At 37.9% G+C, this 121896-nt stretch overlaps 2 protein-coding genes and 1 pseudogene across 6 annotated transcripts; 1 reads left to right on the top strand and 2 right to left on the bottom strand.

Annotated features, from left to right (window-relative positions):
• The first annotated feature begins 1788 nt into the window (after positions 1–1788).
• On the top strand, positions 1789–73093 carry Itga2 (integrin subunit alpha 2). The gene is made up of 29 exons (XM_090331955.1): positions 1789–1853; positions 14021–14130; positions 16053–16144; positions 19348–19462; positions 19628–19755; positions 21662–21810; positions 27798–27948; positions 28233–28398; positions 30544–30620; positions 32483–32621; positions 34099–34244; positions 35363–35506; positions 36619–36822; positions 37268–37404; positions 40040–40179; positions 43880–44031; positions 46009–46119; positions 47197–47279; positions 48009–48150; positions 49407–49499; positions 50402–50478; positions 50563–50646; positions 56595–56697; positions 57939–58049; positions 59236–59340; positions 60622–60735; positions 65344–65433; positions 68007–68123; positions 68871–73093. The coding sequence occupies exons 2-29, from the start codon at positions 14064–14066 to the stop codon at positions 68949–68951; spliced, it is 3318 nt and encodes a 1105-aa protein (XP_090188081.1). The 5' UTR covers positions 1789–1853; positions 14021–14063; the 3' UTR covers positions 68952–73093.
• On the bottom strand, positions 62695–63368 carry LOC150064509 (ubiquitin carboxyl-terminal hydrolase isozyme L3-like; annotated as a pseudogene).
• A 2208-nt stretch (positions 73094–75301) lies between the features above and the next one.
• On the bottom strand, positions 75302–87588 carry Mocs2 (molybdenum cofactor synthesis 2). Of its 5 annotated transcripts, none has more exons than XM_090331954.1 (6): positions 87513–87588; positions 86529–86650; positions 81924–82051; positions 79919–80069; positions 78678–78801; positions 75302–77480 (listed from the first exon to the last, which is right to left on the bottom strand). In XM_090331954.1, the coding sequence occupies exons 1-6, from the start codon at positions 87528–87530 to the stop codon at positions 77415–77417; spliced, it is 609 nt and encodes a 202-aa protein (XP_090188080.1). In that variant the 5' UTR covers positions 87531–87588; the 3' UTR covers positions 75302–77414. The 5 variants fall into 5 exon arrangements, with proteins under 5 accessions (XP_090188080.1, XP_090188076.1, XP_090188078.1 ...); XM_090331950.1 differs by lacking the exon at positions 87513–87588 and adding exons at positions 85334–85478; positions 86975–87031 and having other exon boundaries at positions 75302–78801; XM_090331952.1 differs by lacking the exons at positions 75302–77480; positions 78678–78801; positions 81924–82051 and adding an exon at positions 85334–85478 and having other exon boundaries at positions 79985–80069.
• Positions 87589–121896: the final 34308 nt, after the last annotated feature.

Here is a 121896-nt window from a genome sequence, read left to right as displayed (position 1 = left end):
ACTTAAACCTACGTATATGATTTTCTAAGTCTGATTAATGAGCAAAAATACTTAAACCTACGTATACGTTTACAGTCATTTGGTAATTTAAAAGGGAGAGCAGACTGGTATATTTGACAGTTTGCAAATACGAAAATAATATTTGTGAGTGCTGTACAATTGGGTGGGGATAATGGTTTCTGAATGCCAGTTATGACTTTCTGCTTCATTTGTTCTGCTATTTGCTTGGTATTTCATTTCCTTAAAATAAAAAGGGCTAGTAGTATCTATGGAAAAATAGATATTAAGGATAAAACTTGATTTTCTTACAGAGAATTTAAAAATTAATACTGTACTTTTCTTCCTAGCAGCATATGTTTCTAAGAAGTATTTATCTGAGCTGTCTGCAAGAAACCCCAGTAGAGTGATTTGGGCAAATGGAAAGACATGCTAATTTCATCTCCAAAGCTTTCTCAGAGATTTGGTGTGTCTCGTGGAATGTTCCATAGAATCTTCTGGAAGTTCAGAGGCCTGGAGGAAGAGCTTTACTTTTAGCTGTCCAATGCCTGAAACTGCATACTCGTGAAAAACCGTTTACTTCCCATGCCCCACACCAGAGCTTTCCTTTGTGGTAACACTTACTAATGGAACTTTGGTGTCGATTTTTAATAGTCCACAGTCTTTAGCGTCTGCACTGATAAATATTGATTGTGAATTCCATTCCCATCTTCCCACGCTTCTTGCTCTCTGTTTCTTTCTTTAAGTTATTTATTTATTTTTATTATCTGTATAGGGGGTTACAGTTACATTCGTCAGGTAGTAGGTGTCTTTGTTTCATTTCTAAAAACAAATAGGTCATCATTTAGAAAGGAAAATAAAGAGGCAGGCTATTTTTGACAGCTCTCCTTGGGATCAATACAAGTCTATACCTATATCTATATATAGATGGATATGACATTTGTCCCAACACTTTCATCCTCTAAAATTGATCTCTTCTGAAAGAAAATAGGATAATTTTCAAGGAGCTCTGATAGTTTCCCTTCCTTTGACATGGTCTTAACTGCCTGTCCAAAAGACATACCAAGTGGTCATGCCAGGATGTGCAAGACATTCAGAAGTAGATGTCTTCTGTCAGACCCTGTACTTTGGTGGCTTGGGGTCATGACAGAGTTAGAAAGGATGAATAGCATGGGAATTGCATAGGGAATCCCCTGAAGAAATACAGTGATTTAAGAATTTAGAATTTTGAAGATACTAGGCATGTATTTAAATTTTGTCTTTACTCATCACTCTCCAGCTGTGAGATACTTACTAGATCCTCAGAAATATTTTTTGTCAGTCCTGGACCTGAGCACTGTCCTTGGACTTTCACAAGGCTAGAGCTCTACCACTTGAGCCATAGCATCATTTCCAGCTTTTTCTATGTATATGGTACTGAGGAATTGAACCCGGGTCTTCGTGCATGCTAGGAGCACTCTACCACTAGGCCAAACTCCCGGCCCCCTCAGAAATCTTTGAAAGCAAAGGTATTAGTAACAATCTGCTGAAAAATTCTATAAGGATAGAGAAGACAATGTAACATGAATATGAAATGTTTAACATGGTTCCAAGACCCAAAGAGTTTTTATTTTAGAGGTGATTGCTATGATTTCCTGGTAAATATGAATGACAATAATGATCAAGTCTTTCGAGTCTTTTTATGCAATTATTTGAGAAACTGTACATAAAGACTTTCTTTCAATTTTCTTAATAGGTATTCTAAATTACTGTTTGGCATACAATGTTGGTCTCCCAGATGCACAAATATTTTCTGGTCCTTCAAATGATCAGTTTGGCTATGCAGTGCAGCAGTTTATAAATCCAAAAGGCAACTGGTAAGAATATTCTCTTATTCTCATAACAAAGTACAATCTACCTCTATTTAATATTTAACTAATTTTTATTTGAATGTATGAATATATTATTAATTGATAATCCTCAACTATTTTCATTGTATAATCTGCCTTTGATAAGTAGATAAGTAGAGTTGATAAGTACAGATTGGTAATTAATGGACTATTTTAACAATTTTTAAAAAGAAAATTTTCTCAGAATATCCCATAATGAATTAATAATTCCAGTTTGACTGTTAGGTTAACAGATAAATGATGACTGAAGACAGACAGAAAGACAGGAAGATAGATAATATTGTCTTCACTTCTGATTATATGAGCTGATATTTGTATGCTTTTATAATGATATTTAGGGATCATTTCTAGATAATAAAATTGCTCCCTAAATTTTCTTCTGCAAAGCTTTGACCATTCCTTTCATTCTGATTGTGTTCCTCTCTCCATGTGGTAAATAGTCCTTAGAGATATCAATGGGAAAGTTGCAATCATGCCTTTCTCTAGAACATTTAGCATTTTTTATTTTGCTCCCACATGGCCTCAGCTTTTTAAAGCTAGGTACGGATTGCATTTATAGACAATATATAGCTTTATAACAACTACTTTAATGAAATTGGAAATGCATATATTATTTATGTAGATTTTATAGTCATATTTATATATTTGCATGTACTTGTATATATTTATTTACTTATTTATACTTACTGCTAGTTTAAGTTTCTCACAACACTGTTGCAAGTGAACTTGAGGGAATCAGATATTCTTGTAAACTTCATTTAGGAAGAACTACAGGTCCTCCTTTGTGGTCTCCTGGTGGTCCCATCACTGAAAGATTATCTTCCTGTTGTAGCAGAAGCTTAGACTCTGTCCCCAGCACTTGGCTTTTGATGCCTTGATCACTACCTTATAGAACATTTTCGAGACAGTTTTGTGATATACACGTATACATTTATTAATTGAAGTTCTATACTCAAAACAACTGAATTCAAAACTATATTCTAAAATCCAAGTTGTTGGGATTGTACTGGAGCAAGCTTGTCTGTGTGATTATGGAGCAAAGTGAAATCCTCATGGGAGAGGGTTGTGTGTCCCCGAAGCCATTAGAATGAGGTGAGGTAAGTTGCAATGGGGAGATGAGATTTAATGACAGTGAGAAGTTGGAAAGCAGTGTATGTTGGAGATAGTCTGTTAGGCATTGTGAAGCTCCCAAATTAGTTGTTGTATCTCTATTAATTGTCAACTTTTTCTTTGATAACTATAAAATAGTAAGAACCTAGAAAATGAAGCTCTCAGCAACTCACAATTCTATAGAACGAGGCCTGACTTCCCACAGATTTCAGCCTCAGGTATCTTTAGTAACTAATAGATAGGTAAAAGTAAAATGAAATAAAACAAGTATTTGATTCTGCAGACCAGTTAATGGCCAAAAAAGTCTTGACTCCTCCTTTGGCCTTTCTAGCGTATTTCATTCACAAACTAAGCTCATTGATGTATCAACAAAATATGGGCGATGTCTACACACTTCCTCTTGTTTCTCTGGTGGATGTCAGCATCTGGTCTTGCGGATGCTGCAGCCACAGCTTCTCAACCTGTCTCCTGCTTACCCATATTTCTACCACATCATTTTTACTCCTACGGTGTTACTTCCTCTGTGCCTGGAGCTCAGAAGTCCTACTTCCAAGTTATTGACAGTGGTACATGTGTTTAATGACTTACAAGAAACTTTCTTAAGAACTCTAATGGGTATACAGGAACGCAGCTATCTAAGGACAACTTTAAGTTGAATTTGAGGTTATTCTTTTTTTAGAAACAGTGTAAATTTAAAAGAAAAAGCCACCATTACTAATAGATGTTAACATAGATGAGAAGCTTATTGCATGTTAGAAGAGAATGCAGATACCGGTCAAGTTGCTGATTAGAAGGTAAGTAAGACTGAAAGGACAAGTTGTTGAGAGGAACCTTTCAAGTAGAGTCCTTGGGAAAAAAGGGGGAGCTATCTCCCCTGTTTTTCTCTAACATTCTCTGTAAAGCATTCAAGTAATTGTTGAAAGACAAGTCAGATACTATCAAGTTTCTCATGCTGATAGAATAAGATCAAGACTGAGGACAGCAGACATTTCTAAATCCTGCCTCGGTCTTCTCATTCCTGAAAGAAAGATAAACACATGACAATGGCTCTTGGGAAACAAAATTTCATTCTGTTAGTATCCTGACTAGTGCTATGAATATGGAGCTTTCTGATGAGGTATATTAAATGCAGAAGGTCACGGCCTGTCCTCTCTCCAGCTGGTATCTAAACTCCATCAGGCATGAGTGGGTCCCACCATGCTGTGGACATGTATGACCTGAGAAGCTGAAGTCTGTGGAGGTGAGAATCAGGAAGGAAGAGAACAAAGCTGGCAGGACAGCCTACTACCCTTTCTATGATCCTGTCTTACAAATCAAACAAACAAAGGAGGACAAGAGCAAAAACTTGTAACCCACTGTAGACAAGACTTTCTATGAAATGCAGACAGTACAAAACACAGACCTTGATTTTAAGGACCACGGAATGATGACTGAGAAAGATTCGTATGCCAAGCAAGCAACCATGAATAACAAAATTGGATGCCAATCTCTTGTCTGACAGAGTCTGTGTGCCTTCCGTGCCCCTAGCTGTATTGACTCAATATTAAGATCTCATTATCTCTTTCCAAGGTCTGGAACTCCAGAGAGACAAAGTTTCTTCACAAGCTCTGTCACTTTGCCAGTATGCCTTGGCTCTGAGGATGGGGCTATAGCCAAGTTCTGGACCACAGTTCTGCCATGTCAGTGCTAGGTGGGTCACAGTGAAGACCGGCAGCCTTTGTAACACTCAAGGAAAAGAATCTGGAAGTCTGGATCCAGAATTGCCTATTTGTTTTGACAATTGGCTCTGGGCCCTTCCCCACTCCTAATTTATGACAATCGCACAGACATTATGGAAATAGCAGATGTGGGAAGGATTGTTTCAACATTAGCTTTCTTCTGATCTTAATGAAGTTAACGTTTGGCCCAGAATATGGTAATACTATGAATTCCTTTAATAAGCTGTGAGTCTTTTCCCCTGAGTATAACATCATATGTGCACATGTGCAAACACACACACACACACACACACACACACACACACACACACACACACACACTGTTTCCTTTGCTCTTTCATTGCTCTTCCTCGAGCTGAAGTGAGATTTTGGTTCCTGCTTCTTCTGCCTCTTTTTCCTCTCTGTATACCTATTTTAGGCCCTAATTCATCTTTCAGTCCATTCCTTCCCAACAACTCTCTTAAGGTCCTCGTCTGAGTTCTTAAATCACAATGTTATTTTTAAAATATAGTTTTAGCTGGTTCCATGTGTCTTGTGTTTCTCAGAATTAATACATGTATTTTAAATCAGAATCTATTTGATTTTTTTAACAAAGCAATCCGACTCTTTACTAGTTTTATGTGTTGGACATTTTATTATACTCGTAGCAAATAGTGGTGACATGCCTTTGATAATTCTCAAGTGCACTTAACAGTCTCAAGCAGGCTGGATAGTTTTAAAGGCAGGATGACTTCACAAGCAAACACCAGAGGAGCTCCCTGGCTGTAAGTAAAATTGTGCTCTGCTCTTCCCTGGGGATGGCGGAGGAGGACCAGCCTGCCCCCGAGTTTTTATTCTATACACAGGATGTTCTGATGCGGATGATGCAATCTGTATCACAAACAATCTGAGATATGTTTAAAATCATTTCCTGGGCTTGTGGTGATACTCACTGTTTCTGTTTGTGTTCTTTGAAGGGGTGGCCCTGAGAACAATCTGAGCTCCTTCTATGACTAAACCATTTCAAAAGTGCAGTCACTTTTGTTATGAGGACAGACTGAGGATAGGGTATTTCCTATGTGTTCTAGTTCCTTAAGAAAAGAAAACATAGAACAAGCATGTCATACAAAAATATTTCTAAATCTATCTATGCAATAACATTGTATTGTAGTTTTATATATTTTTTAGTTTAGAAGAGGTTTGCTAATGCTCTGAGTGTAAATAAGATACTATCTTCCTACAATATGCCTATAGAAGAATTTGAAACAAAAATGTTATTCCCTAGCAAACCCAAAGGAAAACTGCAATAGATTATTTGATAATAACCAAGCACTTTCTGTATCAAACACATTATACTCAAATAACCCTACAAGCTTTTTTTCATATATTTTTATTGTAATTAATAGAAGGGTTACATTATTTTCATCAGATAGAAGGTACATTACTTCACAAATATTGATACCCTTTCTCATGTCCTGTTTCCCATTTCCCTCCCTCCTCCCCCTTCACAATTTGATTCTCCCTTCTCTCTCCTATTTCAAATAACCAATTAAACATATATAAAATATATCAAATAATAAGGTGAAATATTGTAACAATATGAGATAACCAAGGGACAGTAAAAGAGATGAGAGATAACATAGTACATTAAGGACAACAATCACTCATTATATGGCTTTTGTTTCTTTATCCTGGAGGTCCTTCCATTTAGCATCATACTATATGGCCTTATATATCTAGATTTTGTTCTATTGTAAATCTCTGCTAGGAGAGCCCAAGGTTCCTACTGATTATGACAAATGAGGGAGACTATTGAGCCTATATTCCTTTGAGTCTGGCTTACTTCACTTAATATGATTTTTTCTAAGTTTTTCCATTTCCTTACAAATGGGGCAATGTTATTCCTTCTGACAGCAGCATAGTATTCCATTGTCCCTACAAACTTTTTATACCCTCTTCCAATGAAAGAACCAAAACTTAGAAAATTTAGGTACTTTACCTAAGACTTGGGAAGGACTAATAATAAAATTAGGCAAACTAATGCTAAACAGAAATAAGATGACCCAAATAAACATATTTTATGTAATCATTCAAGGAAGCCATGACAGAATATAGTTAATAATCCTAAGAAAGACCTAAATTTTATTTTTGCATCAACTTTACAATGCAAGGTAAGGGTCAGATTTCACAATTAATTACCCCACTGATCTTTTGTTGGCTTTACCATGGAATGTTGTCTGGGCCTGCCAATAGCTGCCATTCACCTTTTCATCCTCTCATAAACAGGGGCTCTTTACAGTAGTATTTCCCAGTGTCCTCATTACTCTCTGGGTGACAACTTCTCCAGAGCACAGAGCAAGGATAAGGTAAAGCCTTTTGAGACCTAAAGTATCACATATATGAGGGACTCTTACTAGTACCTCATCAAATTACAGAAAGAAAATCCAATTCCTCCTTCCTTCCTCCATTCTGGACACAGGTTTCAGTATGCACATACAAATATATAAGCACAGGTAGACGCATGTTTATGATCTTTCCTGGGGGATTTACTGTTCCCATAATGATCCATGAAATTCCTTATGCCACAGATCAGTCATGGGTTGAAAAGCTTTCTTCTGTGATCATGTTTAAATATCCATTTCAAAATGAAGCTCATTGATAAAACGAAGGGCTTTTACATACTCTGCTTTCCAGCATCCAGTTGTCAGAAGCATTTCTATCCATGTCTATCTGAAGAGTACCTGGGAGATGCTAGGTGGCACAGGTGGAAGCTATTTGTTAATTGTTTTATGGCTGAGATTATTGGAAGACTAAAAGATTTCTCAGTGAACTTAATAACATGGAAATAATGTGGGATTGGTAAGAAAGAGCATGGATGCTGATCTAAGCTTTGTTGTCACATAGACATTCAGAGTCAGTTTCTTTACATGGAAATAGAAATAGTTATAACCACACATAATATCTATAAGGATCAAAGTACTTTATAAACTATAATGCAATTTTCAATGTTCTTAGTATTCTATTTATTAATTACTGATAAAATATCCAGCTACCAAGACACCAAAGATAATGGATCACAGTTTTAATTTCTGAAATATTTTGCTCTTTTAAAAAATAACATATACCTACCTAGAACAAATCATGCTACGTAAGGTAAGACAAGCTCAGAGAGACAAATGGAAGATGTTTTCTCTCATATGTGGAAGCTAGATCTAAAATATAAATGGGCATGGTAACCTATACTGGACTATAGGATTCCCACACGGATTAAATGAATTTACCCTTAGGGAAGGAACCCAAAGCTGTAACTTACCTGAACATTCAAACTACTATTTATTAAACAAAAAGCAATTGGGAGAGGTCCAAGAATGGAAATATGTATCATCACCATGCTTTATGGTGAACATTCAGCTTTTGATTTTAACTTCAGAAAAACTGCATGTTGGATAACTTGAAATAACAGTTTTTGTCTATTCTTTTGCTTCTGGTACAAAAACTGATTTCTAGGGGTTCTGGTGAGACAGAAAAAGAAGCTTTCAATGTTTTAGCAGTAATGAGGTTGGTGGTCTTTGCATCGTGAGCCTCATGGACTGTGAGAGTTTTAGCCATTCAACTGTTAGGCAAAACATGGCAGCCAAAGAAGTCTAAGGCTGTGGTACTAAAACTGGCTATCGACATAAGCCAAAGAATTTAAATATTAAAATTGTAATAATGCTACTTCCCAACATATACCTAGAAGATTAACTCTACCTGTCTTTCCCCTTCCCTAAGAGATGTATAATCTTCACCTATGAAATCTTTCCATCACAAATTTCTTTGCTATTTACTAGAAGGAAGCAGATTATCAGTTAGAGCTCGTCAGACAATTTGTGATGTCAGTTGTGTGGATGACAGAATGAACAATATTTTCATTCATTAAAGGCTTCAGAGTTTCTCACAGCAATGTAGCTAGCATATACAATACTTCTAATCACAAGTAAAATATCCCCTTGGATATCCAATGGAGCTAATTTAAAATGTAGCACACTAAACTCTGGAGTTTCCCTTACCTCAGGATCTTTCTCTGATTATAGTCTTCCCGTTTTTGATCATGGTGACCAGTTTCTTTTATTTTTTCAGCTCCATGTTTTGGGATCATTCTTCACCTTCCTTACCTCCTTCCTTTCCTTCCTTCCTTCCTTCCTTCCTTCCTTCCTTCCTTCCTTCCTTCCTTCCTTCCTTCCTTCCTTCCTTCCTTCTTTCCTGCCTTCTTTTCTTCTCTCATTATTACTTCCTCATATAATTCTCAACCCTATCCCTTAACAAATCCCACTGGTCTTACTTTCACAAGCTGTCTAAAATAGAACCAAGCATACCACTTGTACTTCTACCAGTGAGAGCTTCCCATCATCTCTTGTCTGGATTATCTCAATTACCATCGAAGGAGTTCATCTCTGCTCTAATAAAATCAATTTCAACAGCAAAGTCTTCAGAAACCCTAAAATGTCAGTTTTTTGTCAGATGTGACAGAAAATGCTTCAAAGACCTTCTTTTTTGACTCAGGGGAAAAAGGCAAAAAGCTTTTAATTGCCTACAAATTTCTGTATGATCTGGATCCTGAGTCAGCCTATACTTATCTCCGTCCTGTACTCTTGTTCCAGTCACAGATATTTTGCATTTGTTCCAACAGCCTGATTTCTTTTACTAGGTTCTATAGCTCTTTCCTTTACTTCCTTCAAGATTTTGCCTGAACATTACCTCTTGGTGAGGCTTTCATTGACCATTTTAGTAAAAACTACACTACCCTCTGTCCTGTTCTCTTTACTGTATTGTTTTATTTTCCCTCCAAAGCACTGATCAGTATCACTATAGTAAATATCACTATATTTACTAGCTATTTTCTTCCAGGAAAATGTAATCTCTGAGACCGCAGGTCTTTGATTTATTCGCTAATATATCTCCAGTGTCCAGATACCAATGTGGTGCATAATAGGTCTCTTCTACATGTTCAGCTTCACAGGTTGTGTACCTCACACAGTGCACACAGTCTACAGGACAGTGTGCCCTTTGGAGTCATGTAACACTGGGCTTGGGCGCTGTCCCTGAACTCTTCGGCTCAAGGCTACCACTCTACCCCTTGAGCCACAGCACCACTTCTGCATTTCCAGTGATTAATTGGAGATAAGAGTCTCAAGGTCTTTAAGTGCCCAAGCTGGCTTTGAACTGCGATCCTCAGATCTCAGCCTCCTAAGTAGCTAGGATTACAGGCATAAGCCACGGTGCCTGGCTTGTTACATTGAATTCAACAAAATGTTTTGCCATAATATTTTAGGTATACTTCCATCAGTAACTTTGAGGGAAAAAATCCTTGGTATTGAAAGAACACTTGGAGAGTTTGGAATCCCACAGACAAAAGGAAGATATTTATAACAGCCTCTGATTGTGGCTTTAAGACTATATCCTACCTTCACTACCATAAATACTGTTTACTGGCTAAACAAAGCACTTTGGATTCCACTGTAGGTGGGCAAATTGGCTACATTTTGGGAGTCTACATAATCATTGTTTTCCCACAAGATAATTGAACGGTAAATGTTATTTAAAGTAGTCTTGGAAGAGTTCCCAGTTTCAACTGTAGGAAAAAAGAAGTTTATATCTTGGGATTTTGTTTTGCTTTGAGAAACAACATGCATAATGTTTTTTTTTCTCAAGAAACATTTTTATTATTTCTCAGCCTTCAGACCTATAAAATGGCATAGTTCACCAATCACAGATTGGATGGTTTCAATATACAATTTACTTTCTCATACTTCTGAAGAATCCCTGTATCTGGATTATATTAGAGTTGATTGCTAGTGAGATCTTTCTTCTTTGCTTGGAGATAGCTCCCTTCTCTATACTCTATGACTGATCTACTGTGTACATTTGGGAGAAGATCTCTTCTTATAAAGACACTGTTTCAATGGAATTAGGACCCCATATTATAACCCCATTTGATATTATCTCTTTAAAACCTCTGTATACACATTGGGTACTATACTTTCAACATGTAAATTTAATAAAGTACAATGAAGTCTACAAAATTACTAGTTACTAAAAAAATCAGCTTCTTTGATTAAGTTTTGAGATTTTTCTATAAGAAAAATATTTCTTTTTTCAAACTGTTATGAATTTTTTATTTTATTTCATTCATTGGCACAACTCTGAATGAAGCTTTTCCTTTGTCTGGCTGAAAAATTAAATTAAATCCACTGCTTCAAAGTTCCATTGTTCAGAAAGACTTGCCTGCCCAGTGATGCTCTTCCTTGATAACATTCCGTCCTGGTATGTCTCTTCCAGCCAACAGTGAATCCGTAAAAGTTTATAGATTAAGAATACCAGCCTCCCTAACTTCCTGTCTGATTAATTTAAGACTGTCATAATTCCCTGGGAGTGGCTATAGGCTGTGATGTCATGGGTGGTGGTTATGAGGGTGAGCTGTAAGGAAAAGGTTCCATGGAGGCCTCAGCGTAGGAATGAAGAAGACACTCTCCAGACTTTGCCAATAAAGAAGATGGGCCGTGATCTGGAAACTTTCCTGTGCTCACCGGCATGCCTGGGAGGCAACTTTCTAATGTGTTTCACCCTATTTATGTAATGAGTCACACAGGGTAGGATACCCTTGTTCTTCAACAGTCACCACAGCAGTCTGCTTTGCTGCTGTTTTAAACCTGTCTCAGGTTCATATTTTAATATCATACAGTACTTAGATTTCTTTCTGTAGTTCAGAGAATTTCAACTGCTTGCACATCTTCCTTCTTGACTGGCATGTAGCTGAGCAGATGCCTGCCTGCTGGAGGTTCTGGGGATCAATAGGTCAACTTTAGGTCAGACCTTTTGTTTCTCAAGGGTCTGTCTTGTGCTGTGGTGAGGGTGTGTGGAAATGCACATCATAGAAGTCACTTGAATTACCTAATTTGGTATGACCCAGACATTTCCTGTCCTTATCTGACATTGAAAGTAGCACAGCCTGGGATCCACTTGAGCAAGTGATCCCACAGGCCAAGCCCCTCCGTACCACACAGCCATGCAGTAATGCCCAGTAATGTTGACCTGACTCTCCACTTCCAAGTTTCTTCTCCATGCTAGCGCCCAACTTATCTGATCAGGTATTTTTGCAATCCAGGACCTGTGCTAGGCCTTTCTGCTGCTCAAAGGATGGAGAATAGTTCGAGGGCTAAGAACCTGGGTTTCTAATTCAGGTACACTTGGGTAAAGTGGAGATAACACAATCTCAGATGTGTCTTTTAGATTAAATTAACTCTGGGAAGCCCCATATCCACTACAAAATGCTATGCCATTCACTTTAATCAATCAGAATCCTCAGAATGCCCAGTGTTAGGGTATCAGTTCCCATAACTGCTGTTTTCTATAATGTCTTCTACAATCTTTCTCTATTTTCTCAGCACTTGTTTAAAGTACATATTTAATTGATAGTGGTAACTTTTCAAGGGAGATGCTCATGAAATCATTGAAATTACATTTCATAATCTCATCCTTTCCAAATTTGACAAGCCAAGAGACCTATCAAACAAATTGTGCTTCCATTCACAGAACATTGCAGTGTAATGCACCTGCTGTAGTTTCTAATGATCAAACAGTTCCATAGCTGTTCTCTGTGGTCAGTATCATGCAGTGAGCCCTTGTGCAGGGAACAGCATACTCTCCAGATGGAGAAGATCTTCAGGAAACAAAATGAAGCAAGGGAAGGATGTGAGCACCAGCCTCATCCTGTATTCCAGATACAAACCTGTCAATACTCTAAGTATCTAAGACACTTGAATAATGCATCTGTGCCCCAGATGAACTAACTAGAACAGAAGAACTCAAAGGAAAAGGTTATTTGCTGCTTTGGGGTTTTAATATGATTTCATTTCAGAGGTGTGCAGCTTTTGTCTGCCCTGAGACATCTGAATATTTATTACATCTTTGTGTGCCACAGGAAAATGATCAATACAGTCAGACAATGACAGCAGCCTCTCTGAAGCACAACCCTCTGTCAGGTCATGTATCAAATGATCTTGTGAACACCATGGAGCCCTCAAGTTAGGTGCTCCTGACTCCTGCTAGAATGATGCGAACCCATGTGGGAGCTTCTAGCCACATGTAGCTCCTGAGTCCTTCAAATGTTAATTATTCATATCAAGGAATGCTCATCATTTAAAATGTGTGCTAAATTCAAGCAGTTCATTACAAGTTTTTATATTCACAACATGCTAGTTAAGCGATACCAAGTTAAATAAAAATGCTATTAAAATTAATTTCACCTACCTGGATACTGGTCATTTATTTCTGTCTTCCTAGTAGAGATTGATTATGAAGGATCAAGGTTCAAGACCAGCCCTGAAAAAAAATATTGGTAAGACCAAGTCTAAATCAGAAACTGGACATTTTAGCACATGACTATCTCCAACTTATGGAAGACTACAATCAGGAGAATCATAGTTCAAAGCCAATGCCTGGGTCTTGTGGCAAGAAATACTGCCATAGGACCCCATCTGAACCAAAACAAGCTGAGTGTGATGGTGTGTTCTCATGGGACGTGTACACTGGGATGTGTGAATAGGAAGATTTCAGAGCAACACAAGCAAAAGAAGGAGACCCTAGCTCAAAAATAGTTGGAAAACCAATTATTAGTGGTGTGGGTCATATGGTAGAACACCTGCCTAGCAGTTATGAAGTCCTGAATTCAAACCCTAGCATCACCAAAAACTAATATTTTTATCTGCAGCTTATTTTTTATTAAAATTAATAATTAAATTTCTAGTAAAATTAGTGTATTCATTTAAATTTTATTTGATTAATAATTTTTATTTTAAGTTTACTTACCTTGAGTTATTAATTTTAATTATATTATTAATGCCATCTCATTAATTTTATTGTTACCTATAAATATTAATTCTATTACAGGTTATTTTCATTGGGATCTCATGAACTAAGGAGAAAGAAAGAAGGTCAATTGTATAACATAAAATTGTGTGATTTTCACAGAGCTATAGTCAATTGTGTCTTTATTCATGATCATTTTTGTGGGTTGGTCCTGGGGGCTTGAACTCAGAAGCTGGATGCTGTCCCTGTGATTTTTATGCTCTAGGCTAAGATTCTACCACTTGGGCTACAGCTCCACTTCCAGGTTTTTTTGGTGTTTAATTGGAGATAATTTCAGACTTCCTTGCCAAAGCTGGCTTTGAACTGTAATCCTCAGTATTTAAGGTTACAGGTGTGAGCCACTAGTGCCACATTCAGCTTTTTTTTAACAGATCATACTTACTTACCATAATACAAGTAATGGGAAAATGCTGTTTCCAGGTTACTGGTTGGTTCACCATGGACTGGCTTTCCTCAGAACCGGATGGGAGATGTGTACAAATGCCCTGTTGGCCAGACCATCACCACCTGTGAAAAACTGAATCTGCAAGGTAAGATTTTTCCTTGAATACCATGACATTTATCATACACATGACTAAAAATAACAGAAAAAATATCTTTTATTCTCCCTTAAAGAAATATAGACAGAAATACATTTATCTCTTTAGTCCTAGGACACCAATTGTATCCAATTTCCAAAATCATTTGAAGACTGATTTGACCAAGGTACATGGGATTTATGATATCCACAGATCATAGACTGATTCCCACAACCTTTAGTATCATTTTGCTGATTTATTTTCTCCATATCCATATGCATCTCCCTTTTTCTCTTTGGGTACAGACATATCAGATGTAGGGCTGAATTTGGAGATGCCAATGAATCGGATGCTTTGGATGATATCTAAGTGATCACAGTATAACAAACACTTGAAATTATTATTTTTTTTGGCCAGTCCTGGGCTTGAACATTGTCCTTGGATTTTCTCAAGGTTAGAGCTCTACCACTTGAGCCTCAGCACCATTTCTGGCTTTTTTTTTCTATGTATGTGGTACCGAGTAATCGAACCCGGGTCTTCGTGCATGCTAGGCAAGCACTCTACCACTAGGCCAAACTCCCGGCCCCTTGAAATTATTTTCTATTATAGTGATCAACCTCTCAGCTGTTTTCTATTACAATGCCAGAAAATTCCCGAAGATGCAATCTTAGAAAGATAAATGGGTGATATTTCCACCCAATATTTCCTGATACAAGTAAACACTTACTCAATGTGATCATCTTATCAGCATTAGAAAACAATAAACAGGGCTAAAGAGTCAAAGGGGTCTCCTGAGGAATTGAGGTATAATATGGAAATGACAAGGTGTTGTAAAAATCAAGGGAAAGAAGATGGATATTGGTAGCTCACTCCTGTCATCCTAACTACTCATGTGGCTGAGATCTGAGGATAACAGGCAGGAAAAGTCCAAGGGACTGTTACCTCCAATTAACCACAAAAAGCCAGAAGTAGAGCTGTGGCTTAAGAATAGAGAAGTAGCTCTGAGCAAAAAGAAGTAAAGAACAGCAACTAGGCACTGAGTTCAAGCCCTAGTACCAGAAGTGGAAAAAAATCAATGGAATGAAGACATAAAATTGTGACTGAAAAAATGTAAGCAAGGGAAGACGTGCCCCATAAAAATCTGTGTGCTGAATTTGTATCATAATTTCTGCCTCGTAAGAGTGACAGGACCCTAAGTGGAGTTGAAGGCTTGAGAAATTTTATGTGACCAGGGAAAGTGAGGGGAGGAGTTCAACTAAATGAAAGTGGGAGGGATGGGAGAGAAAAGAAAGTATGTGAGATGAGTCACTGATTTTGAAAAGAACTGCAATGTTCAATAGTTCAAGGACAGCTACTGATACTTGAATTTAGGAGAGGAAGCTTCAGAAATGTGTTTATTTTATGTGGTTTTGATCCAGACTCTATCTGATTCATTTAAGGACATTTTTACATACTTACCTAGTTACTTATTTTTATATCAGTACTGGGGCTTGAACTCAGAGCCTTGTGCTCTCTTGGAAGCTCGGCAAGCTGAACCACAAGTCTACTTTCATGTTTCTTTTTTTTTTCCATTTTGGGTTAACTATATCTTAGCAAAATACAAAAACTTAACAATGAAAAAACAAGTATTAGGTAATAGCCCAACATAACTGGAAGGAGAAGAAATAACAAACAGAAATGGATTATATCTTTACTTATGTCCTGCGTGGCTAGAAAACTGTTTGGATAGAAATGAATGGGGGAACTGCCCCGCCCAGAGCCCTCTCCTTAATGTCTTCACACTCTGAACTAAGTTGCTCATTCACTGAAGACATTTCAGTTCTGACACTGCATCATGTAACTCTACCTCCTGGATGTATGATTGTCCTATAATGCGTGAAAAACATGTATGTACTTAATTTCATCACTTCTTCAAATTTCTTTCCCTCTGAAAGCTTCAATAAGCATCCCAAATGTCACTGAGATTAAAAGCAACATGAATCTCGGCTTAACCCTCACAAGGAGCATGGGAACTGGAGGGTTTCTTGTGAGTATTTATCTTTCAAATCCTCATTTCTCTCCAGAAAGTTTGTTGTCAGCATCTCCTCTTTTGCTTTCCCATCAAATTGAATCTGGAGATTCAAACACTAGCTAGCTTTCGGATCAATAATTTTTTTTAGATAGCTAATGCAAAATAAGCCTTGACCATTCTGTGAAATCATTATTACAGTAAGTTTTGAAAAGGAAATGGAAAGCTGGGTTGAAGGGCAAAAGAACTATGAATCTGTGTTTTAGAAGGGAGGTGTAGTAGTTGCTCGTAGCATTCAAATTCCACCCCTAGTTTCTATTTCCTGAAGGAACATTCAAGTTAGGCACTGTTGATTCAGAAACTAGGTCTCAAAGGTCAAACAATACTTTTGTTTTTAATCTTTAGTTATAATACCAGACTAATATGACATTATTAATGGCATGAGGCCATCTTCTTCTCTAGGTTTTAGGCTCAGTTTTTAAAATGATAGAGAAAAGTTATCACAAACTAGTAAAATAGAATAATACCATATATATATCATATATCCAAAATAAACTTTCTGGCAAATTGCAGAGCTCATATCACAAGCAAGATGAAAATGGATATTTTCTGAATGAAGGAAGAATAGCTGAGATTATAAATACTAGAAGAAATAATATAGGAAATGGTTGACTTTATAAGAAATATAAAACCATGGCCGGGAGTTTGGCCTAGTGGTAGAGTGCTTGCCTAGCATGCACGAAGACCCGGGTTCGATTCCTTGGTACCACATACTAAGAAAAAGCCAGAAGTGGTGCTTAGCCTCAAGTGGTAGAGTTCTAGCCTTGAGAAAAATCCAAGGACAGTGCTCAGGCCCTGAGCTTAAGCCCACGACTTGCAAAAAAAAAAAGAAAGAAATATAAAACCATGTACATCCTTAGATAATAAAAGATAGAATTTCAATAGTATTTGAAATTCCCATCAGATCAGACAAGGATTGTCTGGTACTGTCCTGTTAAAATTATTTTAGTAAGCCCAATAACCTTGGTTTATTGTGTCTATATCTCTGACATGCTAATTGGAAGTATACTTTGTAAATGGATTATTTAAAAAACATAAATTATTTTGAATATTGCTGTTCTGTTTGCAGTAATATATATTTCTATTTAGGCAGCTTTGTCACCAGTAAAACAAAAATAAGTATTTCTTGTAATATGTGTTTAATCAACATTCAAGTGAATACCCCCGTGGTTTTGATGTTCCAAAATCTTTACAATGGAATGGTTTTTGTTGTTGTTGTTTTAAGACTGAATGAGTCAGAAGAGGAACTATATTGAGAGTTTGGGATTGTACAATGTATTTCAAAAAATTAATATGTAACTACAGACAGTAAAATAATCTTGAAAGAGAATTTGGGAAATTAATTTAACAAGCAATGTACAATACAGTAAAGAGAGGAAGAGAGAAGAAAAAATTTTCTTTGCACATTTGAAAGGTCAAAATCATAAGATACTGTTAAATATTATGTGGAAAAGACTGACAATCATCACATTTTTTTAACCTTCCTAAGTACTGGGCTTAAAGCAAGAATGTTCTGGCACCAACAATTGGCATATTCTAATTTCAACTTAATGCTGTTTTCCATTGCTTGTGAAATGAAAAATAATACCCTATTCTTGCATACTTCTTCAGTTATTTTTCAAGGTAACAAAAATTTTTAAGAACGCCAATAATAATTAGCATCTATTTTTTTGTAAACTACCCAGAGATACCAATAATGACATTGCCCTAACTAATTTGGCAAACCAGACCATTTATAAGAAACTATGTGGTGTCCATTCAACATGAAATATGACCACAGCTGCTTCTCACTACTAAGCTACTAACCATTAAACTGGGTCAAATAAATTCCCCTTTGTTTTTCCAATTGCTTCTTTCAAGTCCACACTTTTCAGTTTTAACCACTGATCTTTTTTTTTTTTATTTTTGCCAGTCCTGGGGCTTGAACTCAGGGCCTGAGCACTGTTCTTGGGCTTTTCTCAAGGCTCTTCCATTTGAGCCACAGCACAACTTCTGGCTTTTTTCACTGTATGCAAACCCAGGGCATCATGCATGCTAGGCAAGCACTCTACCACTAGGCCAAACTCCCAGCCCCTTAAACATTGATCTTTACATAAGATCAGTGCTTTATGAAATACAGGATCTATGACTTAGGTAATGTTAAAAAAAACTCTTTTAGACAATTGTTAGTGTCTTGACAAAATTTCTCTCACTTTTTCCTTTCCAGTTAGTGAGTTTAATATTATTTAATCTAATATTTTCCATATGCTTTAATCATATTTGAATCAGAGCTTCTTGGCATTCATGTAAGTCCTGCTGAAAGGAAAGAATTAAGGATTGTATTAGTGAACATAATAATTGGAATATGGATATTGTAGTCAAAGAGACAAGTGTCACCCAGTTTGGGGGCTGAATAAATGACAAAGTAGAAAAAACAGGTTTTGAAGCTTACAAAGTTAGCTTTAACTCAGGGCCTGGGTGCTTTCACACCTACCACTTTTTTGCTCCAGGCTAGTGCTCAATCACTTTGAGTCAAGGCTCCACCACTTTGAACCACTGCTTCACTTCCAGCTTTTGAGTGGTTATTTGGAGGTAAGAGTCTCACAGGGACTTTTCTGTCTGGTCTGACTTAGAAATGAAATCCTCAGATCTCAGCCTCCTGAGTAGCTAGGATTACAAACATGAGCCATTGACACCTGGCTCAAATGTTTTTAAAGTGATTTTCACATGAAATGTGCCCTCTCTGACTCTCCTAAAACACTCTGTGAGCTGTTTCATACCACTGGACTGATAACAGGGACACAGCGGCTTGCCGTTGTATTTAAAAATGTGTTATTTGTTCATAGACTGAGCCATCTTTCCAGGATTCCTGCCTTACCTTTGGAGGCACTTGGCTTTACAGCCAATCTAATCTGATGATTAGAAATGGAAGGGACAAGAGGAAACTTTATCTTCTAACTGGAAAAACAGCAGTCATAGAGCATCTGCTACTTTTTCCCTATCATTTCTTGCCATCCTACCCTGAAAGTTCTTTCCTAAAGGCAATGATAACTCATCAGTTTTAAGCCTTCATAGTTCCCAGAATCAAGGGAAAGTGTAGTAGATTTCTTAGTTCTCCAGTGGAGAGGTGGAAGTTGTATTTCCTGTGCATGTTCACTTATAATGTTCTCATTTCTTTGAAGACATGTGGTCCTCTGTGGGCCCAGCAGTGTGGAAATCAGTATTACACCACTGGTGTTTGCTCCAATGTCAGTCCCGATTTTAAGCTATTGGCCAGCTTTTCACCTGCAGTTCAGAGTAAGTTGTGAATGTGCCAAAGGTGCCTTACCATAAAGGAGAGGGTGGGTTTTTTGTTTGTCTGTTTAATCAACTTTCACCCAACTCTGTGCTAAGTCCTGTTGGTATGTGGCTGTGAAGTTTGACACACACTGGCCTTCTGCTTCTTTTTTGTCTCCTGTGTAGCCTGCCCTTCCCTCATAGACGTCGTGGTAGTGTGTGATGAATCAAACAGCATCTATCCCTGGGATGCAGTAAAGAATTTTTTGGAAAAATTTGTGCAAGGCCTGGACATAGGTCCCACAAAGACACAGGTATGGACCCTGGCAGTATATAAACAAATCCATAGCTTCCTATCAGAGAAAAAAATGTCTGCAATAAAGTTTAAATTGTTGTGTTTCTAAAATCTTCTTATTTAAAGTTTGCACTGGTAGTTCTGAAAGTCAATAGAGACCTATAACTTTATTGGTTACTATTCTACCTATGACTTGGTTAGAGGCTGTTGACCTTGAAGTTTCATTTCTGGCACAACCATCAATGAAATAGCATTTTAACCTTCTTTTAGTGGCCTAACTAACAGATTCATCCAATACATTTTTAAATTGAATTAAATAGTTTTCCACTTGAACAACTGACCAAGTGGGCAGAAGAATCTCTCCACTTGGTTATTCAAGGCCAGCATGAGCAACATAGCAGAAATACAAAAATAGAAATATTCAAGAAGTCATGTCCTCATTGCCTTACAAATGCAGCTGTAACCCCTCTATACATCACCTTGACAATGAAATAAAATAAAATAAATACATGCATGTATGTATGTATATATTATATATACATATTTGTATGAATATATTTTAAAAATATTGATGTTGCTTTTAAATATCAAGAAGACATAATAGATTATGAAATGTGGGAAGTTTCTATGAACTTTTACCTGAAAATTCAGTTTACTGAGGCTTGTATACTGTAAAGCCCCATGAGAGAAATATATATATATATATGCCTATTTCCTGCTGCTATTCACCCTATCATAGCATTTTATTTTACAGTCTAATACAGAATTCATGGTCTTTCTGTTCAGTCTTCTTCCTACCACAATTCATCTTACTTTTGAAGAGGTAGTCTCTTTTCCTTCCATCTAAATGTTACTATTCTTTAAGTTTTAATATCTTTATCCCTTCCATTTTCCATTAGAAGTTCTGAGGCTATTCAGGGGCTATTTTACTACCTTTGTCCTCTAACATTAGGCTAAAACCTACAGTTATTTTTTTCTTGATCCTTTCCTATTTCTCAAGAGATGACAGATACCGCCACCATTCTAATGCCTAGAATGTCTCGCCACCATTCTAATGCCCAGAATGCTGCCTTCCAGACTGAGTACAAGATTCCACTCAGAATTGCACTCAGTATTCCAGGCCTTGTATCTTTTTAAAATATGACCTCAGAAGTTTTCTATTGCTATTTCCTGCTTGTAAGAGCCCATCTTCTAGCCTTACAGAATGATCTCAAAGCCTAGAAATGGTGTTAACAGAAAAAAATGTGAAGTTCTTGATCTAAAAATGTAGATTAGTTTTGCAAACTTCTCATTCAGAAGTCTTGCTCAGATCTGTATGAAATTTGCTCAAATGACATTTTCTGGAAAAAAAATTAAAATTTTGACCACCACATTCATGTCTACAAAATATGACTACAGAGATACTGAAGCACATAATAGAGGAAATCTAATACAGTGAATAAATCCAAATGACTACAGTATTCTTAGGTACTTATTGGCTTTTCTTGGATTAAATTCTGAGTTATTTTTACATACTTATGTTCAATTAATAGGATCTTTATCCTCCATCTATGATGGCTTGTCATTGTTTGTAAACATATCTAGAAAATGTATTTATATCTATGTTAACCTGTAGGTTATTGGTCTTGTTTTGATATTTATCCATATTAAATATTCCAGGGAAGTGCTTTAAAACTCTCCACTATTTCTCTTGATAACCTGTCACACCTTATCTTGCCTGCCAGTGGTACTCCTGTTTATACTACTGGTTCCTAATGAAGATGATAGTCCACTGAGATGTAACAGCCAAAAACAAAACTGGACATGGTTTCCTAAAGCTCCTGTTTAAATGCATCAGTGCTTTCAATTTTTATTACATTGATGAAATAGACATTATTTACAACTTGATGATAGACCATTAATAAACATGAGCTCTTTTTTTGAAGGTGGCATTAATTCAGTATGCCAATTCTCCAAAATTTGTGTTTCAATTGAACACTTATAAAACCAAAGAAGAAATGGTTTCAGCCACATCCCACACACGCCAAAATGGTGGAGACCTCACAAATACTTTCAAAGCAATTCAGTTTGCAAGGTAAGTATTGCGTCAAAATATTAACTATGTAAGTGCTGGCTAGTTAAAAGAAAGAAAAGACAAAGGAAGCATAATTTACCTGGAATCGATTCTTAAATCTGAGCTAATAGAGAAGAGGGATCTCTAAGTATTCTACAATTTGTATATTTAAGAAGGCACATAATAGATTAAGTAGAAATCTTTGATTCTGAGAATTTAAAAATAAGATATGACATGCTGCTAAGATGACTTCACATGAGTTGAGTGAAAAGAGAAAATTTTAGGTTAAATAAAATACTGGGCAATGGAGCCATCTATCATTAATTTTTATCAAAACTACAAAGGATTAAAATATTGGAATATTTCATGTGAATTATCAATATTACATAATGGACACATGAATTTGTAAGAAATGAGTATATTTATTGTACTGTTAGAACCAGTAGGACATGTAAAATTTACAAGTAATAGTGTGTTCCTTGTGGTAATTATCTTAGTTCTGCTGTTATCAGGCCCCTTTGCCTTTTGCTCTATTTTATACTTGGCCAAAAAAAAAAAAATAGGAAAAAAATACTAACAGTCTATTGTTAGAAAATAAATAAAAGCGAATAGTAAATTTGCCTTTTCTTAATAAATTTTCTGCCATTTTATCTTGTGCAGTTTCTTTCCAATGCCAGATGGCTCTTCTACCAGGCATACATGAGAGATACCCAGCCTGTGGTCCTTCCTCCTGTCTCAACTTGCCTACCTCCCCCTTCACACTACTATTCTCCACTAGTTGTCATATGACAGGGCACATTTCTAGGTCCTCTGGCAATGTTTTGTCAGCAATTATTCACCAGGAAGCGCCCCCCTTCTTTTTTTCACAGCTTCTCTCCCATAGAAATCATGTCTCCCCTCGGCTTCCTCATCAGCTCTGTGCTCCTTCTGCACTGTTCTGTTGTCAGTGCTGAACTCCCACCCCAATGTCACAGAGGCTTTCAGGTTCTCTTTTTGGAGCATTGTCTCACTAACCAACTTCAGCATGTCCGGAACTGGCCCTATTTTTTTTTTCAAATTTTTTTATTGTGATTAATAGAAGGGTTACATTATATTTTTTAATTTTTTCCATATAATTTTTATTGTAATTAATAGAATGGTTACATTTGCCAGATGGAAGGCGTATTACTTCACATACATTGATACCCTTTCTCATGTCCTGGTCCCCATTTCCCTCCACCCCCATCCCCAAACTCATCTTGTTTTCCCCCCTTTCCTATCACAATACTGGCCAACCGTCTACAACAACTCATCAAAAAAAATACACTATGATCAAACAGGATTCATCACAGGGAGGCAAAGCTGGTTCAACATACGCAAATCAATTCATATAATTCAACACATCAACAGGAGCAAGGACAAGAATCACAGTATTGTCTCAATAGATGCAGAAAAGGCATTTGAGAAGATCCAACACCCCATTTATGCTAAAAGCTCTGGAGAAACTAGGAATCCATGGAACATTCCTCAGTATAATAAAGGCAGTCTATGACAAACCCACAACTAGTATTATACTTAATGGCAAAAAGCCAAAGCCATTCCCTCTAAAATCAGGAACGAGAAAAAGATGCCCACTCTCTCCACTCCTCTTTAACACAGTATTAGAATTCCTAGCCAGAGCAATAAGGCAAGAAGCAAGCATAATGGGGATCCAAATAGGGAACGAGGAAGTGAAACTCTCCCTCTTTGCAGATGATATGATTCTGTATTTAAAGAAGGCTATAGACTCCACTCAGAAGCTGCTTGAGCTGATTCAAAACTTTGGCAAGGTAGCAGGGTATAAAATTAACTCTCAAAAATCAACTGCCTTCCTCTATGCCAACAGTGAGAGGAATGAGGCAACAATCAGGAAAGCAACTCCTTTTGCAATAGCCTCAAAGAAAATAAAGTACCCAGGAATTAACTAAGAATGTAAAGAACCTTTTTGATGAAAAATTTAAAACCCTGAAAAAGGAAATTAAAGCAGAACTGAGGAAATGGAAAAACCTCCCATGCTCCTGGATTGGAAGAATCAACATCGTGAAAATGACAATCTTGCCAAGGGCTATCTACAAATTCAACGCAATACCCATCAATATCCCAATGTCATTCTTTAAAGAAATAGAAGAGGCAATCCAAAATTTCATATGGAATAATGAAAGACCCCGTATAGCAAAAACACTTTTAGCAGAAAGAATAGCGCAGGAGGAATTTCAATGCGAAACTTTAGACTCTATCACAGAGCTATAATTCTCAAAACAGCTTGGTACTGGCACAAGAACAGGCCTGAAGACCACTGGAATAGAACTGAGGATCCAGATATTAAACCACAGGCCTATGGCTACCTAATCTTTGACAAGGGATCCAAAAAAACAGAATGGAAGAAAGACAGCCTCTTCAACAAGTGGTGTTGGCAGAACTGGATAAGCACCTGCAGGAAAGTAAAGTTGGATCCTTCTTTGTCACCCTGCACTAGAATTAACTCCAAATGGATCAAAGACCTGGAGGTAAAAGCTGACACACTGAAAACTTTACAAGAAGGAATAGGAGACACACCAGGCCTCCTTGGCACAGGTCAAAACTTTCTTAATAAGGACCAAGAAACACAACAAATCAGAGAAAGGCTGGATAAGTGGGACTGCATTAAACTGCAGAGCTTCTGTATGGCAAAGGACATAGCTAGTAAATTAATTAGAAGGGTTACATTATATTCACCAGATAGAAGGTGCAGAACTTGATAAACATTGATACCCTTTCTCATGACATGGTCCCCATTTCCCTCCCACCCTCCCCCCACTTATCTTGATTCCCCCCTTCCCTATCCAATTTCAAATAACCAATTAAGCACATATAAAATATATCAGATAACAAGGTGAAAAATTGTAACAATATGAGATAACCAAGGGATGGCAAAAGAGACGAGAGATAACATAGTACATTAAAGACAACAGTCACTCATTATATGGCTTTTGTTTCCTTATCCTGGAGATCCTTGCACTTAGTGTCATACTATTTGGCTTAATGTCTTTAGATTTTGTTCTTTTTTTCTTTTCCATATATTTTTATTGTAAATAATAGAAGGGTTACATGATATTTGCCAGATAGGAGGTGCATTAATTCACATACATTGATACCCTTTCACATGTCTTGATCCCCAGTTCCCTTCCCCCACCCCTCACCTTGTTTTCCCCCTTTCCCTATTCAATTTCAAATAACCAAATACAAATATATCCGATAAGTCACGTAACAAAGTGAGATACTGTAACAATACAAGATAATCAAGGGACAGCAAAAGAGATGAGAGATAACATAGTACATTAAGAACAATCATTCATTATATGGCTTTTGTTTCTATATCCTAGAGGTCCTTTCATTAAGCGTCATACTATATGGCCTTATGTATCAAGGTTTTGCTCTACTGCAAATCTCTGCTAGGAGAGCCCAAGGTTTCTACTGATTATGACAAATGAGGGAAACCATTCAGCCTAAGTTCCTTTGAGTCTCGCTTACTTCACTTAATATGATTTTTTTCTAAGTCTTTCCATTTCCTAACAAATGGGGCAATGTCGTTCTTTCTGATAGCAGGGTAGAATTCCATTGTGTCCAAATACCACATCTTGTTGATCCATTCATCAACTGAAGGACATCTAGGTTGGTTCCATATCTTTGCTATGGCAAATAGTGCTGCAATGAACATCATTGTGCTAGTGGATTTAGTATGTCCTTGTTTCTAGATGATTGGGTAAATGCCAAGTAGTGGAATTGCTGGGTCATAGGGGAGCTCTATGTTTAGTCTTTTGAGGACCTGCCATACTGCTTTCCATAGTGGTTGAATGAGTTTGCACTCCCACCAACAGTGTAGTAGCATTTCTTCCTGGCCACATCCCCTCCAGGATTTATTGTTACTAGATTTCTTGATCCTGGCCATTCTAACTGGAGTGAGGTGGAATATTAGAGTTGTTTTGATTTGCGTTTTTTTATGGCCAGAGATGTCATGTGTTTATAGGCCATTCTTATTTCTTCTTCAGAGAAGACTCTAAGTCTTTGGCCCATGTTTTGATGGGATGGTTGCTTCTTTGGAGATTAGTTTTGGAGTGATTCAATTTTTTGAGCTGTTGATATATTTTAGATATGAGGCCTTTGTCCGTTGTATGGTTAGTGAAGATCTTCTCCCATTCTGTAGGCTTCTTAATTAATTTACTAGCTATGTCCTTTGCCATACAAAAGCTCTGCTGTTTAATGCAGTCCCACTTATCCAGCCTTTCTCTGATTTGTTGTGTTTCTTGGTCCTTGTTGAGAAAGTTTCGACCTGTGCCAAGGAGGCCTATTCCTTCTTGTAAAGTCTAGTGTGTCAGCTTTTACCTCCAGGTCTTTGATCCATTTGGAGTTAATTCTAGTGCAGGATGACACAGAAGGATCCAACTTTAGTTTTCTGCAGGTGCTTAACCAGTTCTGCCAGCACCACTTGTTGAAGAGACTATCTTTCTCCCATTCTATTTTTTTGGCTCCCTTGTCAAAGATTAGGTAGCCATAGGTCTGTGGTTTAATATCTGGGTCCTCAGTTCTATTCCATTGATCTTCAGGCCTGTTCTTGCGAATGAACTGGCTCTGTTTCTTTCCCTATCACTCCTGTTTCTATTCCTTTCCCTCATGACTTGACCATTTTGGGCCATGCCACTTCCTGTTCTCTTAGTCCTTCAGACAAAGACTTAATGTTTGGGGTTCTTTCGGGTTTTTTTTTTGTTTTTTCATTTGCTTTCCATTCCTCCTTAGCTTGTGACCTTGTCAGTCACCATATCCTGTCATTTCTATTTTTGTGCTTCCCAAATATCTGCCTCCTCATTTCCTTGGCATATATAGTTCAGCCATTTCTCCCATTAGCTGGTGATTTTCCTCACGTCTCAAAAGCATGTTTCTTAGGAGAGAAAGTACAGTCTGTTGAAGCTCTTTGGTGTGCATTACGACATTCTTTAGGGTCCAGCCATCTCATAGGCAATAGGCTAGTTAATAAATCAGTATGAAGTAGCTTTCCTGATCTAATAACAATCATCAAAGAGGAAAAATTGCATTGAGATTCTAATATAGGCTAAAAACTAAAGAACAGGTTAAATGAACCGGTGTCTCCAACTAATAAAATATTGTGTGTCAATGAAGAAAAGCTTTATATGTGCCAATATAAGAAAATCACCTTAAAAATGAAATATAAATATTTAAATCCAACATTATTTGTTCAAATGATTCTAGACTATGAATATATGCATTTTACATCCAAATAGAATGTTTTCTAGAAGGAAATAAGAAACAAAATAGTGTTAACCTTTGGGGAAAAAAAGGGACTTGGTGTCAATTTTTTTTCTTTTTAAATAGTTTGCTTTTATTTTTGCCTACTTTAATTCTCTGTGTGTACACCAATTCTGGGGATTGAATTTAGGTCCTAATCAGAGTCCCTTGAACTTTTGGGTTCAAGTTTAGTGCTTTGTCACTTGAGCAACTGCTCAGTTTTTTAGTAACTAATGTAAATAAAAGCCTCATAGACTTTCCTTGACTTGGCTGGCTTTGATAGTAATCCTTATATCTCAGCCTCTAGAGTAGCTAAGACTACAGGTGTGACTCACTAGTGCCCCACGTCCCCAGTACTTTTAAAACCTAATTAAATGTCAAGTAAACATAGATCTAATGAGTAAAATTAATGACAAGAATATCTTTGCCCTGTTCATAAATATTAATTTAATTTATATGCTTTATATAAATAAATTCTAAAGATTCTGAGGGCAAATTCACACACACACACACACACACACACCACACACACACTACCAAAATTATCTTTAGTATCAAGCAAGAATTATACAAATAAAACGTCCTTAAATGCAATACCATGCTGTATTGTGCTGAAAAAAAAAAGATAATTTCCAATTTCTGTTTGGAACTAGATTTCTATAAATGAACTCCACGTTTTGAAAATTCATTTTCAATTTTATCTGCCACAGAGATTATGCTTATTTACCAGCTAATGGAGGACGACGAGGTGCTACGAAAGTTATGGTTGTTGTAACTGATGGCGAATCCCACGACGGGGCTATAATGGAAAGGGTGATAGAGCAATGCAACAATGACAGTATACTGAGGTTTGGCATTGCAGTAAGTGGCTTTTCTTCTCATTCGTCTTGCGATGGCTGGGCAAATGTCCACTGAGAGCTCTGCACTTCCACACTGGCAGCTGGAAGTTGATTATTGAGAGGTTTTTGCTATTTCCCTGCTTTGTACTGCTTTTTATGCCTGTTGGCTAAACAAATGTTTGCAAAAATATTGCTTGGTTTATGTTCCCAAAGGGGTCTGTGATATTCAGAGAGAAAAATGTGCTAATAGGAAAACTTGAGTAGCACAGGAATGACATTTTTTTCTCTTCCTCTTCTGTTTTCAAGGTTCTTGGGTACTTAAACAGAAATGCTCTAGATACTAAAAATTTAATAAAAGAAATCAAAGCAATTGCTAGTGTTCCAACAGAGAGATTCTTTTTCAATGTATCTGATGAAGCAGCTCTACTCGAAAAGGCTGGGACATTAGGGGAACAAATTTTCAGCATTGAAGGTAAAAAAGGAAAAAAGCCCCATTCCAAGAAATTTCTTTTAAAAACTGTTCTTAAGAATTTGTTATTTTATTATCTAATTCTTGCCAAATGAATGTAAAGTTGTATGACATATTTAAAAACTAACATAAATCAAATTATAAAAAAACAGAGCACTTGAATAAACAGTTTATTTTTTAAAAAATCAAACACAAATGGCCAGCAAACATAAGAAGAATATTTCTAGCTTTATTAATTATTTAAAACATACAAATTCAAGCACTTTTATGTTTTGTCTAAAATCCACTTTTACAAAGATCGATAATGGTAAATCTTACAAATGCTGGTGAAAAACAAAGAAGCCCACGTTGTCAAGAACATGAAACGCTCTTATGACTTTGAAGAAATAATTTAGTAATCTCTATTATAATCATTTTATATTATGATATATAATTTTGATAGTTCTTTGTTTATAATAAGCATACATGCTCTTAATATTATGAAAGTACAGTAAAGAATTTTTAACAGTTTATTTTGAGGAGAATAGTATGTTTATTGGATTAATAATGCTTTACATATAGGGTCTATAGTGCAGATACATAACATATACAGACATTCATTATACAGAAGACTGCAACATACTTTAAAATCACTTAAAAGCTCCACATGGTCATGGCTCCAGATGGCTACCCCAAACTAAGTTTTACATAAAAGTGTTTTATTGAGCACCTGCCTATGAGGTGCTGTCTTAGAAACTGACTGCAGGGGATTATAGAAGCTAGTTTATTGCTTCAGGCTTATCTTTAAAAAAAAAAAAACTTTTTTTTTTTTTGCCAGTTCTGGGCTTGCGCTCAGGGTTTGAGCACTGTCCTTGGACTTTCTCAAGGCTAGAGCTCTACCACGTGAGCCTCAGCGCCACTTCTGGCTTTTTTCTATGTATGTGGTGCTGAGGGATTGAACCTGGGTCTTCGTGCATGCTAGGCAAGCACTCTACCACTAGGCCAAACTCCCGGCCCCCAGGCTTATCTTGATCTCCTGACTAGTATCCAAAAAATTGGATGGCTTCTTAAATAGTCCATGACACTTTTTAGTTACTTAAAATTATCATCCAAATCTAATATTTCTTGGAATAATACAAAACTATAAAGCCATCTATAATGATATTCATTAGCACTAGCATGAATAAAAACAATTATAGTGTGATCTAAAATTTGGCTAGTAATAATTTTGTATATTATGCAATATTAAAAACATTTTAGGAGTACTGTTTTCAAAAACTCCTCTATGCATTATGTATAAATTACTACATTTTCTAAACATCACTGTCTTGTTGGACAGTTTCTTCTCTTCAGTAAAGAGTACAACTTCCTTTCAAGGAACATTAGTGAAATGTTCCTAGTTTGACCCCAGTCTCACTGGATGAATTCTAATCGATTCTTAGGACATTAGACAGAGATAAAACTCTTATGTACAACTAGGAGAAACTTTTGGTAAGTCTTGAATTGTAAGTTCTGATGGCTAATGAAATAGCTGTCTGTCTTTTCCCTACAAATGAATTGCCTAATTCTTCAGCTCCATCTGAGCTATTTGTGTACTGGTTATATGAAAATGTAAAAGCTTTTGAAATCCAGGGGCCAGGAGTTTGGCCTAGTGGTAGAGTGCTTGCCTAGCATGCACTAAGACCCAGGTTCAATTCCTTGGTGCCACATACATAGAATAAATCCTGAAGTGGTGCTGTGGCAAGAGTGATGGAGCTGTAGCTTTGAGAAAGCCCAAGCACAGGGCTCAGGCCCTGAGTTCAAGCCCCAGAACTGGCAAAAAAAAAATAGCTAGAAATCCAGTTAGTGTGTTAGCTACATTAAGAAAATCATGATAAAAGACAATTGTAACCTCAATTTTCACCTTTCATGCCCTTGCTTTATCGAAGGTTCTTTGATATTAGGAATGTCATAAGTAGTCTATTAAGTATATTAGTGATTAATTAAAATTAAAGCCAACTTTGAACACTACTTTCTTAGTGATTTCTTTTTGCCAGAATTCTCTAGTCCTATATTTTAGGGCATAAATCAAAATGTTACATGTATAATGTGAAAATATGGGGAGCTATATTTGAAAACTTGATTTAAAATTGCTGGCAGTCATAATTTTTAAAAAATGGTCTTTCCTAGGTACTGTTCAAGGAGGTGAAAACTTCCAGTTAGAAATGTCACAAGTGGGATTCAGTGCAGCTTACTCTCCACAAAATGTGAGTAGATCACATAAGTTCAAATTATACTACCACTTGGCATCAATCAATTCTATATATAGCAGCGCAGTCATAGTAGGCAAAGCAACCTTCGAGTCACCTACTGCTTTAACTTTTAGTCACAGTTTGGAGGTATCTCTGAGCTACTGAGTAATCATCTAAAACAATGAAGATTAACAACATCTTTCCTTCCCTATTCTGAACAGATTCTTAGTGGGAAAAAGTAATATATAAGGAAGACTTTGAATAATCAGGACACAAACACTGAATATAAATATCAACTATTGCCCTTGAGGGCATTCCCTTGAGAGAATTTAACTCAGAAATACTTGTCATTGACAGTTTTGCATTCTGCATTGACCTTAAATTCTTTGTCTGAGAGCTGAGATCAAAAATATTTTTTGTTGTTTTTATAAAAGAGAGACATTAAGGAAAATGTGAAATAGGATTGGAAAATATCATTGTCTTACCTCAGGGAAGTCTGTATTTGTTTCTTGGAAACATCTGAGTTCAGGCCACTGATTCTTGTTCTTCCCAGGACCTGGGTATAGGTATAAGGAAAGGGACAAAAAGATGTGACACTTTAGGAGATATTTAGGGAGCAACATAAATTCAGACAATATTATAAGCAGATGCAAGGACCAAGCACTCTGAATTTTCTATCCAGAGTAAAAGTTCCTTTTCTGGATTATCAGTTCTCAGAAGTACTTATGAAAAGTGTGACTCCTTCCCACAGAAAAAAAAATAAATCTGCAAATAGAACTTTGTTCATAATTCCACAAAGTTCCTCAAAATAAGACATTATTTCCATATTTATTATTTTAAGCTGAAATTATGTACATAATTCTAATAACTAAGGTCAAAAACATAAAAATATATCTTGTGCTGACCAAGCCTGTGTTCTGCATTGGTTTTGAGCCAATCCAGAGTTGCCTAACTCCTTCATTCTCCTTCTACCCTTCAGGGCTGAAGGAAAATAAGCCTTTATTTTCTCTCCCATAGATTAGCTGTCACAGCTGCAAGTGCTCTTTGTAGCTGTGCTATTATCATATAAATGGGATGTAGAAATATAGATGCCAGAAATGTAACTGAGCAAGATTCAAAAGGGGAGAACAAGTTAAAAGTACAAACAGGTCAAGCTGGGCAGAGTAGCTCATGCCTGTAATCCTAGCTATTTGAGAGTCTTAAGATCTGAGACTCATGATTCAAAACCAGACAGAGGAAGAAAGTCTATGAGGCTCGTATCTCCAATTATCTACCAAGAACATGGACTAAGAGCTCTTGTTCAAGTGATACAGTGCTAGTTTTGAGCAAAAAAGAAAACGCTCAGGTCAGAATTCCAGCCCTAAGTTTAAGCCCTAGACTGTGAACAAGCATACAAATATGGAACAGGTCAAAAGGAACCTAAGGATGCAGCTGACAAAACAAAGACATCGCTCTTCCTTCTGTGGGTTCCGTACTTCTGGTGATTCAAGTTAGTCTCGTCTTTACTGTAAGCTTTTTCTATGAATATGAGGGAATAGAAATCCATACCTGACTCCTGTGTAGAGACTCCTAAGGACACAGCATTTGCAAATGTATGTCTTTGAATAGAAATTTGAAGGTGACTATGTAACCCATTCCACACAGCTCTATATTTTATCCATATATATATGCATATATATATATATATCCCATGAGCTCATGACCATGTTCTATGGTATGAATTTATGGAGATGATTCTAAAGTATATTAAAAGACATTCACAAATGTTTTACTTCTTTGTGCCTAGACACAATGTTGTTTCAGTGTTTTGCCTCCCCTACATTCTTACTCATGCAAGTTAACTTGTCTTAATGATTTTTACTGTTCAATTCTTTCAGCATATTCTCACACTGGGTGCAGTGGGAGCTTTTGACTGGAGTGGAACTGTTGTCCAGAATACACCTCATGAGCACTTTATCTTTCCCAAACAAGCATTTGAACACATTCTTCAAGATAAAAATCACAGTTCATATTTAGGTAAGGCATAGCAGTAGTGGTACAGGAAATCGAAATCATCTATAAGAAATTGAAATGATCTTCCATGAAAGTAGCTCCTTATTGAACGTTAGGGTCAGTTCCACAGGTCAAACCTCTGAATTGTCCTCTAATTAACTATATGCATATATATAGATATATATAGAGAGAGAGCTGTATATATAACTATATATTTACTATATATAGTTATATATACTAATTATATGTACACTAAATATATGGTTAACTAGTTGATTAGAGAATAATTTAGAGATTATATATGTCTATATGCATATCTGTGTATATATAAAAATATAAAGCTGTATATATGTATGTTACCTCTTTGCCAAGCACATCAGTCATATTAACCTCTTCTGGATATTCAGTCATTTGTACTTCTGTGAACATGAACTTCAGAACTGAAGTCATGTCTAAAAGCCAGTATATTAAGTAGTAGTCTATTATTTAGTGTCTATTTGTTCCTGTAATAAACAGGCACTGATTTTGAACATCTGTTTTAGGGACATTCCTTATTTGGTCATTCTATCCCTGTAAACATGTAAGTCCTTTCAACAACCCCTTAAGGCTATTTTACCTTCAAGAGCTAACCAAGGAAATAACTTACCTGAAGTTTAACAACCTACTTTGCAGCAACTCTAAAACAGAAACCTGGGACTGGCTAACTTCATGGATTGTGTTCTCCCCATCATGCAACATTACCTTTTCAGGTCATTTATTCATTTAAGAAATACTTATTGAATGCCAACTCCGTTGATAGCTGAAGAAGATACCCAAAAATTGAGGGCCAGCTTTACAGGATGGCACTCTACTTACACTGAACAGGGCTTTGAGTGGAAGGGCAGTGAGAAATTACTTTATATATTGGAAATAATATGCAATAAAACTTTCGCATCTGCAATTGTATGGCTCCAGAGACTATCACTGAGAAGATATTGTTCCTGGTGAAGATGCATAGAATTTAGAATCTACTTGGTTCATCTTTCCCTTCAATAATCCTGTCCAATGTTAGTATAACAACACTGCCAACATACTATTCTAAAATGTTTATCCGTTCAGTGAAGCACATCAGCTTTTATTTTGCTTTTGGAGTGCAATTTGCTTTTGGGGGTGGGGATCATATTTTCACAAAATTAGGGGCAGGGAACCACTTCACAGATCGTATAAGGATCTAAATGCAAAGGAAGATACAAAATGGACTAAGTATCTTATATAATGCATACATGAGAATGGAAAGGTTTTTATTTTTTAATCCCTTTTGTTTTTTTTTAATTGATTGTTTTTTGTTTTACTGTGTTTGATCCAATCTGCTTGGAATAAATCTGTGGGTCAAGTAGGCTTTCTGTTCTCAGAATACTCAAGAATACACGTAACTCTGAAGAGCGTCATGTTATCTCAGGCTTTGTGACCTATCTGGCTGAGATATCCAGTGGCACTTACCCTGTGACTCCTCCTCTCCCAGGTTATTCTGTTGCTGCAATTTCAACTGAAAAAAATGTCCATTTTGTTGCTGGTGCTCCTCGGGCCAATTACACTGGTCACATCATCCTGTACACTGTGAATGAGAATGGCAATGTCACGGTTATCCAGTCTTACAGAGGAGGGCAGGTAAATACAACTTAGCAGAGCAAGAGGAAAGTCTGTACGTGATTCATGGAAATTGGCATTCATTTAGTGCCTTCTCTGTGTTCAGTTCTGTAATGTCCTTTTACTGTGTAGACCATAATCCTTCATGACCGTATTAGAAGATTTACCACTGCCTTTGGACAAGTTACCACAAGATCACAGAGCTTTATTGGGGTTGAGCTGTCGTGAACATTAATTCTATAGGGCTCACCACATTCCTGTGTGGTGACATCTGCTGTTCCTGTACATTTTCCTCAGCCACAGATGAGCTATTGTCACATATTTTTCCTTCCTCTTTAATATTGTAAGTTGTTTCCATTTTGAGAAAATACTCCATATTTTATGGAGTTATTAATTTCCTAGTCATTCCTAAATTCCTGAGAGGTAATTACAAATACATGTATTGAACACATTGAAGGGGAGGCATATTCATGTTCTTGGCTTTGTTTGTTTTATTTTATCTTCATCTGAGTCTCTCAAACTATGTGATAACAATTTACTTGTTCTGGACTGCACCAGGGAAACTGACATCATTCGTATTTTTTTCCAAATCTTTCCACCTAGAAAACTTTTCTTCCTCAAGAATTATTCATAATAAAATGCTGGATTCCCTGCAATTTGATAACACAGCATTTGAAACTGTCTGAGTTCTAGTATATTTCATGATGGAAGCACAAGTGTTTGTTCTCTTGCCTCTGCTCTTCCTTCCTTTCTCTCTAGTACCCTGTTACATAGCTTTAAGGGCTATTTGTCCCACGAACACAGAAATACCTAGGATGTGTACTGTTCAATGTTGTTTTGTGTATCACACTACACGTGCCTCATCAGAGTACCTGGAAATGGGACTCAGGAATCTGTATTTTATAGACACTTCCTTGGTGATTCTTGTGCGCACTAATTTTGAAGAACCAGGAGTTACAGTTAGATAGTGACACATATTGATGTTTTATGTTCCTAGCACCTTGCAGGCAGTAAGCCTACCCTTTCTCCCTATTAAATAAATAACATTTTAGTATGCTATATGAAATGTATTATAGTTATATGTTATATAGATATATCTGCTCCTAAGAATCCTAAGATCTGTTTGCTTTACCGTGAAGATTGGCTCCTATTTCGGTAGTGTCCTGTGTTCAGTTGATGTGGATAAAGACAGCATCACTGATGTGCTCTTGGTGGGTGCACCAATGTACATGAATGACGTCAAGAACGAGGAAGGAAGAGTCTACCTGTTTACCATTACAAAGGTAAAAAGAAAGATTATTTGATTTTTGCTTTTGTACTGATACATGACTTAATGTGTACTTTCACAGAAAATTTGATATTCTTAAGTGATAATCAATTTTACATGCACATTACATGTTATGTCATCTATTCTAATAATGTTTCCATTAACTTAAAAGTACAGCCTGGCTTAGAAAATTGGACAATTCGGAAGGGAAAAGCAGGATTAAAGTTAATATAATAATTATAATTACATGTTATAGTTTTGCCCTACTTTCTTTACTTAAATTGATTTAAAAATTAACCCTCTAACAGGAGCAATTGAAACAATTCTAATTGTCCATATGAAGTATGTATATCATATGTGAGATAAAAGAAAGGCATATCTACTTATTTGAAAGTGTAATAAATTCCTACTCTTGTTTGTTTCTTGTTTGTCAAGTATGCAGAAGCATCATTAGTCATTCAAACTAAAAATAGTTTTAATACTATTCTAATGAATTAATTTCATAATATAATAGAGAAGAAAGAATCAACAATGACTCATTTTCATGGTAGATGAGCTTCACTTTCTTCTGGAGTCATGAAATATTTCTATAACAAAATCTGAAGGAAAAATGGTGTACTTTACAAGGAAATATTGTTTCCTTTGGATAAAATTATTATGTGCTCCTTATAATAGAATATTAACAATCTAAGTTCTCATTCTTATATCATTACCATCATACCACTCTGGTGAAGTTACATTTAAAATCTAACTTAGGTTTTGTTTTTATTTCAGTCTACATTAGTTTCCTTTGGTGTAATTAGACTCCAGAAAAAAATTGTCAAAGGTTTGGAAATGGGCAAAGATGGTAACTTGGATGGAAAATGGAGATGAAAAATTGAATACTACTTTATAAAATATTGCAGTAAAGAGAATTACCTCTTTTCATCATAGCTGAAATAATAGATATTCTGTGTCATTATTGATGAAAGTCTTATTCATAATTCTCAGCCTAGAGAACTTTTAATTCAAAGTTTAAAAAACTTTCTACTTTTAACATTTTGAAAATCTGTTTGGAGATCATTGCTGTAGATTTCAGTTGCACACATTATGAAGTGAACTTTAATTATCCTTTTTCCCCTTTGCAAGGGCATTTTGAATAAGTATCAGTTTCTTGAAGGACCCAAGGGTACTGAAAATGCTCGCTTTGGCTCAGCAATCGCAGCTCTTTCAGACATCAACATGGATGGTTTTAATGATGTGATTGTTGGGTCACCTTTAGAAAATCAGAATTCTGGAGCTGTATACATTTACAATGGTCAACAGGACACCATCCGCACAAAATATTCCCAGGTAATCCATGAGCTACATAATGGCATATTATAATGTTTTACTGCTAAAGATCTATCCCACTTATTTTATAACCTCATGCAAGACGGGTGGGAGGTGTGGGGGGGAGGGTAATGGGTACCAAGACATGTGAAAGGGTATCAATGTATGTGAATTAATGCACCTTCTATCTGACAAATATCATGTAACCCTTTTACTAATTACAATAAAAAAAATCTATGATGGGAAAAAAAATAATCAGAAAAGAAAATGGCTGGACATATGGCCCCAGTGGCTGAGCACTCGAAAAACAAGTGCAAAGAAAGTACCACTGAAAAAGAAAAAAATAAGGATGGAAAAAATGGAAGAAGAGAAGAAAGGAATCTTGGAAATGATCACTTAGAGAATATGAGAATGCAGTGAAGAGGCTGCTTTCTTCCTTCCTCAACTTCGCATCTCTTGTTTTTAGAAAATCTTGGGATCTGACAGCACCTTTAGAAACCGTCTCCAGTTTTTTGGTAGATCTTTGGATGGCTATGGAGATTTAAATGGGGATTCCATCACTGATGTATCCATTGGTGCTTTTGGACAAGTGGTTCAGCTCTGGTGAGTCAATAAGCTGTCTGCACAAATGAGCTAACTAACAACAACCTACTATGCTGATATTTAGAAATGCTGCACACATTCTATAGGATAGTAGAGAATTTTATGTATCTTAATTTGCAGAAAGGAAGATATTTTTCTTGGGAAAAATATATATGTTGTATATATATTAATATGCATTATTATATTTTAATCTGTATAACATAAGGAATGTAGTTTTCCTGAAGAAATTTTATATGAAGATATCACACACACATTTTCCTAGGAGAATTATACGTATATATAATATCATATACAAAATACAAATATTGCTATAAGTAATGTAATATATTTTACATATATTTTCTTAGCATTTGAATCAAATAACATTTCTATCCAGTGAAAAGAAGCAGAGTAGACAAACCTCTTGATATCTTCTTGTAAAGAGCTTCCCTTATAGTAAGGAGGCTTCATGAGAGTGTCCTAAAATCATTCACCATTCAATGATACTTGTGACAAAGTATAATAATGATAAGATATATAATATATATACCATGTGACATATATTATATAATAATGATATGATACAATAATGATAAACTGAATCTCATGTGATTCAAAGGTGTTTTAAAAGTATTACTCATGAACAAGACTCATTATTTGGGTTTAGCTAACCTCTATAGGAGAAGATTTGGAAAACAAAAGAAATTCAAAAGCCAGGTAATCTGAAGTCAAAAATAAATATAGGAACTAGGAAGGGGAAAGAATCAGAAGCTGATTCAACTGAGAATAGAAAAATATGCTTTAAATGTTTCAATACATAAACTGCAGAGAAACATTCATTAGTGTTTGACTTCTGAATTTCCTAACACTATTTACAAATCCCAGTTGTGCTTTAGTGAATAAAATGCAGCATTTTTATTTCAGAATAAAGTGATTGTGTAGAAAAAATAAAACCCAAGGAGAACGTTTAAGACAAAGAAACAAAAACATATTTATTAAATAGAATTAGTATAAATCATTTAAGAATAGAAGATAAAGAGACTAAATAAAGTGTGATGTAACTATATGGCTCAGTTTAAAATGATGTAATAAGAAACCAGACATCAGCATATCAATGTAAAACATAGTGGTAGACTTCATATTTAGTAGGATATACTTTTTTCTATACTATAGTTTTCCTATATGTTACTTTGTAACATAGTTCATGATAGGGCTAAGGTTTCCTCTTTTTAAATTGGATTTGACTAATGAAAATGTCAAGATCCATGAGATCAAAACAATGATAAGTTGAGTTGAACTACTACAGTGTTATATTCACATTCCTATCACTTGCTGAGACTGGCTTTTCTGAGTAACCCCTGATAATAATTTTCAGTACACTTATGAAATATGTAAATTAATGCTATCTTTACTGGAGTAAGTTCCCAGTCTCTCAAAAAAGCATTACCTTAAAGAAATCATTCCCTTAAGCATTTTAGATCTTAACAAACTTGAAGACATGTTGCATTTCATACTGGATGTTTTATGAATACTTCCTGATAAGTCTGCTTCATAAATGCCTATGAACTATTGAAATAAATTTTCCAATTATCTGGAATTCATCAGGTAGTACTTGGAATTGGAAGGTGTTTCCTGGATGTTCTTTTGATGCTTTACAAAACAGTTAATTTACAAATTGTTGCTTGCTGCTTAATAAGTAGTTGAAAATAGCAGCTATGAATCACTACAATGAAGTTTAAATTCCATGAACAGAGAAATCAGGAGATTCTAGATTCTAATTTCTCCCTGATAAACCACCGAATGTTATATGTCTGCAACATTTTCCTTCAGTAAAAATTGCAATTTGAACTATTTGTTCTACCTATTTCCTGCGCATGTACTAAGGTGTAAACAAGGCTGGGTCACATTTCTAAAGGGCTGCACCTGAGTCTGAAGTCTAGAGCCCCTTGTTTGTAACGGACTCCTTAGTCATTTACTGGCAGCAAGCCAGAGGTACCACCATAGCCATAGGCCTCATTTCAAAGGGACACTGCCATTCTGCCTTCCTACCCTCCTCTTCCTCACCCTGCTCAGCAAAATGCAACAAACACCACTTCTTTGTGCTCAGTTGTTGACTTTTCTTTTAAATCACACATTGGTTGTGCTGATGATGTAGGTATGCATGCACACACACACACACACACACACACACACACACACACACACACACACACCTCTATAGAAGAAGAAGATTTGGAAAACAAGAAGAAATTCAAAAGCCAGGTAATCCGAAGTCAAAAATAAGTAGAGGAACTAGGAAGGGGAATGAATCAGAAGCTGATTCAACTGAGAGTAGAAAAATATGCTTTAAATATTTCAATGCATAGACTGCAGAGAAACATTCATTAGTGTTTGACTTCTGAATTTCAGAACACTACAAATCCCAGTTGTGCTTTAGCGAATAAAATGCAGCATTTTAATTTCACAATAAAACTATTGTTCCTACATGTCTTAGACCTTGCCAACAGAAAATATTGTTCACACACTGTAGAGAGAAGGAACACATCAAATGATGCTGTCAGTGAGTCCTCTATGTCAAGTTCATTATATGCAATGATGTAGTAATAATGTTATTAGTAAATATATCCATATGTCTGTTTCCATTTATGTTTTTCAGGTCACAAAGTATTGCTGAAGTATCTGTACAAGCTTCATTCAAACCAGACAAAATTCTCTTGCTCAACAAGAACGCTGAGATAATGCTAGAAATCTGCTACAGTGCTAAGTTTAGACCTGCAAGTCAAAATAACCAAGTGGGTGGGTAGACCTAGAATAATTATAGAGAGATAAAATTGCCTGAAGAGTTTTATTTAGCCTTGAGTGGAACCTATGTTAGGTCTGAGGCCTAAAGAAATAAGGATCCCTTACTTGCAAATGCTTAAATTGCCACATATTTGAGGTGTCTAAGAAGGCTTCATTGGGCATGGAAGGTTTGCTCCTTCCACTTTTGATGGTAATATTTTCACTTAGGACACTGTAAGGTCTCTGGAACAATGAAGGCCTCCCCTTTCTTTCTCTCTTACATTTTCTATATACATAAGAGCTTTATTTCAATCCTTTAGGCACTCACAGAATTCATAGAGCATTGACTGTTTTTTGAATGAGTGTGCTATAAATTGACTATGGCAAGACCAAAGCATCAAATGTTGTTCCAGTTCTTCAGGAATTAATGTATATGAGATAATGGAAAGTAGTATATAAAACGTGTTCATTCTTATAAAGTTCCTGAATTATCCTGAGAAGTGAGTAAAAGAATGTGGGCGTGTGTCAGCAGAAATTGTCATCCTCGGCCTTTTTGGTTCTGGCCACCTTTTAAGACCTGGCTGAGGCCCACATCCTCTCTGAAGTCTTTTCTAACCACTCTGTCTCATTTTCATCCTCCAGGCTCCATTATTTCCACCTCCTCTGTGGGCAGCATGTAATTCAACACTTGATTAAAAGCTTCATTTTTTTCCCTTGCTGCTATTTTATGGGTCCTAATCACCCTTTCAATCATACCAGTATTTGTATTTCCTACAGGTATTTAGATAGCAAATAGATAAACTAACTTAAGGCCTATAAGCAAATGTTGAGATAGATTGTTTTCCACAACTTTTACCCACAAATAAAGAAGGAAAGAACAAGGAAAAATTAGATTTATGTGTGCCACAGTTTTCCTACTATCACATCCATGTAGTTTCCGTCTCATACCTGTAATCTTAGCTACTCAGAAGGCTGAAATTTTGAGGATCAAGACTCAAAGCCAGCCTTCACAGAAAAATCTATGAGACTCTTTATTTCTAATTAGCCACCAAAACACTGTGGCTCAAGTGGTAGAGTGCTAGCTTGGAGTAAAAAGCCTATGCCCAGGCGCTGAGGTCGTGCTCCTGTACCAACATACACACACACACACACACACACACACACACACACACACACACACACACAAGATATTGATACAATTCTGAGTAACATGCTTCACAGATTTGTATTAGAGGATGCATCCATCTGATTATCCATGAGATTTAGCTAGAAAACCACTGCTGTGTAAGCAATGTTGCTAATCTGTCTAAAAGATTAAATTGGAAAATTGATTAGTTGGCAGAAATGTCTGGTTGCTCATCTGTCCAGCTCCTAAAACATGAATATACTTCACGATGTGCCACACTTTGAATGTATTCCATCTCTTCTTTTGATTACCCTTCAAAAAGTCTTTCAGAGAATTTCCATCCCATTAATTGGTCACTGAGGGTCTGTGAGCTTTTAAAAGTGTTGGGTGATTTTCCCTTTGCTCTATTTAACCTGACACATGTATTGAGGTTCATACTAAGTCATGATGAGTTATGATCATTGGTTATAGACATATTGCTTGATTATAGACATGTGTGAGATATGCAATCGCATCTTCAGAACTGTGAAAAGTAAACTTACAAAGTACATAGTTTATATTGATTAATATAGAAATTAATATAGAATGATTAGTACTGGACCAGATACAAACTCCCATTTAAAGTCAACATCAAATGTTAAAATATTGCTTATGAGACTAGATATCAGTTGCACTAACCTGCCTGAAGAAAAGTATACAGTGTTAATGTCCACTAATTCATCATAATTGAAGTTGCTTTCCCACCACTTTTCTTTCATTATATCATTTCATTATATCATTTAGTTTTTTAGTAACCTTAGATTTGATCCACCAACATTGGTCCCATTAAATCACTAAATAAGAAACAATACACAATATCTCTAATAGATATCTTAAAATTAATATAATATTTGGAAGTCTATCCAGTCATTTTTCATAGTTTTTTTAATTGTAATGTATAGAGGGGTTACAGTTATATTCTCCAGATAGAAGATGCATGGCTTCTCAAACATTGATACCCTTGCTCATGTTTTTGTCCCCATTTCCCTCCCCAATTCCCTCCCAATTGTCTTGTTTCCCCATTCCCTTTTCAATTTCAAATAAACAAATAAATGTATATACAATATGCCAGGTAACAAAGTCAGATACTGTATTAATATGATATTAACCAAAGGGCAACAAAAGAGAAGAAAAATAACATACTACATTAAGAAAAACAGTCACACAATATAAAGCTCTTGTTTCCATATCCTGGAGATCCTTTCATTTAGCCTCATCCTATATGGCCTTATGTATTTAGGTTTTGCGCTATTGTAATTCTCTGCTAGGAGAGTCCTGGGTGTGTACTAATTATTACAAATGAGGGAAACCATTGAGCCTGTGTTCCTTTGGGTCTGGCTTACTTCACTTAATATGATTTTGAAAGTAATAAAATCTGATAGAAGCCTGACAGTTTAATTCTTGCCTATAATCTTAGCACTCAGAAGGCTGAGATAAGAAGATTGAGAGTTCAAGGACAGCCTAGACTACATAGCAAGACCTTATTTCAAACGAAGCAAAGAATCCCATGTGCAAAAATTATGGCAGTTTTCACCATGAAAAATAAATTAAATGAAATAGAATCCAATAGATAAAGCTGAACAGCTGGTACTTAAGATAACACCAGAGTCACTCTGAATTTTAGAAATATAGCCAATGACCTTCAGTAGGCTGTGATAGTTCTGATAACTTAGAAACTCATCATTTTTATACATTTTCTGTCATGTCATTTCCATTTCCTTGGTTTAATATTATTTATCTCTGTTTAATGATTAAAAGAAGTTGAAGTTCAAAGGGGTTGAGTAAATTTCCCAAAGTCACAAAGCTTATAAACTGTGGAATTAGCATTCACACCAAGTCTGACTCTATCCTTACAACTATTTCATGTGCTGTGTATTTCTTCATAAAATCATCCAGAATATTCCACAGGATATACATGTTCTTTCAATAGATTTTAGCCAATATCCATGCTAATATCTAATCATTACAATATCATAGAAACAGAAATAACATGAGCTTTGATTTCAAAATACCCAACTCTCATTTCTGACTTGTCTTAGATGTATGAATGAATAAGAATTCTTTGGTCTCATGTATTCTTGTTCACAAGCTCCAAACATGATGACAATGTCCATTTTCCAGGTTTACTATTAAAATCTATGTAAGATAATATCCAAGAATCTGCTCAACACTAGACATTCAATATCTAATATCTGATATTCAATATCTAATAGTTCCTATCTGTGTCTAGGTGTTACGGCCTGAGGGAGGGAGTAATTTGCCCAAGTTTATACAGTAAATTTTCTTACCATTGCTTTAACCTATGTTTCTCCAAGTCGCATTTTGTTGTGTCTGCAGTTACTTACATCATTTCATCTTATATCATATCATATCATATCTCATACCATACTAGTCATATCACATGGAATTACAAATGCCATGTGAAGCTATCCTTCATTCAAAATCTTCCAGCCTAAAGACTACCTAAGTCTGGTAAAATATAACAAAGCAAGTTTGCTTTTCCTTTAGGAATCTACTTGCATTGATATTCCTTTATTATGTTTATTGTAGCCATCATATCAAACATCACATTGGATGCAGATGGCTATTCATCCAGAGTAACCTCAAGGGGTATATTTGAGGAAAATAATGAAAGGTTCTTGCAAAGGAGTATGGTACTGACTCAAGAAAAATGGTGTTCTACTGACAAGATTCAAATACAGGTAAGGCCTCAACTCATCCCTTTCCATCTCCCTTCTTCTTAAAGACTAATGGATATTAATTGTCTATAATAGAAACTGGGGCTAAGGAATGCTTAGCTTTTAAATTTGTCTTACTCAACTAATAAGAAGCACATTTCTTCATAATACTTATAGACACATTCTATTTTCATATCAGTAAGTTTTGTTGAAGATTGCAATTAAAATGATACAAAGATTCATTTTAGTAAATAGAATTAAAATAGGGAAAAACATGAAGAAAAAACAATCATTTCCTGATCTCCATGCAGGAAATAGGAGTTAAAGACTCCAAAAGATTTTTTTAATTAAAAATAAAGTCCCCTTAAATATCTGTCAGGGGCCAAGCATAGTAACTCATACATGAAATCTCAATTACTTGGGATGCAGAATTAGGAAAATTAAGCATTAGCTACAGCCCTGGGGGGGAGGGGAGGTCAGCAAGACCTTACCTGAAAAATAACTAAAGCAAAAAAAAAGGAGGGAGCTTTGAATTCAAGGGAAAATCAAGAAAAACTGATAATAATTTCAACAGTGATTTACCTTATTGGAAATGAAGTAAAAATTATTTGTTCTAAACTTATGCTATTTTACTATAGTTCTGCTAGATTTTGAAGATCCCTCATACAACAAATATTTCTCAGGAGAAAATAAACAAGAAGCTTATTTCATAAATTACATGAAATGTTTTCCCTCAGCAAACATAATAGTATTTGAAAGTGCAGTTAACTCACTTGAAAAGAACTAGCTTAAGTACTTTCCTAACTATGGTTCTCAGAGGTTAAGATACATAACAATTGTCAAAGAAAGATTTATAAAACCTAGTTCAGGCTTGAAGACATAAGGAATATAAAGACTTCAGAGGCATCCCAGAGATTCTTATGTACATGGATAGGAGAGCAATAAAGGATACTAAATATAAGAGCTGTGAACATACCTACTGGATGTTTTTCGGGTGAATTAAAGTCAGTTGAGTTCATTTGTTTACTCTTTAATCTGAAAGTTTCTTGTCCATGAAAGACCTGGACATTTCATGGCTTAAATCTCAACTATACAGATTCTTTGTGAGGAAAAAAACCAAACAAACAAACCAACAAAACACCTTGGCTTCCATTCTTTCCTGTCCTGTGCCAAAAGAGTAGATCCAGTTCTGCATGTCATCCATTGTGCGAGAATGAGGACAACCAGATGGTTTTCTTCTAAAGTATAACAGGTCCTGGGTACCATCCAGAGCAATGAAGTCCGTGTGATGTGCCACACACAATGCCAACTAAGGAAGCCTGGCCTCCCAGACAGGATAGCATCCTCTTAGGCCCAAAGAGCCATGACCTCAGAGTAAGTCCTGCTGGCCAAGGCTCCAAAATTTGAGTGACAGACTAATCTCTCCTCATAAGAAACAAGAAAAGGAGAAGGTGATTTCTATAACCCCTCTATTGGCATCTTTATGTTACCTCATGAAACAGATAGCCTCAAATTACAGGAAGAGCCCTCTGATTCCCAATTTCCAGACATCTAGCCCTAGACTCCCTCTCTTCTTAGTCCTAAGAAGCTCTTAATGGAGTTTTGATTGGGAAAACTGAAGAGTCTTAAATCTTGGCCATAAAAATTAGGGCATAACCAATGACTGAAGAGCTGGAAATAGCCATAGGAATCTTTTGAGGATTAAAACTGGACATCATCTCAATATTTGTAATCACTGGTATATAAACATGAGGTGATTGATGAGACTCACTAAGAATTGTTGTTTTAGATTTTGATTGAAATCAATCTCTGAAGGCTTCTCAATAATCTAGAGGCCAGGAGCAGAATTGAGACAGAAAACTAAAAGGTGCATTCCAAATAAGGATATTCTACATAATTGAGCATGGTCTATGTTCTTCAGCATAAACATATAGAGTCATTTTCTTCTCATAAAGTCACTGTGCCCTCATTAACAGGCTTTGTATGTTTGTGTATATTTAGAAGCCCACTGATGTTGTCAGCGCTTTTCCTCTGCGTGTGGACATCGGTCTGGAAAAGCCTGGCACGAGCCCTGTCCTTGAAGCCTATTCTGAGACTGTCAAGGTTTTCAGTGTAAGTATGGCAGGCTCTTCCTGCATGGAGATGGGCTAGCAGCACTTCCTATCAAATTAATTACACATGTTCAAAACACAGGATAGATAGGCCCTGGTTTCTCATGCCTATAATCCTAGCTTCTCAGGAGGCTGAGATGATTGAGGTTCAAAGCTAGCCTTGGCAGGAAAGGTCATGAGACTCCACCTCCAATTAACTATAAAAAAAACCCAAAAAGCCAGAAGTTCAAATGATAAAGCTCTAGCCTTGAGCACAAAAGCACTGAATTAAAACCCCAGGACTGGCAAAAGAAAAAAAAATAGGATAATATAGTGCTGGTGGCTACTCAGGAGGATGAGATCTGAGGATTGTAGTTTGAAGCCATCTGGGGCAGAAAAGACTGTGAGACTCAGCAAAAAGCTGAAAGTGAAGGCGTGTCTCAAAGTGAGAGAGAGCACCAAACTTGAGTGTGAAAGCCAAGTGAGAGTTCATGGCTCTGAATTTAAGCCCCAGTGCTGGTAATATATACATATATATATTATATATATAATATATATACATATATATAATATATATATAATATATATATAATAAATATACACATATATTTAGAACAGAACCTTATGTCTTTGTTTTCTAAGTGATATTATATGTAAATTTCACTAGAATGAAAATTCCATGAAAAAATAACAGGGTTTTTTTCTTTATTTTTCCCTGCTATTTCTAATTTCCAAAGAAGAGGCTAGCATACCATAGATGAACAGAGAATATTCATTGAAGAAAATTAAAAAAAAAACAGGCAATTTGCATTTGCCATTAAAACACAGTAAAAAGCAATGATAAAAGATATGTGAAGTCTTATTAATCACCACCCCCTTATATCTGCTTTAATCTAGATCTCCTTAAAGAAATCGTTATCTTGGATTTCATATTTATTAACATCTTTCTCTATGATTTCACTAAACGTGCGTTTATTTCTAAAACAAAACACGGTTTGGTTTATCACGGCTTTGAACATTGTGGAACTGGAATAATCCTGTGTATATTTCTTTGCACTTGTCTTTCTGAATTCTTTAATCATTTCCCCCTTTTCTTCAGATCCCTTTTCATAAGGACTGTGCTGGTGATAAAGTTTGCATCTCTGATCTGGTCCTGGATGTTCAACAGCTGCCAGCGGCTCAGTATGTTTTATTTAGAGGTTTGGTATAAAGTATAGAAATAAAGAGCATGCTAGCTATCTTCATTCAAACTCAGTTTTTGGAGATTTTTTTTCTACAGAAGCAATACTCAGTTGTGCACAACTGGTCCATGCCTGCAATCCTAGTTCTAAAGACAGAGATTGGGAAGGTCACAGTTCAAACCAGCGTGGGCAAAATATTTTCAAGACCTCTCTCAAATAAAAGCTGAATAAGTTGTGTATGTCTGTCATTCCAGCTATCTGAAAAGTATGAATAGGATGCATGTGGTCTAGGCCAGTTCATACATAATACAAGACAATACCCAAGACAACTAAAGCAAAAAAAGATCAGAGGCAGGACATAGCTCAAGTGGTAGAGTACCTGCCTACAAAGTCTGAAGTGCTGAGTGCAAACTATACTACCACATCTACACACAAGAAAGAGAGCAAAGATGAAGAAATATTTATAATAATAAAGACCTTTAAAAGCTAAATTTTCATTTCTATAGTTCACATAAGAGCAAAGCAGTAAAGAAAATAAAATTGTTTTTATTTGGATGAAAGCCAATGGCATTTTCTTATTTTTCAGTATCATCTGAAGGCAAAGAAACTTTTTCATTATTAAGCTATATTCTTAGTGTTTCAAATAGAGCTCATTTCTTGAATGAATGAAGTTTTTGAATTCTGGTCTTTGTGTTGTTGTTTTACTTGTTTTCTTTTTTTCCTTCTACAGAGACCAACCCTTTATTGTCAGCAATCAAAACAAAAGGTTAACCTTTTCAATAACACTCAAAAACAAAAAAGAAAATGCCTATAACACCGCCATTGTTGCTCAATTCTCAGAAAACCTGTTTTTTGCTTCGTTCTCCATGCCGGTATGTGAGGAGGGCTTTCTTGCTCGCTCTCTGTTACTATCTGCTTTCTCCCAGAACCTTCCTGCCTTGCACTTGGTCTGCAGAAATATTCCAGGCCCAATCAATCAATCCCACCCCAGGCTTCCTGCTAGTGAAGCCACCTGGAAAGACATGGGCCAGCTCCACAATGGTGAACATTTCAGCTCCACAGCTCAGCTCACTCTTTCCTTTGCCCCTGACTTGACAGCCACACAGTCCCATCGCTCTTGTCTGAGAGCTGAGGTTTCCATGGGGCTGCACAGATATGCTCCACTTTTTCACAGATCTGCTGTCCAGATGCAACATTCCAGCAAAGCTGACCTGATCACTAAACCAGAGATGCACTGGCCGCTCAGTGCCTCTGCTCCCTCCTCTGTCACCACAAGCCATGCAGACAGAAAAAAAGAAAAGAAAAAGAAAAAAAAGGAAAATCTATTTCTTAAGTCAGCCACTTGATGAAAACATTGAAAGATGATTTTTATACCACTTAAGGTTAATGGAAATTTGATAGATTCAGAGTTCTCAAACTATCCTGTCCACAGTGTTTAAGTATTCCGAGCCAAAAGAACAGTGGAAAACTTTTTTAAAGATCATAGTAAAGTATTTAAAATGTAAAAATGACATATTATTTTGTCTTCTCTGAAAATTTACACTGTAAAAAGATTAAGAAAAAGATATGTACTAAAGACTACCAAATAGCACATCAATTTGTTGGTGGTTTGAGACAATAAAAGCTATCAATTTTTTTCTGGGATGGGGAGATGGGACAGTTTTTCAATCTATCCCTTTGTTCATTGTGTATGGTCTTTAGAGTTAAAAATAAAGAATAGTATTAAGATAATGCATTTAGCCAAGTGCCAGTGGCCCATGTCTGTAATACTAGCTACTCAGGAGTCTGAGGTCAGAGGATTGGGGTTTGAAGCCAGTCCAGACAGGAAAGACTATGAGATTATTATCTCCAATGAACTACCCCCCCCCCAAAAAAAGGCAGAAGTAGAGCTATGGCTCAAATGCTAGAGCATTACCCTGGAGTACAAAAGCTCAAGGATAGCACCCTGAGTTCAAGGCCTAGGGCCAGCACAAAATAAAATAAAAATGAACTTGGTTCATTTCCAAGTCTATAGACAATAAACATTGATGTGCCCTATACATCTGTCAATAAGGTTGTACACACACACACACACACACACACACACACACACACAATTTATCATTGTTATTTCTTTGGTCTCAATCAGGTTGATGGAACAGAGGTTACCTGCCAGGTTGGTTCCCTTCTGAAGTCTGTGACCTGTGACGTGGGGTACCCAGCTTTAAAGAACAAACAACAGGTACAACTTGTATTTATTCATTCCCCGAAATCATACTGGCCAGCACTTATTAATTTACCAATACAACATTGTGTTAAGGAAGTATCATGCGATAGGTAAGTTCTTAACTGAATTTATTCCTTGAAATGATTAATAAAAGCAGGATTTCTTCTATGCATTTTACCCCAAAGCAGATATAATATGGGAAGTTCTTTTTGTTTGAATATAGTGGCCTATATTCATCAAGTTCTGCCTACAGAATCAAGATCCCCTGAGAGCCTTGTGAGGGAGTTTCCCATCCTCAGGAGATTTAGCAATTCTGACAAGGGTGTATAGTCCAATTACTTCCAGTGTCAGCTCAAATTCAATCTCTCCTAATCCTCAAAGGAGCACACTACAGCAAAGCAGACAAATAAAGACTGCCTACAAATTTAAAAAAATAAGATACAAGGCATGCACTGACAGCGCATACCTATAATCCCAGCTACACAGGGACCTAAGATAGAAATATTATGACTCGAAGCCAGCTAAGGAAGGAAAGTTTGTGAGACTTTTACCTCCAGTTAGCCAGCAAAAGGCCAGAAGTAGAAGGGTGACTCAAATGATAAAATAGTAAACTTGAATGAAAAAGTTAAGGTTCAGTGACTAGTCTCCAAATCAAGCCCCAATATATTCACACACACACACACACACACACACACACACACACACACACACACCTTTGATATAGAAAATGCAGAAGAGGTAATATTGCAATGTATTATCCTTATAAACTGATATTTTGAATTGAAACCCCTTTGTAAAATGACTTAAAAAAGAAAAGGAAATGGCAGGATCAACCTGGAGTCAGTTTGTTCTTAGGGTAAACATCCTTTACTAGGTATAAAGCAAGGTAAACTGATGAATTTTACTTTTTTGTCTAGGTGACTTTTAATTTCAACTTTGACTTTGACCTTCAAAATGTTCAGAATCAAGCATCCATCTCTTTTCAAGCCTACAGGTAAAACATACTGATGCCATGAATTGATGATGACAGACTTTCACAATGCTTCCCTTTAAGTAATTTCTTAATGTGTTTCCACAGTGAAAGTGAGGAATACAATCCGGCAGATAATTCAGTCGACCTTAAAATTCCTCTTCTGTACGATGCAGAAATTCACTTAACTAGGTAGGTAAAATCTCTTACACATGGGTAGCCTATGACTGTTGATAACACTCTGATTTACAACACAGTTTTCTCATGAGTAAGTAAGTCCTCTGCATGCTTAGCCCTCACTGAATAATTTATCTTCCTTTTGGCAGCTGAAAGGAGTCCACAGACACATTGGTGCCTAAGTGGCTGTTCCAGGTTTATCGATGTAAAGCATGTCAGAAAGTCAGGGGGAAGTGCTTTAGCGCTCTGCCTTGGTGAAGCTCGCATGCAGGTCCTCAGAAGAGGTGGAGAGCTTTCTGGAATGTTGAAGCAAGATGCTTAGGGGCCCTGAGAGTTACTAGAATTTCCTTCTCACTTCCTACTATCTACTGTGCACAGGAGATGTCAAGCAGTATTGTCCTTCCTAGACACTAAACTTGCACATAGTAGGGCCCCATTAAATATTGACAAGAGTCACAGATTGAAGAGTCAGATTGAAAATCTAGACTCACCAGGCTCTTTTTTTGTACCACTCTGATTTCATTCTTCTTGTTGTTTGGTCATACTGGGATTTGAACTTAGAGCCTCGTGGGTGTGTGAGGCATATTTTATACCTGAGCCATACATTTCAGTCCTTTTTCACAGTGGTTCTTTTGAGAACTATTGGGTCTATTTTCCTGAGCCTATGACTATGATCCTCTATTTTGTGTTTCCCATAGTAGTTGGGTAGGCAGACACATTTTACCATGCCCAACTTCTTCCACTGAGATGGAAACTCATGAACTTTTTGCCTAGGCTGGCCTGGAACTACAAACCTCCTGGTCAGAGCCTGTTATACACCTGGATAACAGAGGTATACCACCGCATCCACCCAGGGGTGAAAAAAGGGTCTTGTGCACTTCTTTTTTGCCTGGACTATACTGAACTTCTCCTAACCCCAGTCTCCCAGATGGTCAAGCCTAGCTCCTGAATGGAAAATTCTCAACAGCACAGATTAGAGCTTTCTTGCAAGCAAGAGAAAATGAGGGATTTTTTTTCAAAAGATGCCATCCATGAAGAAATGCTTTGTTCCTATTCTTACCTTCCTTAAACCTCAGAGGAGTGGCTGAAATGTTTCTGGCAAATATCACCTCTCTTAAATTGTTCCAAGAAACAGGTGGTAATAGATTGATATCACCGTAAGTCACAGTCAGAAGTGAGGTTGGTTCATGACACAGACATGCTGAAGCACAACCATGCAGGTGGACAGGCTGCTGGAACTGCCAACTCACAAACCTGGCAACAAAATTCTCTTTCCTGGTGAAGCACCAAGGCAGCTTCTCTGCATAGAGCACAGATCTAAAAAGCAAACAAATCCCATAAAGCAAATGAAACGGGCTGCTCTAATTCCTGCCTTACTGTCTTAACTACCTAAAGCATGGAAAATATAGATCACCCAATAACTCACCAAGCAAAAACAAAAAGGAAAATTTGTCACCCTGTCTGGAGCTGAGACAGATGAGCAAAGATGAAAGGAATGTTTTTGTATCGAGTGTGTTACAAAGGCACAAGTAGAAGCAAAATGCAGCTTCAGTCATCCATCCCTGAAAAATTAATCAGTAACTACTAATCATTTCAAAGGATTCCTGGTTGCTAAAGTAAGTAATTGAAAACAAATACAACCACAAGGAAGGGTATCCCCACATTATCTGAACTTTTCCCTTCTCACAGTGACTCTTTTCTTAAACGCTTTTAGTTAATACAGCCTTTTGTCTTTCCACTCTCCTACCACGACCAAATGTTTTCTTGTATATTTTAGCATGAAAGAATTATAAGATTAAAATAGACCTTTGTTTTTACTAAAGGACATCTTAGCTTTGTATTTAGGGGGATGGTAATTTGGATTCTAGTACATTCCAATGTTCTTTAAAATATATAGTTAAAAGTGTAGTTGTATTATTAAGAACAAAAGCTAAAATGACTCCTAAGTTTACACCCTCAAAAAGGAATGATAAAACACTATTTAGTACCTTTATGTAATCTTAGGTAAGTTTTTAATATCAGGGTTCACATAACTCATTTATTCTATTTCTGAATGTTTTATAATTTATGTACCTACTCGAATATTAATGAAATATTGGGTTGTTTTGCATGTTTATTTTGTTTATTAAACTATCACAGGTAAAACTGCAAAAAAATCTCTTGTATGAACAAAGTCTTTTAAAAATTTCCCTGGGAGTGGGTTGAGGTGAAAGGGACCAGGACTCGCCTGTATCCTGACTTGAGACCAGTTCAATAAAAGTACACATCTTGAAAAACAAAAAACAAAACAAAACAAAATATCTTAGTAAATATCGTGGCAAATTTGAGGAAAAAGTCCCAGTTGAGTGAATCACCTAGCCACAAATTATTGACTATCTCACTTAGCAACCAATTTGCCGCTGCATACATTTAGAGTTATATCATTGATAAGTAAAAACAGACAATATTGATAGAATTCTTTTTTTGTAACTAAACATTTTTTGCTACTATAAACATATTGGTCAAAACTTAAGTAACCCAGAGAAAACTTAAATGACAAATGGAAAAAAAGTGTCAGATCTTTTTTAAACGCAAAAAGCCAGAGCACATTAATCAATTTAGAAATTGGCCCCGTTAGGGGCTCACATGAGCATCTCTGGGAGGTGAAGAGAATCATTTGTGTGTACATAGCCAGGCTTTCTGTTTCAAACCTTCGCCAGGCTTCCCATTTTCCATGAAAGGCTGACGAATCAGTATTTCCTTCCATATATATAAGTGTGACACACTCCACATATGTTTAAGTAGTTCTATAACTATTTTCCTTTTGAGAGTTGGAATAACTTAGAGAAGCAGGAAGGAAGGTTCCACACAGAGAAAAAAAAACATTCTGCAGCAGAAAATGTTCTGTGCAATTATAGAACCAACCTCCTATAAGTAAGATAAATTGTCATTGGGAATGTATAGAGACAGTGTGCAGAGCACGTTTCTTACCACCTGTTCCCCAACACCTCTCAACCAAAGTTAGCTGCTGAGTTTCAGTTTGGCCTCAGAGCAGCAGGAGTAAGTGAGCAAGTAGCCGACTTGCATTCAACCTGACTGGTGCCTGTATGACCCTCTACTGTTGCCCTTAAATTACTGGTAGACATTCATTGGCATTTCAAGCAAAGAAGGTAAAGATGGATGCCTTTAGATCTTACTCAATCAAATCTCTAGCTCACCTATCTTTTATAGTCCCACTAATGGTAGTAGTAGATTTGATCATCTCTCAGACTGTGCCCAAAGCACTGAAGTAGATTTGAAACTAGAGCCTTGTAGGAAGAATGTGTGCAGGGTTCATGCCCATAATCCTAGCTATTCTTGGCTGAGATCTGAGTACTGAATTCAATGCCAGCTCAGGTATGGAAGTCTGTGAGACTCTTACCTCCAATTAATCACCTAAAGGTCAGAAGTGGAGCTGTGGCTCAGTTGGTAAAACAACAGCCTTGAACAAAAACAGAAGCAAAAAAGAAAAGAAACAGGGACAGTGCCCAAACCCTGAGTTCAAGTCCAGACCTGGCACAAAAGAAAATGTTCCAGGATGGCCGTGCACACTTGAAATCCTAGGAGGATCACAGTTCAAGGCCAGCCCCAGGGTTGAATATGCCTATGACCTGGGCTTCTTGGGAGGTCATAAATTAGAGGATGTTGGTCTAAGGATGACACCAGCAAAAACGTAAGACTTTACCTGGAAAATGGCTAAAGCTGGGTATGTGGCTCAAGTAGCAGAAAGCCTGACTAGAAAGCACAGGGCTGAGTTTAAACTTCAGAACTGAAACAGGAAATGGGGGGGGAGGGAGGAAGACACCAGGGTGGGGGAGGAAGGAAAAAAGGAGGGGGGATAGAGAGAGTCAAAGAAAGAAAGATGAAGGAAGGGGAAGGGAAAGGAAGGAAGGAAGGAAAGGAAAGAGGGAAGGGGAGGAGGGTATGGGAGAGGAAGGTAGGAGAGAAATGTATATCTTGTTTCGGTGGCATTGTGTACAGAAAAATGCAGGAGTTACTGACCAGTATTCTATCCATACTGAACAGGAAGCCTTTACAACTCTGTTCATATAATCAACATAAACTAAGTATCCAGTATATAAACCTATCAATCAATATTAATTTTTTATTGTGATTAATAGAAGGGTTACATTATAGTCACCAGATAAAACGTGCAGAACTTCACAAACATTGATACTATTTCTCATGACATGGTCCCCATTTCCCTCCCACCCTCCTCCCGCTTACCTGGATTTCCCCCCTTCCCTATCCAATTTCAAATAACCAATTAAGCACATATAAAATATATCAGATAACAAGGTGAAATATTGTAACAATATGAGTTAACCAAGGGATGGCAAAAGAGATGAACGATAACATAGTACATTAAGAACAACAGTCATTCATTATATGGCTTTTGTTTCCTTATCCTAGAGGTCCTTACATTTAGTGTCATACTATTTGGCCTAATGTCTCTAGATTTTGTTCTATTGTAAATCTCTGCTAGGAGAGCCCAAGGTTTCTACTGATTATGACAAACAAGGGAGACTTTGGGCCTATGTTCCCTTGAATCTGGCTTACTTCACTTAATATGACGTTTTCTAAGTCCTTCCATTTCCTTACAAATGGGGTAATATCATTCTTTCTGACTGCAACATAGAATTCCATTGTGTATAAATACCACAGCGTGTTGATCCACTCATCAACTGAGGGACATCTGGGTTGGTTCCATATCTTCGCTATGGTAAATAGTGCTGCAGTGAACATCACTGTGCTAGTGGATTTAATATGTCCTTGTTTCTGGATGATTGGGTAAATGCCAAGTAGTGGAATTGCTGGGTCATAGGGGAGCTCTATGTTTAGTCTTTTGAGGAACTGCCATACTGCTTTCCTTAGTGGTTGAACAAGTTTACACTCCCACCAGCAGTGTAGTAGTGATCCCTCCTGGCCACATCCCCTCCAGCATCTGTTGTTATTAGTTTTCTTGATCATGGCCATTCTAACTGGAGTGAGGTGGAATCTTAGAGTTGTTTTGATTTGCATTTCTCTTATGACCAGAGATGTTGAGCATTTCTTCATGTGTCTATAGGCCATTTTTATATCTTCTTCAGAGAAGACTCTCTTTAAGTCTTTGGCCCATCTTTTGATGGGATGGTTGTTACTTTGGAGATTATTTCTGGAGTGATTCAATTTTTGGAGCTGTTGATATATTTTAGATAGGAGGCCTTTGTCCATTGTATGATTAGTGAAGATCTTCTCCCATTCTGTAGGCTTCCTAATTAATTTACTAGCTATGTCCTTTGCCTTACAGAAGCTTTGAAGTTTAATGCAGTTCCACTTATCCAGCCTTTCTCTAATTTATTGTGTTTCTTGGTCCTTATTGAGAAAGTTTCGACCTGTGCCAAGGAGGTCTAGTGTGTCTCCTATTCCTTCTTACAAAGTTTTCAGTGTGTCAGCTTTTACCTTGAGGTCTTTGATCCATTTGGAGTTAATTCTAGTGCAGGGTGACAAAGAAAGATCCAACTTTAGTTTTCTGCAGGTGCTTAATTTTAAATCAAGTTCCGCTATCAGTTACAAAGTAGCAGTTGTATGCTTACTTTTAGAACTTGATAACTGACAAATACATAATGTATAGACTCTCCACAGAAAGCCCATGAGAGGACATATTTTAAAATAATTTAGTCTTAGAAGCATAGGACCACAAAAGGAAATAATCTTAATTTAATACTTTAAATAATACATTATTATTCTTAAAAAATGCCTCACATACTGGTAGATTTATGGGGTACAAAGTGATCACTCAATGTGTTAAAACAATACAAAATGATGGAAGTGAAGGTATTTGATGCTTTTTTAACTAAGGCTAAAATGCTTTGTTTATAATCTAAGTTATTAGAAAATATTGAAATTTTTGGAAGATTGAACATCATCTAAACTAAAAAAAACTTTGGTTTTCCATTCAACAGATCCACCAACATAAATTTTCATGAAGTCTCTTTGGAGGAGAATATTCCTTTGGTGGTGAACAATTTTGAAGACATTGGTCCAAAATTTGACTTTTCTCTTAAGGTTGGTGTACTTGTGATGAGGGCAAGTTAGGAGGGAAGGGAATGAAAAAATAAAAATAAAAAACAGCCTGGAAAGAGACAACAGAGATAAAATGTGCATTAATCAGCATTTGGAGGCCTTGCTATGACACAGAGCGTTGGGCTTCATCCTGAGCTCCTGATTCAGTAGAGCTGGGGTGAGCCTAAAATTATTTATTTCTATCAGATTCTTCAGTAACAATGCTGATGCTGGGGGCCAGCTGTTACACTTGGAGAAATCCCCTGATAGATAATACAGAAGTAAACAATAGGGAATCATTTATGCTTAATGATTTGTGCCATGGGGAAGTTATAAATGAACCATTTTCGAGGCAGATGTTCAAGATTTACTAACAAGGAATTCCATCACTGATGACACTGTGAATAAATTTTACTGGAATAGAATCATTATGCAAATTGGTTCTTGGAGACCAATGGGGTTTTCTACCCATTATAGAATGAATATCAGAAAATATTTTGAGTCAAATTAATTAGAACACGAATAAACAATTGCAAGTAAGCAATTTATTAGTCTAAACAAACAGTTGTACAGAGAGAAATGTTGTGAATAAATAACTTTTACAATGTAATAATGTGATGGAACTTTGTAAAGTCAAATATTAATTTACTTACTGGCCTGTGTAACTCAGTACATTCAAGTTTTATATATTACATAGATTCTACTTCTTACTTTTATTGTTTAAAATAATTATAAAATAACCTTGACTTGTCTCCCACAAAGCTGCACTTTATAAAATGTGATATCCATATCCTTTACTAGGACATCTAATTAACTACTAGTAAAATAAATAAATAACATGCTAACATCCATAGTGGGTAATAAGGACCAGCCATTGCATCAGATTGTACCCTACATATGGATAACTCTATTTAATTCCCAGACAAGGTAATACTTACATTATTTCTAGGAATGTTATTTCAAGATTTTTAAGAACCCAAGTCCACCAACCTTGGCCAATTAGAACCAAAACACACCAGTGACAGCACATGGTATACCAGCACCTGTCTACTATATTTCTGATTATCTTTATTTAATGAGATGATCCCGGAAGCAAGGTCAAGGTCAAGGTCATCCAAACAACTGCTAGTCATTGCTGTTGTAACTACTTTATACTGGTCGCTCATCAGTAGTGGGGTAATTGCTGAGTTTCCTTGCACTGTGTCCATCAGATATGATTGTAGCATGTTTTCTTCTCCATCCAGGTAACAACCGGAAGCATTCAAGTGAGCATGGCATCTGTAGTCATCCATATCCCACAATATACCAAAGAAAAGAACCCACTCATGTACCTGACAGGGGTGGACGTAGACAAAGTAAGCATCACACAATGCCCCAATGAAGTACATGCTTTCAGAATGGAAATAACCCTTGAGTTTGGAACAATTGTGCCTGACATTTTCTAATCGACATAGTTGAGGAGGAAAAGGTGATGCCTATGTGTCACAGGTCCCAATTAACTGGCATATAATTTCAGATGAGAAGTATCCTACTTCTCATCTGAAACAAATATGTGATTCTAGGTATTTATATGTGGCAGAGATGCATCTAGCATCCCTTTTTTGATAGGTGAGGAGCTGACATTTTCAAGGCCCTGTGGGAGAGAAGTCCGAGCTGTGAGAGGCTGAGTGTACACAGGTCACATAGTGGGCTTCCCCAGCTTCAGTTTAGGAGCTGTTCGTCAGGCCGTCAGCCTGGACTTTCACCTGCTTAAACTGAACCGTAGCTATTCATTTTAATCACCCCAGGAGGTTTATGAAACAATAGTTATTTCCAGGCAATGAAATCACTGGTGTTTATCCTGAAAGCATACCAGATGCTTCTGCCATGCAGTCTGGACCAAGACACATGCTCTAGTGAAAGCAGGTTGACATTGGCTGACTTTTAATGTGGTATTTAGCTGAGCCAAGTGATTTCAGTAGTGTGCATATAATAGTACTACAGGAAATCAAATTTCTGAAATGTTCCACAGCTAATAACCTGAATTAAATCACTCCCAGTGTGTTTTTGCTACAAATTTGTTTTTGTTTCATCATGAATGGGATGTTGTCACAGTCCATTTTGCACTACTACCACAAACACCTGGAACTGGGTGGAGTTACAGAAAAAAAAACTCAAAGTTTTCTCAACTCACTGTTTTGGAGATTCAAGTGCATGATGCCAACATCATTGTGATTTCAGCTCAGATGAGGGCATCATGGCAAATGGTAGGAGACCAAGCAGGAGGTTCACATTTTCAAACTTCAGAAAGAGGAATCTGGAGAGCAGTCGTTCAATACATGAACCTATAGGGACAAACTAGAGCTAATCCACCCCAGGTGAAAGCAGGTGAGGTTCATCAATTTACAACAGCAGTTTACCCTAGGCAAAATACAAGGCTGGGCCAGTAAACCCAGCTAAAAGACTAACTGCCTGGTGCAACAGTAAGATTTCCAATCATGCCAAGAAAATCTGGTGAACCATTTTGCTTCCCAAATCTGACATTGCTGTTCTCTGTTGTAGGCTGGTGATATCACTTGTAAAGCAGAAATAAACCCACTGCAAATAGGACAAACCTCCTCGTCTGTGTCTTTCAAAAATGAAAACTTCCGGCGCATGAAAGAATTGGTGAGAACAGATAAACCTGTGACACTCCTTTTGGCCAGTCCCTGTGTTTCACCTGAAATTCAAAACGTCTTTCCTCCAACCAGCATCCCATCACACTGTCACATAGCATTTTCATATTTTTGATGAATGCTTGCAGTTAGGATTTAGAAAACACATTCTCAAATTTATGTCTTGGGACTGATTATTCCGTTACTAAAAGAATACATCTGCACCATTCATGGTGTCGAAAGGCCACATAACACTATGATGTATCTACAATGTGCTTAAAGTCATGAGGGATCTGGGCATATATTTTTGAGATGAAGCTCCTTAAGTTCCCTAACTTATAGCCACTTATGTCTTTTACTTAGCTGCTTAATATGCCATCCCGTTCTAGGTCCTAGTGTCTTATTAGCTCCTGCTGATGAGCTGCGCCTTCTTCCTTTGGAAAGTGCTTGGCCCATATTAATTAGGTATTTAGTAACTCTAACCCACAAGTCCCAAACAAGCCACAGGTCTCTCCCATAATGAAATCTCTTTGTTGTCTTTCAATGCATTTGTTTTGTGAAGGAAAGGGAAAATGGAAAAAGCGGATAATAAAATTGTGTTTCTTTCTATGTCCATCTGTGTGTGTGTGTGTGTGTGTGTGTGTGTGTGTGTGTGTACTGTGCCACAATTCAGGGACTGGATACTGTCCTTTAGCCTTTTCAAGCCAGTCCTCTACCACTTGAACCATCTTCACTTCTGGCTTTTTGCTGGTTAATTGGAGATAAGACTCCCACAGACTGACCTACTTAGGATGGCTTTGAGCCAGCCTTTAGATGTCAGCTGGCTATGTAACTAGAGATTATAGGCATGTGCCCCACCACTACCCAGCTCAAGAGTCTCCCTAAACTTTTGCCACAGGCGGCCTGGAAGCCTCATGTAGTCATCTAAATTTTATCCTGTAGCTGGATGTAAGCTGGGCACCATCAGACCTGACTACTTATTCCATCTATTGTTATTTTATTTTACCTTCAAGAATAGTAGTATAATATCCAGGTTGCTCTTCTATGTCCCAGACTCTTCTGATTATCTCCCAAGGTGATCTATACAGACAGAAATGTCTAGAGAAAGGGGTATAATTTTACATTTTGAGATATAGTATCTAAATCCCTTGAAGAAGAGTTATAAGGATGAATCATTTATGACTTTGCATGGTTCCTTAGATCTGGGTCTGATCTCTTTGTAAAATTCTAGCATTTGTGTATTTATACCCTATCCTAACCCTGTCTTCTTTTATTATTGACTCCAATCTGAAAGAGCTGTGCCACTGCTGCCTGTAGTAATGTCACGTGCCGGCTGAAAGACCTGCACAAGAAGGGAGAGTACTTCATCAATGTGACTACCAGAATATGGAATAGGACTTTTGCTGCTGTGAGTATTCGTGGTATCTATTGGGTCCATCAGTAGCAGGGGAATGGATGGCTTCATTGTCAAGTTCATTGTAGAATTCTAGTGCCTACCTGGGAGCCAACGGTTCACATCTGTCATCCTAGCTACTCAGGAGGATGAGATCTGAGGATGAAGGTTTGAAGCCAGTCCAAATGGGAAAGTCTAAGGTATTTTTATCTTCAAGTAGGCAGCAAAAACAAAAGCTAGAAGTAGAGCTATGGATCAAGTGGTAAAGTGCCAGCAAAAACCAAGGGACAGTACCCAAGCCCTGAGTTCAAGGCCAGTACCAACACACAGACACACACACACACACACACACACACACACACACACACACACACACACGCATTCAAGTACCCATGCCAGAACAGTTTTCCTCTAGAAAGTAGTGCTCACCAATGTTCACTTCCCCTGGTGATGCTCTGAATTATAGAGGGAGTTAATGGTCTGGTTTGTAGACCCCACACAGACACAGAGCAAGCTACAAGATCTACCAGAAAGGTGTCAACCTTGGCTACAGATAGCACCTGCTTGGTCTCCTTCCCATCCCCCATATCCAGATCAACAAGCACAGGTCTCTCTGTCTCTCTTGGAGTCCTCAGGTTGGCCTGAAACCATTCAGGAAACCCAGCCTAAGGACACTCTTCCTCCATTACAGCTGGCAACCACTGTGCTCTCTCTTTACTCTCCCTCTAAAAAGAGAGCACAGGAAGCCATTTTAATTCCCATGAAAACTTTAAAGAAAGTGTCAAAAGCAATGTCAGTATTTTCTTCCATATGATAGTTTGGGTAGCCAGGATCTCTGTCTGGAGTGGAAAATATAAATAGAGATTGGCCTTCTTCAAACTGGGTGCTTGAGTAGCTGGCTATCTATTCTTTTTGTCAACACTGGCTTGGACTGAGGCGGCAAAATATAAATTGGCCTGACTCCTCCTGGGAACACACATGGCTTTCAGCAGAAGTTTGTTTTTTTTTTTTTTAAATCCATTTCCAAGGTGCTTATTTTATTTATTTATTTGTTTATTTTTGCTAGTCCTGGGCTTGAGCTCAGGGCCTGAGCACTGTCCTTGGATTTCCTCAAGGCTAAAACTCTACCACTTGAGCCTCAGCACCATTTCCGGCTTTTTTTTTTTTTATGTGGTACCGAGGAATCAAATCCGGGTCTTCATGCATGCTAGGCAAGCACTCTACCACTAGGCCAAACTCCCGGCCCCTCCAAGGTGCTTATAACCAGTCCTCTCCCTAGGTTTTTCTTGGTCTCACAAGGTAACCAATGTTCTCTACTAGGTAGTTTTTTGTAGGATTAGAAAATTGAACTTCCATCTTAGATTCTTTCTGGAGTCAAAATACAAACAGTATTCTTCAATGAAGACATAATGTCAAAATGGATTACGGGAAAATACAGCATTAGAGGAGCTGAGAAATGAAGAGCTCAGTTGCTTTTTCACTTGTTTACATGTGTTTTCTTTTTAGTTGTATTGGCTTCAATGCACCCAGGATAATGCTGTGTTCTGTAAGGTGTAAAGTGTGCTCTTATCTATGTCAACTTCCTGGTTTTACCAATTGGTTCTTGGCTCTTTGAATATGAGGAGCAATGTTTTCATAGCAAACTTTGCCAACTGGGAAGGAACACTGACTTTTGTACATCAAATACAATCATACCAGCTCTGTACAAAGCATTTGCATTTCCTAGAGCTTGCTTAAAGCTACATCATTTTAATCAGAAGACTTTTGAAAGTATCTTGTCAATAATGTTCAGCAGTAACAGTTTCAATCCTCGAAGCAGACTACTGAGGTGTTTTATTTATCTTTTTTTAATTCACATAAAGTTTAATTAGTCAAGTAAATGAAAATATCAAAAATGTTGACTTAGTGTATGGCAGTAGGAATTTAACTTCTGTTGCAAATAATAAAGTATTTGGTATTTCCATTATCGCCCAGCTATGCAGCACAAAGAGCAATTGCATTAAACCTAAGTTCATCAGAGTCACGTTCCATAAACCTCTTGTAAACTTCTGTGGCATCCTCTAATAACATTTCATTGCTAGTTTTCCCATGGTTAATTAGAAATGGTTTCCACCCATCTACTTCATAGAGCTGCCCATCTATATAAACTAAGGCAATAAAATGAAGATCTACTGATGCCTCAGTCTGACCTTCACGGGCTGTAGTCTCATGAGTAATTCAAATGGCATCATAGTTCTCCAGGTATCTGGCTCATTCTTTAGGGTTCCTGGACACAGACTTCTCCAGGAATGTTTTTCAACATTGATCCAGATTCAAAGTTTATTTTGTCTTTGTTGTTCACAATAGCATGGATTAATCCAATTGTTCCACAGGTATTGTTGGTAGTTTGCTTCATGAGATACAATGATGAGGTAACATCATGTCCTTGAGATTTAATTTTTTTCTTTCTCCTCTGTTCTGAATACTTCATACTTTTCTGTAATAGTGAAGAAAATTATCACTGTATACACTGGTACCATGCTAAGAAGTTCAGGATCCATCCCATACACATCAGCAAATTGCCAGCTAGGGTGTAGACCTAACTGTTTGAGAAACTGTTTGGTGACCTCAGGGTTGGCCTCCAGCGGCAGCCAGCACTCACCCTCCATAACTGCTCTGCCCCGCCCCTGCCACCTTCTTTACCTTCTTTCAATATGGCTGCAATATTTAAACTAAGAAGGCACCTTAAGCATGGTCATTACATCCTAAACATCTTCCTCCTTTATGAAAGATCCCATGGTCCTCACAAAGGCTCAACAAAGTGTTTCTTTGACTGTCTGGGAGATGCAGTCTTGAATAGAGATCTTGTTTCCTCTGTGGGCAATTAATATGATGCTGTCTGGTATTGCTCTTCTGTTGATGGCTGTGCAAGTTGGCCTAACACTTGGAATAATTTCAGTACAAAGCAGCTGTTCAGATTTCCAAACAGAGAGCAGCTTGGCCACCATGTATAAAGAAGAACCTTGCTGGATGCTAGCTGTTCTAGATATATTGGGTACATTTCCTCTTCTGGCTAACCTTCGAGGACACTGTGTACCTGTAAGAAAGGCCTGCTTTAGAAGTGTAGCTATGGCAGTAATTAAGACAAATTATTTTAACCATGGCCTATAGAGATTATAAAGGTAGCATACAATAAAAAATATATGAAAAAAAATTTAAAGCCATGCGTGGTGTTTCAACACCTGTAATCCTAGCTACTCAGAAAGCTGAAATCTGAACATTATGGTTCAAAGCCAGCCCAGGCACTAAAGAACCAGAAACACTTATCTCCAGTTAATTATTAGAAAATGGGAAGTGGGTAAGGCAGTAGCCTTGAACTGAAGAGCTCAGGGACAGGGCCCAAGCCCAGAGTTCAAGCCCCATGACTCACACACAAAAAAATTGAATCATTATCAATACACTCAGTATCCCATCCCATCCACACATGATATATATTTCAGAGACTAGTGGTCAAGATTAACATATGATGCAATCCTTCATCTTGAGAAAATTAAGACTTACCAGAGACTGAGCCAGTGGAAAAGAAATAAATTGCTCATTTTTTGGAAATATATTCTGTCTTCCTGGCTTTTACATGGAGTTTAGCAAATTACTTCATAGAGTCTGTTGGATCTTATACCTTAGAAACCAAAAACTGAGCCTTAGTAGCAGTGTTTGTGAAAACAGCTCTAAAATCTGAGTACTGTCATTTCACCACAATAAACCACCACTAACAACACTGAAATATACACATCAATAATGTTTCTGTGGAAAAACAGGTTGTTTTTCTGTAATTGCATTGAAGAATCCATGTAAACTTATTTCATAAGAAGAGATTGTTGTTGACATCCGCATAAAGCAAATTATTCTTCCTATATGCTTATGCCACAGCTAGGATTATGTGATAGAAGCAAGCAGATGAGGAAATACGAAAATATTGATGTGATATAACATGCCCAAAGGCCATGTTAAATCAAGTTCACGCACTGTCAAGTTCAAATGTGTTTTTATTCCCTTTTTTTAAAAAATGAGTCTATATTGTTGATAAAAACTAATATCAATAGTTTATGACATATTTATACAAGTATATAATGTGCTTTAACATGTATGTCCGGATGGAAAGTTTCTTTTTTTTTCTTTTTTTTTCATATATTTTTGGAAATTTTCTTTTACTTGTTGGTGTTCCATTTCATTACGTAATTCAGATTGGCAAGTGTATAATACATATGCCATTTTCTCTAGCTTGATTAAACTTTTTGAAATCTTTCCAACTAATGGCCTTCATTTTTTAAGCCCTTGTTTTTCAACCATTTTCAAGTTTGAATCACCCAAAGAGATGTTTTCACTGGTGTGCCAGGTTGCCACACCCTAGGACTGGGTTAATTGGCTTCCATCCCTGCACGCTTTAAACCCTGTCCAGCAGCAACTGATGAGCATCCTCACCTACCTCTCTAGGTCAATCACTCGAGGATTCTTTGGTCTTCAGGACTGGCATTTGCTCTTGTCGCATCCCACCAGGAAATAAGTAAATCACAAACATGCCACATTTCGTACAATGGCTGTTGGTAAGATAACCATGCTCTTTTTTTTTTTTCTATGTCCCAGTCCACTTTCCAGGCAATACAGCTGACTGCAGCTGCAGAAATCGACACGTATAATCCACAGCTGTATGTGATTGAAGATAACTCCGTCAAGGTGCGTGCTTCCCCCATCCCCACTCCCTAGAGTGGGTATTCTATATCTTTAAACATAGACTATTTCTTCTTATAACCTATGTACATGTGGAAGTAGCCTCTCTTCTAAGCATCAAATGTTGGTTATGTTGAGCACAGGCCAGGGTGGTGTCTGAGAACGCTCTGTTTACACTCACTCCAGCCTTCCTCCCAGTGTGGCCTAGTTGGCTCTCTTAGAAGTGGTGAGATCCAAAGAACAGTACTAACAAAACCAACTCTGTCTCCTTTGGGATGCCATGGTGACCCTTCTCCTTGCCTGAGCTGTCACCATCAGCTCTCCCTTTCTTTTCTGCCTGACCAAATCTCTCTGCACCACAGGTTATAAAATAAGTCTTGCATCTTCGAATTAGAGTATCTTTTAAGAAAATGTGTAGATACATGCCTAATAAATAAAACAAAAGTTTCCCTTCCCCAACCCTCTTTATTCCCCCAAATAGTACTTATTAGAACCAGACACTAACAATGTATGACATGCCCATTCATGGTCCTACATTATAATGAACTACAAATGTCCCTCTTGATGATAAATGGTTCTTCAGAGAACTGTACTTCTACAGAAAACAAAAGCTCCCTGTTCTCAGGGCTGGCATGGACTTTCCATTGCACTGAAACTCTGGTTAGCATATGCCATTTTTAGACAGAGCAGGATTTCCATGCCCAGCTAATCTGCTGGCAGAGCCCTCAGCATTTTCCTCTCAATGCTTTTGTTAAGAGCTGGAAGCAAGTTCATGACTCTGCCTCAGAGGCCAGCTGGGCAATTGGCCTCCAGCCACTGTTCTAGCTTACAGACCCTGTTGAAAAGCCAACTGCTCAATGAACTTTGGGCCTCTCTCAATGCCTGAAAGTAAAGCTCACAGAACTGCTGTCCCAGTCTTATTCTTGGGAAAATGATTCCAAACAACAGAAGACCCTTTTCTGTCTCTAGTTTAGGAACCTCAGTGAAAGTCCACATCCTGTCTTCAGGGGCAGGGCATGGAAAACCAGAAACAGAGCCAGAGGAAATGGAAGACTTCAAATTCAGACTGCTGTCAACATAGCCCAGGGAGAAAGTACTATAGATTTTTATAAATCTTACTTTAGAAAAATGCAATGTTCAAACATCTAAAACTGCTGAGGTCATTTTTTCCCAAAAGCAATCTTAACTGTATTAGTTGAAAGGTCAAAGTAAGAATTTTAATGAACCCATTAGTTTTTTCTTTTCTTGGTTTTTTTCGAAATAGTGTTAAAAATAAGATATCAACTTTTACTTGTGTCTGAAAATATATTTTGAATCCAAACAATAGTTTGAATAACTTTTTGAATAATGTTTTGAGTCCAAACAACAGACTGACACATCCTTATAGAAAAAAGAATGATAATTTCTTTTCAGGGATTCATTGAGTCCCTGGCCCATTTGAATATCTCTTGCATAAAATTTTGTACTTATGAGTCCAGAGAGATTCATAGATTACAGCTTAGGAAGTTCTTGAATATACAGAGAAATAGGTATATTACTGCCACTAAGCAGAGAGCTACAGCAATTTATAGAAACTTTATTCATAGACATATTTAAAAAAAACTTAAAGGTTTTTAATGATTCAAATGAGGAGAACTAGCTATGAGCTTCAGCTTCCTGTTTTTCCCAACTCAAGTTATATGACAAAAAGAAAAGCCTTTGCCACTGCAATTTAACATTAACTCAAGCAAATGAACAGGTATCCTTCCTTTCTGTTGCACTAACACATCACATTTCCAGAAATTTTTGTAAAATAAATAGTTGAGAATTTCCCTATTAATAAGGAGAGGAGGAGAAAGAGAAAGAAAAGAGAGAAGGAAGAAGAAGGGGAGGGAGGAGGGAAAGAAGGAGGAAGAACAGCAAAGAATGGTAGGAGAGCAAGAAGGGAAGAAAGAAGGAAGGAAAAAGAAGGAGGAAGAAGAGAAGAAAGAGGAGACAGAGACAGAGAAGTTATCCTTTCAAAACTCTCAGGGTTGCCATGACAGTGCTACAAAGACTGGCCAGAAGTAAACATAGTCACGTTTATTTTCAAGGACAAGTTCACCACTGTCAAGGTCAACCTGAGCCCCGAGATAATTGTCTCAACTTTTCCAACAGTTGATACCACATTTGAATAAAATTTGAGACAAATCAGTATGTTAGAAACACGGAGTGAACTTGTTGTTCTTGTTGAATCACAAGGGATTTGTGTTACTTTGTTCTTCCACGCTCCTCTCCTCATGACAGCTTTCTTTGGATAGTGAAAATTATCAGAAATTGAAGTTTCTGCATGGTAATTAAAACAGCTGATGCTGTAAGATGTAACATCGGCATAAAATGCCAATTCCAACTAATAGGAGGCACAAGAAAATGTGTATTTCCAATCTGGATTTTACAAGATTTTTCTCTATAAATTGTGGCTTGAGGAATAGAGGCATGAGTGAGTCTTGTGGCCTTTCTAGTTTTGAACCTGCATTTATAAGCTTACAGACTTGCACTGGACCATTTACACTTCTTTCTGTGCTCAAATGGGATTGAAAATTGTGAATATCTATTTATAGATTTCTCTTATGATCATGAAACCTGGTGAGAAAGCCGAAATACCAACGGGAGTCATAGTAGGTAGTATAATCGCTGGGATCCTTCTACTGTTAGCCCTGGTTGCAGTTTTGTGGAAGGTAAGAAAAATTCCCTACTTCAAAATATAAGGCCCCTGAAGGCTTTTGTCTTGAGCTTTTTTACAAAAAAAAAAAAAAAGCATCTTGAAAGTATCGTTTGGTACTTCTTCTACCACAGAGAAATGCAAAGTGAAAATTTCTCTTTGATGATTTCTCTTTCTTAAAAACCAGTGAAGATTTCTTTAAAAAGAAAAGTTCAGGGCTGGGAGTTTGGCCTAGTGGTAGAGTGCTTGCCTGGCATGCACGAAGACCTGGAAATGGTGCTGAGGCTCGAGTGGTAGAGCTCTAGCCTTGAGAAAGTCCAAGGACAGTGCTCAGGCCCTGAGCTCAAGCCTAGGACTGGCAAAAAAAAAATTAAAAGAAAAAGAACAAAAAAAAAAAGAAAAGAAAAGTTCATATATCCTAGACCCTGAACACTTCGTTTAGCTTCAAAAATATAGCTTCTGAGAAAATTGATTTTCTACGATTCAGTTAATCTCTCTGGATGTAAATGTCCTCAGTAAATAGATGACAGGTGCCAGTCAGCTGCATGCTCACTTCAAAGTTCTGGAAGGATCTCAATGACCATGACAGTAGTGGATCCAAGCCATAGATCTGGCATGGAGGAACACTGCCTGAGTTGAGCAGCTTTCTTGGGTGGAATTTGATGCTCCTTGGGCTGGCCTATGTATTCAGTGGGTAATAATCGAGTCAGGGTAATTATCATTGTCATAGACATTAATCGTTTCATGTCACACCCCCTCACAGCTTGGATTCTTCAAGAGAAAATATGAGAAAATGATGAAAAATCCAGACGAGGTTGATGAGACCACGGAACTCAACAGCTGAACAGCCCCACAGATGCCACTGCAGAGACCACAGTAGACTCATTCCAGCCAGGGACTGGAATCCAGTTGCCACAATTGGAATCATTTCTTTTAAGTCCCAGTTTTTATAATAATGTCCAGGTAAATTAGCCTGGAATTATACAAAAGACTGCTGGTCAGTTTGAAGAACATGTAAGTGAGATTAAGGGTATAAAGGGTAAAAAAAATATTTTATACAGGGATGAGAAAGCAATCGTTAAACTGGCTGAGCCAGAGTTTACTTTATAGTATAGTATGTATTGTGTCAGAGCATGAAATGCTTCCAGGCATGACATGTCTATGAAAATTGTAATACTTTGCAGATTTTAGAGGATAAGGAATACTCTCTTCAAGATGATTTTTAAATTAGTAACAACAGAAGTACCTAGTGTGTATGTCTATTATATGTTATCAGCATATTTGATCACTGATCACATACAAACATATCACACTGTTTTCTCTTCTATTAAGGAGTGCGTAATGTGACATACTACACTGAGTACTTCCAGTGTTTAAAACTGTCATGAATACTCACCCAGCAGAGGCAACAAAAGCACAGGTTGTTTTTCAGTTTATGCTGCTTACTTAATGTTGCCAGAGGATACATTTTTTTTTAAATTGTCAGGATAATGTATATAGGGGTTACAGTTACATTTATCAGGTAGTAGGTGAATAACTTCTACATCCTTTCTCATGTTTTTGTCCTCATGTCCCTCCCCCCTACTTTTAAGTGACAATTTTATTTATAAACTAGGTTAAACTTTCTGTTCCTTTCTTCAACCCCTGAGTACCTCTTCAGAGTCTTTTCTTGCTCTACTTGTCAAAACATGCTTGAATTATAGAGAATCGCTTTGAGGTCACCTCCTAAGAAGGCAACTCCATTTCGGTTGGAGTTTGGGGTCCTTTAGAAGCCAAAGCACAAGAAAGATTTTGCTGATAACCTATGAGATAACCAATTCATGGTCAAGTGCTGCCTGCTGAAGGCCTAACTTGTGTCAGAGGAAGTTAGAAGGAGGACAGTCTCTTTGTTTTAGAACAAAGAATAAACCATTTTTTAGGATTTGATTAGCTGACTGGCAGAAACATGTCATTTGTTTTAATGTCGGTACTAAGGATTAAACTCAGGGGCTACGTGCTGTCCCTTAGCTTTTTCACTCAAGACTGGTGCTTCATCACTTGAGCCATACTTCACTTCCAGCTTTTTGTTGGTTAATTGGAGTTAAATGTTTCATGGACTTTCCTGCCCTGGCTAATTTTAAACCATGATCTTTAGATCTCAGACTCTTGAGTAACTAGCTAGGTTTACAGGCATAGGAGACCAATTTATTATGCCAGGCAGACTTAGTGAACTTTAGAAATATGAGCAATTTCTTAGGCAGACTTCCATCTCCCTTACAGAATCCCTATCCTACTTCCTGGTACCTTTCCCCGTCTCCCGCCCACCCCCATGACAGAAGCCTCCTGGGCCTGCCTTCATCAAATCCCCTCATTCAAATCTCCCATACCGCAGCCACTGCTTTGAAAGGTGTGAAGACAACCATGTAAATTACTGTATAAACTCCCTGACTTTGGGGCACTCGTTTCTTTTGTTGCTAACTTCATTTGTTGGGTAAATTTCTAAGTGTTGGGAGTTCATGCAGTTAGAAACCAGGTGGAGTGTCTTAGGAATCTGTCAGAAGTTATGGGGGAAGATGGAAACCACTGAGTTAGCAGGTGCGTCCTCTGTGGTTCTTCCTAGAAGACTGAGGCGAGTGTATTCAAAGCTTGGACCACAGCCCAAGGCCACAGTGGGATGAGGTCCAGACATTGACATCTGGACAAGCGTCCAGTCATTGTGACCTACATGGACCTTATTGGAGGGTTACCATTTCTTACTACTTTTTGCATATTCTTCTGTCTCTGCACCCACACACGCTCCAGGAGACATGGAGGAAAAGGGATCAAGCAAAGGCTTTATGTTAGATACTGCATGCCTAAAGCTTTGGATAAGTCCTCCATCATTGCGAACTTCAGTGCTCTCAGCATAGAATGGGAGGACTCATGGTCAGTCAGCATGGAGGATGGTTTAGTTTTTAGAATTCTACAGACTGGATTTCATATAATGCAAACAGACAGTCCTCTGAGAATGGCTTGGAGGATTCCAAGGAAAACGGGAGTTTGCACAAGTGCCTGTGTATGGCTCTGCTCACCTGAACCCGGATGGATAGCTATCTCAACGGCTCTGCTCACCTGAGCCCAGATGGATGGCTATCTGGATCTGCTGAGTTACACAGTTATTAAAAACTGCAATTAATCTAACCATCAGGGGTTTATAGAAAAAACAGTATGGTATTCTTTAGTTGTGCATGCCAGAGCCAGATTCTTTTAACAGCTGTATGGATTCACTGTGTTGTTCCAACTGACATTTTATTTAGGAAAAAAAAAAGAGTGGAGAAATTGGTCATTCAGTAGACAAAAAAAAAATACTATATTATGTAGCAAGTAACCATGTAACTATTGCACAAATACGTCTGCAATGTACTTACAAATAATTAAAGTACACTTTTGCTTTGATTTTATCCTGCCACCTATTCCTTAGATAGCAAATAAATAAACAAAAGCCAACTATGCCTACTGAGATGAGCACTCTGGCTGGCCTTGGCTGAGGATGGCCTGGAAGATGCTGTTTTGAAAGCTTAGCCACTTGTCTAGGAATAACTTACTGCACGATCTCAGGGCATTTCCGTGATCTCAGTGGTTTCCTTTTGGGTGGAGGAGGTGGCCCTTGCCTGGCAGGATGTCCATAGCAGCATGCTTGGTTCCAATTAGCAAGCAGCATGCCTCCCCACCCCTCACCAGTCCCCCACCCAGCTCAGGCCAGCCATGACTCCAGACCTTGCCAAATGACTCCTACAGGGCTTTGAGGCAAGGGTGCCTATTTTTCATCCAAGAACTGATGCAAGAGGTTAGGGAAACAGCTTTTCAAAAGAACTCTCATCTACCATTCTACTGCACTTTTCCAACAAAAGCAAGTCAAGTAAGGTCTTAGAAGATGTCATGTTAAGGTTTCCATTTCATAAATGGCCTATCACTCATGTGTATAGAACATGGTAAAAGTTTTGAGTTGCTTTATGCAGGACTGTCACATAAGCTTTCTAACATAATAGCCAAGTCAAGTAGCTTAATGAAAACACTATATTGATTTAAAATCGAGAAAGCTGAGCTAGATATGTTTGTAGCTAGTAGTGTTATTCTATGATATAGTGAAAGTTATTTATCAACTGTGAAAAAGCCTATTAATTACCAAAGTGACCATTCCAAAATTGTTACAAAAGGAGTAGTTTTAGGGGCCGGGAGTTTGTCCTAGTGGTAGAGTGCTTGCCTAGCATGCACAAAGACCCGGGTTCGATTCCTCGGTACCACATACATAGAAAAAAGCTGGAACTGGTGCTGAGGCTCAAGTGTAGAGTGCTAAACCTTGAGAAAGTCCAAGGACAGTGCTCAGGCCCTGAGTTCAAGCCCTGGGACTGGCAAAAAAAAAAAGGAGTAGTTTTATAATGTACTTATTCCAATATACAGATACAACTCAATCTATGAAAATCTCATACTTTGGGACATTAATAAAAGTTAGGAGGAAACATTCAATGGTTCATATTTAATATTTTCAACTTTTACACCTAAAATTGTGTATTTCTTTGTATGCTTTGCAATATACTCAAGCATATTCATTTTAATTGGAAAGATTTAACAGATAGATATAAAAGGTAGAGATAAAAGTTCAACTAAAAATCATAGCTACTTCTTTTAAGGTCTATTATGTATATATATAAAAAGCACTCTAATGTACCTGACGTGTTTGTATAGACAAAGTAAAAGTGTAAATATCCCACAGCTATGTTAAAATTGTATATTTTTAAAGAAATTGTCTATTTCCTTCATTCACGATGCATAGAGCTTTGATGTTAAATGAGTTAAATGTATTTTGTCTTTTTGTCTTCCACAAAAAAAGAATGTATCCATTTGTCTGTCAAGTTGCACACTTCAATTGAGAAGCAAAAATCAAAACCAGGGCTTTTCTTGCATTATTGTATAAGGATACTCAAAAGTTTGCATTGTAAATTGCTCTTCTTCCTGCATTAAGGAATATTAAAAATGGTCTTGAAAATGTATTTCCCTTGACTTTTATTAATGAATTATACATTTCACTATAGATTTGTTTTGCTTAAGAACACACTCAAGATTGAAGAAGATTAACAATGTAATTAGCCACAGGTATCTAGTATCCTTCTATAAGCAAACAAATCTACCTAATTGCTTCAACCTACAAAAGTATAGTTATAAGCAATTAAAATAACTTGAATAGTAAGTGTAAGAGAGGAGTGCTAATTAGTCATAAAATTAAAAACATGTTGAAGTGCCTATGATGAAAGCAATATCGCTGTCACTGATGGAATGCGGGATGCTGCACCTGGGGCCCCATACCTCCCATTACCCTCTTGATGGTTCTTGCTACAGCCTTCTTGCCCTCCCCGTAAGAGGTGTGCTTAGCAAAATTCTCACATTAAAACACAACATTTGAGTTTAAGAAAAAACATTTATTTTTGGCCTGGGAGTTTGGCCTAGTGATAGAGTGCTTGCCTAGCATGCACGAAGACCTGGGTTTGATTCCTTGGTACCTCATACAAAGAAAAAGCTAGAAGTGGTGCTATGGCTCAAGAAGTAGAGCTCTAGCCTTGAGAAAGCCTAAGGACAATGCTCAGGCCCTGAGTTCAAGCCCCAGGACTGGCAAAAAAAAATTTTCACAAAACAAGTTAGGAAATGCTATTTGAGACCTATAAAAAGGTAACATTTTGGATGTCCTAGGTAACTAGAAAATAATGTTATACTTATTAACTTTTCAAAAGGAAATTCCTTTTATTCTACATTGTTTAAAACCACATTTTTCCTATTGTAACCCTTTAATATTTGTAAACTAAGATACTGGTTGCAGATTACACAACATCTCATAAGACTTAGGCCAAATTGTCATTTGAGGACCATTTCAGCCTTCCTTTATTAAACTACCTTTTACTATTTTCCCCTGTCCCTCCCAACCCTCCCCCTCCCGTCAATTTTCTTAGTTTCCTAGGAAATACGTTGAATATGCTGGCTGCATTCTGCCGTCCTCTTTTCATTCCTCCATCCTCTATCCCCTTCATCTTACCTCCACCCACCCCACCAACCCTACCATTCAAGTACTAGTTTCCAGTGTTCTCATTTTGTTAGACTGTGAGTTAGTTTTGTTGGACCACGCACTCGTTTTTTTTCTAAGGAATTATACCATTTCAATTCTCCCCTGAAAATACTATACATCCATTAATATGTTTGTGCATATTTGCATATAATCCTATATGTATTTACTTGTGTACTTTTTGATTCTATGCAAAATAGAATCTACTCGAGCTGTTATCACTATAGCCCTTGCTCTACTGCCCTCTACTGGAGGAGACAATTATAGCACACAAATCATGGCCAAGATACTTAACATACTTAGTTCCTCAGTATTTATGATACAGGACAGAAGTGGGAAAGGGGACAGAGGAGACAAATTGTGCCTATCTTCTCATTATTTTAACCAGACACCTTTTTCACATTGGTAAAGTGCTACAGTAAATGTCACGTGTATTTAATATGAGACAGAATATGCCATAATGCATCAACAGTACTAGTATTCACTCCTACAACAAATCCATAGGAGCTTATATAAGGCACTCACAGTCTTTGATCTCATAATGTTTATATATCAATGACAAACTAGTAGATGAACAGTAAACAACATTAAGCTGACAGTAGAGAAATGGGGAGGGGTGAGATTTTATAGTCAAAAATTCAATATAGGCTCTGGCCTGTAATTTCAGCTTCAGGATATGAGATAAGAGGATCAGTAGTTCAAAGCCAGCACAAACAGGAAAGTTAGTGAGAGTCTTATCTCCAACAAAGCACCAAAATGCTGTAAGTAGAGCTGTGGCTCAAGTGGTGGAGCAAAAACGCTCAGCACCAGGACTTGAGTTCAAGCCCCAGGATTGGCATATACACACACAAAAATACATATCCTACAAAATTAAGTCAGGGGAGGGGTGGTTTAGGAGGAATGGCTGAGAATTTTGGGAAGAGTGATATTGATAAAGACACAATGTAAATAGGAAAGGGAAGGGGGAAAACAAGATGATTGGGAGGGGTGAGAGGAGGGAAGTGGGGACAAAAGCATGAAAAGAAGTATCAATGTGTGAGAAGTAATGCACCTATTATCTGGTGAATGTAACTGTAACCCCTCTATATATTACCTCGATAATAAAATAAAATGAAAAAAAAACAGTGTATTCATGAACTGCTTTATTAAAGGTAACTCCTTTGTACATCTACTTAGAGATAATAAAAATTAATTTAAAAAATAGAAACATGAGGCAGAGTAAAGTGACAGTATTCCAGTTTTAAGTAGAGTAGTCCCTAAAGGCTCGGTGGCAATAGCACTTAATCAGAGACTGGAACAATGACAGGAAGTAGACAAAGTAATCTGTAAAGGAAGAGAAAGATGGGACTTGCAGGAAAGGGTCTGGGGGCAGGAAGCCTGTCTACACCAGCCACAGCAACACAGCAAACCTGCTGCAAGATGGGAGGTGTGGACAGTTCAAATATATTTGCTGAACAAATATCCTTAAATAAAAATTATGTCACTAGATATAACAGAAGTGGACCCCTTTCTGCCACCTCCAATCACTGTGCTAAGCACCTCATAAAATTTATAACACATTACATTTACATTATATATGATAAATAAACTTGATTGTTTTGTTACACATACTTTTAATAAAGCTGAAGAAGTCATTTCAAACTATTTTGTATGGGACTTATAAAATCATATCTAAAAAATAGTACAGATTGACCAGTCAAAAATTGGTTAGTATAGAAATTGTCTAATATAAAAAAGTTTCACAAAATTCAACTATTAAAGATTTCAATAATGATCATGTGGCATAAAAATCCAAAGGAACATTACCTTAAAATGCTTCAAGAATTGATATAATTTTAAGTTGGGCACTGGTGACTCACGTCTGTAATGCAAGTGACTCAGGAGGCTGAGATCTGAGAATCGAGGTTCAAAGCCAGCCTGACCATTAAAGAACATGAGACTCTTATCTCTACCCAACCACCAGAAAACTGTAAGTGGTGCTGTGGCTCAAGTGGTAGAGTGGTAGCCTTGAGCTGAGGAACTCAGGGACAATGCCCAGGCCCAAAGTTCAAGCCCCACAACTGACAGAAAAAAGAAAATGATATTATTTTATATTTGTTTCCTTAACATGATTTCTTTAAACATATGTGGGTCAAATTTTAAACAATCAACTAGTATTTTTACACAAAACCATGTACTACTGGTTGGTATTACAAGTAGTTGTATTACAACTTTATGCTAATTTTTATACTGATACCATATTAATAGCTAATAGAAACATGAAATGTATCATGGAATAATTACAGGTCTAAAATACTAGAAAACTTTATAATATAAAATACTTTATCAATTACAACCACATTTTTAGAAGTCAGGAAAATACTTTTTTTAAGATTTTTTTTGGTACCAGTAGAGTAGGGATTGAACTCAAGGCCTCAAGTGCACCATACCTCTACTTCTGGAGGTCACCTGGAGATAGGAATCTCATGGCTTCTCTCAGCCTCTTGAGTAGCTAGGATTATAGATATAAACCATGGACACTTGGTTTATCCTTTTCTTTTTTTTTTTTTGTCAGTTGTGGGGCTTGGACCCTGGGCCTGGGCACTGTCCCTGAGCTCTTCAGCTCAAGGCTACTGCCCTACCCCTTGAGCCTCAGCTAAATTTCCAGTTTTCTAGTGGTTCACTGGAGATAAGAGTCTCACAGTCTTTAGTGCCTAGGCTGGCTTTGAACCACAATCCTCAGATCTCAGTCTCTTGAGTAACTAGGATTATAGGCATGAGCCACCATGCCTGGCACGGCACTTGGCTCATTTATAATCTTTTGAAATCATGGTTTTGTTTATTTTCTAAACTATGCAAGTTCTGAAAAACATATAATATATAATAACAAGTCTGATAACAAAACTGGTCTGGGGAGGGGCATGCTCTCTGAAATGTATGAAGAAGAGAGGGATCACACCTCATCCTGAGACGAGTTACAATTAACAATCAGTGATGGAAAGACACATCCATAGACATCATTCCTTGTATTTGAAATATCCTGTTGATTTAAACAGATGTAAATATATTCAAGGACATTTAAATTATCCAATCCCCTGATCACACCAGTTCATTTTGCTTCTTTTTTCTCCAATTTTTCTCACTAATACAGCCTTAGTGATGATGCGTCAATGAATTATTAGTTTGTAGAAGATAAATCAAAATGTAATCAATAATAGAGCTTGCCAGATTTAATACTTAAATATTCTACAAATGTGACTACTTGATGTTGACCCAAAAACATTCTTTGTTTGTCTTCCAAGATGATGACTCTTCGTATACTTCCTAAAAGACAGAACCATACCACATCAAAGTAGGCTATTGTAATATGTGAAAATAAAACACATCTGAACATATCAAAAAAAATCACATTGAGCCCATCCTGTATAACAAATCAATCAACATTTATATAAGACATCAAGAGCAAAAAAGTAAGAATCTGTGCTTCCTATACTTAAAGATCCCAATCTCAACTATGAATATGATAGCCCAGAAGGTCTTACACATTATATAACAGAGGGTATAAATAACTAATTCCGTTTGGGTCATCCATTCAAATGAGAAATTAGGTGCAGGAAGACAGAAAGTCTTTAGTTTTAAACACATTTTCTTTCCAAACACGCCTACTCCTTTGGCATTCCTAAATATGCCTTTCTAAGATAAGACATTTCCATTAGCTACAAAATTAAGTGACTGCCCACATGACTTATTTTGTGAAAGGTGGGGCAGAGGGCTTGTTGTCTGGCAGGTGAACCTCCACCACTGAGTTCTTACTTATCTGTGTTCAGTGCTCACTGTTCTGTGACATATGGCTACCTATCTATCATCTCCTCCCTGTATCTCATGATCTGCAGAGCCTAGGCAGAATGTGACTGGGATTTACAGAACTCTGGAAAGAATGAGGTCAAAGCTATCCCTACATGCTATGGGATTCCATGTGCATAGGAAGAGGAATATAAACCCAACTGTTTATCAGAAAACTCTGTCATTTTCAAATCAAAGATCTCTTCCTTTCTTCCTTTGGTAATTATGTCAATCTCCATATTCAGAGTTGCTTTTGTGAGTTCTCTTACAATTAACTTCATTTCCTCAAAACAACCACTTATATAATTCCTAGTCCTAGAGGATCATTATGTCTCATTTCATTTGGTGATATCAGGGTCTCTTATGGATATGTAGTTCCAAAAAAAGTAAGATCTTCCAGTTGAATGGAAGGCTGAGATGCCATCCATGAGCTCCTCAAGAGAAGACTAGAAATTCCAACTGCTAGCGCTTGTCAAGGCCCACTACATCTGGGTCATATATTCTTCATGCTTAACAAACCACTATAATTGTTACCAGTGAAGAAAACAAGACTGTATAATAATCAAGGAAGGCATATGAATACAAATTGTGTATGTACTCTGATTTCCTGGGCTTTAGCTAACAATTCCTGAGAAAAAGCTTGTCCACCTAGGAAAATGATGGATCTTCGTCACTTGCCTTTTTCCATATAGGCACCTTGGCTTTTAAAGTATCGATGGCATAGCTCACAGCTTCCAGGGCTGCAGTCCTGTGGGCTGAGGATGCAGCAATAATCACGCTTGCTTCTGACACTGGAACCAAGCTTTAACAAGATGAAACGAGGGGAAAACATTACCTGATCTACATGTGAAGTAAATCTGCTACAAAATTAAAAACCACCCTCCAGTTATACTATAGAACTCCATGGTCATACTCCTTTATTTCATTGTCTGATGTAGTTAGAAAATAGTAAGATACTCCAGTTACATTCAGCACAGGTAAGACTGAGCTGATGTTGTAGTCAATGTGTTTATACCTGTCCATAAGGAAAAAAAAAAAAGAAAGAAAGAAAAGAAAATCTCTCAGGGGAAAACCTGCTGAGCCGGCTAACTTAGCACACAGCTGATTCAAACCAATCAGACTCAAGGCCAAACAGCGCTGAGACATGTGACATATAAATATAAAAGCAGGGGCTGGGAGTTTGGCCTAGTGGTAGAGTGCTTGCCTAGCATGCACGAAGACCCAGGTTCGATTCCTCAGTACCACATACATAGAAAAAAGCCGGAAGTGGTGCTTAGGCTCAAGTAGTAGAGATCTAGCCTTGAGAAAGTCTAAGGACAGTGCTCAGGCCCTGAGCACAAGCCCAGGACTGGCAAAATAAATAAATAAATAAAATAAACAAGTAAATATAAAAGCAATAGCAATAAATATTAAGCAACATGATTAAAAATGTTACTAACAAAATTACTGGTTATTAATAAAATGATAGCTAATGACAAAATAATGAGCAATGTAACAGAAATTAGTCTTAATGACTGGCTTCATTTTCAAGCCTAGAATTCTGCTTTGTAATGGTACAAAAAGACAGACTACTGAAATGATGTCATGTTTGCAACAGACTAAAATAAACAGTCCAGGGCAAAAAAGAACTTCCCAAAAGGCCTCAAGAACTTTAACACATATTTATCCAGGTATGCGTCCTCAGGTCATGGAAATCTCAACTCATGTTTCACTCTGATACAGCAAAAGAGGCAGTAAGGACGTACCAGGGTTACTGCACAATAGGGGGCCTTTAAAGCCAGGGACTCCTTTATGCACAGACAAGGAAGCTTTCTGCTCACAGTTATTAATGACAGGCCTAAGAAAGGGTCCAGAAGCAGCACCAACACTTACATGGAAGACAACTACAGGGAACTTCCAGATTAATAAAGCAATCTTACCCAAGTCGATGGAACACTGCTATGTGTTTAACTGGCCACCTCTGCCTAATATCACTACAAATTTTTCTGATTTCACTCTCTGCCATTGGTACATATGCTTCATATTCCAAGCTAACGACTTTTTTCCCTTCAAAGTTATTTCTTGTAGTTCCTAAAACAAGAATAAAAAGAAATTTTTTTTAAATTCCCTTACAATAAATAGCACATTAACAAATATAAATGGACTATTTCTGAATTGTACACAAGCAACACATCATTGATTGACATCTGTTTTGAACTTTTCTTTGATGAGGAAAACAGAATGGTATTTGACGTACATATGTGAGAATGGACCCAGATAACTTCAAGGGATGAGTGGGGTCAGGAGAATGGGGGAATGATGAAGAAACGACCTCATTCAAGATGAACTGTACTCATGAATTGACATGTCGAACTGAAACTCTTTGCACAACTGCTTAAGGATAGTAAATAAACAAATAACAAAATTTTTATGTTCTTGGCATTGTCAAGCATATTTTCCCTCAGAATTCATAAGTCAGGCTACAGTAAAGACACCTGCACACTCATGTTCATTACTGCAATATTCAACATACCCAAATTATAGAAACAGATGTTCTACAACAAGCAAATGGATTAAGAATATACACACATATATATATATATATGTGTGTGTAGAGTGAGAAAGAAGGATCACATCTACTGTCCATATATGTAAATTTATGAATTTATATACTATATATTATACGTACACACACAGATGACAACTATCAGAAAGAATACTATGGGAACGTAGCTTAGTGGCACAGTGCTTGCCTGACAAGCATGAAGGCCTGAGTTTGATTTCTCAGTAACACATAAACAGAAAAAGTCAGAAGTAGTGATGTGGCTCAAGTGATAGAATGCTAACCTTAAGCAAAAGAAGGTCAAAGACAGTGCCTAGGCCCTGAGTTCAAGCCCCAGGGCTGGGGAAAAAAGGATAATAATATTTTTATACCATGTAGGAAAATGATTGGACTTGGAAAAATTATGTTAAGTGAAGTAAGTCAGGCTCAGAGACAAATGGCATATGTTTTCTCTCATATGTGGAAGTCAGACATATATAAAAACATATACAGGGTCTAATGCATGTATACACAAACATACTGAAGTATGGTATATTCAGGAGAGGATTCCAATGCTGGAACTTTTTTGAACAACTAACTTACTGTTTACAAAATGAACACCAGGAAACTGAAAAAAAAAATGGGGGTGGGAGAACTGAAGGCCAAGAAAAGGAAGGAGAAATGAATGGAAAAAGGAAAGAGATCAAATGCAGTCACAATGTTCAATGTACATATAAGACAAAGGAGGCTTGTAACATGAGTGTATGGGTGGAGTGGGGTAACACTGATCAGGATTCCCTGTACTTATACACTGGCATATGTATTTAAACTTGTTTATTCAACTACTCAAAGATAATAATAATTAAAAAAAGAAAACACAGAACTTTCCCCACAAAGAGTTGCATTGTACCACTTTAGGACTTAAAATTTTAGGTGAATTCCAAGATTAACAAAACCAAAATAAAATCTAGTAAATTTCTACCAACTTTCACAGGTAACCCTAGCTTACTGCTCAGGGAGTCTTCTGACGATTAACAATGAACTATCTAGCAATTAGTAATTCCTACTTGTGTGTGTGTGTGTGTGTGTGTGTGTGTGTGTGTGTGTGTGTGTGAAAGAGAGACAGAGAGAGAGAGACAGAGAGACAGAGAGAGAGACAGAGAGTCAGAGAATGCATGCATGCCAGTACTGGGGTTTGAACTCAAGGCCTTATGCTTTCACTTGGCTTTTTCATTTAAGGCTGACATGCACCTCCACTTGGGGTTTTTACTGGTTAATTGGAGTAAAAGTAACATGGATTTGTCTGCCTAGTTTAGCATCAAACCATGATCCTCAGGTCTCCAGCACCCTCTAGTAATTTCCATTCTTGTGCAGTCAGTAGATGCAAGGAAATTACAACTCACCTACGAAAAGAGATATTGCACCACAGAGGGGAGAGACCACAAGGTGTGAGACTTCATCTACTGCAAGTTTCTCAGCAGTGAACTTTATTATGTCTTTAGGTTTCTCTTCAACTTCATCCATTTCTTTCCTAGAAATATGGTATTAATAAACCTTAACAGAAAGGTTCCACACAAGCATTCAACTTACAAACTGTTTCCATGCATACTGTTCTATGCTAAATGTGCTAGGAAGGATTTGATATGAAGGACAAAATAAGCAAGTGTACAATTTCATCAAAACTGATAGATCCATAAATATCTGACAAATCAGGCAGAATACATACATATGAAGGTGACATGAGCACAGTCACTAAACTGTGATCTATCTCCTGTGTTCACTTGTTCCAGTCCTACACTGTCATGCCTATGTTTTAGCATGGCACAGCAGGCATCATCACTCTTACTGACATGTACTTTACCACTAACCACCATGTAACCACACTCTATACCTAGAAGGCCTTTTCCTTCATCTAAAAAAGGAGAGAACGGAAATCAATTTCCCTTCGCAACATGCCACAAGCCCAGTTAAAGGGAACTTTTCCCCATGTATTGTGTAGTCATTTACTTGGCATGCCTCATTCAGTCATCAAACAGGAGAATAAGAGCAGAGGCTCCTGTTTTTCAAAGCACTGACTAGATCTGAATGGAACAAGCAAACCAGTAACAAAGAACCACAAACAGGGGTACAGTCCCGGGACAGGGCATGGGGGATGAGGGGAACCCAAAGGTCTCTCTCCAGAGATATTTAAAGCTGAGACTTGAAAGACCAAGTAACGTGGAGAAATGGAGACAGAGTCACAAGTAGAAAAAAGGCGAGTGGGCAAACGTGAAGCCTCCAGGGAAAGAAAGAACATGATGCACTCACAACGCAGCAGAAGATGCAACCCAGATAGCCAACCAGAGATGTAGCAGAAGGGAGGACTACACGAGCCAGGAGAAGTTTTATTATCATAAATCCTAGGAAGTTTCATGTTTATTGAAAAGTGAATGATGAAAGCTCACACAAGTTAAGGATTCTTTTGAGATGCTGAAGTTCCAAACAAGAAATCTTAATAAAAACACATGTTTACTTCCCTATATCCTTCTAATTACTAGAAAGAAAAGCACAACTATTCATTTACTACCATCTTCCAGGATTTTTTATCTACTGTTTGTGCCATTTGTAATTCTTCTACCACGTTTTATTGCAATAAGACACAGATAACCCAAATGGGCTCTCCTTGCTTCAAACCATACTGAGTTCCCATAACTTCCAACTGTACAGACTACTAAACTTAGTTAGCAGCTTCTAAAATGACTTTATACAAACCTCATCAGGAACAATGAAATAATGCTAGTAAGTAATCTTTCTAATCTTTACAAATAATAATCACAAACAACATCTTTAATAATTATATATTATCTTCTGAATATATAGCATTCTAGAAACTCCTAAAACTATAATGGTGAGATGTTGAACATAGTGTCCAGATTAAATTGAGTTATCTCAGAAAGAATTCTTCTGCCTCCAGCTGGTAGCCCTGAGAAAGGTACTCTTAAGTGTTGTGTCTGCTGCACAGATCTGCTCTTCATTTGGTGAGGCACTGTTCTGAAGGTAAGGGAGGAGGGGGTGAGAAAAATGAACAAAATCCTTGGCTCGTTCCTTCCTTTGACAGAGTCATGGTTTTGCCACTGGGTATATATTTGCTATTGATTTCAGAAAAAAAAATCCTATCAGAGATTTCACTCCTTACATAAGACTTACTGTTCAGATGACAATAAAATTAAGTATGACCTCTCCAAATCATATTGAACAATATTCTTAATCCCACTCGTAATCCTATTCCTAATCCTACTGGGTTTCTCAGTTTATACCTCAGTTTTATTGTTGGATCTTCTGGCTTTCTAGTGTTGCAATTCTCTACATAACTCAAAGAAGCTAATATTTAGATAGTAAAAAAAAAAAAACAAAAGCAAAAATCAATCAGTTAATCCAAATGTCAGCTCTACCACTTGTTTTTCTTGTATATTTACTTCTGTTTGGTTGTTGTTGTTTGCTTTCCTGTGATGTTATAGACTGAACCAAGGGCCTCCCACATACTAAGCCAGTGCTTTACTATGTAAGCTATATCACCAATACGTCTGTTTGTTTTTGCTTTGGAGGTAGAGTCTCCCTAACCTTGCCCAGACTGGACTTGAACATTCAATCCTTCTACCTTTACCTCAAAAGTAGTTGGAATTATATTAGAAACTTCTACACCCATGCTGCAAAGGCAAGTTTTTGGTTTGATTTGGTTTATTACTTCATGAGTCTTCAGTTTTCTTAACAGTAAAAGTTAGATATTAACACTCCAAAGTCCAGTACTGTGTAGCAAGCCATGTTAGAGTATACTAAAGATACCAACATGATAATAAATTAAACTGCTTAGAGTATAGTGGTTCCTCAAAAAACTAAACATAGAACTCCCCTATGACCCAGCAATTTTACTCCTTGGCATTTACCCAATCATCCAGAAACAAGGACATAATAAACCCACGAGCACAAAGATGTTTACTGCAGTACTATTTACCACAGCAAGGATATGCTACCAACCCAGATGCTCCTCAGTAGATGATTGGCTCAACAAGATATGGTATTTATACACAATAGAATTCTATGCTGCTGTCAGAAAGAATGACATCACCCCATTTGTAAGGAAATGGACTTAGAAAAAATCATATTAAGTGAAGTAAGCCAGACCCAAAGGAACTTAAGCTCAATGGTTTCCTTCATTTGTAATAATTAGTACACACCTAGGACACTGCTAGCAGAGGATTACAATAGCTCAAAACCTAGATACATAAGGCCATATAGGATGAGGCTAAATGAAAAGATCTCCAGGATATAGAAACAAGAGCTTTATCTTGTGTGATTGTGGTTCTTAATCTACTATGTTATTTCTCTTCTTTTTTGTTGCCCTTTGGTTAATTGCATATTGTTACAGTATCTGATTTTGTTATCTGACATGGTGCATATACTTTTTTTGTTTATTTGAAATAGGAAAGGGAAGGGAGACAACAAGATGATTGGGAGGGGGTGGGGGATGAGAAGTGGGGACAAAAACATGAGAAGGGGTATCAATGTATGAGAAGTAATACACCTGCTATCTGGCAAATATAACTGTAATCCCTCTATACATTACAATAAAAATAAATAAATAAAACTGCTTAGAGTAAAGTTAAAGCAGAGGTGCCTCTCATTCTGTCCAAACCAAGCCAGAGCTACTGTGTCAGGAGAGAAATAGTACATACAGACTTAGGAAGAATCAACAGGTATGTACAAGTTATGTACAAGGTATTATCTGCATGGTCCTCCCTGAGTCTGGTTAAGAAGAAAAATCAATCGCACATACCTGGATGGTTCCACAGTGTTACCCTCCACTAATGGGGGGGATGATCGCAATTTCATCTCCTGGTTGAAGCAGGAGGAGCTGATCTCCAAGCTCGACATATTCTTGACGAACAGCAAATATCACCTGATTTCTAACATCAGCCAAGCTGAAGAGCAAAAGGTTGGATGAGTGGTTACAGTCTTTAACAGACTTGAAAAAAAATGTTTAGCATCAATAAAAGGTGTTATGAAATATCACCTGCCAATACTCCTATGGGTGGGAAGAGGTAACATGTAGTCTTGCAAAGAACATATTAATTGCAAATTACCTTTTATTGTACTAAGTGGTATGTGTCTAGGAAAACACACAGGACACAAAAAATTAGACTAAAAGAGACATTCAAATTAGGCCAAAAGAAAATAATTATTTTCTCATCACTATATGGCTTTTTCATGGGTCTTCTAAGTACAGATAGCTAGATGCGTAAGTAGATTAAAAGGACATTGTAAACACAATCTGTCAAGAACAGGTAGTTTCCTTTAGAGCACATATGATAGTAGACTTTCTGCACAGCACTGACGTTCCAGCTACAAATTTAACTGACACTATGAATGTTTCTTGAAAACTTTCTAACAAGTTACTTCTATTTTGTTCTAAATAGAGCTGGGAGCAAGAATGACTGCACTAAAACTAAAGGTTGTTTAAGAACCAGAGAGAGAGGGGGAAAAAAAACCAAATCTCAAGTTCAGTACCATTTAGGGTTTTGTAGATCATTTTTGCTTTAATCTTGAAGATTTCTATTCAACCTACATTTTCAACATCTTACAAATTATGAAAGTGATTGCCAATGAAATAACCATGTTTATCTGGGTGTAATCTCAGTTGGCAGTCCTTTTAGTAAGCTATTTGTAATGTTTTCCAAGGAATCTGGCATGTACAGAAACTAAAGTTTATGATTTGGGGTGTGATACCAGAAAAATATAGCTAGTGACCTTTTTTAACATTAAGCATGGAAATCAAAAATAGTCTTTTAAAAAGTTTTAGCAAGCATTTGAGGATGACAGATTAGGAAGAACTAAAGAAAACATTTCTTGCTTCTCATGCAGGAAATGAGAGTTAGAGACTCAAAAAGTAACCTCAGTTTTAGCTTTGTCATTTACATTTTTAATATTAAAAAGAAAGTATTCACCACATGCAAAGTAGTATCTTCACTTACCCAGGATGGCGTGTTTCTATCTCTTTCCACAGCTGAGCTGCTTTGATTTCTTGAGGCACAGAAATGGTCTCTGAACGAACTCCAGTTATTTCAGCACTTTTGGCAAAATATAATACTTCAACCTGAAAAGAGGAAGATGCCTTTAATAATAAAGCATAATTCTTTTCTGACCTCCCACACCAAGTTTTCTCATTTTCCAATATTTTAAGACAAATTTGATGATAGAAAAAAAAAAAGGAAGTTGCTAACAAAACAAACTTCAGTCTAGATTCCAATTAAAACTCCATTTAAAACCCATTCCAGACTCATCCTGGCATATTTATTTTTTTTAAGTTTTACGAATTCGGGTGTGAAAATTAGAATCCTGTCCACCTTAGCAAACCTATCACGTCTGTCTTGTATTCACGCGTAGGCACTGAGCCACGGTCAGGGTCTACATCAATTACCCGAAAGGAAAATGACCCAAGTGGCCAATGACTTGTCTCCAGAACTGCCTGGCGGCCTGGGATTGCCCACTGCGGCCGAGGCCCCCGGGGGCCGGGGTTGAGGTTACCCAATAGACGCCGGCCGCCAAGTGCCGTGGCCCGGCGCGGGGACTGGGTTCCGGGTAGGCACCGCGGCGCACACCCCGGCGGCCGCCTCGGGGTGGGGGTGGGGGGACGGGGACGTGGACGGCTCCGCAGGTGAGGGCCCAGAAAGGCCGGTCCGCGGAAGCCAGGCGCTGAGGGACGCGGGAGGCCGGGCCCCGGCGGAGCGGGGCGAGCGCCGGACTTCGCCAGGCCCGGCCTGCGCTCCTCGCCCCCCCCCCCCCCCCGCCCACCCCGGGTCCCGCGGGGCCGGTGGTCTACAAGACACCGACAGGGACGAAGTGAGTCACCTGCCGGGAGCAGAGCCGCGTGGACTCCAGGCCCGCCCAGGGTTGGCGGGTGGAGCGCTGGGAGATCTGCAGTGCCCAGGCCGGCTCTCCGCACCCGAAACCCTTACCTGGCACCGCGGCACCATCCCGCCCAGCGTTGCGGGGAGGAATGACAGCGGCCTGGGAGCCTAAGGCTCCAGAGCGCAGGCGCAGCTGAAAGACGCTCCACCCCGTCCCCAGCAGTGTGCCCCGATGGCGCATGCGCAGTGCTAGCTCCGCCCCAATCTTCCAGATACTTGCCCCGCCCTCCTTGTTATCCCTGTGGTAGCGCTTAAGAAAACTTGTTTTTCCTTTATGGTTGGGCGGTTGGTGAAAATGAGTAACAGTAGTTATGAAAGTAGGAAATAGAGACCTAGACGTGCATTTTCTAATCTATCTATATATTATGTAATCATTATGTAGATGAAAGAAAGGTCTCAAGTTTTCATTTATTTAAAATTTAAACTGTACATGCAGGAAAATGCAAGGAGAGAGGGCGGAGCAAGAGAGAGACAGAGAGACAGAGAAAGTGGGAGAGCAAGATGGGGAGAGAGAGGGAGGGGGAAATTATTATGCAATGAAAACCAAAGTTCTAAACCTTACGGAGCAGAGCTTGAGGTTCTTGCACAGGTAAAGTCCAAGGTTCTCAATACAAGAAGCCAAAGCCAAACCCACCTTTGGCACACCTGTCAAGTCTTGGGCAGTAAAAATCATTAATGCCTGAATAGGAGGTAAGAACACAGGCTGGCTGCTTCTCCCCAGGAGTAACAAGAGCTCTGGAGATCAAGGTAGAGCTAGAAGAGGACAACGATCCACTGGACCCCAGGACTGGAAGAGTACATCTTAACATTAGGCAGTGTTGTGACCTGTATCTGTGCCTTCTAAAACTGCCTAGATCCACAGCCTGCCCCACAAGCTGATACATCTCAAGGGAGGCATAAGAGAAGTAATTAGGTCAAGGAGGTGGAGGCCTCATGAAAAGGATTGGTGTCTTTCTTTACAAACTGGAATCCAGAGAGCTAGCACATATTTTCTCTGCCACTTGAGGTGGCAGAAAGAAAGAAAGAAAGAAAGAAAGAAAGAAAGAAAGAAAGAAAGAAAGAAAGAAAGAAAGAAAGAAAGAAAGAAGGAAAGAAAGAAAGAAAGAAAGAAAGAAAGAAAGAAAGAAAGGAAGGAAGGAAGGAAGGAAGGAAGAAAGGAAAGAAAGAAAGGAAAGAAAGAAGGAAAGAAAGAAGGAAAGAAAGAAAATTATCAATCTGAAACACAAAAAAGTTCTCTTAAAGATAGTGACACTCTCGTCTTAGACTTTCATCCTCCAGAACTATGAGAAATAAATGTTGCTTATAAACCAACCACTCTTTAATCCCATCGTCCTTGCATATCATTGAGTTTCATGCATGTGGACACAACTGATGGATATTATAAAATTTGCGTCTGAGCAAGTATAGATTGTCCATAATAATACAGAGTAATGATATTATTGCCTAAACAATTCCCTGTAACAACTCTTTACATAAGGTTTGTACTACATTATAAGAAATCTAGGCATGATTTAAAGGATACAGGAGGAGGCAAGTTATAGGGAAATACTATGTAGTTTGATAGGACAGACTTGGGTCTCTGCAGATTTGGGTATCTACGTGAATTGCAGAAACAAGGGATACCAAGGGGTGATGATAACCTGATAGAACAGCCCAAGCTGAAATAACCCAAGACAAATATTTTTAATGAAAAGAGAAAAACAAGCCAATCTGAAGAATCTCCAATGCCATGGTCACCCTACCTCATTCTGGCAGGCTACAGAGATATGGTCAGAAAACATTTCTATAAAAGGGCCAAACTGTAACATTTAAACTTCCCCAATTGTTATGATTTCTATCTCTGCTGCCCAGTTCTACAACTGGCAACATAAGAGGAGCCAGCAACAAGAAGAAAATGGCTATGTTTTGCTATATCTAAAATAATATGAGGTAAGTTGTTTATCCACAGGTTCTCTGCTAATCCTTAAATTATAAAGTTAGAGAAAAAGCAAGAAAGTAGTGAGAGAGGCCGGGAGTTTGGCCTAGTGATAGAGTGCTTGGCTATCATGCATGAATCCTCAGTACCACATATACTGAGAAAAGCCCGAAGTGGTGCTGTGGCTCAAATGGTAGAGCACTGGCCTTAAGGAAAGCCCAAGGACAGTGTTCAGGCCCTGAGTTCAAGCCCCGGGACTGGCAAAAAAAAAAAGCAGTGAGAGAGAAGTTAATCACTTTATAATTCACGTAAAATATCTTGGACACAATGTTTCCATTTAAGTAAAATGAGAAACAGAAAAAAATAACAGGAAATAAAATACCAACTAGCATAACAGAAAAAATTTCAACCCCCCCTAAAATAAAACTAATATGAAAAGAGGATGCAAACTATCAATAAAAACTATCAATAAAAAATATGCTGAAGTTGAAGGCAAAAACCCTCTCCCCAAAGAAAAATTTCTCTCATGCACTGTGCACCAGGAAAGTTTATCACGGCTCTTCCTCATTCGAAATCTATGTCCAAAGCTTCAGTTACTTGTGCTCAAGGGCAGTTCAGAAATATTACATGGAAACTTCCAGAAATAAACCTTTCATAATTTGAAACTTACAATATTCTGACAATGCCGATGAACTGCTGTGCTCTTTCATCTTGCCTAGGATGGCAATATTCCCTTTATCTCAATGCCCACCCTATGAGTGCCACCTACCCATTTTATCCCCTGTAGCCTTCCTGATGGTCAGATGGAACATGGAGTAAAGTGCTGTGTCCAGGTGAGGCCTACGCAGTAGTCTAATGCTGCATCCCAGTGCTGACATCACTCACTCCCATTCCTCTTGTCACGAAGACATGGCATCCTCCCACCGTGGTGAATGGAAACTACAGCACAAGAAGTTATTAACGGAGACTACATTTGAGCAAGCTTCCTTGCAGCACATTGTTGCTATTGTCCTCATACTGTGCCTAATTAATACATTTGTAATAGGTCTGTATGTATACATAGGGAAACAACATAGGATATATCTGATGTGGTGCTGGCCGTGGCTCTAGGCATCCTCTGGTGGTCTTGGAAAGTATCCCCTGTGAATAAAGTGAGGCTACTGTATAAGAGCACAAATTTATATGAGATTTCAAGGATAAAATGAAGTTACAAAACAGAAATGAAAGATTTTTAAGGAACTTTTGAGAACTTTTTCTCATTTTCCTGAAACTAAAATGGAAAGATTTGTCCATGTCTATTAAGTGAAATTATCGCGTGGTTGCCTAGCATACACGAAGACCCAAGTTCGATTCCTCGGTACCACATATATAGAAAAGCCAGAACTGGTGCTGTGGCTCAAGTAGTAGAGCACTAACCTTGAGGAAAGCCCAAGGATAGTGCTCAGGCTCTGAGTTCAGTCCTCAGGACTGGCAAGAAACAAATTTACAGCTCAAAAGTCCTCCCTCTCAACCAAGAGCTGAGGGCAGCACTGTATCTCTGTCATCTCAGTAGTATAAGGGGTTGAGTTTGGGTGGATTTCAGTATCAGACTACCTCAGACAAAAACCTTCCACAAGACCAGAACTCAGTGGAAGAAGATCACACACACACACACACAGCTGTCACCATAGTTACAGCACAAAAACTAAACTAGATTAATTCCTAGATGACGCCAGCCTCTTTCAAAACTTATAAGTGCAAAAAGGACTCAGGGAAAGATAAAATAATGGCATTCGCAGGGAAGTGGATGAATCTAGAGCAAATCATGTTGAATGAGACAAGTCCAGACCAAAGGAACAAAAGGCGCATGGTATCCTTAATATGTGGCTATTAGATCCAAACAGTACAAGAGCGAGGAGGGCTCATTATTTACATACCCAATGTTATGGACATGGTATTGGAAATATAAACACAACTACATAAACATAAAAATTCATGACTCTATAGACATAATGTTTTATTACATAGATTAATATGTATCTATGACATACAAACCCTCAGCCTAATTTTAATTATGTTCTAAAATCTAAGTGCCAGTGATTGTATATAGAGATTCCCTTCTTGAATACTTGTTGTTAAATACGTCAATTGAAATATGATGTAAAAATCAATGTTGATAAATTCTCTAATAAAAAAAGGGAGTCAGAGGTCTGCCTTAGCAATAGAGTGCCTGCTTTGTTAAGTTCAAGTCCCAGTACCACCAAGGAAAGGAAGAAATAAAGGAAGATAAAAGGAAGGAAGGGAGGGAGAGAGGGAGAGAAGGAAGGGGGAGGGAGGGAGGGATGGACAGAAGGAGGGAGGGAAGAGAAGAAAAGAAGAATGGAGGGAGAGAGAGAAAGATATAGACAAATGGGATATACATGGGTTTTAAGTTCTAATAGATAATAACCTCTCAAGATATTTATGCTACAGGTTCTAAGAACATAGTGTATTCTAATGCAATCTGGAAATATCACAAGGAATACATTGAATGATTTTAAGGATATGTTGAAGATAAAATTTATTCAGGAATGAAGGAAAAGATAATTATACATATATCAGTTAAGTTATCCCTTTGCTGACTGGTGTGATTTTTTGGAATTTTTCTAAGTATTTTTGTTAAATTTTGGTTAGTTTTTGTTTCTAACTCTTCAATTTCATTCACCTTTTCTTCTGTAATGTCTAATTTATAATAGTATCCTTGTATTTTGATTTCAAACATCTTAGTTTTCATTCCTAAAATTGTAAATTTTTTTCTTCAGTCTCTCGGTTCTTGTCTCTCAATTCTGTCAGTTGGGTCATTTCTAGATCTTGTAGATGGGCTAACTTCTCTTTATTATGAAAGAAAGTACTATTCCTGTATTTTTGTTTTCATTTGTATCTCTCAGCCATTGATTAATAGGTTGGATCCCAGATACTGTAAATTTTACTTACCTTTTTATATTTCAATTTTGTTCTAACGCAGAGTAAATTACCTGGAAAATGCACCAACAACATGTAATTTATGTGTAAGTTGTGTTAACTGGAACTGTAAGATTTCTCACTCCACTGGAAGAACCATTATCTTGAGACTTTGAGCTCCATGGCCCCTTTACTCCCATTTGCTGCAGTGTTTCTGTGATCTTGGTCAGTACTTCAGTGTACATTTAACATTGACTCTCAACAGGCTTGAAGAGCTCTTGTTCTCTGGTCATTCCTTTAGTCAATTTTACTTGCTTGTCAGGACTTTAACCCCTCAGCTCATATGAGAGAACCACTGCTTTCCCTCTGGTGTGACACTCCACAACTCCTCTCTAGAAGGGGAGCTAACCAGGTTGCAGCATGCTCCTCTTTTCCTTCCTGACTAATGAGTCAATCCTCCTCACTGTCTGACATCTTGCTGTTTGCATTGGTAAGGTTACTCTGATCCATTGATTCTACCGGAAGGAAAGGCTTTCCCCACAGCATTTTGGATCAAAAGGCAAAGCTAAAGATTTTAGCTTCTTTCCTAGGTCATAAAGTCTGGCTGATGCATACACAATGGTTGATAGCTGTGAATTTAGTCAGTGTTTCTAGATAGAGAATTTAACTTTTGCTTGGTCAAGCACCAATGGCTCACGTCTGTAATCCTAGCTACTCAAGAGGCTGAGATCTGAGGATCATGGTTTAAGGCCAGTCAAGGCAGGAAGGTCAAGAAAATTTTTATCTCTAATAAACCACTAAAAATCTAGAAGTGAAAGTGTAGCCATCCTCAAGGAAAAACAACAACAATAAAAACTAAAGACAACACCCTGAGTTCAATCCCTTGTCCACACACACACACACACACACACACACACACACACACACACACACACCTCTTGTTTTTAGCTTTATATTCTCATTCCCACACACCAGGTTTCTGAGGCCTAATACAATCTCCTCAGTACTATTCTCCTAAACAATGGAGATGGTGCCACAGGGTACTACTTCTCATTTCCAGATGTACCTCCCTCTCCCCCTTCTTTTTCTTTCCCATTCTGTCTTTCTGCCTCTCTCTGTCTGTTTCTGTCTCTGTCTCTGTCTCTGTCTCTGTCTCTGTCTCTCTCTGTCTCTGTCTCTCTCTCTCTCTCTCACACACATATACACACACAGATACACACATTATAAGAATATTATTTTTAATTTATTCTCTTTGTTCAAATTAGCATGTGATCAGTGTGTCATACAGGCTCTGTGTGTGTGTGTGTGTGTGTGTGTGTGTGTGTGTGTGTGTGTGTAACATCGCTTTATGTGTTAAAGCTGGTCAATTCTCTTAGCACTTTATATATTTGATTTTACTCAAGAAATTGAAAATTTTAACTAAGCAAATCCATCCATCTAATGCTTATTTCCAATATCCCAGATCTAAACTTCTTCACAATTCACTTAGCTTTAGAAGTTTATTGTACAAGCTTTTGTCCGCATACATGTTTTATTAAAAGCTTATTTTTAGATATTGCTCCTATGCACATTGGAATGCAATTGAAATCATCCATCTATAAATATAATTAGATTCTATTCTTTGAAATATGAAAGAATACAATTATTTTTATTTATTTTAATTCATCAAGTTATCAAAATCAATTAATGAAAAATTGCTATTGTGGAATTACCTGAGTGAGTGTTATTTCTTCTCTTGCCATGAGGTGGCACCACTTTCATTAATAATCACAAATAGTTGATTTAAATTGTGCTTTCAATGCTAACTCAGTTTAAGAACCAAAACTCTAGTGGGAGAAAAACATGAGAAGGGTAACAATGTCCAACAAGAAATATACTCACTCCCTTACATATGTAACTGTAACCCCTCTGTACATCACCCTGACAATAAAATTAAATTTAAAATAAAAAATGGAACTGAAACTCTAGCGTGAATTATGATCCTCATATCTATAGACCAGACTAACCCAATACCCAACTTTCTACCTATGTTGTAGAAGACAGTGTGTAGTCCCTGTCTACACACTTTCCTAGAGCTACTTATCCAGAAACAGAGCAAGGGTTCAAATCCAAATCCACTGTGTCCTACAGCCCACGCATTGTCACTCATCCCAGGACACTTCTATGCTTCTTGCGAGAGTGGATACCTCGACCACCTACAATGTTCATTTCGCTGTCCGAGCCAAAATCCCACCCTTTAAATATACTTGACAACTTTCTGCTAGGTATAGTCTGTGCATTCCTTGACTGGTTGCATGGTTTAAACACAATGGTAAAAGGGTTTCACCTCTCTATTGTGGTCCTTTGCCCTTCAAATGTCACACACAAGACTACAAGAATTTGCTTGAAAGAATAATTCCAGAAGGCACAGTTCAGTGTCGTGAGGACTAGATGCAAACCTTCACGGCCACTTTGGAATGAAAGGAAACAGCTGAAGCAAGTAGTTTATGAGATGTGTCTGTACTCTAGAACAAACAGAAGAGCTTTAGAACAGAAACATTATTCAGCCTGAAATAACTGAACTTAAATGCATTTTGTCATGTGCTCGATGAGCAGTTGACTATTCTGAGTATACCTTGAATGCCAAAGTACTCTATATTCTAACAATTACTTCCAGATGTGTGCTGGTACTTGGGCGTGAATTCAGGTTTTGCTCTCTCCCTTGGCTTGTTTACATATGTCACGTGAGCCATGCCTTCGAACCCAGCTTTTGGTTTGCAGCCAGCCTGGCTATTCTCCATATACCAAGAAGGTCAGAGTGGTCCCAGTGGCTGACATTCCTGGAGAAGCTCCCACTTGATCAGCCAGGTTCAGCTTTGGGTTGACACTTATATCCAGGAAAGAGGACTTCTGGCAGGCCAGATGGTAGAGGAGAAAAACATAAAGATCAGCACAGTTTTAAGTTGGCAGAAACTCATTTGCATCTTACAATATTTATTTGGTTCAACTTTTTTGAGGTGGAACGTTCAAATGTACCTACATAAGCTCTGATGAAAATTCTCAAAACAGTTGGATCAGATGCTAAGAAAGCTGATAGTGTAAACATATGCAGACCCTCACTCTTCGGCTTTCTAGACTAGTTTGCTAGATTTTGTATATGAAAACACTGTGTCATTAATATGAAGCTATCAAAAGTGTCTGGAAAAAAGTTATCTGTAATAAGTAGGCCACGGTGCGGTTGTGTAACATTTTCTTTTACAGTATATAAAAAAATCACTCACTAGAGGGCACCCGTTCATATCTTAGCCTCAAAATACTCATTTTGAAATAATGGATAGTAACACCAAATATGTCCACATCCCTCACACAGTATTCTTAAGAAGATTGCTTTCATTTTTACTGTCCAGGAATACTATTTCACATTAATGAGATGTAATTTCTAGTTGCTACAAAAATACTTTCAGCCATGATTATAATCCTGGCTACCCAGGCACAAGACTGAGACCTGAAGGATCTAGGTTCAAGGCTAGACTGGGCAGAAAAGTTCTCCAAAACAACCAGAAGCAAGACTGGAGGTAAACTCCTGAGGTAGATTGTTAGCCTAATAAGCAGGAGGTCTGAAGTTCAAACCCTAATACAATCAAAAAAATTTTTTTCAACCTTTACTTTGATTTTTTTCCTTTATAAATTTTAAGAGGGCATTTTAAATATAGGAATTGTCAATATATTTACAATATACTAAAATGTGAAATGTGGGCAAGCATTGAGTTGTCTACATGATTATGTTCATGTCTCCCTCTTGTACAAATGAACCTAAAAGTTAGAAAGCTTTAGCACTGTCTTCAAGTGTCACTAAATTCATAGCTATCTCCAATTTGGGAGAGCCTCCCAAGTGTCCTGTTTTGCGCAACTAATCTCTATCTAGAACCTCAATCCAATACCAAACATTCTAGTCAATCATAAATACATTTGCACAAACATGTCTAGACATATATGCATTGGGATATATGCACACATGTGCAAATACACATGCACACTTATACACTCACCAAGGCCTATGCAAATCCATGGATTTAGGTCTCTTTCACCCAGAGGGAAGTGTCTTTCAGTTGCTCTGTATCCAGAATTATAGATGAAATGGCAAGAGAATCTGCTTACTACCCAGGATAGCATTAACTGGCTTCATCTCAGAAGTATAAGGACCACTTTTCACAGTTCAGCATAGTTTTCCACAGTATCTCTCTTTGAGCACAACAGATAGAAATACAATGCATTGTACCATGTGTTATATATTAATAAATAGACCCAGCACAACTTAAGCTCTGAGGTATTATCAATGTTCTTATCCGAGAACTGGGGAAACTGAGTCTAAAAAGTTAAGCACGTCCATTAGCTTTCTTCCTTTAACAGAGCAATCATTTGGCTCCAAGCAGACCAGTCTTACTCCCAGTCCCTAAACATGTAACATCCATTCTTCATGCCCCAACATCACGCATCAATAGCTCAATGATATTTCCTAGCCCACCTAGACTGAGGTTATGTGAGGATGCAGCTGGATCTGGGAAATCCATGATTGTCTTTGATGGGTACCATATGAAGTGGGAGGGATGGTAGGAAGTGATTTCCAAACTTCAGCTGGCCATTGGAGTGGCATCAGCTATCTCTCTGAAAACTGTGATATGTTCAGACACAGATACATAACTCAAGTAACATCCTGAGATACTTAATTAGCTCATTGTGAAAGCCTAGTTGTCATGAAGTGAAACTTGAGCGCCTCCACAAAAATGCTGTGGCTCTTTCTTCTACCATTTTTTTTTTCAACCAGAGAAAACAGAGTGAAGTTGAGGGGCTGGAGAGACAGGAAGCAATATGGCTTGAAGCCAGATCTCCTCACTGAAACTTTGAAGGGAAGAGAAACAGTACACTTCCTCTCTGGCAGAGCCAATTTTTGTCCACCACTCTCTGTCACTCAAAACCAGAAGTACTCCAGCTAATTCATCCAGCTCAAACAGAGCAGGGCTTTGTCAGACTTGGCACTAAGGCTCAGAACAGAGAACAACACTTGTGCAATCATGAAGTCTCTGAATTCTGGAGACAGCGGCCAACAAAAGAGCAGACACCTCCCTTGTGGCACACAAAGAGTCAGCACAACTGAGGCCACCACATGTGACTCTCCCCCAATTCCAGTCTTAATGAACAAAGCACTGGAAAAGAGGAAAGGGCAAGACCCAGTGGAGTCCTTGTCCTTGAGGAAACTGCAGGAGTTCAGGGATAAAAAATGATTCACTCTACTCCTCCACACCCGCACCTCCCCTACTCAGGAGAGAGAGGGAGGCACTCTCATCAGCAAAGCTAGTGACAGGATTGTCTCACGAGAAGAGTACAGAGGCTGTAATGCTACGGATTTGAACTTTCACTGGAAGGTGGCTCCCCTGCTTAGGCCATCCATACAAACTGCGTTATTTTTGGTCCTGTCTGAGCCAGAATATAGCACCTCAACACTGACCCTGCTCAGCCAACCATCATCGGTGGCAAAGACAAGAAAGCTGTCTGTAGACCAAGTGAGTACACAGAAAGTAACTAGCTAGCAGGCTCCAACTTTGCACACAATGGGGACCACCTGAGCTATCTGGAGATATCAAGGGATCCCATGATACAGAGCTATGGGATGGTGGAAAAGACTGAATGAGAGCTGGGTCTCTTAACCATGGAGTAGAAGGGTCCTGGGAGGACAGAGACTTAAATCAAATTTGAGATTGGTGCTTCAAGTGTAATGAATGTTAACTGGGAATTTATGAGTCCCTTCACAGGTGGTATTAAGTGACAAGAAATAGAGAATGGGCCAGGCGTGGTAGCTCATGCTTGTAATCCTAGCTACTCAGGAGGCTGAAATCTGAGGATCTAGGTTCAAAGTCAGCCGTGAGACTCTTACCTCCAATTAACTTCTTGAAAACCAGAAGAGGCATTGTGGTTCAAGGAGTAGGACCGTAGCCTTGAGCTGAAGAGCTCATGGACAGCGCCATGGTTGAAGGCAGTGCCTAAATTAAATAAAACCTTCTATATTTATACCAAATTGAACGGAACAGCCCATTAACTCTAAGGGACATTGGAGAAACCCTCACCTCACTATCAAGACATCTGAACATGGCCAACAGGGAATAAATCTTTTAACCTTTGGTTAAAAGTGCTCATGCCAAATATGGCACCAGCATCTGAATGCATAGCTGCTGCTGCCCTGTCCATCTTCCCCCCAAAAATCCCATTTCATGAAACTGATTCAATAGTGAGGTTGGGCAAAGCTTGGCTGAGGAGGGAGTAATGATTACTGAGATTTCCTTAAACTAGAAACCTAGCAAAAATCAATTTTGATTTGTGTGTGTGTGTGTGTGTGTGTGTGTGTGTGTGTGTGTGTGTGTCATGGGGCTTGAACTAGGTGTAGGCGCTGTCCCTGAGCTCTTCACCTTAAGGTTACCACCCTACCCTTGAGCCAAGCCCCACTTCTAGTTCACTAGAGGTTAATTGGAGATAAGAGTTACAAGTCCTTTTGTGCCTGGACTGGCTTTGAATCTCGATCCTCAGATTTCAATCTCCTGATAACTAGTATACAGGCATGAGACACAGCTCCTGGTTCAATTTATATTCTTATTATGTGAAAATGATCCCCCTTATGTGAAATGTATGTCTCTTAACCACACGTTAGGAAACATTATTCTTATTTTAAGGTCTGGTTTGAAAAGAACTCTGAATAATTCTTCAGGGGCATGATGATACTAGAAAAGATTGTGCCACAGGCGTCAATTTAAAAAAAAAGTCAGAACCATGAGTATTTCAGCAAACTCTCTAGAAGGACAGAGTGTGTTGGGCCTTGGGGAGGTGGAAAGGCTAGATGGGGCAGAGCCAGGTGGAAGGATGCAGCTGCTAGCTACTCTACCGCAGCTTATTGCCAAGGGACCCTTCATACCTGGGTTGACCAAGTCATCCAATTTTTCAAGAAAAATGAAAAATTCTGTGTTTTGTATAAATGTCATCATTTTTAACTGTTGGCAACTACTCAAAAAACTTGTTTGAAGCTCTGTAGGGGCCAAACTAAACACAGCTGTGAACTGATATCACTGGTGGGTTGCCAGCAAACTCTGGCATAGGTAATGGGAGAAGGTGATCAAGACTGAAATAAAGAATGGAGGCTTTAGAGTATCCTCACCACCCACCACAGGGAGCGTGGAAGTCACTAGAAGGCTTGTTTCTGATCCCACCCAAATAACTAGGCAAAGGAATGCTGTCCCAGCCAAAGCCAGAACCTGCTTTAGCAACAGAAGATGCAATGTGCTGTGGTTAAAACCAAAAGGTTAAGGTTGAACAAAATGATCAAAGGTTGGAAGAGAATTTTTCAACTTTACAAGTATCAAATATACCTTGGATAAGGAAGAAAAGTTACTGAAGTCCACAGATAGAAGTTCAGAGCCTAGAGGTAACATATTTTCTCTTCCTTAGAGAGTGGCTCCAGATTTATTCACAGACATGAGTTCAACACATGTAGTATGATTCTGATAAAATGCTATACCAAAAGCTGGCCATGAGATGAAGCTCACAATGACCATCTGACGCAGACGAGACTGGATATATACATTCTGCGACAAGCACTCAGGTCATTGTCATTGTAGTATTTGGATGACTCAGTTGCCTGCTAACTATTCTCCTTGTTTACGAACTTGACCTCAACAGTTTGTTCTCAACACAGAACCAAAATGATCCTCTTAAAACTTACATCTGATCCTATCGCTTCTCTGAAAAAAAAAAAAGTTCTTCCAGGGCTTTCCATCTCACTTGAAGAAAATGCCAAAGTCATTAAAATGGATGACAAGGTCCCTGATCCGGTCCAGCTCTGTTATACCTCATGTCATTTGTTCCAAATCTGAACAAGTTGCTCTTTCTGCTTCAGCCAACCACTGAAACCGTCACCATTTCCTAAATGTATCAACTATACTAGAGATTGTTGCTCTTCCTGAACAGCTCTTTTTGTGGACATCTGAGGACTACATTCCCACACTTGCTTTCTGTCTTACTCAACGTATACCATCAGAGAAGCTTCCATTGACAACTCAATATCCCTCTGGCTTGGCTTCCTCTTTAACCATACCTGCTTATTTTTCTTGTATTTTCTATCACTACTTGGTAAATTTTATTTGTAACTCTTTCTCAAGTGTGAGAACACAAGGCCCTGAGCTCAAGCCCTAGTACTGGCACTAAAAAGTAAAGAGAAAGCAAAAAAGAAAAAAGAAAGAAGGAGAAGAAGGACAGAAAAGAGAAGGAAGAAGGAAGGAGGAAGGAGGTAAAGAAGGAGAAGGAAGGAGGACATGGAGAAGGAAGAAGAAAGGAGGAAAGAGAAAGGAGGAAGAAAGAAGGAAGAGAAGGAGGAGGAAGGAGGAGAGAAGAGAAGCAGGAGGAGGAAGAGCAGTAAAAGAAAGGACAACAATGATCAAATTAAGGAAACTTTCAATAAAATCCAAGAATATTAACAGCCTCAAAACTAGGAAACTAAAAAGATAATTTGAAAAGCAATTTTGGGACCTTGGGCTATTTCCAAAATTTAAGAACATATGATTATCCTTGTCTATTCCTCTGCTCTGATGAGTAATGTTGGTGACACAAAGTTAAAAGGATGGGTGGTTGCTTTCTGGAAAGAAGGAAGGCTGACTCTTTGAAACTGTTGAAAGATCAGAAAGGATTTGATAGGATTCCTGGCTTGTATGAAAAACTTGGCACTGAACTTGGCTAGTAAAAGACCCATATGTGAGTTTACAACTGAAAGGACATTGTGTCTAAGAACTGTTAGTGAGATCATGCCAGCATCTCTAATCAGGACCTATGACTTTTCTGGATTTCTTAACATTTTTTAAGCCTGTGATTTAGATATAATTCTTCAGAATGCTGGCTGTCGTCAAGATCCAGTAGTGACAACAGTCTTTAGGGATTCTTGGTGGGCTTTCTTAATTTGATGAGATTTTTCCTGCTGTGATACATATTTAAAAAACATGATGGGAAGAGAGAAACACATATTGAAGATATTTTCCTCTAAGGTTATTCCCCCTTCTATGTCTCTTTCTCTTCATGGATAGCTATAGTATATTAGTTTCCTCTTGTGGAATCCTCAGTCATCTTTCCTGCTATCAGTAGGAAAGTTGCTTTTGAGCAACTTAATTCATTACCTCAAATATTAAACATTGAACATGACATTAATCAACCAGCACCAGCTAAAGAATGACCAAAGGACAAAAATGACTCCCTTGTTGACATTTTTTAAAAATGTCTGTATTTGTAACAGGCAAGGCCTTACTATATTAAGACTTCAATTTGCTTAATGTTTTAAATTTTAACTTTATTTAGTTTCAAAGGTTTTTCAAGTTTCAGTGTAAAAAAAGGTTTGTTTTTAGAATAATTTCTTTTAATTCAAGTTTAATAAACTCAAGATGGGGAAATGACTCAAAAACAATGAAATGTGCTTTCCTAAGAGAGTGTATTAGGTTATAATACAAAGAAAACATGTGAATAAAGCCACAGAAAATACAACTTTAATTATAATATTTTATGGCACCCAATTTTCCTTGCAATTAACATATAGAATTCTGTGTTTGATTACCACTAAGTTTACAAAAGCTCATCACATTCAACAGTTAAAATGGGACTGGGAGTGAAGGAGTTTCTCCTTCTTTCTTCTCTTTCCTTTCGTGTGTGTGTGTGTGTGTGTGTCTGTGTGTGTGTGTGTCTGTGTCTGTGTCTGTGTTTGTATATGTATGTGTGTTTTCCAGAATCAGAGCTTGAACTCATGGCCTGGGTGCTACCCCTTAGCTTTTGCATCAAAGCTAATGCTCCATCACTTGAGCCACACTTCCCCTTCTGACTTTGGTAGTTAAATGAAGATGAGTCTCATGGACTTTTCTGCCTGGATTGGCTTCAAACCTGGAACTTTAGATCTCAGACTCCTGTGTAACTAGGATTGATAGGCATGATCCACTAGTGCCAGGCTTTCCTTCTTTCTTTCCCACTGACTGGGTGCTCAGTTAGGTTGTCCTGTAACTCAGTACTTTTGGACTTTTATCTATGGTGTCCTCTTGATTTTCCCACTTCTCAATTCTGTTGCTTCTGATCTGCTTTATAGTCTCGATGCTTATTATATATTTCTTTTATCAATTCTTCAATCTAGGAGAAAAAAATGGTTGGATACCTAATTTCAATCTTTCCCCTAAGGGAAATGTTGGCATACTATATTTTAGCAAGGATTACAATTGATTGAGATCCCATGAATATGGATTTCATTGTGCTTTAGGGCTTGTTATGTAAGGGCATGTTCTATAGGAATACAAAGAAGGGAGCTATCACCTTTGGATATCTAGAAAGAAGATGAAAGAAGATGGAAAACTGACTTTTGAAGATAATATGACAGGACTAAAGACAAGGAAGAGAGGTAGTTATTGGTTAAAATATCAAAAAAGGAATTTGGCGTGGAAATAATATGAGTTAATAGCATGAATTCTGTCACTTAAAGCAGAAAAGGGACCAGCAAATACTGTAGGAATGGAAACCAGTGAAAATAATTCTGAAACATGGATTCAACTTGCCAAGTTAAGTAGGATGTATATGGAATGACAGCTTCAAAAGTTCTCACAGTCCAAGAGCTTTCTATTTCCATTCAATTACCTTAAGGACTTTTTCTTTGTTTCCTCATGTTCATAAGATAGATGTACAAGCTACATTCAAGACAGTATGTATGGAGAAAGAATAGAGGAAAAACTACCTGTTTTCATTTAGATCAGAAAAGCAAAAGCTTACTCAGAATTCCCTAGTAGCTTACTCAGAATTCCAGAAATGAGTCAATGGCACCTAGAAGCTGATAGAGAAGTCAAAAGCAAAAAGAAAATCTGTCTTCCAGACTCCATGAGAATAGCAAAGGGAAAATATTAAGAGTAATTATTACCTAACTGACTAACCTCCGTAAACCAGGGAACACAGTATGAATTTGTTGCTAATAGCTGCTACAGACTGTCAGAAAACAGGTGGCACAACGTAAGGCCTGATTTTCCTTACTCTGGTGGTTTTATATAGAACTGATCAGATTGTTGACGTTGAAGGAGAAGCAGTGACATTCTACAGGTGTTGAATTTGAGGTCTAACTGGAAGTCCATCCATTGCCAGTGGGTGGGTACAACTGATACCTGAGCCTGGGCTAATTTGTCAATCCACATAACTGTGAGCTAAATAATGGTCTTTTCTGTCAGCAACTAAAATCTAGGATAGTTTGTCAGTAGGCAATGTTAAAGAAGAGAACTTTCTAGTGTATCTCCCTGTTAATTTCTTGGCCCAGAAGGAAGTCTATCACCAGCCCAGCAGGAAGTAACAACATTTTAAAAGCAGAAACAGAATCATGTCCTTGATTTGCTCCACACACTACAATGGCTCACTTTTATGGGAGCTTAGAAAAATGACTCTCTTGGGGCTGGAAGTTTGGCCTAGTGGTGAAAGTGCTTGCCTAGCATGCACTAAGACCCGGGTTCGATTCCTTGGTACCATATACATAGGGAAAAAAAAGAAAAACAACTCTCTTTTTTCTCTTGCTGCTTTGCCCCTATGCTATTCCTCACTCAACCCTTTGCACTCCAGCCCCATTGCCTTCCTTGTTATTTCTTAAATATACCAGCCACACTCCTCCCTTGCAAACTGTGTTCCCTGCCTAAAATGCTTTCTCCATCTAAACCCATCTGTTTAGCAAAACAGCCGTCACCTATCCCTAGAATCCACATTCCTTTTATCCTGATCTACTTGTCACTTATTCTTTCACACTTTCTTATATACCATATAATTTTCTTCATTATTATGTTTATTATTATTGTTGTTGTTATTATTATACTTCCTCTGTGTAAGCTAGGGTTCTCTGGAGATGCAAAACCAACAATATAACTCTGTGTGTGTGTCTGTGTTTGTGTGCGTGTGTGTGTGTGTGTGTGTGTGTGTGCGCTGAGTGATGATGGAGAAACATAGATAATAGATGATAGATAGGGGGTGGGTGAGTAAATGGATGAACAGATGGCGAGAGAGAGGGGGGAAGGGGGAGAGAAGGGAGGGGAGAGAGAGAGAGAAACAGAGAGAATGAGAGAGAATTTGGGTTACAGCACTGCAAGGACTGGCAAGTTGAAATTCTTCAGGGCAAGCTAGAGGCATGGGAAGAATCAATGTTGCACTCAGGTCTGAAGACAATCTAGAGACAAGTCTCTGTTTCTTCAGGGACCTGAGTTTTCTTGTCTTAGAGAAACGTGTTGTTGGGTATGGAGAAGTCTAAGGGAGGGAAAGCAGAACAAGAGAGGAGGGGCGGGAAAAAATACAATCAGTCTTTGTTTTCAATGGATACAATGTACACACATGAAAATGGAAGCAGATAACTTGAAGGGGTGGGTGGGGTTGGAGAGATGGGTGAGAACAATGGAAAAGGGGTGACTGGATCAAGATGCATTATTGAACATTAATTGGAGTCCTTTGGACAGCTACACGAGAATAATTTTTTTAAAGATTTGTGATTGGATGGGCTTGCCCTCATCTGCTTTACTGATTTAATTGTTGATTCTTTCTAAGGAAAATCTTCCCAGCAATGTTTAGACTGTTATTTGCCAGCTATCTGGGTTATAGGCTTCTTGAGGGGAAAAATATCTTTATTTAGTTCATGAATATATCTCAAGCGCCTCGAACTTTGGCTATCAGAGGGTTGGATTGTAGGAATAACTGAGCCTTGAGAAAGAAAAGTAAGATCCAGCAGAAATAATGCAAGCAAGAGTGATTGGAGGCTTTTTGGATTGATCCAGAAAGTTCCCCCAAAGGATGTGTGCTTTACACATCGTTTTGCAAGGACACTTGGATGTAATTTGGCACAAGAAGGAGTGAAGAAACTCCAGGAAATAAGAGTGATGTGTATATTGGCTCCAAGTAGGGAGAAAGCAAACAAAGTGTGCCCTCAAAGATAACCACATCTTGTGTAAACAAGAGGGACATTTTCAATTATCCCTGAAAAACTAAACATTTCCTCATTACCTACTGAAGTAAAGCATCATTGTCTGTCTATAATAGTAAAAAAAAAAACCATGACTTCTTGAACATCTGAACTCTTACCAAGTAAAATAAAATATTTATATAAAGCAGATGTACACAACACAACTTTCAACCATGATTTTCCTCTTCACAGAAGATCACTACAAATAGATTTTCTTAGACCAAGCCAGTACTTAAACGTCAAATACAATTTTGTGAATGCAGGTACCAGCTTAAACTGGGCAGTTTTCTGCAGAGACAGGCAAATCTCTGGCACAGAACTGCTTCCAGATTCACTCAACTATTAAATTCTCCTAGCATCTGATCCTGATAAGAGCCTGGGACTCTCCCAAACACCTATTTTCTGTAGAAAACTAGAAACTATAGACCAACTAGAAAAGATGTTACAGTAATAACATCTTACAGTAGTCATTGGATGCCTTTGAGAAACTACAACCTTAATTTTCTCAGGAGATAAATACCAAATGACAAATAACCTTTCAGGACAAGAATCTCAAAAAACAAAACAAAACAAAACAAAAAACCCTGGCCATCCAGACAAGAAATGATATCACAGAATGTTTGTAGTTTTTTTTCTATAGTTGTATACAATAATGGAGCAGATTACACAATGCAGCAGTACTATTTATACATTATAGTCATTCATTGATCTATTCATGAGATATTTTATTTAAGCTACCAGTAGTTTAAGAATCAGAATATTAGTACAATAGCATACACTTACACATGAATTCAAAGCATGACTGCTTACACGTTTAGTGGAAGGGGAAATAAACCTAGGACCTATTGGTTTTCATTTTTAGTATTGATTCCTATAAATACATGAGTATGTTTAAAATGCATTTTACAGAGTTGATTGGTCTCATCCATCAATGAAAAACAAGTATTTTATTGCTGATTGCATGTCAAAAGAGTGTTCTAGTGCAACTGAATATCTGAGTAGTTGCCTGGAAATTATTTTCTGTAACCCAATAAAGATGTCAGTATATATCAGCAGTGTGTACAAAGTGTCAGCTATCCATTACCAGAAGGAGAATTCAACTTTGCTCGAGCACTGTGAGAAACCCACAAAATACACTCTCTGATCCTCTGGCCAGTCTAAGCTATTAAGATAAATTCCTGTCTGGCTTCTGTAATTCATCTTCATTTCTGGAGCATATTGCATCACTGATCATGCATCAGTATCATCAGGAAAATGAAGCCCATAAAAGAAATCATGTTTAAATCATCTATCTGAAAATATAGTAAGTTTTGTTACCATTTCCCCTATGTTTGTTTGCTTGCTACATCTATCAACCTTGATTATTATCTCACTGGACATATATTCTATATATCGAAGAATACCACCAGTACACTTTCAGACATAAACTCTTAGAATGTAATTTATAGCAGGTAGCCTCCCACCCAATACCCTTATTAAAAAAATCACAACCATTGCTGCAGAGACTGCTTAGTCCTTCCTGACGGGAAATGAAGGAATGTAGAACTACTCAGGTAACTTTCAGTCAAGCCTCTTGAAATCCTCTCTGGAACAAGATGGCTTATACAATATCTTTAAATTCTCCATATTTTAACTATGTAATTTCTAAAATATATAATTACCTCATATTTAATGATTTGTAAGGTAAACTAAAATATAAATTGCACATATAAAATGGTCTAAACAGTGCCTAAAAGACACAATGCCTTTCTCACTGGGTTTGTTTTTGCTTTCTACATTATTTGGTTACCATCCACATCTTAGTGGAGTATGTACAGTGATATTTTACCAAAAAAATGACTTTTAAGGTACATCAAGAAGTTTTTCTTTTTCTTTTTTTGGTCCTGAGACCTGGGCACTATCCCTGAGTTCCTGAAAGCTAATGCTGTATCACTTAGCCATAATTCCAGCTTTTTCTGTGATTAATTGGAGATAACAGTCTCACACTTTCCTGGCTGAGCTAGCTTCAAACTGCGATCCTCAAATCTCAGCCTCCTGCATAGCTGGGATTACAGGCATGAGCTACTTGGACCTGGCAAGAAGATGCTTTTTTTTAAAATCTCTATTTTCTTTGAACAGTTTTCAAAAGGAATTTCAATCTAACATATCAACTTATGTGTACAATGCTTAAGAAAAGCTTTTTTAAAAAGATGGTCAATGGCAAATCTACTCAAGAAAGGAAAATCTCTTCGCAAGATGCACAATCTAATGCAGAGATTTTGGTTCTGCAATTGGGAAGTTTGTACACTACACAGGACAGAATTTGGAGGTCAACCTTGAAGCCAAACCCAAGTCAAGCTCAGCTTTCCTCCTGTTTCCTGGCTGCATTGTGATAAGGAAAAGTGTGTGATAGGTATTCAATAAAGACATCTATCCCATTTAATTTATTTTTCAAAAAATTCTCAAAACAATCCAAGTGAGAAACACTTTGTATAGAACAAAAACATGCCTTTTCTGTATCATTCCATCTTCACGAATCCTTCAAGACAAGTGAGTAAATGAGTGACACTTGACCATGAGACTCACACACCAGAACTTTCCATCCCAGGATATTGAGTTGCTTAGAGCCATGAATTCCCTTTTCTATGTGCAACACTACCATTATTCCATAGTTTATGCCTTCCTCCTTTCTCTTGCTTTCTTCCCCTCGACTCAGAGGATTTTAATTTGTACAGCACTGAGATCCACAAACTCTTTTCAGTTATTCATTTGAGAGTAGAAAGTCTTCTCACCTTGGGAGAATTCTCCATTCTTCTTTGGTCCACAATGGACTCACAACGGTAGGTGGGTTCATCCTTGGAACAGGGAGGTCACGAGCCCCTATGCTGCTCCCCACTCTTTGGACCTTTGCTTTCTTTTTATTTTTCTGGGCAAGAAGACACAGCAGAAGCCATTGGCTGGCTCTGTGGCTTTATCCAATGTCTCCCGAGTTAACTGTGACATTGTGGCAGGCATCATCCTTCACACTTCTCAAGTCAGTTCTGTTCCACTTAAAGAAAAGGCAAGAACATTCAAAGAGAAACAAAGCAAAGTCCTGTTGAGTTTAACTTCCCAGACCCAAGGGCTGAGGGAGGCAGGTGAACTCCAGCCTCTGTAATCCAGAGCTGTGGGGAGATGAGCTCAACCTCTGATCCTTCATCTGGCAAGTGCTGTCATACTTTGGCACAGTCACTCAAGACTCACTTCATGTGTGATGCATCCATCTTCCATTTGTCCCGTAGCTGGCCATTCACGACACTGAAATGTCATCTCAGTGGTAGTATGTGTATTTAAATTTATAACTACAAAGGCTCTTTTAGGAGGCCCTTTGTTTTCCTATCAGCTGAAAGAGAGAATTTGAGTAATTTGGGAAGACGAGGTTTGTTTAGCTGAGGAAAAGAAGGGAAAATGGGCAAAGATGAAATTGTTTAATTCTTTCTCGCCGAGTAACCACAGAATTACAGATGTCTCTTGAATGCAGTAAATTAATTTCAGTCATGCTTGTTTATTTGTACATATGTTGCCAAAAGTAAAGGTCTAATCCAAAAATTAATGAATTGGGAATCCATTTGGGTATTCATCTGGATCTAGTCCAATAACTTTTTACAGGAACACCCAGACAGATTCTCCTACAGTGCGTTATATGGCCAGCTGAATGATTGATTAACCAGCTAATGCATATCAAGGCACAGTTAAACTCACAGTCTCAAGCGACAGCAAAGTTCAGCTACTTAACTTCAGTCATCTTTTAATATCATTAATTCTACTGGGTTCCACTTACATGGAACCAGAAAGTAGAAAATTTGGGTTATCCAGTGGAAATAACAACTGGTTATGATCCACAGACAAAAATAATGAAAGTATTCAAGGGAAGAAACGTTCTGTTAAAAAGAATCAGATGTTGTGTTATTGGCCTTTCAAAAAGTATAACAAACTGTTTCATAATTTGCCAAATACTATCCATCTACATAAACTAATGAAAGCTCCACTGATTAGTTTAGGAGGGAATCTGATTATTGGGGCAAGAGTTGAAAATAATATGTGCTTGTCTAAATGATAGATTTTTTTTTTCATCACAACATTGTTGACATGCTTTATCGGTCCTAATATATAGGAAGGGACACCCACTAAAATTGAATTCAGAATGCCACTAGGCAATCATTAGGTCATAGCTAAAACATGTAGTCCCTAAAACCATTCCTATTATAAAACTGGAAAAATCATAATACTCTTCATTTGTTTCTGTCAGATAGCCTTAGGATAGTAGTTACTGTATATAATGAATTATTTTTTGTTTGTTTGTTTTTGTCCCCCCCAACACCAGCAATCAGCATCATAGTGTATCTTTTCCCTACTTGTTCAGGACAGACAAAAGAGTAGTAAGAGTGAGCTGTAAAGTGCCATTAGGAACATAACTTAAGCAGGAATTTTGTACCTATTTGTTCTTCAACCAAATTCCTATGATTGAGCACAACTCCTATAGAAAAGAAAGTTCATGTTTTTACTGCCAAATGATTAAAGGAAATGTTGATATTTTTTTGTGTCATTATCACTATGATAAAATTTTGCAGTTCAGATGTATGAGGGTTTAGAATCCACCCACTGACGCCCACTGGCTCACTTCTCTTAGAAGGCTATTCTACACATGAGCTCATGATGGTCCATCCAGCAACATGGTGTGTAAGTTTTGCCTCCATAAAATAAATTATAGATTTGAGTACTCATTTTTGTTTTGTTCTCTTTCTTTCTTTCTTTCTTTCATTTTTGGTGCCATTACTCAGAGCCTACACAAATTCTCTTAACTGTTTTGCCTAAGGCTGTCTACCACTTGAGCCATACTCCACTTTTAGTTTTTGCTGGTGAACTGGAGATAAGACTCTCATGGAGCCTGGACTGGTTTTAAACCAAAATCCTCAGATCTCAGCCATCTAAGGAGCAAGGATTAAAGGTAGGTAGGATCTACCAGTGCTTAGTTAATGATCTAATTAATTTGTAATGGATGACTTAATAGTGGAATAATGTTTAACTTTGGGGCCAAAACATTTTTCAATCCAATAACCACTTGAGATTAGCAGTTCTTTATGGGAACTTAAATTTGGAAGATTGCAGCAGCTGGGAGGTTCCTGGTGACAGCACTGATTGGCACTGTGCCAGCATACCTCCACTACTGTGTGCTTTACCAGGTAGGAAATATAAGTATATTCATTTTTTTTTGTTGGTCATGAGACTTGAACTCTGGGCCTGGGCCCTGTCCTTGAGCTCTTTAGCTCAAGGCTATCCCTACCCCTTGAGCCACAACCCCACTTCTTCTTTTCTAGTGATCAACTGGAGATAAGAGTCTCGAATTCTTTAGTGCCTGGGCTGGCTTGGAACCAATCCTCAGATCTCAGCCTCCTGAGTAGCTAGGATTACAGGTGTGAGCCACCACACCCGGCATAAGGGTATTTTTGGTGATTAAGAATGTGGTTGAGAATGAAACAGGTCTAGTTCAGGAGTAGTGTCATCTTTCTGGTAGTAAAACATTGAGTTATTCATTATATTCCTTTTAGAATTTCCCTTCTCTTCCAAATAATAACCATGTTTCCTTATTATAGGTACTAAATAACCAACTGGTTTTCCTATTGTACCTTGGCTGCCAGGACGCTCACACTCATCCTTACAGAGAATATTGACATACATGTTGAAGATATTCAACCTCTGCTGACTTGCTGAGCCTTCACAATTTTTAAATCTGTTGTACTATAGCCACCAATGAATTAGCATTATCCCTAACTGCAACAAGGATGACCTAGGAAACACGAGGTCCAATCACTTGGCAATCACAAACTCCAGTAACCTGGGAAAAACACAAACACCATGGTATGAGCATTGACTAATCTATCCCCTTCTCACAGTTTCTCTCTTTCTTTCCACTAGGATGAATCATGCTAAAAACTCACTTGCCAGTGTCCTGAACATTCTGGCCCTAGTTTCTTCTACTACAGTCACTGTGAAAAACATTGATATAGTTTCTAGGCCAATCCAACCATGTGCTTTATGAACTCTTGTCCCTGGAAACAAACCATCACGAGAGGATAAAAAACACATAAATCACAATGGCTTGTGCCAATTTGTGGACATCAGCCATGGCTGGGCCTTTGCATCGCTGGATGAGCTCTGAGTGCATGGCTGGCTGTCTTTCTGTTTCTTCACAGCAATCTCACGCCTTTGCTGCTTCTTCATGGACTACCTTATCATTCTTTCCCCACACTAGTGTGAAGCTTTCAAACTCAACTTGTGCTTGGTATGATCCTTTCCTAAGTTCCCAATCACATTTACTTAAAATAAAGCTATAAATGATTATTATGTCCTCTTTGTGCCTGGGCACTGCCCTTGAGCATTCTCAAGGCTAGAGCTCTACCGCTTGAGCTACAGCACCACTTCTGGCTTTTTCTATGTATGTGGTACCAAGGAATGGAACCCAGGGCTTTGTGCATACCAGGTAAGCACCACTCTATCACTAGGCCACACTCCCAGACCCTCTTTTTCTTTTTCTTTTTCTTTTTTTTGGTCAGTTGTGGGGCTTGAGCTCTGGGTCTGGATGCTACTCCTGAGCTCTTCAGCTCAAGGCTACTGTCTTACCTCTGAAGCCACAGCACCACTTCTGGTTTTTGCATGGTTAATTGGAGATGAGTCTCATGGACTTCAGTGCTCAGGCTGGCTTTGAACCACAATCCTCAGATCTCAGCCTCCTAAGTAGCTAGGAGTACAGGCGTGAGCCACTGTGCTCGATTTTTAATGACCACCCCTATAGCCTTTTATAATTATTTTTCTTTAGAAAGCTCTCTTCCTTTGATTTATTTTCTTGGATTTATCAGTTTTAGTTTAAAATTGTTTTTCCTAACCTTGTTTTTCACAGTTATACTTAGCTTCATCATCTTTTCCATGCCTGCTGTCCAGCCATAACACCAATGACCTTTTATCTATGCCCACTAACTCTCCAACAAGGCTATCCTTTCCTCGATCCCACATATATACACCTCACTATAAACTAGGGATTCAAAATTATTCTTCCTTGCTTCTAGCAGTTACTGAAGCCTTGAGATCTGATGTTTTGAAGTCTATGCATATCCTTTATATTCGCTGACAGGGCTTCTTCATCCATGTCCACTGTAGGGAAGATCGTGACAGAATCTGGTTAATATCTCCTGTCAAGTAATTTTGCTGGGGGCACCTGACCGTTCAGTGCCTCCTCTGGGAGAGACACTCTATGGCTGGCATTAAAATGAGGCACAAAGGTTTTCATGCTTCCTGTGGACTCCTGTAAGTCTCCTTGTCTCTAATACACAAATTTCCCACTGCCAGGCCTAGGAAGCTAAAATCAAAGCATTTGTCACTGGGAATAAGTCTCACAATATAGTGTGTACTTCAACTTCAGGCTGGAACCGCTCACAGCTCTGTTCATTACAAAGATTTCGTTTTACAACACAAATACAAAAGTGCTAAAATGCTCTTGGCACTGCACTTCTTCTCTGGGTCCCACTCGTGCTTCCTTTGGAGGCCCAGATACTAATGTTATGCTCATATTGTACTAACATTGCAGAAGCATTACGTTATTAAGTTCCGTTAGAGTTGGGCTCGCTTACCTGATTTTGATCGGTGTAAGGAGACTGGTGAGTACCTGTGACATGATGAATTCACAGCCCAGGGTCACATGCCCTGTCTCCACCAGCATACCTAAAGCATTTTTCTGAAAGGCATAAATATTTTAAATTTTATTTACATAAATTAATAGGAGAAGGGTATCTTACTATAACTCTAAAGATACAGTGTACTTTGAAAAATTACATACATACACTCATGTGTAAATTTTATATGTGCCCACATATGTATATGTACCCATATACATAAACACATGTATATGCACATGCTAACATGTATACATTAATTTTTCAGTAGTTGTGGGAGACCTCAGCTGGTTACATTTGGCTATTGTTAAGAGAATTGCAAAAAACATGGGAATTAAGATATATTACTTCTTTATAATTTACTCTCCTTCAGCTACACATGTGATAGAGTCATATGATTTAGTTTTAGTTTTTTGAGGAACCTCCATACTGATTTCCATAGTGGTTATACGAGCAATATCCTCACCAGCATTTGTTGTTTTTCTAGTTGATTGCCATTCTGACTGGAGTGAGAAGGGACTCTCAGTGTAGTTTTGATGTGCGTTTCCTTTGTGGCTACAAAAGGTATGTATTGGTCATTTGAACTTTTTTTCTGAGAACTGTCTGCTCAATTCATTTACCCATTTGTGATTCTGATTATTTGTTCTTTTGTTTTTTAATGAAAGGCATATAATTCTACACTGCAGATGGTGTAGCTTCTGTTTAGTTTGCAAGAGATCTGAGTTATGATGTAGAACATAATGAAGCTTGCTTTAAGCTCTGCATGTGTTTTTTCCTACCAGCTATGCTTTTTCTAAAAGTGCTGTAGCTTACACTCAGGCAGGCCTTGCCACACTTGAGCCACACACACCTAGCCTTTGTGTCAACTCTTTTTAAAATAGGGTCTCACAGTTGCCTGAGTCAACCTCAGACAATGATCTTCCTGTCTACTCCTCCTGCATCGCTGGAATTACAGACTCAACTCATTTATTGAGATGGGATCTAATTGCTTTGCTTTCAGTGCCCTTGAACTATGCTCTTCTCAACCTCTACCTCCTAACTAGCCAGAATTCATCTTATAAGCTGAATGTAGTTTGAAATCATATAAACCTCTGTCTTAAATTGGCATCAATTCAGTTAGAAAGTACAGAAGCGATTGTTGAAAAGAAGTTGTATTTCTTCTTGCCTTGACAGACCACAATTGAAGTGTTATTCATGGTAAGACAGTGGGGCAAGGGACAAGCACTGGAGAGTACACTCGTCTGTTTATTCTCTCATAACTGGCATGTTTATTCAGAACCCTGGCATGAGGATTACATGAAGTTTCATGGGAAAATCTATTCAACATCAGCAGAGATCTGAAGAAAAGCAGACTATGTAGCTCATTTACAAGAAATTCAGACTTCAAGCTTCAGCCAGGAAGGTGAAGACTTCAGTGTAACTTGGGATCCTGGACCATTAATCCAACATGGGTGTGTAAAATGAGGATGACATGTCAATCAATTTATTGATATGGAATAAATCCATGTCGATAAAATGAACATTGTCATAGCCTGGAAACAACTCCTAACCTGGAGCAATACATTAGCATTGTAACTCCCCTTCAAGGAGCTGAGGTCCAGCATGCTGCTGAGTTAGGTCTCCTGATGGAGGAGTTGAGAAAGGGATAGAAATTGATGTGTGAGAATCGCTAGCATCAAGCATCCCTGTCCTCTTTGCAGGGATGATAGAAATATTGAGTAGAATGTGATCCACCAGCAGCATAGGTGACAGCAAAGCTAAGTCCACTAACCTATAGATGTGGGGTGGGGGTGGGGTCTGTTTCCTTGTTATAATTTCACAGGGTAATTCTGATGCAGAAATCTCAGATATACGCTTGGGCATAAAAAGCTATGCCCCAGTTGGGGCAGACAGATAGTACTTAGTAGGTTTTCGGCTGCTATAAAAAACTGAGTAGATTGAAAACAATAGAAACATGCTTGGCTGACAGTGATGGAGTCTGGGAAGTCCAAGATAAGGGTCATGTCCAGTGAGGGCTTTCATAAGACACCATAGCAAGTCAGGCTGCAAAACAAGTATGTGTGAGACAGAGAGGAGGCAAGGAGAGGGCAAGCTTACAACAAGCCCACTCTGAAAAACACCATCCCTTTGCTATAATAACTGCATTAATCCACCCATGCAGGCTCAACCCATGACCTAAATGCATCTTGCAGGTATCACTTTTTAAAATTGTTGTAAAAACCATTGGACTCAAGATGAGTTTAGGAGGAGACCCCCGCGTCAAATCAATGTTGTTGATCAGCTGTACAGCCCTTAAGTCACTGGTGGTATAGATGAAAGACACCCTTATTCTTGGGTCTTTATTGCCAAGCACAAAATCAAGATGGCTACAAATTCTCCCGGCTTCTATGACTAGTGCTTGCTTTATCCTAAAATAAGTGCATCCTCAAGAGAAAAAATGGGAGGTTTCTTGGGTAAACCATGCTTTCTCTGAGATTGTATCAGGGAGCACAGAATTGATTAGCTTGTTTAGAGTTGCATTGAAATTGTTCATGATCTTCCTCTAGACTTATGAAATGCCATTAACAATCATACAATTCTTAAATTTCACTGATATTCAAAATGAGAGGAAAGATTTCTCGTAGTAAACCTATTTTTCCACCTACATAAGTGCCTGATGCATGTGCAACACTTCTTCCTCTTTAATGGAGAACAAAAATCATTTCCACAGATGATTCAGAAAAAAAATCTAAATACATGCAAAAGAATGAAACTGGGCATGGAACACTATTTAAAAATTTAACTTAGATGGGTCAAGTATCCAAAGATGTAAAGCATGTAAATATTCTTGAAGAAAACAGGAAAAATAAGTCATGTCATTGGATCTAAAGCGGATTTATTGTCTGTGACACCAAGGGCACAAGTATTAAAAGAAAACTATATGAATTATACTTCAAACGAATCAAAACAATTTGTGCATCAAAAGACAAGAAATGTTAACAGACAAGAAATGTCAGCTCAGCAGAATGAGAGAAAACATGTACGCTATCCAGAATATACACTGAATCCTAAAACTCAACAGTCACAACAAAACTTTAAACTAGATAATGGACTTACATATTTCTCCAAAGGAAGAATAGAAATAACCAGTACAGACATCCTCAGTTGTGGAGCAAATGCAAAGCTGAACTACATTGAGAGTCTTCTCATCACAATCAGAATGGCTACCAGCCAGAGCACATGCATACACACACACACACACACACACACACACACACACACACACACACACCATCCTTGCACACCATTGGTGGACATGTAAAGTAGTACAATTGCTATGGAAATCAATATAAAATTCCTCAAAAACTGAATCAGAACTAAAGTATGCTCCTACTCTACTGCTTCTGGGTAACTGCCTAGAGGAACTGAAGTACTACTGAAGAGACATCTGAATAACCATGATGAGGATGGCACCATTCACAAAGCCAAAGTATAGAATCAGCCAGTGTCCACAACAGATGAATAAGGGAAATGTGGTTTATATAGACAATGGATTAATAGCCATTTGCAAGAAATGTATATGACTGGAGATCATATTCAGTGAAATAATCTAGACTCACAAAGACAAACATGGAATATTTTCTCTCACATGTGGAATATAGGAATTTGGAAAGAAGTCAAAGAAGGACAAGCCAAAAGTAGATCACAAGAGTATAATGTGTATGTGTGAGAGGAATGTGATCAAAATAAATTATACTGATGCATGAAAATGTTATAATAAAGCCCCATTATTGTGCATAATTGTATAATTAATATAGAAACTATTTCTCAGCATTTATATTAGAGAAATAAAGGGTTATGGAAACAAGAAGTTTTTTTTAGTTGTACTGTTTGCAGTTCTTTTTATCTTTTAATTTGATTTATTCCTTTGTGTCACTGTTCTTGATTTCTTTGTCTCGTATATGAGTTTGTCTGAATTGGGGAAGGGAAGGGGAAGTGTAGAAATGATTGGACAAAGGACGAACCAATTCAGCATTGAACTTCACTGGACACTATGTTGAGATTGAACTATATAGTCTTGTGAGGAGAGGGACCAGGAGGGGAAAAACTGGGATAAAATGAGGGACGGGAGGGGTGACACTGTCCCAAAAGCAATGTACTCATTACATGACTTACGTTAATTGTAACCTCTCTATACATCACACTTAAAATAATTTTATGTCTCTCTAATACATGCATATACAAACACATACACAAGTAATATGCAACAACAAACCCCCTAAAATTATCATGTCACATTTATTAAGATTACCCCAAATAAAAACCAAAACAATTGTTGGCAAAAGTATGGAGAAACAAGAGCCCTTGAGCACAATTGGTGAACACACAGTAAAACAATATAGCTATGTGAAGCGCAGTATTGCCATTCTTCACACACGTAAAAGAAGAGTTCCTGAATTTCTCTTAGTTCTCTTCTGGTTATACAACCAAAAAAACTAAAACCAACGTGTCATCCCTCTGGTAGCAGTTTTTTTTTCTGCGGTGAACCATGATCACAAGATGAAGTCCAAATTCCCATCTATATTAGACAGTTTAGGCTGTCACCACAAAGCATCATAGATTAGTGACTTAAGCAACAAAAATACATTTTCTGGAGGCTGGAAATCCATGAGAGATGGTAGGAGAGCGGGGGGCAGGGGAGGACAAAGTATGGTTGGCTTGTGATTTGAAGTTCTCTTCCTGACTTGCAGATCTCACTTTTTCTCACATGGCAGAGAAAGAGAAAGCCATGTTCTTTGGTGTCGTTCCTTCAAAGAACACCTACCCTAGTGTGCCAGTACGCATACGTGACTTTATTTAACTTTCTTTCTATAGAGATCTTCTGGGAATTGAATACTTGGACATGTGACTTTGTTGTCGGACACAGTTCTGGCCTTCCGTTGTCAGCATTTCCAACATGCAGACTCAGCAACAGCAGGCTGCTTACAGGTCTGGGGGCATTTTGTGCTTCCTCATGTCTATGCCTGTGTCTGAAATGACTGAATACTCCTTTAAAGGAGGACTCGTCCTTTGACTGAACAAGGGCTCTTTTCCTTGCATTTCTTTGCTTGATTCCGCCATCACAGTAAAAGGACTTTCTGTGTCTCATCTATACTTGAACTTACATCACCGAACACCCTTAATAAACTCACAATTTCCGTGTAGTAGAACCTTGAGTGAATAGAACTGTGGAAGCTGATGGGCTCCCCAAGAATGTGAGGGAAGAGTTGGGGGAGGGAGGAAAGCGAGTTATCATTCATTAATAGTATAGATATGGAATGTTCACACTGAACGAAAAAGGGAAACTTTCAGAATCTTTGAAAACTGGAGGACAGGTAGTCAAAGAATATATGACCAGCTCATTTCAGAGCTGTACTATAAGAAATTCAGTCATTAAGGCATCTGAAATAACCTCAGGCTTTAAAAAGAATCATAGGTAATATTCAAAAGAAATTTCTATCAGAGTGGGACTGAGGAATATCCAGATTACAGAAGTTTAAGAAAACTTTCGTTGGATAGAAAATAAGGACACTTGCCATGAGTTGCAAGCTTAAACATTCTATAGATACCTAAAAGAAAAAAAATCTGCAAATTAATTCTCAAAACAAAGCTAGCTTTGTCTTTTCGATTACAAAGATTTTTTTTTTTACTTAGGCCACATAAGTCATACAGAGAAAGTTTAAAGAGAAGGTGAAAATCATTCAAAATTTTACAACTCTAATGTAATGGTAAATACTATATCATTTGAGGGCTTTTTTGTGTATGTGTGGGTCATGAGGCTTGAACTCTGGGTCAGGGCCCTGTCCTTGAGCTCTTCAGTTGAAGGCTGCAACCCTACTTCTGGGCCTGAGTGTTGTCCCTGAGCTCTTCAGCTCAAAACTATCACCCTACCCACAGGCCCACCGCCCCTTTTCTAGTGATTAACTGAAGATAAGACTCTCACATTCAAAGCCTGGGCTGGCTATGAACTGCAGTCCTCAGATCTCAGCCTCCTGAGTAGCTAGGCTTACAGGCATTACCACCGCTCCTGCAAATACTGTATCACTTGTGGATATTCTCCCAGTCACTCCTTTCTATGGCTTATGTATTTTTATGAAAATCAGAGATTATTTCTCTTTATGCAGTTAGTAGATCTGTTCCTTAAGGGCACTGTTGTTAGAATGCAGTGATTTCAGAGTATATGGATAAATTTTGAAGCATGTGTTGCAGATGACTTACTTGAATGAATGATAAAGCTATTTCACTGGTAAGAGAAATGAAAATAATTTACCCCGGGAAACTGCATTTTCAAATGCCTTTGGTTAAGTGCATAGCTTTCTTTGAGTTTGGTGCTTCTGTGAATAAATAAATTTGTAACTCTCTGGAGCTTTAGGGGATATACTTTCATACACACACACACACACACACACACACACACACACACACACACACACACACACACACAATCTTTTCTCATACTGACTTGCCTCCATTTTGTGCTCACTGAATTCAAACACTGAGCAAAGCACCAAGGGGAGAGAAAGGATGTCTATTTTTTTCCCTCACAAGCAAGCTAAGCACAAAGCACTTTTCCACGATGTTGGTACGGGAAGTCAGGATGAACTATCAGATGGATCTTCTTGTTCCTCCCTTCTTCTAGGGGAGTGGAGAGTCTGCTTACTCAAGTCCTGCGGCAGAGCCACTCATCCTGCACAGATAACTCAGGAAGGTAAATCCAGTTTTGTACTGGGAACTAGGAAGGGAAGACTGTGGTAATGGATGCTAAGGGAAGTTACGTACCCTAAAATGAGCCTCTTAGCTTATCCTGCCGAACCTAAGACTAGGTCACTAAAGCAGGAGCTCTGCAAAAGTTCTCATTTCATCCTTGATAATCCCTAGAGCAAACATAAGAGTGAGTTCTCCAATACAAGGCAAAGAATATGGTTTTACTACTCTGAAAATAATGGCATTGGTAACCCCTCCCTCTTCCTGCTCTTTTACCATTTGACTTTAGAATCAGGTGTTTGTGTTTTTTGTGCAATGTACAAAGAAAGCCTGAATCCCTTAAACAATGGATTTAAAAAAAAGAGAACAAGATAGTAGCACACAACGTTGGCTGGAGGATCTCAAATTATATTGCTTGAAAGAAAGACAAGAAAAAGGATATACCACTATTTACTGAGATACCTCGTTAGACGTAATTTTCACCCATTAGATACTTCACAAATGAGGTTCCAACAATCAGTCCTCTCAATTGGATTAAGTAGCTCTATTAAGTCTGGAGTAGAAATGAATCTCCGACATAGCCTGTACATTATTCAAATACATAAATTCATTCTCACTGGATCAGGCATGCTGGTTCTATGAATGAGAGGCCACAGATACAATGGTGATCCCCATAAAATATTTTTACCTACTATCATTGCAATCATGTGAGCTTCTGTAAGGACACTCTAGAATGGTCTATGATGATTAAACTGCCTAATGACATAGACCTCAGACTATATCACTGAGACTACGCTAAGTGATACATGACTAGATAGACACATAGACACACAGGTACACACACACACACACACACACACACACACACACACACACACACAATTACTTACCACATCCAGCATGCTGCACTATAATGGAGTGCCTGTGAGTATTTTACTTGTCTTCCTAGAAGTGCCCATAGCCACTTATTCTGAACATCTGGGGTAATGGAACTCTAAACAAAATAAAGTGTGTGCGTAATGCCAGGCACACTTAATCCCTCTTTTGAATGAATTACCAAAATTAGTGAGAAGGAAAAAATTTGGTAGGCCTAAAAGAACCGACCTTTAATATCACAGCTAATAGATTGCAACACAAAAGTCTTCCTCGAAGTAGATTTATCCTTATGGAATCCCTGTCACACAGGCTAAAGCAAGCCAGATATGACATCCAAACGCAGTGATAAATGGCCTTCCGTGGACAAGGGAAGGTGTCCAGTGAGGTCTCTAGGGTATTGGAATAGAACCAGGTTAATTTAATATCTTTATTCATCTTCTGGTAGAGGGTGGCGGGTATGATAAATGTGTTAAGTTGGCAGCTGTTTAAAAATTACAATGATAGACGATCTAATGCATGATGGAAAAGAAAAGCTAGAAATATGGCAGGAAACCACAAAATGAGATTCAACTTGGAAATACAAATGCCGATACAATTGGGAATTACAATATGAAACAAGGAAAATATCCAAAATCTGGCCTAAAGGGAGGAAAAAAGAGAAAGAATAAGTAACAGAAATCATAGTACTATTCATCCACAAACAGTGTTCTACAAGAGGAAAAACTCTCCTGACTAATCTGCAAATAGTTTGAAAGCCAGTGTGAAGGGCCTATGGCTGGTAATCATATGAGCCATTCTAATAATCTACAAAACAAGCCCATGGCATTGCTGTTTGCCAGATGCAGTAGATACCTTCAGGTGATTGGGAGCCAGTAACATTAGAAGGGTTTTTGGACTCCAGAAAGATGGAAGAAGTGATGGCTGACAGGTATGCAAATAGTCTGCCCACAACAGTCAACTTATGTGCAATTTAGAGACAACACATTCCACTAAGTCACTTAATCTCTCAACTAGTAGGTAAAAATAAAATTCTAGTGATGGCAAAACTGCTTAGCTATGACCAATAGTCAGAATCCAATCCAGTTCATATAGAAATGATGGGGTAGCCTCAAGAAAAATCTAAGATTCTTGGGTTTGCCAGAAGAGGGAAGGAGGGGTTTTTGTTTGTTTTGATTTGTTTTAATTACCTTTCCAGGCATCTTAAAAGTTATTTTGAAGGAAGAGGAATTGTTTATTTTTCCTATTATTTCTCATCATCTTTTGAAGTCAATCAGATCTGGGCTCAAATCCTTGCTGCCTCCT

The sequence above is a fragment of the Megascapheus bottae genome, chromosome 4 (genome assembly GCF_031878675.1).
Source record: "Megascapheus bottae isolate mThoBot1 chromosome 4, mThoBot2.hap1, whole genome shotgun sequence".
NCBI classification, from domain to species: Eukaryota; Metazoa; Chordata; class Mammalia; order Rodentia; family Geomyidae; genus Megascapheus; species Megascapheus bottae.
The sequence above is the reverse complement of the archived record's forward strand: the minus strand, read 5'-3'. Positions and strand labels throughout refer to the sequence as shown.

Bases quoted from the DNA above. Each gene is read 5' to 3' on its own strand.
- Itga2 (XM_090331955.1), top strand. From the start codon at position 14,064: ATGGGAGATGTGTACAAATGCCCTGTTGGCCAGACCATCACCACCTGT. The intron at 28,399-30,543 runs GTAAAAAAGGAA...GGTCTTTCCTAG, and splicing joins ACAAATTTTCAGCATTGAAG to GTACTGTTCAAGGAGGTGAA. The intron at 32,622-34,098 runs GTAAGGCATAGC...CTCCTCTCCCAG, and splicing joins AAATCACAGTTCATATTTAG to GTTATTCTGTTGCTGCAATT.
- Mocs2 (XM_090331954.1), bottom strand. The intron at 82,052-86,528 runs GTAAGTGAAGAT...CCATATTTCTAG, and splicing joins ATAGAAACACGCCATCCTGG to GAAAGAAATGGATGAAGTTG. The intron at 77,481-78,677 runs GCAAGTGACGAA...TCTGTCTTTTAG, and splicing joins AGGTGCCTATATGGAAAAAG to GAAGTATACGAAGAGTCATC.